The sequence below is a fragment of the Hemiscyllium ocellatum genome, chromosome 11, assembly GCF_020745735.1.
Source record: "Hemiscyllium ocellatum isolate sHemOce1 chromosome 11, sHemOce1.pat.X.cur, whole genome shotgun sequence".
Classification (NCBI taxonomy): Eukaryota; Metazoa; Chordata; class Chondrichthyes; order Orectolobiformes; family Hemiscylliidae; genus Hemiscyllium; species Hemiscyllium ocellatum.
In genome coordinates, this window is record NC_083411.1 from 49,306,137 (window position 1) to 49,450,315 (window position 144,179).

General features: G+C 42.2%; 1 protein-coding gene across 1 annotated transcript; it reads right to left on the reverse strand.

Moving 5' to 3' along the window:
• Positions 1-1,525: 1,525 nt before the first annotated feature.
• On the reverse strand, positions 1,526-62,064 carry LOC132820337 (sodium- and chloride-dependent neutral and basic amino acid transporter B(0+)-like). The gene is made up of 15 exons (XM_060832358.1): positions 61,742-62,064; positions 58,228-58,336; positions 49,537-49,690; positions 40,445-40,576; positions 31,628-31,795; positions 28,007-28,145; positions 23,332-23,464; positions 22,306-22,446; positions 20,283-20,511; positions 13,619-13,744; positions 11,128-11,246; positions 6,365-6,464; positions 3,943-4,052; positions 3,683-3,836; positions 1,526-1,542 (listed from the first exon to the last, which is right to left on the reverse strand). Exons 1-15 carry the CDS (start codon positions 62,062-62,064, stop codon positions 1,526-1,528), a joined length of 2,154 nt encoding a protein of 717 aa, XP_060688341.1.
• Positions 62,065-144,179: the final 82,115 nt, after the last annotated feature.

Sequence of the window (144,179 nt, forward strand, 5' to 3'; positions counted from 1 at the left end):
GGGAGAGATAAGGAAAGGGCAGCAGAAATGAAACAGTTTGAATTACAATTAAAATCAGAAGAGAGAGAAAAAGCAAACACATTAAGGGCTTTAGCCACAGAGAAAGAAAGTTAATGAAGAACTCTAGCAGAAGAGAAAGAAAAAGCAAAGAGATTAAACTTTAGAAATTGACACTTAAAAAGGGAAGTCAGCACAAAAGGATGGAGATGCAGGCTGAAGGTAGGTTTAGTGAGGAAGAGAGTGAGGATGAGCAAGCCCCTGGCAGTCAGAAGCCTAGTGAGAAACTGTTTAAGTATGTTCAAACAAGGCCTAAATTTAATGAGAAGAATGTGGAAGCCCTTGTCATTTCATTTGAAAAAGAATCTAAACAAATGCAATGGCCAGTCAGTGTGTGGGTTTTGTTGATCCAAACCAAACTTGTGGGTTGAGCTAGTGAGGAATTCACATCGCTATCAGAGCAGGTATCTGAGGAGTATGAGTAGGGAAAAGAATCAATCTTAAGCGCATATGAATTGGTACCAGAAAGCCTATAGACGTTTAAAGAATCTAAGGAGGAACCCTGGTCAAACTTATATTGAGTTTGAAAGAATTAAACAAAGTAATTTTGGTAGGTGGATACGAGCTTTAAAAATAGAACAAACTTACAATACCCTTAGAGAGACAATTATTTTGGAGGAGTTTAAAAATTCACTGCCTGACATAGTGCAAATTCATTTGGCAGAGCAGAGAGTTAAAAATGGCAAGCTTAGCAATTGAAGTGGCTGATGATTATGAGTTGGTCCATAAATCACGGTCTGACTTCCTGCATCAATTTCAATCCATGAGGAATAGAAGTTGGGGAAAAGAGAAATCCTCCTGTGGAAAGGGTGAGATAGATCTCAGTGAGGATCATAAGGAGACCTTATCACAGCGTAAAAAGGAAACCCCAGAAGGGGACGAAGAAGGTAAAAGCTCCAGTGTTTTTATTGCAATAAAGTAGATCACATGAAATCACAGTGTTGGTGGGCTAGGAAAAGCACAGGAAAGCCAGGCATGGGAAAGCAGGATAACCCTGGAAGTGTTGTTGGAGTGGTAACAGTGGGAGCTAGAAAGCTGCATCAGAGTGCACAAGCTGATCAGAGGTTGGTTAAGGAAGAAATGCCAGATCTGCTTTAAAAATATACCTGAAAGGTAAAGTTTATTCATGTTAGAGTAGCAAGTAAAGAGGTTATAATATTAAGGGACACAGGATTCTCTCAGTCTGTGATGTTGAAGGATGTGGAGGAATATACTCCTGAAGGACTATTGCCAGAAAAGTTACTGGTAACAAGAGTTCATGGTGAGACAAAAAGTGCTCAATTATGCAAAATGATGCTAGAGTGACTAGAAAAGAGTGGAGCATGTGTATACGAGTAATGGACAAAGTCTCGGTTCCAGGAAAACAATTTGTCATTGTGAATGATACAGCTGATTCACTGGTAGGTGTGCTGCCTACTGTAGTTGAAAGACCTGTGGATACTCAAGCAACTAAAGCACTGCAAGAATCTTACTTGGGAATCTTCCCTGTTTGTGTAGTAATGAGGTCACAGAGTCACCAGTTGAAGGAGGAGAGATCAAAGGGTACAGATAAGGAATCTGAAGTGGCATTAGCAGAGACTGTATTCAATCAGTTAGTTAAGATAAAACAGGAATAAATAAATAATCATGCAAATATCTTTACCTGTGCAAAACTCATTGAGGTTCAGCAGAAAGATGAAAACTTAAAGCAATTGTATCAAAAGGCATATACAGAGAAGGAGTCTGAATTTATCCCTGTGTGCTATTACCTGAAAAATGATGTCTTAATTAGGAAAAAGAGACCATCACATATTCAAGCAGATGAGAAACGGGCAGAGATTCATCAAATTGTATTGCCAGTGGGGTATAGAAAGGAAATGTTGCAGGTGGCACATGAATCACCACTTGGAGGCCATTTAGAAGTGAGGAAAACACAAGCTAAAATACAAAGACATTTTTACTGGACTGCACAAGAATGTAGTTGAATTTTGCCAGCTATGTCATGCATGTCAAGTGATTGGAAAACCACCGATGGTAATAAAACCTGTAACTTTAATACCTATTCCAGATTTTGAGGAACTTTTTTACCAGAGTCTTAATTGATTGAGTAGGTCCCCTACCACAAACAAAAAGTGGGAACCAATATTTGTTAACAATAATGTATACATCGACAAGATTTCAAGAGGCTGTTCCATTACACAATATCACAGCTAAAAGGATTGTAGAGGAATTACTCAAAGTTTTCACTAGATACAGACTACCAACAGAGATACAGTCAAATCAAGGGTCAAACTTCACATCCAAACTATTTAAGGAAGTTATGGACAGCTTAGACATAAAACAATTCAAATCTACTGCGTACCATCCAGAATCGCAGGAAGCGTTAGAAAGATGGCATTGAACACTAAAGACCATGTTGAGGGCTGAAAGTCAGGATTATCCAGATGATTGGAATAAGGGAATTTGGTTGTTCTTTTTATGATCAGAGATGTACCAAATGAATCCACCTAATTCAGTCTATTTGAATTAGTTTTTGGACATGAAGTGAGAGGACCACTAAAATTGATTAAGGAGAAATTAATATGTCAGAATTCAGAGACCACCCATTTGGACTTTGTGTCAAATTTTAGAGAATGATTAAATTGAGCTAAGGAGTTGACTCAACAGCATTTAAAAGTACCACAGCTTACAATGACTCAGCAAGTGGAATAAGAAATCAAAATATCGCTATTTTGCTATCAGGGATAAGGTATTAGTGGTACTTCCAGTAATAGGTGAACCTTTTAAAACAGGATTTAGTGGATCTTATAAAATCGAAAGGACATTGAGTGAGGTAAACTACTTGATATGGACCCCAGACTGGAAGAAATCTCACAGAGTGTGTCTTGTGGGATACTCAAAAGATATTTTGACAGGGAAGGAAAGCAAGAGAAGGTGTTAATGATTACAGCACAGAAGGAAGAGCCAAGTTCAGAGGCTTCTGAATTGGACATTCCTCAAATTAAATGGGACAATGAGGAAGTTGTCAAAAATTGGGATAAATGATTGGGTTATCTTCCTGAGAAAAATTGAAATTACCTGAAAGAGCATTACTATCACATGGGGAGATATGAGGAAATAACCTGGGAAGTATTAGCCTAATGGTGCATGATGCAGAGATAGGAGAGGCTATTCCGATTAAGCAACAAGTCCCCAGATGTAAATAAGGAGGACATCACAGTGTCGGCAAGGCTGCGTTTGTCCTGTCTGGTGCTTAGATTGATGTCGGATGTTTTGTTTGCTCTCAAAATAGGTAAGAATCAACTATGTCCTTTCGTGAAGGACATTAGTAAACCAAATGCATTTTAATGACAATCACCAGTGGTTACATATTCACTATTAGACTTCTCTATTTCTCTTTTCTCCTTCTCAACATATCTTCACACCGACTGGTTCAGCCAAGCTTCTGTTCTTCTACTGTGTAATTTGTCGTGAGGTTTGGTGTAAGATTTTACTTTATGACACTTCTTGGGAGTACAGTGGGATATAATATAGCAGTAGAGGCACTGTATTACTAAAAGTTGCTGTAAAGTAGGAGTCTAAGAGGCTGTCACAGAAACTGTTTCCTGATCTTTCAAACATTTCCTCACCTGCCACAAGGTGGGGCCCTCAGCTTGGACAACTCTCACCACGGCTATTATGGGTACCCACATAATACAGAAGATGATCATACACCAGCCCAGCGCTATTGACCAGACAGAGTATTCAACTGGTCCATATGTTGGAGGGGCAAATGTTGTTAAGGACCAGACTAAGATTGCCTGAATGAAATAAACACAGAAAGTAAAATCAGTAACATGATGAAAGGGACTTACTGTACATTTTTACATTCAGCTTAAATCACTCAAAGATGTAACATCTCCTTACGGTTAAAATGCACGGAGAGATCAGAATCCAACAAGCTCTCCACCAGAGCCAGAAAAGCCAATTCCTTTTCCCAATCATCATCTCAATGTCCTTGATGAATCTGTTTATCCCTGTGAATAGCAAGGAAGCAGAGAGACACCATCACTCGCGCTGTCCTGTCTTCAGGGCAGCTTATTTACTGTTGAAGTTCATCTTGTACAGGTGGCATTGATGAACAGGTTAAACAGAGAAAGGATTGCTGAAGATTTCAAACAGGATGAACAGAGTGTTCCTTATCACCAAATCAATTATCTGTACTCCCAGATTTAAAGGTCTTGAAGGAACTCTCACACTGTTTCGAGAAGACAAGTGTTCAAGGTGAATGGGAGATGAAGTGAGGTGGCAGGTTGAGGCCAAAGGTGCCAATGAGTGGGGATTGATGATGTGGTGAAGTCATGTTGGTTGTGGAGCAGGGTTGTGGAAGATTTGGATCTGGTCAGGTATGGAGTTGGGAGTGTTTGATAGTGGAGATGAGAGGTGTGTGTTGCCTGGAATAGAGAGTGGTGGGTGGTCACATGCCCATGGGAAGTGATGTCACAGGTGAATGACTTGGTGGGAGACTGTTAATGTTATTCATTGTCAGGTCAACGTGAATGATTGAGGGAGTCATTTTTATAATGAGAGCAGATTTTAATCCTTCTAACATTTCCTGGGTAATTATAAGTCAGTCAGAACTTTCGGAAGTCTCTGTCTCTAACTCAGAGTTGGAACTTATTCAGAGGATTTTTGACACTGGGTATTTCCATGAGTATCATACATTCCCAGGCAATTCCCATATAGCCAGTGTGTTGGGACATCTGCCTGATCCTGGTGTACAGCTTCCAGCCAATGCCTGGTCTCCCAAAATCTGGAAATGTAAAATGTCGGCTAAGAAATTGCATTCATCACTTTAGAATTGATGAGCCTGATCTTTGTGTGAACAATAGTTAAGGGAGTGGAAACAATGGCTAATGTTAATTCCTGTAAACAGGTAATCAGTAAATAGTATTCCCTTGGCTGTATTCTTAGGGCACCATAAGGGCAAGAAAATGATCAAGAAACTTGTCCAATGGAATGAATGGATATGGATAGCACAGATAAAAGACATTGGTGTGTTGACTGACCATGATGGTATTAAATAGGGGAAGAGGTTTGATGGACTGAATGGCCTACTCTTATTCCTGTGTCCCAAGATAAAGGATCAGGAAGCATATTAATGTTCCTAATCTCTATGATGATCAAGACACTCACAGGAACAATCTCATTAAGGGAATCTCCTGATTCTGTAGGATCATCATTGTGGTCAGGGAAGTGAGAAGTCTTGAAACAATGTTAAGAATCTACCCATGTGATGCTTCTGTTATGAAGGAGGAAGGGAATATTTGGGGGTTTGAAACAGTCAGAATGGACAAAGAACACAACTGTATAGAAATAGGCCTATCGGCCCTCTAAGCCTGCGCTTACACATTTTGCTCTTCCATAATAAAACTGTCCTCACGAACAGGATCTGTATCCCTCTATTCCCTTCCTATTCATGTATTTGTCCAGGTGCTTCTTGAATGCTGCTATTGTGTCTACTTCCACCATCTCCTCTAGCAGGCGTGTTCCAGGCACTCACCACCCTTTGTGTAAAAAACATGCCTTGTAGATCACTTTGAAACATCCCCCCACACCTTGAAAGTGTGTCCCCATGTAATTGATCCCTCCACCCTGGGGAAAAAAACCTCTTACCTTCCACTCAATCCATGCCATCACAATCTTCTAAACTTCTATCAAGTCACCCCTCAACCTTTCATATTCCAATGAAAACAAACCCAGTCTGTCTAAATGTTCTTCATAGCTAAAATCCCCATACCCTGCAACATCCTGGTAAACATTTCCTAAGCATCCACATCCATCTGCTACTGTGGTGACCAGAACTGTATGTAATACACCAAGTGTGACTTAACTAAAGTTCCATAAAGCTGCAGCATAATTTGCCTACCCTTACAATCAATGCCACTTCCAATGAAGGCAAGTATGCCACAGGTTAATTGGATTGGAAGGATTCAGTTGCTGTGGGGTAGTTATCAAGTGAGGGCATGATTGAATAGCAAGTCAATTAGTTTCTAAATTTTGCTTTTCACTGTGGGACATGCATGATGTTGTTCACCTGTTATATCTGTATCATAGCCTTGTGATTTTGAAACATAGTTCAATAAAATTAGTTCATGAATTTTATAATCCTAAACTTTTGCCTCTGTCATTATTCATTTGACTCAAGTCTAAATCCTCACTAACTGTTCAAACCCTATAGTTATCTGCACAATATCCAGTGTAGATTTTGTAGTGTTCTCTGAAGAGGTGAAAGTATTCTCATAAATACATTTCAATTGTAATTATTTTTTTTTCCAGTCATACCCACCATTGATCCAGCTGAGACCAATGAGTTCCAACAGAGCAACTACAATGAGAATCCATCCAGTACAGAAATAATCCATTAAATGTAACCAATAAATCCCAACCTAAAATGAAATGGAAAATTAGAAAGCATTAAATGGAAAAAAAACATAACATTCAAATCTTTAAAATAGACATTAAAAGGATTTAAGAATTTATCTTTTCTCAACCGCAAAATACCCTGTTTGCTCGATTTATTCTCATTCCTTGAAGGGCTGGAATTAGTTGTGTTCCATTTTTCTTTTTTGAAATAAACAATCAATTTTGCATGTAGCAGCACGGTGGCTCAGTGGTTAGCAGTGCTGCCTCACAATGCCAGGAATGCAAGTCTGATTCCACCCTTGGGTGACTGTCTGTGTGGAGTTTATAAGTTCTCCCCATGTCTGTGTGGGTTTACTCCAGGTGCTCTGGTTTCCTTCCACAGTCCAAAGATATGTGGATTATTGTGGTTCTGTTCACCGAGCTGGAAGTTTTTGCTGCAAACGTTTCGTTCCCTGGCTAGGGAACATCATCAGTGCTATTGGAGCCTCCTGTGAAGCGCTGCTTTGATGTTTCTTCCGGTATTTATAATGGTTTGTTCTTGCCGCTTCCACTATAAATACCGGAAGAAACATCAAAGCAGCGCTTCACAGGAGGCTCCGATAGCACTGATGATGTTCCCTAGCCAGGAACGAAACGTTTGCAGCAAAAACTTCCAGCTCGGCGAACAGAACCACAACAACGGACACCCGAGCTACAAATCATCAACCAGACTTTAAATATGTGGATTAGGTGGATTGGCCATGCTAAATTGTTCATAGTGTCCAGGGATGCAAAGGCTAGGCGGATTAACCATGGGGAACGCAGGGTTGTAGGGTAGAGGATGGTTCTGGGTGCACAGCTCTTCAGAGGATCAATATAGACTTGATGGGCGAAATGGTATTTCCACACTGCAGAGAGTCTATGATTCTGTCCAGATGTGATCTCGGTCAGGTGCAACACCTCTCTGGATCTATATATTATGATCTTTCCATGCCTTTCAATATTTTATTCACTGTTTTAACTTCCTGGGAACATGGTACTAATGATATTTATGAAATGTTCACAAACATCCTCTGGATATCTCCCCTTCCCATGACCCCTAATACATTCTCAGATGACACATATTCCTCATCAACTTTCCCTCTGCTCAAAGCAAAGAATTTCAGGTGCTGGAAGGTTGAGATGGAAATCAGGAAATTCTAGAATTATTCAACAGGGCAGACAGATTCAACAGGGAGATAAATAAGATTAACATTTCAGCTCAATGATGATCCTTCAGGAAGGAATTGGAAATCTTCATCAAGGGACAAAGGTACTGAGGGTGGAGAGTTGGAAATGGATTTTGCAAAGCAAGTCGGTAGGAATCCACATTTTGTTTATAAAGACATGCATAAAATGGTGGGAAGGAAAGAAGGGAGGGTGTTGTTTTCAGGGGGCAACTTGGGGCACTCCAATTACACATAGCATCATGCTCAACTGCTCTGCAAAATCCATCCCAACCAAAGATTTACAAACCTTCCTCGACCCAATATCCAGGATTTATAGATTCCTTGGTCCCACATGTGGCCTTGCCTGCAGTACCAGCAGTGCCCACCACTGAGCTTGTGGCACTGCTGACACTGGTGGAATGGCTGGTCAATCGGATACTCTTGCTAAGGATGGCACCTCTTCCTTCTGGTGATTGGCATGAGCCCCATTATTAGGAAATTTATCCTGCCCACTGCACTGTAAGGCTGCAGGGAATGGATAAATCACATCCTGTTGACTGTCTTCTTAGCCAGCAATACTCACATTCCACAAACAAACAAGAGAAAGAGTCACAGAATCATAGATTGTTACAGTACAGAAGGTGGCCATTCAGCCCATTATGTCCACACTGCTTCCCAGCAAGCATTATGGCTCCTGCCACACACCCCTTCCTCACACCCTTTTTCCAATTAAATAATCACCAATACCTCAATTGACTCACCATCACATTTCAAAGCTGTGCACTCCAGACCTGAACGTGAAAAAGATCTTCTTCATTACATTTGCAAATCGCTTTAAATCTGAGCCATCTCATTCTCGATCCTTTCACAAAGGGGAACAGTTTCTCCCTATCTACTCTATTCAGACCTCATATGAGTTTGGCAATGTCTGTCACATCTTCTCTTGACCCCTCCTCTCCTCTCTAAGGAGAATGACCCAATCTGTCCAATGTATTCTCATACATTAAGTTTCTCATTTTGGAATCATTTTTGTCGATCTCTTCTGCATTCTTCCAAAGTGTTCACATCCTTCCAATATTGTAGCATTCACAACAGTGCTCAGCACTCCTGGTGAGGATTAACAAATTTCTTATACAAGTTCAACATAACCTTCTTGCTATTATACCCTAATAACTCTATTATTAAAGCCCAGGATACCATATGCTTTATTAACTGCTCTCTCTACATATCCTACTATCTTCAATGATCTGTGAAAAGCTGCCCAGACCACTCCTGCACTTCTTAAGTACTGCACCCCTGACGTTACAAATGTTTTCTCTCCCCAAAATGGATCGTCTCAAACTTCTTGCATTGAGCTTTACCTGGAAGCTACCTGCTCACTCCACCAACATGTCTGTGAACTTGTGGACTTTTCAACTCTCTTGCTTAGAGTTTACAATCCTTCCAAGGTTCATGTCATCTCCAAACTTTGAAACTGTCCCTTACAAGACAAGGTCTATACCCTGCAAATAAAGCAGGAAAAGCAGGGCTCCCACGACTGATGTAAAACAAGGAACTATGGATGTTGGACATCTGAATCAAAAACACAAACAGAAATTGCTGGTGAAACCTAGCAGCTACGGTACATCTCTGGTGAGAAAGTGGAGTTACCATTTCTCGATGATGAGTCACTGGACTTGAAACATTAACTCTGCTTTCTCCCTACAGATGCTGCCAGACTTTCTGGGTTTCACCAGCAATTTCTGTTTTTGTTCCAATCCCGATCTCTGGAGAACTCCATTACAAGGCTTCCTACAACCCAAAAAATATTTGGTGATCACTATTCTCCATTTTCTTTCACTCAGCCAATTTTGTATCCAGACTGCTATTATCTCCTTTATACCATGAGCTATAACTTTCTTCATAAGTCTGCTGTGTAACATTGCTTCAAGTGAGTTTTGAAAGTTCATGTACACCACATCAATGACATTACCCTCATCGATCCTTTCTATTACCTCTTCAAGAATTGTCAGCCATGATTTGCCTTTTAGAAATCCACGCTGACTGTTCCGAATTAACCCACATATTTATCTATGCCTCAACTGATTCTGTCATTAATATTTGTTTCCAGATTTTTATCCACCACTGAAGTTAAACTGAATTGTCTGTCATTGCTGGGCTTACCTTCACAGGTTTTTTTTACAAATAAAGGCGTAACATCTGCAATTGTCTAACCAGTCAGCACCTCCCCTGAGTTTAGGGAAGGCTGGAAAATTATGGTCAGTGGTGCTTTAATTTCTACACTTGCTTCCCTAAATGTTCTTGGATGCATGACACCTGCTTCTGGACCTTGTCAATTTAAGTATTGATTGCCTACTCAAAACTTCTTCCTGGTGAATATTGATCTTTATCGTGATAGAGCTTCCTCCTCCATTACTATAACTGGTGTCGCTTCCATCTCCTTGGTAAAGACAGATGCAAGGTATTCAGTTAACCCCTTAGTCATGTCTCTTGTCTCCATATGTCCTATATTTCAACTTGTGGGCCAAGTGCTGGAAAGTGAGATTAATGTAGAATTAATATAATTTTGGTTGTACAGACTTGAGGGCCAAAGGTCCTCTTCTGTACTATAGGATTCTATGATTCACTGTGTAAACCACCTTTTTTACCCTAATTGACTCAACTCCTCATTTTGCTATTAATGTGCCTATAGAAGACTTTGGAATTCCTTGATATGTTTGGCTGACAGTGCTTTCTCATCAGTGCTTTCTCATCAGTTAATACAGTTGGCTGGACAGCTGTCTTGAAATGCTGAGAGATGTCAGAGGTGCGTTTCAATTCCTGCACCAGCTGAAGATACCACGAAGTATCAACCTCTCCCCTTCCCTGAGGTGTGGTGATTCTCACATTAAACCATCACTCGTCGCCTCTCTGTGGCCCAGTAGGCCCATGGTGGCTTTACCTCTGACCTTAATCTTCTTATTAAACCCCCTTCACTTCTCCAATATGCTTTTCATTTCCCCTTTGAACCTTAGTGTTCTGCTTGAAGTTTTTGTCTTGACACTCATCATAACCTCACTTTTTCTTCTTCATTTTGTATTCTATCTCCTTTGTTCATCCTCAGAGCTCTGCATTTGTTTGTTCTCCTTTTGCTTTTTGAGGGAACATACCTTGATTGTACCTGAATCATGTCTATTTTAAACATAGCCCTTTGTTCAGTGACTGTTTTTCCCACCATAATTTTGTTCCTGTCTCTCTGGCTCAGCTCCATTCTTTGCCCATTGAAGTCAGCTCTCCTCCAGTTAATTCTTCTTATTCTGGACTGCCAATTATCCATTTTTATCACCACCCCTGGTCCAAAACCAAACCAGCAGTGGGGTTCTAAATGCTGGGAGCTTATTTAGACTGAACTTAATTCTTTGTGATTTATGAAACAGTGTCTCATTTTACTGAGTATCCTTGTCTAGAGAGGGTTGATTGCTCATGTGGAAACATAGCAAATGACTAAGCTACAACTTACCTGTGTTACAAACAGAAGGCCAAGGAAATAAAATAACAAACAAAGACCAGCTGTCAGATAAAGACGCTTTGGCCTAAGGAACTCAGGAAACTGGTCCAGCAGGCTTGTTATTACTGTTTCTATTGAAAACAAGAGTTATCAGTGATTAATTAATGATTTATACCAAGTCTTAGATAAATCCACCACCAGAGAAATGGCAGCCAAGAGGACTGAAGGAGCCAATGGGGAGAGATTTCTCTGTCTATGGGCAGAATTGTATAAGAGCAATGTTTGGAAAATGGAGGCTTGCTAATGTCTCCTGAAAGTAACTCACCATCTCAGGGTGGGTGATAGAAGATTCTGAGATGTGGGCTATAGGCTGTGATTCAGTGGGAACGACAATATTAGACATTTAGTTCAACAATGTGTGGGAGAACTCTCTCAGATTGTATTGCAGAAGAGTTTGCAACACTGATTGGGAAGATTGTACCTTTGCTGTTTCTGATGCCAGGCAGTTCATCTGGTTTATTTTTCCTATCGGAGCAATGAGCCACAACTGAGTGGCTTGCCACTTTATTTCAGAGAGGCTTGTTGTTTCATGCCTCACAATTAATATGTTACCACGTCACTGTGGGGCAGCAAGGTTGCTCAGTGGTTAGCATTGCTGCCTCACAGTGCCAAGGGACCCAGGTTCAATTCCAGCCTTGGGTGCCTGTCTGTGTGGAATGAGTGTGGGTTGTGATGTCTGCATGGGTTTCCTCCGGATGCTTGGTTTCCTCCCACAATCCAAGGATGTGCAAATTAGGTGAATTGGCCATGCTAAAATGCCTGTAGTATTAGGTGCATTAGTCAGGAGTAAACGTAGGAGAATGGGTCTGGGTGGGTTACTCTTCGGAGGGTCGGTGTGTACCTGTTGGGCCAAAGGGTCTGTTTCCACACAGTAGGGAATCTTATCTAATATAATAACCTGTAAGGCATTATATAAACCCTGCATAATTATGTGACTTAAGAGCAGAAAGGTCTCAGAAACTATCTTGACTTGGGCCACTTCAAGCATGACATACTGACAAACTGTGCTGCATGTTGTAATTGAGTACTTTCATACTCACCGAGAAGCGTACATGGATATAATGTTTGTATATAACAGTGAGCTGCAATAAATATTCTGTTGGATTCTTTAATAACATAAAGCATTGAAGCATAATGCACATCAAGGATTCCAGGGTCTAACATATGATTATGGTTCTGAGGTTTTCAAGAAGGTCTCTCACACACAATCTCCTCTATAAAAGGCATTAGGTGTCAGATGGGTTTTTCTGACACAATGATAGCTCTACAGTCAAAATTACTGACAGCAATGTTATTTCATCCAGGTTTATTTGATTGAATTCAAATTCCTCAGACACTGACGTGAAACACAACCAGAAACTATTGGAAACACTCAGCAGGTTTGGCAGCATCTGTGGAGAGAAAGCAGAATTAACATTTCAGATCCAGTGACCCGACTTCAGAATGCTGTTTTTTGAAGAAGGGTCACTGGACTCAAAACATTAACTGTGCTTCCTCTCTACAGATGCTGCCAAACCTGCTGAGTTCTTCCTGCAATTTCTGATTTCCAGCATCTGCAGTTCTTTTTTGACATAGAGGTGAGGGTTGATCTCATGTCTCCAGGTCATTTATCCAGGCCTCCAGATTAGTCTGTTAACTGAATCACAACATAATTGCTGCTCAATACATTTTAACAAATCCTGTTCCTGATGAGAAGGGTCTAGATGTACATCAAAAATGATAGTTATTATATTGAGACACCTAGAACTTGGCAGCAGAAACAGAAATATGAGTTGTATGATACAACAGAAAGAACAAGGAAAGGGGAAGCAATGGCCTAATGGTATTACCGTTGGACTGTTAATCCAGAGATTATATCCAAGGGACCCAGGCTCAAATCCTGCCACGGCAGTTGGTGGAATTAAGAATCTAATGATGACCATGAATTGATTGTTGGAAAAGCTGACCTGATTTCCTAATGTCTTTTAGAGAAGGAAGCTGCCATCCTTACTTGATCTGGCCTAGATGTGGCTCCAGACCCGTTGCAATGTGGTTGACTCTTAACTGCCATCTGGGCAATTAGAGATGGGCAATAAATGCTGCCTAGCCAGCAATGATCTCATCCCATGAATGAATGAAGAAAAACAAAATTGTGAACAGCGACTGAACATGAATGCAGATTTTTAAAAAACATGAATTCCACTGTAAATCTTCCAGATGTTAGGTAACAATGACCTGAATATTTCTTTCCTACAACTTGGAACACGCTTCATTCAACCAAGCTGAGGTTTCATTAAGACATTGTGGAGAATTTGACTATAGAGTAACATTGTTTTCTCATGCATTACAATCATCAGCAGTAGTTCCAAACATAATAGCTTAGATAAGTTCCTTTTATAGAAGTAGAAAGAGATTGGTTAAATTAAGTAACATTATTGTTGAACTTAAAAGATATCATTCTTACCAAAACTTGCAAACAGTGTGTCAAGTCCCAAAGTGAGCAGCATGAAGAAAAATAAAATGGACCATAAAGTTGCCCATGGCAACTGTGCAAGGGCCTCTGGGTAGGCAATAAAGGCCAAACCAAACCCTGAACAATGGATACAAAACAAATGATAATATTAGTCCTGCGTACAATCAACACACACTGCTACATTTAATTCCGTATAGAAATTGGGTAGTGAGATACATGCTGGAAATGTATTAACATCATATGTAACAAAACCCGTATTCGTGCGGGATTCCTCTCCCAAGGGGCCACGGACCAGCCAGGTTCGCCATTTCAATTAAATAAAAGCCCTTGTTAGGACGTCCGAAATATATGTATTTATATAATTCAAGAAGGGCTGCCATATTTTATGAAATAATTTGGTCTTTTGGTGCACCATATTTGTAAGGAAATCAAGGGGAATACATTCCATAACTAATCTGTGCCAAATTGAAAGTCCAGGGGGGCCCTCAGCCACCCAGTTTACCAAAATATTTTTCCTTGCATATATAGAGAGAATAGAAAATAATCTCTTCCCGTGCATATCCAGGGAGGGTAAGATCGAAAAGCCCAAAAGGAGAGATACAGGGTCCACTCTAATTTCCGTTCCTAAGATTTCTGTCAGAGCAGTTGCTACTTTAGTCCAATATCTACGCATCTTATGACAGGTCCATAGGCAATGTACAAAAGTGCCCACCTGTATTTTACATTTGGGACACATCGGAGATGTTCCTGCCTTAAATTTTGCCAATCGATCTGGTGCTATATGGGCCCTATGAAGTATCTTCAGCTGAATGGCCTGAGTTCTGTTGCAGATGGTGATTCTTCTGGCATTTTCCAAAATGTCATTCCACGTTTCTATAGAGATTTCTAGTCCCAAATCCTGATCCCATATTTTAAGCAGATTGTCTATATCTCCCGATACTTCACCATGTAGTAAATGATAAATAGTACTGATGGAAGATACCCCCATTGGCCATAGCATTCTACATTCTCTATCTGATTTATAAAGACTATCTAATAACGTAGTCTTCTTCTGTATGTAATCTCGAATTTGGAAGTATCGAAAGAGGTCTCCATTAGGTAATCCGAATTTCTGATGCAGCTGTTCAAAAGACATCAGGATCCCTTCTTTAAGTAGACCCCCTAAACAAGAGATACTCCTGGATCTCCAGAGTTTGAAAGTGGCATCTGTAAACCCCAGTTGAAATCCCCATGCTCCCACTATCGGAGCATAGGGGGATGTTTTATGTGAGTTGCCCTCATTTTGCCGCATTATATTCCAAGCTTTAATTGTGTTCAGTATTATGGGGTTTTTACAGTGATCCGTAATGATTTTCCTCTTGTCTGAAAATAAAAGGTTAATAAGTGGGCATTTTACTTGAGAAGCCTCAATGTCCAGCCAGATTGATTGCGGGTCAGACAAGACCCAATCAGCTATGTAACTTAATAGGGAACTTAACTGATATTTCCTAAAATCTGGGAAATCCAATCCTCCCCTTGCCTGTGGAAGCTGTAGCTTCTTCAGCTTAATGAGGGGCTGTCTATGATTCCAAATAAAGAAACCCAACCAGCCATATAATTTACGTAGTGCCAGCCTCAGCAGCATCACCAGAAGCATTCTCATAGGGTATAGGAGACGGGGCAGGACATTCATTTTAATTAGTGCTATTCTACCTAGCCAGGAAATTGGAAGGTCTCCATCGCTGGAGGTCCTGCCTTATCCTTTCCAGTAAATGCACAAAGTTAGCCTTGTATAACTGACCAAATGCTGGGGTAATAAAAATGCCTAATTATAAAAAAACCTCCAGGGACCACTGAAAGGGAAAGTGGGATCCGTCCAATAAGTGGGATATACTAGCAAGGCCACCCATTGGCAGAGCCTCCGATTTTGAGAAATTAATTTTATAGCCTGAAAATACACTAAATGTATTAATAACTTGGATTAAGCGAGGCACGGACATCAAAGGATTACTGAGGAATAGAAGAACATCATCTGCATAAAGGGTAATTTTATGTTTACCTGTACCAATCCTCGGGGTCGTTATATTAGGGTCAGCCTGTATAGTTTCTGCTAGTGGCTCAATTATTAGCGTAAATGGCAATGGCGAGAAAGAACATCCCTGACGGCAGCCCCTATCCATACTGAAGTTATCCGAGCCTAATCCATTGGTAATCACAACTGCTTTGGGATCACTATACAGTGTTGAGACCCATTTGGTAAACACCTTTCCAACGCCAAAGCTTTCCAATGTGTAAAACAAATATGACCATTCAACCCTGTCGAATGCCTTTTTCGCATCTAATGAGACTACTATTCCTGGTATCTTTCCCTGATGGCAGGCTTGAATCACATTCAAAACCCTTCTAACATTATTGGATGATCTACGGCCCTTAATGAACCCCGTCTGATCCTCCTTTATGATATGTGGCAATACCCTTTCTAGCCTCAATGCTAACGTTTTAGAGAGGATTTTAAAATCTACATTTACAAAGGATATTGATCTGTATGACACACAATCTTCTGGGTCCTTTCCTTTTTTAAGGATAAGAGAGATATTTGCTTCTTTCAGTGAAGGCGGGAGACAGCCCTGACTGTATGAGTAGTTATACATGTCCATAAGTGGACCAGCCAATATTCCTGTAAATTCTTTATAGAATTCAGCTTGAAAGCCATCTGGGCCAGGTGCCTTACCGCTCTGAAGTTGCCTGATTGTGTCAAGTATTTCTTGGATTGTTAGGGGAACATTCAAGACCGATATCTGTTCCCGAGTTAGGTCCAGAAAGGTCAAGTTTTTTAAAAATGATTGCATCCTCCAAGTCCTGTCTTCACAATCCTGCGATTTACATAATTCAGAATAAAATTTTCTTAAGATTGCATTAATCCTTTTACGATCATGAGTAAAAATACCAGTACTTTCCTTGATAGACGTGATATTTGAGGGGCCTTCTTTTTCTTTGCAAGAAATGCTAAGTATTTACAAAATTCATATGACCTTTGTTTTGCAAATAATATTTCCCTCTTAGCCGTTTGGGTAAGGGTGGTGTTTTGAGCTGTCCTAAGGGCCGTAATCCTTTGCAATTTGATAATAGAAGGTCTGTCAGCGTATGCTGTTTCAGCCGCTTTTAAGCGAGCTTCGAGCAGACGCTGTTGTTCTCCCTTTAATTTTTTCTGGGTCGCTGAGTATGAGATGATCAAACCTCGTGCGTAAGCTTTGATGGTCTCCCACATCATTGATTGGTTGCTAGCCGTACCTAAATTAATTTCTAAAAAAGTTTTAAATTCTTGAGAGAAGTACTTTACAAATTTACTGTCTTTCATCAGGAAGGGGTCCATACGCCAATGCCAGGGTGATGTCTCATTGTTCCTTGCCTTGATTTCCATATATACAGCAGCGTGATCAGAAATTGTAATACTGCCTATTTTACAGGATGATATGGAATTTTAAAAAATCGAGGGGCAAAAAACAGATCAATTCTGGTATGGCATTTGTGTGGATTGGAGTAAAAAGAAAAATCTCTGCCCTGTGGATGAAGGCATCTCCATATATTTACTAGTCCTAACTTTTTGTTCAAATCCACCAATTGTCTAGATCTGGGAGATACTCCTGCAGTACTCTTGGGAATCCCATCTATTTCCGGATCCATAATACAATTAAAGTCTCCCGCTATAATTGTATGACAGGCACCGAGAGCCATCAACTTTGAGAAGGCTTCCATTATAAATTTAAAAGGAAGTGCCGGGGGCAATACAAATTTAAAATCCCATATTCCTCTCCATTTATAAGGGCTTTAATCAGAATATATCGTCCAGATTCGTCTTTTATCTGATTTAGAATTTTGAAAGGGAAATTCTTCCGAATAAGAATAACAACTCCCCTGCGTTTTGAGCTAAAAGAAGAAAAAAAGGCCTGATCAAATCCACCCTGTCGTAATTTCAAGTGTTCTTTATCCAATAAGTGTGTCTCCTGTAGGAGAGCTATATCAACCCTTTCTTTCTTGAGGTTTGATAATATTTTCTTCCTTTTGACTGGTGAATTACTCCCCTTGACATTCCAGGTGCACCACTTAACCGACTGATCAACCATAATCGTCCAGGCAAATCCGAGATCCCTCGAGAGGGGAAACCCTATCCAGAACATCCCGAGCATAGAGCATATAAAATTCACAAAAATAAAGGCTCTCTAATACACTCACAACAGTAAAATAAAAAACTATTTCGAAATTAAAAAAATATAAAACGTATTTAAATGGAGATTTTCCCCCTTGTTCCCAGGGGGTATCACTTCCTTTCCAAAAGTCTATTGTATCCCCTCCAAACCAGTGCCCCACCCTTGACCCAGGCGCCCCTCTATAGGATGAAGAAAATTCAAATATACTACAGAACTAGTGTTAACAGTGAGCACCCTACGCACCACCCCCCCCCCCCCCCCCCCACCACACCAACACCTGGATATATTTGGTAATGTTAATACCATGTATACCCCGCTCCTAGAAACACAGGTAAAATAGTATAAGGTAACCACCTCCCCCCACCAACATTAACTAGACCCCCTAGCCTATATATATATAAAATAAAAAAAACAAGGAGGTGGAGAAAATAGTTTAGAAGAGAACAAATAAATAAATCCCTCTCCCCACCCCCCAAGATAATATTAAACAGTAAGGTAAAAAAATGATTAATATATTAAAAAAAAGGGAGGGTGGGATGTAAACCGGAGTGGGGGGAAAGCAAACCAACATCAATTATCTCTTACAATTTATCTAAGAGAGTCCCAAAATTCCTTGGTCTTTTCCAGCGATCCGAAGTTATACATGGACCCTTCATGGTTAAAGCGTAGCGTCGCTGGGTAGCGCAAGGAGTACTGAATACTTAAGTCCCTTAAACACTTCTTCGCCTCATCAAACGCCTTCATCTTTCAGACCAGAGCTGGGGAAAAGTCCTGGAATAACATGATCTTGGATCCTTTATAGATTGTGGCTTGGAGATCTTTTCCAAGATTTCTGGAGGCTTCTAAAAGTATCTGCCTCTCCTTATAACTCTGCAGCCGAAACAGGAACGGGCGGGGACGCTGGTTTGAGCCGGATCCGCGTATTGCAACCCAGTAGTCCCATTCCACCCTTACCTGGCCTGATCCAGCCTCCAGATTTAAAAGCTGTGGAAGCCACTGTTCAAGGAACACTGTAAGCTGGCCTTCCTCTTCCCGTTCGGGAAGGCCCAGCAAATGAATATTTTTTCGACAGCCTCAATTCTCAAGGTCGTCAATGTGATTCTCTAAGGTCCAGACTCGCTGTTCGAGAATCCGGACCTGATTCACAGCCGATTGTGCTGTAGTTTCGGAGGTCGCGGCCTTTAGCTCCGACCTTCCGATTCAGCACTCGATTTCCTTGATGTCTTGCTTTTGCAGCGCTGCCGAGAGTGAGTCCCATCGGCTTCAGGATTCTTCTATAAAAGCGTCAATCTTCGCATCAAGTTTGGATATTATTCCCACGAGGCTCGCCACCGAAAGTAAGTCCCCCGGGGCGGCTGCGGACGCCTCTTCTGCAGCTGGAGAGGGTGGGGGAGGGGTTCCTGCTTGCTGAGAGCTGCAGGCTCCCCTTTAGTCATTTTTACTGGAGATGAAATTTTTTAAATTCAATACTGAACAACTAATTACATTAAGTAAAAACTATTTTAAATGATTTGGTGAGTGTGGTGGGGGTGGGCGACCCACTTTGCCCAAGTCTTGGGAGGAGCACTGTAAACTCAGACTTGCTGGGTCGCCGCCATCTCGGATTCCCAAAGAAACCTGGTTGATAGATCTTCTAAGTTTAAACCCATTCTAGCTAAGTTATATCATTGCCCATGGTGGTTACTGGGTAAAACATTTACATGCATACTGTTATCAATGGAGTAGCAGATGAGTGGGAGATAATGCACTCCTCCAGCCTCAGTCAAACAAGGGTGCAGTGACAAGGAGTTCAGAACAACTGGAATATCCAAACCTGCCCTTGCTGGTAGTTCTTCCTTGCTACTCAAGCTGGTGTACAATGGAACACTTGCTACCAACAGGAACATGGTGGATCAAACCACTGGCTTCCTGAAGGTGTCAAATCAAGTTCAAATGGAGTACATCTCAAAATCACTAGAGGTTTGCTGAATCTCTCAAATCTTGCTTCCAGGACGGCAGAGTTATCCTGGGAGAATGAATAGGAGGAGGCAGGTGGTGGTGGTTGGCATGGTTGTCCCTGGACAGATACTCAGGTTATTCAGTAATCTAATCACTGCCACGCAATAATTGTTCTACCATTCCCTAGCTATCAACCCAACTTTTATTTAACATCAAAATAAATCCGGAAATAGAAGCCACTAATAAACACAATCATTCCATGAGAACTTCATTGTGCACCAATTCCAATAATGTAGGAAAAGTTGATCTTTCTGTTACTGAATTCTCTGAGCACCTGTCTTATGTTTGCCTGTTGCCCTGTTACTATCATTCTCAATTATTTTTCTGTTCCTTTCTCATTCCATTAATCCCATTGACTCAATGCTCTTTTGGGCAAATTACACTCAGGCCCAGGTGTCCTCTAGTACCCCATCGATGTCTAACATATGTGCTATCCTGCAGCAGAATAGTATGGTTAACTTTGTATTTACCTGACCGTGCAACCTCTGAAACGGGCTTGTTTTGCACATGAGCCATGTGTCCAAGAGTGGAGAAGATGATAAATCCCGCAAACACACTCGTAGCACAATTAACAACACAGACAATGATGGTATCTTGGTAACAGTTGTTGTGGAATTTGTTGTAGGATGACAATGTGATTAAACTGCCCCAACCCACTGATGTCGAGTAGAAAATTTGTGTTGCAGCATCTTTCCAGACCTGATAAATAGAAGGGAGAATTCATCAGCGCTGAACGATTTCACTTGAACTCATTCAACTGAAAAACTACATTGACCACAAGAAGCATAGTGTGAGTTAGTCCAGCAGCTCAATGTGATCTGACTGAATTAAACTAGCTCTGATCAACACCATCTCACTTAATAGGAGGGCCATCATTTGATTTTCCTTTGACTACTTGCTGCCAACTTTAAGATTTTCCCTCCAAAATTGACTCATAGCAGAAATAAAACCCCACTGGACCAAAAATCTGATCTTCTGCAAAGACATTGCTATTTTCTGCACTGCAGTCTGTTAAGCAAAATGTAAACTGCATACATTGGGGTTAATTTGGATCACAAAAATGATTTAAATTAGATTTAAAATAGGTATGAATGTCAAACTGAGTGCACATTTGTAACGAACCATCTTATACTTAAATGGTGAGGCTCCAGATGCTCCTTGTTATTTATGTGTAAATTCCACAGCAATTTCTGACTGCACTCAGAGGTTCAGAGAAATATCTCTGATATGCACCACTCTGCTGTTATAAAAATGGTATCTCCTGACATTTACAAACTTGGCTCAGTGTGAAATTACCTATTACATGCGTAGAGTCACATTATTATTGTTGATGTGGAAGAAGGGTTTGGGGGGAAGGGGGAGAAGATCAACTGAAAGGCAGGATCTTAGCTCTCAGCAGCTCCCCCCAGTCCTCCCATCTACATGAAGTAGAGTCCTTCAAATAAGTGTTGATGCCTTTAGATGAATTCCCCCTTCTTGGAAGCCCGATAGGAATTCAACAGGATTTTGATTTCGCTTTTCCTCATGATTGTCCCCTGGTCTCCACAAGTAGGTGCAGAACCAGGGAGGAGACATTTCAATGGCCATTCATTGGCCACTTAAACACCATAAGTAATGGCAGAGCATCAAAATCCATCCATGAATCTTCTGCCACCACGATAGATGAGTGACAAGAAGCTACAAACTAATGCTTTCCCACCCAATTTCATGTCCCATTGCTCCCAAATTGTCATTTGGAAGGGCATAAAATTCTGCATTTTATTTCTGAACTACTCTAAGTTCACTCATTGAGAGTTACATTTCCTTCACTATCACAGTTCATGTGCTGTTAATTTTGCAATCAAACAATTTACTTGGTTAAGCAGATGCTCAGTTGCTTTCTCTCTGTAGTCACATCTCAGGTACAGATGATATTGTGACAATGCCATCTCCCACTTCTCGATAAACTCCAAATATCATTGACATTAAACAGGTCAGGAAATGTCAAATGGTCTAACACAGCTTTGCTGTTCTCAAGGGCAAGTAGAGATGGGCAATGAATGCTGGCCAGCCAGCAATGCCCATATCCCAGCAATGTATATTGAACAAATACTGATGACATAGTCTCATAAGTGATTGTAACTGAAAATCTGATTACTGAATCAATCCATGATTTCAGAAAGAAAGAGGCACTGAGAATAAACAATCCTTTGCATCCCACTGCCGATCTCATCCAGTTGTATCTAATCTCATCATCCTAGCCCTTAGCATTGATTCCCTCCTGCTCATACCAAGATGATTACAACAATAAACTAACTCATTAGAATTCATCACAAAGTCTCAGCTAGCTTTTCGCAACATGTGCAAAATGATCTTTCCAAATACAAACAAAAGACTGAAAGGTACATTTCAATTCTAAATTTTAATACCTCAATCAGACAAAATAAAAGAAGGAACAGTTAAATAAAAAAAAAGTGATTTTTGAAATTCAATTGATTCTGTTGTTGAGCTTACCTGAGCATCAGCCAGTTTGGAGAAGTCTGACTGGCTTCCGATGTAGAATTCAATTCCTTTAGAGGCTCCCTCCAGGGTAACCCCTCGGATCAGGAGTATCGTCACAACCACATACGGGATAATTGCAGTGAAATAAACAACCTGAGAGTGGAAAATAAATTGGAAGATTTTCCTGTTTTCGTGGTACAACATTTACTTTATTGGATCCATCTGATTGTAAACTGATAGGAATATAAACAAAGAGTGAATCAGAAGACAGTTGGCTACATGATGGGGATATTTAACACTGAGCTACATGTTGGAAATAAGTTTAAATTCTACAATATTATTTTTAGTTTTATAATTAATCACATTCAGGGAAATGACAGATGTATTCAGGAGAATTGATGAGAACTTCACGAATATATTCAACACTTCATATTTCATGATTCTTTACTATTCTAATAATCCAGACAAATGGTAAATAAAACCCTGACCCTAATCTGCTCAGTCCCTTCCCCCAGTCCTGCCCAGCCTTCCGCAGCAATTGGAATTTCCCCCAGAGTCCCTGTGTCAGTGACTGAAACCCTTAGAATGAGGGACACATTCAGGAATTTGGGGGCATTGCTGGGGCTAGAAATTAGTTATGTTCAATTTCAGTTGTGGATATTACAATTTGTGACTGTTCTTCACACTTCTTTTTCACACTTATTTCAGCCTCGTCATTGCTCTGATTGTTGTGTTGTTCAGGGCAGGACCCACACAGTTTGTGGCTGAACACTTGGCAGGTGATTGAGCAGCATGAGGTGTCATATCTGCTCCTCTTCAAGGCTGTATCCCCTCAAAGGGTAAACCATGCTCTGTGGAAGCTACAAAGGATTACTGCACACTAGTTCATTTTCTGTTCTCTATACCTTACAGGAACTGTTGACATCACCAAGGATATAAACTATGCACTTCACAACAGTCAATAAATTCTAGTTTTATTCTTACAGGGAATCTGTATTTTGTCAGTAGTTGTAACTGTCTTCATCACCAGTCATTTACCTTTCCTGAAGATTTGATTCCTTTCAAAAATGCTGCCCCAACCATCAGCCAGGTTAGAAGCAGACAGAGGGCTAAATGCCAGACTATCTCCCCAGTCTCATCCAATGAACTTGTACGGTGTAAAACTGCTTGACTGAGTTAAAAAAAAGAGAAAATATTTTTCATAAGGGTACTGTTTATTCCACATAGATACTATGTGCTCAATGCATCTGAGTATTTAGTGCAATATACAGGGCTTTTAAAAATATTCAGTTGTTACAGAATAAGTCCTACTTTTAAATAAGACAATGGTTACTGAAGTTTGATGTCCTTTATGTTTTTCTCTTTCTACATCTTATTCAAACAGAATGTGGGTGCGTTTGCTATATTTGAATCTGCAACTGCATGAAAAAATTCGTGGCATGCCTTAATGGGCTCCATCTTATGCTCAAATTTACACTTGAAATGGAACAGTCAAATTAATCTCCTTAGCTAGAGTTCTAGTTGGGAAATCAGCCAGGGGTTCTCTACTCCTATATACCAAAGATCTACCTTCAGAAGTCAGTACACATGTTGAGATTCCTATGTTTTCATATACTGCAAAATGGGCATGATCAGCAACCTTGTAAATTTATTGGCCATGTAAATGTAATGTTGAAGTAGGGCACTTCTCAAGCACCCTGCAGGTAATGGCCACTGATCAGATAATCCCTCAATGTATGTTCCAAACAGACATCACAGGCCCTAAGGCAGGCCTGGAAGTGCCCAGAACTCCTCAGGTCTGAAAGGGCAAGGTATCTCCAATGTTTGATCAAGAGTTGAAGTCAACTGTTTCACATTGTTACTATTTTTGTTACGAACATGATGCTGATATTAAACCAACAAGATGTTTTGCTTAGAGCAAATAAATAATGTGGTATAATTTTAGTGCTGGTGTGATGCCATGTTTCAATGTTATATATCCCAAAGACTGATGGATCGTATCAATAATTCACTCAACTGTTCCCAAGAAAATCATTCTAACTGTACCAAGCCAGCCTGCAAATACAAATTCACGATACAGTGTTTAATATTAATTGAGATTCTAAAACTGAACTATGTTTACTGGATAATCCTGAGTGTTCAAATAATTACAAGGGAACAAAATAAACAGAGCCGTACATTGGTCTCTCAGATCGAAGATTCTGAAGTCTTTTGGGTTTGGGGAAAAATGCTGTTTATTTTCAAGTTGAGGCAGATTTGCAGAAATCTTGGCAAATGCTAGCTGTGTAAAACGGTTGCTCCTAAAACAGAGAGGTAGTTTTAGGATCTAGAGTTTAGAAGAATGAAAGATTATCTCATTCAGACACACAAAATTCCTCACTGGACAATCCTGAAAAATGTGTTGCTGGAAAAGCGCAGCAGGTCAGGCAGCATCCAAGGAGCAGGAGAATCGACGTTTCGGGCATAAGCCCTTCTTCAGGAATCTGATTCCTGAAGAAGGGCTTATGCCCGAAACGTCGATTTTCCTGCTCCTTTGATGCTGACTGACCTGCTGCGCTTTTCCAGCAACACATTTTTCAGCTCTGATCTCCAACATCTGCAGTGCTCACTTTCTCACAGGACAATCCCACCATTTGTGGAGGAGGAGTGTGTAAACACATTAAATACTATGCACTTGGCTCGTTAATAAGAACCTGTGGTGTTGGAGGAAGGATAATAGCACAGGCAGAGGAATGACTAACTAATAGAAGACAGATTTGCGATAATGGGGGCATTTTCAGGATGGCCTATAACTAATGGAGTGCTGTAGTGCTGGGGCCACAATTATTTACAATATATTAATGACTTTGATGAGGAAAGTGAATGGACTATCGCCAAGTTTGTGGATGATATGAAAATAGATGGGAAGGCAAATGGTGAGGATGACACAATGAGACTGGAGGGATACAGGCAGAGTAAAAGAGTGGGCGATAAAACATGGCAGATTGAATAGGGAAATCCCTGGCAATTACAGACCAGACAGTCTTACGTCTGTGGTCAGCAAGGTTTTGGAAAGAGTTCTGAGGGGTAGGATTTATGACTATTTGGAAAAGCATAGTGTGATTAAAGGCAGTCAACATGGCTTTGTGAAGGGCAGGTTATGCCTCACAAATCTTATTGAGTTCTTTGAGGAGGTGACGAAACAGGTCGATGAAGGTCGAGAAATGGGTGTGGTGTATATGGACTTCAGCAAGGCATTTGATAAGGTTCCCTATGGTAGATTCATTCATAAAGTTAGGAGGTATGGGTTACAGGGAGATTTGGTTGTCTGGATTCAGAATTGGCTGGCTGACAGAAGGCAGAGAATGGTTGTAGATGGAAAGTATTCTGCCTGGAGGTCAATGTTGAGTGGGGTCCCACAGAGCTCTGTTCTTGGACCTCTGTTCTTCGTAAATTTTATAAATGATTTGGATGAAGAGGTTGAGGGGTGGGTTAGTAAATTTGCAAATGACACAAAGGTTGGAAGTGCTGTTGATAGTATCGAGGGCTACTGTAGGTTGCAGCACCTCATAGACAGGATGCAGAGCTGGGCTGAGAAATGGTAGATGGAGTTCAATCTGGATAAATGCGAAGTAATGCATTTTAAAAGGGGAAGGTTGAACTTGAATGCTGAATATAGGATTAAAGACAGGATTCTTGGCAGTGTGGAGGAACATAGGGATCTTAGTGTTCAAGTGTATAGATCTCTCAAAGTTGCCACCCAAGTGGATAAGGTTGTTAAGAAAGCATGTGGTGTTTTAGCTTTCATTAACAGGGGAATCGAATTTAAGAGTCGCGAGGTTTTGTTGCAGTCCTACAAGTCCCTGGTGAGACCACACTTGGAATATTGTGTCCAGTTCTGGTCACCCTATTATAGGAAAGATACAGAGGCTTTGGAGAGGGTGCAAAGAAGGTTTACTCAGATGCTGCTTGTCTTATAAAGAGAGGTTGACTAAGCTCGGATTTTTCTCGCTGGAGATTAGGAGGAAGAGAGGTGACCTGATTGAGGTATACAAGGTAATGAGAGGCATGGAGAAAGTGAGGACTGCAGATGCTGGAGATCAGAGCTGAAAATGTGTTGCTGGAAAAGCGCAGCAAACAGGCAGCATCCAAGGAGCAGGAGATTCGACGTTTCGAGCATGAGCCCTTCTTCAAGAATGAGGACAGTGTGCCAAGCTGGCTAAGATAAAAGGTAGGAAGGAGGGACTTGGGGAAGGGGTGTTGGAAATGCGATAGGTGGAAGGAGGTTAAGGTGAAGGTGATAAGGTGAGGGTGATAGGCCGGAGGGGGGGTGGGGGCGGAGAGGTCAGGAAGAAGATTGCAGGTTAGGAAGGTGGTGCTGAGTTCGAGGGTTGGGACTGAGACAAGGTGGGGGGAGGGGAAATGAGGAAACTGGAGAAATCTGAGTTCATCCCTTGTGGTTGGAGGGTTCCTAGGCGGAAGATGAGGCGCTCTTCCTCCAGCCGCCGTGTTGCTATGGTCTGGCGATGCAGGAGTCCAAGGACCTGCATGTCCTTAGTGGAGTGGGAGGGGGAGTTGAAGTGTTGAGCCACGGGGTGGTTGGGTTGGTTGGTCCAGGTGTGCCAGAGGTGTTCTCTGAAACGTTCCGCAAGTAGGTGGCCTGTCACCCCAATATAGAGGAGGCCATATCCCTCATGAGAGGCATGGATAGAGTCAACAGCCAGAGAGATTTCCCCAGAGCAAGATTGACTGGCACAAGGGGTCATAGTTTTAAGATTTTAGGAGGAAGGTATAAAGGAGACGTCAGAGGTAGGTTCATTACGCAGAGAGTTGTGAATGCATGGAATGCATTGCCAGTTGTGGTAGTGGAAGCAGAGTCATTAGGGACATTTAAGTGACTGCTGGACATATACATGGATAACAGTGAGTTGAGGGGTGCGTAGGTTCGGTTATTTTATTTTACATTAGGATTAAACCTTGGCACAACATGGTAGGCCAAAGGGCCTGTTCTATGCTGTACTTTCCTATGTTCTATGTAATTACACTTGCATTAAATTTAGGATAAAGCTACAATTATGATTTTCCAGTGTAGCACACTTGCATGCACTGGAAACTTTGTATATTAATACACAGGGATCATCTTTGAAGACAGAAAAACTGTGTATGAGCTCTGCCCCGAGTCAAATGAACAGAATAGATGACAGCCATTAACTCGGGCAATGCTCTGGCCAATCTATCAACCTCCTGGTTTAAATTTAAACAAAATCTGCCAGGTAAATGTCAAATAGCTCTAATGGGCACATCCCTCAGTGTAACAACTCAACCAATCAGAGTTCACTTGTCAACCAATCGGAATGCACCTCTCATTCAGCATCTGTTATTTTCCACTAACATAAAACAAATTTTGGAAATCTGAAACAAAAGCAAAAATTTCTGGAGAAACACAGCAGGTCTGGCAGCATCTATGGGGAGAAAGCAAAGTCAATGATTCAGGTCCAGTTCTGAAGAAAGATTGCTGGACCCAAAACATTAACTCTGCTTTCTCTCTGCAGATGCTACCAAAGCTGCTGAGTTTCTCCAACAATTTCTGGGTTTTTTTTGTTCCTGTTATTTTCCCTTCACTTTAGTATTTCTTGCAAATTTTCAGAATGAATGGAAGACAGGAAGATTTGACTTAATGTTTCTTTTGTCAGCATTAATCAAATTATGTCATACTAAACAACAATGTACTTACTCCCAGTATTGCTCACTCGGACCCTGGTGAGGAATGGAGATTTCTGATCCAATTAGGCAAGTGTTATTATACGTCTGCAGCCATGTTGTATTAATGACTTCAAAATATCCATCGTCCAGAGTAAGATTGCAAAATGGATCTAGAAAATGTTGAATGTGGTTTAGAACTTGTTGAACAATGCTGCCATTTCTAGTGGTACAATCAGGGTCTCTGGGCAACCCAACCCAACCTCATCCATTACATAAGGTGGAATCAGAGGCATAGACTGAGGTAGGAATATATAAAATGAAGAGCCTCTCTTCTTCCCAGTGTCCACTCATTGAATCCAGGGTAGGATGGTTTGAGGACGGCCTTTCTTGCCAGACGTAAATTGACTCCCTAAGAGATGTCTTAAATGGGTATGCTGGCTGCCATTGGCATTCTTATGTATGTGTTGAAGGGTGGGGGTGGGGAAGCGGCACAATATGTGGGTTCACTCTATCTGGTCTGTTGTTTCCTAGGAGGGTAGATTTTCAGTGGGTGCCCAATAGAGGTATCCAATGACATAGAAGAAAATTGCATTGTTCAATTACTGGCTTCCATAAAGTGTTTGGTACTAGTGGTAGATGCAAGTGGCCCAAAAGCTCCCTTAACACGCAAATAGGTACATCAACAGTGAAGGTTCCCACTTCATGAAGATGCATCCTATGATACTCAATAGCATATCCTGCATGTGAAAGAAATCACACAGGGACTGAGACACAATGTTTTTTGTTGAGCATCAGTCTGCAACAGCACAGAGAATCACTAAAGTATTATAGCACAGAATGAGACGATGCAAACTGTTGTGAAAATCCAAATTAGAGTTTCACCTAGTTCCTCCACTCAGTAGCTCTGAACTCCTTCCTTTTCAAACAATGATCGATCTCCCATTTGAATGTCTTGAATAAAAGTAACCTCCACCACACTCTCAGGCAATACATATGCAATCCTAACTTCTTGCTGTGTGGATAAAAATTTCCATTGAGTCACCATTGGTTGTGAATGGTTTTAATTGGCCCTTCATTCTATCCAGACTGTACACGCTGGGTACATGTACTGAGCTCCCTCCTTGTATTCCACATCATTAGTTCACACTAATGACAGCATCATGTCGGGATTTTAAGAAAAGTGTCTCATACACCATGTTTGAAGCTGACAGAAATGTCAGCATTGTGGAGCACAAACAGAAGAGACAAATGAGTAAAGAACTTTCTACATGGGCGCCAAATGTGTCCCTTCAGATCCACTTGGTCTGTGCTAGCCATGTGATAGTTAATGTATTCAGACTCAGGAAGGAAGGACCAGCCAATCACTGAGCTTTCAGACATCCCATCCCTCAAAGACGATACCCCAGCCTCCTTACTCAGTCTGGTTTATAAGCTTAAGTCTCAAACTCCCTGGTCTCAATCCGTCACATATTAACTCAGATATTATATTGACACAATTTTTAGGTATTTTCATGACTGTATTTTCATATCCACATCTTATGAACAAGTTCTAACTCTCAATATTTACAATATACATATCTATGCTATACCTTTATTATAGATTGCAGTGGTTCACCACCACATTACTCAGGGCATTTGGGATAAACAATGAACATTGGCATAGACAGTGGTGCCCACATCCCTTGATCAGTTTGTTCAGATTTTTATGACACACCTCTGGGGGGGGGTTAGAAATGAACCTTGTGGGTCAGAGGTTGGGGCATTACCACTGTCAAAAGCCATGTGATAAACTTTCATTAATGGATCAGAAAATGAATATTAATCCTGATAATTAATTACTTCTGATTCCCTAACTCCAGTACAATCACTTTCCAGGCTTCAAAACTTGTGAATTGTGTTTTATAATAAAAAAAAGATTGAGAGTAACTTCCTGGACCCATGCACAGGATCACAGACAGGAATGTGAGTCCAAAATGCAGATATATGGAAATTAAAAGGTATTATTTAAACCATGAATTTCTTGTTTTCCAAGACTCACACCTTCCCTTAAGAGGCAAAATGCAGCAAGAATATGTACATAGTCGGCTGACTAGAAGAGCACCTCCCAATGTATTGAATAAGGGCAAACACTGTTGTAAGTCATTGGCTATTGGTACTTAAAATTGACACCAGTTGCAGGTCATACATTGGTTTCCTTGACTCAGAGGGAAACAACTTAAACATTTTTGAAATAAAATAAGATCATAAGGCTATAAGAGATAGGAAGATCATTATGCCTTTCAACCTATCAAGTCTATTCCACCATTCAATCATAGCTGATATGTTTCTCAACCCCATTCTCCTGCCATCTCCCCATAACCTATGATCCCCTGACTAATCAAGAACCTATCTTTCTGTCTTAAATATATTCAATGACTTGGCCTCCATTGTCTTCTGCAGAAATGAGTCCCACAGATTCACCCTTCATCTCAGCTCTGAGGCTTCGTACCATCACTCTAAGGCTGTGTCTCGGGTCCTATCAGACTCTATATAGGCCTTTCAGTATTTTGCAAGTTTCAATAAGATCCCTCTCATCCTTCTGAATCCCATCAAGTAGAAACCTGAAGTCCCTAACTGCTCCTCCTATGACAAGCCATTCATCCCCATGATCATTCTTGTAAGCCTCCTCCTCCAATGCCAGCACATCCTTCCTTAGAAGCAGAGCCCAAAACTGCTTGTAATTTGCCAAAAGTAATCTGAACAGATCCTTTACGATCACAACAGTATATTCCTGCTCTTGCATTTTAAGCCTTTTAGAATAAATTCTAAAATTGCATTTGCCTTCCCAGCACCCAACTGAACCTGCATTTTCACATCAAGAAAATCCTGAACTAGGAATCTGAAATTCCTTTGTGCTTCTGATATCCGAAGACTTGCTCCATTTAGAAAATATTCTGCACTCTACTTTTCCAACCAAAGTGCATAATTCCACACTTGCCACAGTGTTCCATCTGCCACTTCTTCATCTACTCTCCAAGTCTTTCTGCAGCCTCCCTACCTCCTCAACATTATCTGTCCCTCCACCTATCTCTGTTTAACACACATGTTGTTCTGAAACTTGTTGCTACTCTCACTCCCATTTGTAAAACCAATGACGTTTGAAATCTGCGTCCTGGTCCTGATCTTCAAATTTCCTTTCAGGCTCAAAATCCAGCATCCAATCTCATGACCCCTAATCCTAAAGGTCAAGGAGTGAATGTAAATCATTCATTGTGTTACTGATGACATTGAATGAAGATTTTGAGGGAGATGAGCCTGAGATGAAAACAAAGAGAAAAACTGTGCTCTGTACCAGACAGTAGTAATGTAGGTACTGATAATAAAAGGTTGAAACTACCTTAGCTTCCCTACATCTACAATCCAGGTAGAGTAAAGCAGCTGAGAATGACCAACAGTGACAATACTAAAGGAGAGATGATTTTCTTTGCCTGACAATCTTTCACTTCAGTGACTCAGTGACATGATCCTTGGAGCTGGATCCTGTCCAAGTCTCTCTGCTGTACAATCACAATGAAGTTGGTTATCGAAAGCATTGGCTACTTTTCTTATGACAGATCAACAGAATAAAATATGAACAGACACGGAATGTCCCCAGTCAAAGTGAACACTGTACCTTTGGGAGTCCTGCTGCATGTTTCATCTGCTCCCCACCAACTGAAGCAGTCTGCCCATGGTAGGGGTGATTGGAAGGAAGCAAACAGGTAGTACAGACTGTAACCAATAATGCAGGCATAGGAAATGTTGGCAATTATGATCAGAAGGACCATGGTGACTCCAACACCTTAAAATTGAACAAAGGGAAAAGAGCTTAGAAACAATACTGTTTATTTGAAATAAAATTGTTCTCTTGAATTCAATTGCAATGTATTTCCAACTAGAATATGTTTAATGTAATTTGAGAGAGAAAGAGGGAGACAGTGTTTTGAAATAAGGCAGCCATGGTTGACTGATGTTGCTTCTCTCCAGTCTGAACTTATAAAGTTGAAAATAAGCCATCAACTTTATTATCCCTGTTCTTGAATATAAGCACAGGTCATCCTCAGAGTTCAGAAATCATGATAAAGTTACAGACAATTAGGTTCAGAATCTAAACAAGAATTGGACAAGAGAATATTATTCTGTTGTTACAACTATCCCTCTAGTATTGCCATTGTCTTAGTGGGTGTTAGATTTGGTCAGCATTTCCAACAATGTTCAGCTAAAATTGTTGAGTGGATGATCCACCTTGGCCTCAACCGACGGTTGCCAGCATCACAGATGCCAGTCTTCAGCCAAATCAATGCACTCCACTTGGTGTCAAGAAACAGTTAGAGTCACTGCATAGTGCAAGGGATTTGGGCCCTGACAGCGGTACAGCAACAGTACTGAAGAGTTGTGCTCCAGAATTCATCGCCAAGCTCTTACAGTACAGTAAGAACACTGGCATATACCTGACAACATGAAACATTGACCAGATATGTTCTGGACACAAAAGCCAATTACTGCCCTAACAGTCCACTCTCTCAATCATCGGAAACAACCTGCTCAGTGACACCCAGCTTGTGTTCCTCCAGGGTCACTCAGTGCCTGGCCTTGGTTTAAACAAAACAGCTGGATTCCAGAGGTATGGTGGAAGTGACAGTCCTTGACATCAAGGCCGCATTTGCCCATGTGTGGCATCAAGAAGCCTGAGCAAACTGAAATCAATTAGTGTCAAGGGACAAACTCTTCACTTGTTCGAGTCATACCTGGAACACTGAAAGATGGATATGGATGCCGGAGGCCAGTCATCTCAGCTCTAGGACATCTCTGCAAGAGTTCATCAGGCAAAGTCTTAGAGAGAATTGTAAGGGATAGGATTTATGAACATCTGGATAGGAATAATGTGATCAAGGATAGTCAACATGGTTTTGTGAAGGGTAGGTCGTGCCTCACAAACCTTATTGAATTCTTTGAGAAGGTGACTAAGGAGGTGGATGAGGGTAAAGCGGTAGATGTGGTGTATATGGATTTTAGTAAGGCATTTGATAAGGTTCCCCATGGTAGGCTACTGCAAAAAATACGGAGGTATGGCATTGAGGGTGAGTTGGAGGTTTGGATTAGGAATTGGCTGGCTGGAAGAAGACAGAGGGTAGTAGTTGATGGTAAAGGTTCATCTTGGAGTGCAGTTACTAGCAGTGTTCCGCAAGGATCTGTTTTGGGACCATTGCTGTTTGTCATTTTTATAAATGACCTGGAGGAGGGGCTAGAAGGCTGGGTGAGCAAGTTTGCGGATGATACAAAAGTCGGTGGAGTTGTTGACAGTGAGGAAGGATGTGGCAGATTACAGCGGGATATAGATAAGCTGCAGAGCTGGACAGAAAGGTGGCAAATGGAGTTCAATGTAAGTAAGTGTGAAGTGATTCACTTTGTTAAGAGTAATAAGAAGATGGAGTACTGGGCTAATAGTCGGATATTTGGTAGTGTGGATGAGCAGAGGGATCTTGGTGTCCATGTACACAGATCTCTGAAAGTTGCCACCCAGGTAAATAGTGCTGTGAAAAAGGCATATGGCGTACTGGCTTTTATTGGTAGAGGAATTGAGTTCCGGATTCCTGAGCTCATGTTGCAGTTGTATAAGACTCTGGTGCGGCTGCATCTGGAGTATTGTGTGCAATTTTGGTCGCCATACTATAGGAAAGATGTGGAGGCACTGGAACGGGTGCAGAGGAGGTTTACCAGGATGTTGCCTGATATGGTAGGAAGATCGTATGAGGAAAGGCTGAGGCACTTGGGGCTGTTTTCATTGGAGAAGAGAAGGTTTGGGGGTGACTTGATAGAGGTGTACAAGATGATTTGGGGTTTAGATAGGGTTGACCATGAGAACCTTTTTCCAAGTATTGAGTCAGCTATTACGAGGTGGCATAGCTTTAAATTAAGGGGTGGTAGGTATAGGACAGATGTTAGGGGTAGATTCTTTACTCAGCGAGTCGTGAGTTCATGGAAGCCCTGCCAGTAGCAGTGGTGGACTCTCCCTCTTTATGGGCATTTAAACGGGCATTGGATAGACATATGGAGGATAGTGGGCTAGTGTAGGTTAGGTGGGCTTGGATCGGCGCAACATTGAGGGCCAAAGGGCCTGTACTGCGCTGTATTGTTCTATGTTCTAGGTTAGTGTCTGAGGTCCAACCATCTCTAACTGTTTCATCAATGATCTTCCCTCCACCATAAGGTCAGAAGTAGGGATGTTCACAATGATTGCACAATGTTCAGCAATATTCGCAACTCCTCAGATACTGAAGAAGTCCTGAACAATATCCAGGCTTGGGCTGACAAGTGGCAAGTAACACTCCTACCACCCAAATACCAGGCAATGACCATTTCCAACAAGAGACAATCTAACCACTGCTCCATGATATTCAATGGTGTTACCATCAATGAATACCCCCACAATCAATATCCTTGTTGTCACCATTAACCAGAAACTCAACTGGACTTACTATACAAACACAATGGTGACAAGAGCTGGTCAGAGGCTAGGAATACTGCAGGAGTAACTCACCTCCTGTCTCCCCAAGCTTGTTATCATCTACAAGGCATAAGTCAGGAGTTTAATTAAATATTCCTCACTTGCCTGCTCCAAGAGCACGCCAGAAGTTTGACACCCTCCAGGACAAAGCTGCTTACTTGATTGGCAAAACATTTACAAGCATCCATTCCCTTCACACCGATACACAATTGCAACAGTTTGTGCTACCTACAAGATGCACTGCAGAAATTTACCAAGGCTCCTTTGAAAGCACCTTCCAAACCCATGACCACTTCCATCTAGAAAGACAAGGGCAGAAAATACAGGGGAATACCACTACCTGCAAAAATCCCCTCTAAAACGATCACCATGCCGACTTGGAAATATACCATTGATCCTTCACAGTCACTTGGTCAAAATCCTGGAATTCCTTTCCAAAGGACATTGTAGGGAAACCTACAGCGCATAGACTGCAGAGGTTCTAGAAGGCAGCTCATCACTACTTCTCATGAGTAACTAGCGATAGGCAATAAATGCTGGCCCAGCCAGAGAAAACAAGTTCCTTGAACGAATAAGAAAAAAGCTCATTGAAGAACAATCTCAGCAGGACTTATACATTTAGTGGTAAGGTCTTGAGGTCTGTTGCTGAACAAAGAGACCTGAACAAAGAGTGCAGGTTCATAGCTCCTTGAAAGTGGAGTCGCAGGTAGATAGGATAGTGAAGAAGGCTTTTGGTATGCTTTCCTTTATCAGTCAGAGTATTGAGTACAGGAGCTGGGAGGTCGTGTTGTGGCTGTACAGGACATTTGTTAGGCCACTGTTGGAATATTGTGTGCAATTCTGGTCTCCTTCCTATTGGAAAGATATTGTGAAACTTGAAAGGGTTCAGAAGAGGTTTACAAGGATGTTGCCAGGGTTGGAGGATTTGAGCTATAGGGAGAGGCTGTACAGACTGGGGCTGTTTTCCCTGGAGCGTCGGAGGCTGAGGGGTGACCTTATAGAGGTTTACAAAATTATGTGAGGTATGGATAGGATAAATAGACAAAGTCTTTTCCCTGGGGTGTGGGAGTCCAGAACTAGAGGGCATAGGTTTAGAGTGAACGGGGAAAGATATAAAAGAGACCTAATAGGCAACTTTTTCTTACAGAGGGTGGTACATGTATGAAATGAGCTGCCAGAGGAAGTAGTGGAGGCTGGTACAATTGCAACATTTTAAAGGCATTTGGATGGGTATATGAAAGGAAGAGTTTGGAGGGATATGGGCCAGGTGGGGCTAGATTGGGTTGGGATATCTGGTCGGCATGGAAGGGTTGGACCAAAGGGTCTGTTTGAATGCTGTACATCTCTATGACTCTATGACTATATAACTTGGCACCATTGATAAGTACCAGAGTTGGTTTTAGCTCCTCCCTCGTTTCCTCAATGTCTATTTCATTTGAGGGTTTAATCCCGCACCTGATGTCCAAGTGAGCATTCTTCAACCTAAAAACTAACCACTGAAACATTGAACTCCATCAACTATTAACTCGCTGGGTCCAGACTTGACCCAATGTGTAGTATGCACTTTGGTATTTTTTTTTACCAAGGATTGGGAATCAGTGACAGGATCCTTGGTTTGTGTTTTCCAACTTAAACTGAGGGCACAGGTTCAGCTCCAGAGTTCTCACTGCAGCTCATAACTAGCTGCATTGCTAACCCATATCTTGTGATTTAGCTTTAATTTAATCCAAAGTAGAACAGCAACTGCTGGTGTGAGTTTATCTTCAGCAGGATGTTTTACCAGATGTGACAATGCTTATGTGATCCCCAATAACATAAGAAACTGAGTGTGAATATCATGGGGTTGAAGAGACTGTTAAACATTTGTTACAATTAACTATTGCAAACAAGTGGGACCCTCCTGAGGCAAAATAGCATCTGGGCTGATATTTTACAACAGAATAAGGATAACTTTTCCAAAACAGATAGACATGGTTGTGCAGAGGCACATGGAATTAATTTGACAATTATGCACACAGGTAAGACAGAGTTTAAAGATTAATGTTTCAAAATTCAATGTAATGTTTTGAAAGTTTGACAATTTTTCCTGACTTGGTGGATGTATGTCCACCTGGAAAGGTACTCATTGATCTCTGTTGCACTTGTTTGACAACTTGGTTATTTGCTGCTGATTGCTATTAATCAACCCTACCACACAACATCATCAGAGGGTTCAACTCTCAATCTCTTCATGCATGATTGGTCTGTCATAAATTGTTCAGAGCTGGCTTCTGTTCCTTTATCATGTAATATCATGAGCTGCAATACATTTCTGTGACCTGGGCTGGTTGCATATTTTAGAAACCTTTGCTGGTATCCAAAGATTTGTATTTCTAACTCTCACTCTCTGCCCAGTGAGCAATTTTGGAGATTCTTACTTGGGACACCAAATAACCTAAAAATACCACCATTGTGTCAGTGACACTTGTACTCATTTTGCTGCTAATTCACCAAAAAAATGGGTGATTCAGAGAAGTAATCTGTCACAAGGAAGTAATCTCCCCACACAATATGAACAGCTCTGTTGCTACTTTGCTGAAGAATTGGATGAAATATCATATGGATATAGAGTCTCCCACTGTTTATATATTGCATTCGTGAGTCATTGAATATCCCGATTCATCCCTGGATTGTTATGCCAATCATTTTGAACTTTCAATACTCATGCGTTCCTGTGGTAACATGGGCATGATTTGAAACTGCGCCCAATGAAAACAATTCACGTTGTCTAAAGTATAACATGTCAGCCTTGAGAGCACATTTAATTTCATAGTTTAGGTGATCATGGTGCAGATCAAGATGAATATCTTTGTATTTTGGATAAGCTGTTCTGTAAATCATATGCCATCATCTTGGCTACCTGGCTTAATTACTACTTCAAAGTTATAACTTTACCAATTCTTGACTAATTCAATTGCACCATATGTGACTTGTTCTACATTGGTGTGTGTGGTTTGAATGTCATGATTTGAGACTGCACTTAGATCTGTACATACTGGTAACCATGTATCTGTTAGACTAAATATTTCGGGAAGCCAGTGAGAGTTTGCGCATTGACACTCATTGACAATACATACAATTGTTGATCTGCTGTCTCCACTGAGAGACGGTTTCTCATAGCCTGTACCATGGAACATTACTTGCTCAGGTGCATGTCATTGAGGCCATATAGTGGTTACATGGTAACACTAACTCCGGTGTTGATTTTAGCTTTTATCTTGTATCACACTGCCTTCTCAGGACACATGATATTAAAGAGCTCCTGATTGCTTTCTACTCCCAACACAGAGTGTGAGATTAACATCATGTAAAGCCTGCTCATTTTCTAAAATTTGCCTTTCATTTGGTTGACTCTGAACCTCATCAATGTGGTTGCCTTGGTGCACCTTGGTAACAGTTTCCTTGTTGCTGATGATTTGTTATTACTCTATACTGTCATGTTGGTCGCTTGTTGGTTTAATGTAAGGGCCTGACTTGGCTTTTGGAAACAGATTTCCTGCACATAGCCATGTCCCTTGATGCTACAGATATCAAAAAATAGAGCATGGACTTTGGAGAAGTGCAACAAACTACTGCTATTGGAGCTTTTGTTGGGTTTCTGTGCTTTACTGACCATTGCAATAGTATTGGTAGCACCTAAAGCATGTAATTGTTGCTGGCCTGCCACGACATCTTCATAGATCTGTCTACCCTCAAGTAATAGGTCAAGACTGTGGCCCTTCTTATTGCACAAATGTTTCTTCCAACTGACTTTAATTCATGTGAATGTGATAATCAACTCATTAATATTCTCTGGCCATTCCTCTTCAGTAAAGTCACACTCATGCCCTTTGCTTTGGCATCCTCCAACAAACTGGTGAATAGACTCTTGAGGATTCTTGTCTATTTGAAATGATATCGAGTCTGTTCAATCTGAAGTGAATTCTTATCTTGATCTGCTCTTCAAGATCTTTCCAAATCATATCCAGACTTTTCTGATCCACCCAGAAAAACTGTGCATGTTAATAATGTGAAGCTCCTCCTTGTCAAGTTATAAAATCCCTACAGAGTGGAAACAGGCCATTCAGCTCATCGAGTCTGCATGACCCTCTGAACAGCATCCCATCCAAAACCAATCTCTTACCCTATCCCTGCAACTCTCCATTTCCCCTCGCTAATCCACCTAACCTACACATCCCTGGACGCTATCAGCAATTTAGCACAGCCAATCCACCAAACATGCATATCTTTGGACCGTGAGAGAAAACCAAAGCACCTGGTGGGACCCATCTGAAATGGGCAGAATGTGTAAACTCCACATAGACAGTTGCCTGAGGGTCAATTCAAACCCGGATCCCTGGCAATGTAAGGCCACTGTACCTCCCTGAGTTCTGACAAGATTTTTAAGAGTTCTTTTCATGGCCTCACCTAGACCTTGATCTGCAAAATAGAACTGCATGAAGTTTTGGAACAGTAAAATCAGTGAACGTGTTGCTGGATGCCAAATCCATACCAGTTTTGTTGCTATCCATGAGCTGGCCTTTACAAAAACACCAGCTTTTGCTGTGTGTCTCTGATGTTTTTGTCTCTTCAAATTATACTGCTCTTTCCTTAAGAACAAAGACGTTTGTAATTGTCATTATGTATTAACTTCCATCAACCGAGCTTTCTAGGATTCAAGTTTTCTGTAATGCACTGGCCTTTGTCATTGCTCAAGGGCATTCTTTAGCATTTTAATTTGTTTTTATTACCAAGGAAATCTTAGAAATGTATTTTTTCTTGAAAGAATTTGCATCCTAATGAAAATTAGAAATATGTTCCATTGTTCTCGTGCTTAATGCCCCATCTACATATATGTACAATTGTCTGTACTCTGAAAAACTGATGCTGTTTAAGGATAACAAACTTCTCCCTATTCCAAACTGTCTGCTTCCAAAGTCAAGCTGGACATGAATTTGTTTTCTAAATATGTACCTCTATGATGTCTTTAAGAGATAGCAACTGCTGTTGCTATGGTGTGAGTTTGCCTCCACCAGGGTGTTTTACCTGATGGGGCAATGCTTTTGTTATCTAACACAATGTCAGAAACTGGGTATGATATTGTGGTATTGGGCAACCCAACAGACATTCATTACATTGCTCAAGCATACACATTTCTGAGCTAGTAGTTTGCTATTAGTTTACAATAGTTGGGCATGTTACTAGTCAAGTTTCCTGGAGATGTTGGTATACTGGAGGAGTCACTGGTTTGGTAGTCAAGAAGCTCCGGTTAATGCTCAAGGGACATGGGTTCAAATCTCACCACAGCAACTTGATACAATTTACAAGGACAGCACAGTGGCTCAGTGGCTCGCTCTGCAGCCTCACAGCGCTAGGGACCTGAGTTTGATTCCGACCTCGGACGACTGTCTGTGTGGAGTTTGCATAGTCTCCCTGTGTCTGTGTGGGTTTCCTCTAGGTGCTCTGGTTTCCTCCCACAAAACAAAGATGGGTTGATCATGCTAAATTGTCTGTTGTGTTAGTCAGAGGGAAATGTATCTGGGTGGGTTACTCTTTAGAGGGTCAGTGTGGACTTGGTGGTCCCAAGGGCCTGTTTCTGCACTGTAGGGAATATAATCTAATCATTCTTTAAATGATCCAAGGAAAAGTTGACTCTGAAAAAACAATGAGATTTGGACTCAACCATCCAGGTGAACTGAACACAATCACAATCACGCACATTTAATGAATAAGAAACTAAACTAACATCAGTGTTAATCACTGACATATCTTGGTGTAACATAACAAAGTTTTCAAAGAGAATGACAGCAAGGCTCAGATACACTCTCATTTAATCACTCAATTGTAACTAGTTTATTAATATGAATTAAACATTAAAATGCATTGAAATTGTTGCTGAGTTTTAATTATTCAATAATCTCTAACCTTGTAACATTGGTACAGATTTCCACACTGCAACAGGCCCGAGGCTGGCAAACTGTCCAAAGGAAGATTCCAAGAAAAATATTGGTATCCCAACAAGACCCAGCATGATTGAGTAGGGAATAAGAAATACACCTGGAAAATAGAATAAAAAGGTGAAACAGGGTCCATGGATGTGAATTCCCAACATACTCTGCAGTTTCAAGTGGATGGTAACAACAACTTTATACTAACAGAGAAACAGGCCTAATCTTTAGAATCTCTCCTCATAACCAAACCCCTAAAATCCAGGTTATCATTCTTGTAAAACCATGTTGTACTCCCTCCAAGGCCAATATATCCTCCCTTAGATGTAGTGCCCAGATCTTCCCACAGTACCTCAATTGTGGTCGAACCAGGGTTTTGTATATCTGCAGCATACTGTCTACATCCTTGTATTCATGTCCTCGAGGTGTAAAAGCCAGATTCCATGAGCTTTCTTCATTATTTACTGTACCTGTTTGTGGTACTTTAAAGGTCCATGCACCTGAAGCCCCAAGTCTCTTTTGGCATCCATTGTGTTTAACTTTATGCCATCTAGGAAGTATCCAGGTCAATACTATATCGGTCAAAATGGATAACCACACACTTGCTTACATTGAACTTCATCTGCTACATTTTTGCCCAATTACTGAGTCTATCAAGAACCCTCTGCAATTTTATGCTGTTGACTACATTGTCTACAATGCCCCCTAACTTTGCGTCATCAGTATATTTGGATATATGAGTTTCTATGTTATTATCCTAGTTGTCAATAAAAAATATGTATAATTGAGACCCTAACACAGATCATTACGGGGACACCACTGGTCACATCCTGCAAATTTCAGGACCTACTCATTATCCTTATTTTCTGGCACCTGCCACTCAACCAATTTCTGATCTATTATAAGTAATTTGCCCTCAATTCCATCAGCCTCTACCTTAGTTAATAAGCTCTTATGTGCAATTTATCACATGCCATCTGAAGTCCATACAAACAACAACCATAGACATTCCCCTGTCCACTATCTTAGTCATGGCTTCAAAAAATTAAATGAGGTTTGTCAGGCATGACCTACTGTCTCTGATTAACTGAAGAAATTTGAAGTGATCAGTTATTTTATCCTTAATTAGAGACACCAACCAGTGCCCCAGCACAGATGTTAGGCTAACTGATCTATAAATCCCTGATTTTCCTCTTTCGCCCCTGTTCTAAAGTGGAATAATGTCAGCAATTCTTCAGTCCAGTGGGACAACTCCTGTATTGAGGGAACATTGAAAGGTTAGTAAGAGTAAGGTTAATTAGTAAGAGCAGAGTAGTAATCCCAGGATTGCTATTGGTGCCATTGTCTAGTGAAGCTAGGAACGGAGAGTGTGTGCAGCTAAACACGTGGCTGCAGAGCTGGTATAGGAGGGAGGGCTTCAGGTATGTGGATCTTCTGCGGAAGGTGGGACCTGTACGGGTTGCACCTGATCTTGAAGGGCATCCATATCCTGGGCAGGAGGTTTGCTAGAGATCTTCGGGAGGGTTTAAATAGTTTGGCAGAGGGATGGGAACTGGAACTATGGATCAAAGGATGTGGATGCTGGTGAACAGGCAGATACAGAATGCAGAGAGACTGTGAGGAAGGATAGGCAGTTGATAGGGCAAAGCTGCAGTCAGTGTGATGGGTCTATTTTAATGCAAGAAGTGTCAAGAATAAGGGTGATGAACTTAGAGCATGGAGCTACAATGGAGTATGGAGTTTCTTGAAGCTATAATGTTGTGGCTATTACGGAGGCTTTGATATCACAGGGGCAGGAATGGTTGCTGAATGTTCCGGGATTTAGATGTTCCAATAGGAAGAGAGATGGAGGTAAAATAGATGGGTGGGTGGCATTGCTAATAAGGGACAGTATAATAGTTGGAGAAAGGAAGATTGTCAGGGATGGTTTGTCCACTGAGTCATTATAAGTGGAAGTCAGAAACAGGAAAGGAGCAGTCACTTTATTGGGAGTTTTCTATAGATACCCAATAGCAACAAAGGCATGGAGGAGCCGATTGTGAGGCAGATTTTGACAAGGTGCATACGTAACAGGCTTGTGTCGGGTGACTTCAACTTCCCTAATATTGACTGGAATCTCCTTAGCGCAAATAGTTTGGATGCAGCAGATTTTGTCAGGTGTGTCCAAGAAGGATTCCAGATTAAATATTTAGCTAGGCCAACCAAAGGGGAGGCCATTTGGATTTGGTGCTTGGTAATAAACCAAGCCAGTTGACAGATCTCTTGGTGGGAGCACATTTCTGTTATAGTGATCACAAATCCCTGACCTTTACTATAGTCATGGAGAGGGATAGGAGCAGATGGTATGAGAAAGCATTTAGTTGGGGAAGGGGGAAATTACAATGCTATTAGGCAGGAACTGTGAATCATAAATTGGGAGTAGATATTCTCAGGGAAATGTACAACAGAAATGTTGAGGTTGTTTACGGAGAACTTACAGCAAGAGCGGGTAGGGCCAATCAGGGATAGTGATGGGAACTTGTGCCTGGAGTTGCATTTGGGGAGGTCATTAATGAATATGTTGTATGAGTATTCACTAGGGAGAGGGACCTTATTGTTTGTGAGGACTGCGTGAAACAGACTGATATGCTCAAACAGGTTGATGTTAAGAAGGAGGATATGCTGCAAATTTTGAAAAGCATGAGGATAGATAAGTCGCCTGAACCAGACGGGATATACCTAAGTTTGCTGCAGGAAGCGAGGGAAGAGATTGCTGTGCCTAAAGTGTTATGACACAGCGGTGAACCTCTCTCTTCATTAAACCAAACACCCAGAGAAGCTCACCTCACCTCATATTTCTAATATTTCAAGAAAATAACATCAATTCATTCTTTAACTCTAAAAGGGAACATCAAGCAACAAATATTCACAACACTAAGGCCCCTTTTCTCTTAACTGCTTAATACCTGCCTCCAATGCTATAATATACTGTTCCAAAATAACATTTATTAAAATTACATCAAATCAATTTCAAAACCTTTCAGTGGCTGTCATCTTTGGTGTCTTTCTTCTTCCGGCTGAAGACCTCACTGGATCATCTTCTTTCGTTTTACTGTTAAGATGTTTCGTATGAAAGGTACCTTTGATACAGAGTATTTCAATGTCTTGGGTCTCTCTCTCTCTCGATTGCAGTTGCTCTATCTGATTTTCAAAATGGCTGCCTTTTTCATTTTCCCCCAAAATTGGATCATCAGTTTGATGTTGGTAAAACAATAAATTCAAACTGGATTGGGTTTTAGTATCCTGAGGCATAATTTAAACTGTTTGTTTAAATTGGATTTGTTGCCAAAACAGCAAACAATTCAGGTTTCCATTTCACAGCCAAATGTTATTTATTTTCAATTTTCCAGTACACTCTGAGACTGCTAGTTAAATCATATGACAGGTGCTTGTAAGCTCTCAGTGCAGAACAGCATTCACTCTTTCTTAAAGGTACAGGACATTACAACAGAAGTAATGATCTTCACATGCTCACTGGCTACTGGAGTAGTACCAGATGATTGGAGGGTGGCAAATGTCATTCCCTTGTTCAAAAAAGGGGAAATGGATAACCCTGGGAATTACAGACCAGTCAGTTTTACATCACTTGGTATTTGGATGATAGTAAAATGTAGGGTATGTAGGTTAGTTTGATCTTAGAATAGGATAAAAGGTCCGCGCAACATAGAGAGCTGAAGAGCCCGTACTGTTCTATGTTCTATCTGTGTATGACTGTGAGCGTGAGGAGTTAGAAGGGGAATAAAGTTATATGTTGATATTTGCCAGTTGTTCATCTGGGGTTGGAATACATTATCTCCTCATCTATTAATTTATTTATCAATCATAGATAGCAGTAGACAATCTTAAAGAATCACTGATTGATGATAAATTCAACCTTTACATTATAATATCAGTGTTTGGCACTTGTGCCTGGGAGATGATGTACAGGCTTTGTGGAGTTAGGGGTGAGTTACTTGCTGCAATATTCCTAAACTCTGACTTGCTCTTGTAACCAGAGTATGAGTCTAGTTCAGTTTCTGGTAAATGGTAACCCCAGGCTGTTGACAATGGGAGATTCAGTAATGGTCATGATAATGAATTTCACAAAATAATGGCTGGATTCTCTCTTGTTGGAGGGGGTCATTTCTGCCAATTGTGTGACATGAATGTGCTTGCCACTTGTTATCCCAAATCTGCATTTGAACATGGGCTGCTTCAGTATCTAAGCAATTGTGAATGGTGTTGAGGATTTGCAACCATGCGCTTTCTTGGGGGCCAGAGAAGTGTTTGATCCTTGACACTCATTGATTCCAGTTTTGCTAGGGCTCCTGGATATCACACTCAGTCAACTGTGGCCTTGATGTCCACCGCTGTCACTATCTGGAGTAGAGTGGTGCTGGAAAAGCACAGCAGTTCAGGCAGCATCCGAGGAGCTGTAAAATCGACGTTTCGGGCAAACGCCCTTCATCAGGAATATAGCTGTCTGCCTGATGAAGGGCGTTTGCCCGAAACGTCGATTTTACTGCTTCGCGGATGCTGCCTGAACTGCTGTGCTTTTCCAGCACCACTCTACTCCAGAATCTGGTTTTCAGTATCTGCAGCCATTGTTTTTGCCCAGGGCTGTCACTATCACCTCCTCTCTGGAATTCAGCTCTTTTGTCCATGTTAGAACCAAGGCTGTAATGAGGTCAGGAGCTGAGTGGTCCTGGCGGAATCCAAACTGGGCATCACCGAGCAGGTTATTGCTGAGCAGGTGCTGCTGGATAGCATTGTTGACGACACCTTCCATCACTTCACTGATCATCGACTGATGGGGTGTAATGGGCCGGGTTGGATTTGTCCAGCTTTTTGATGTATGCAGAGCATATCTGAGCAATTTTCACAATGATGAGTGGATGCTGATGTTGTAACTAAACTTAAAGAGCTTGGCTAGGGGTGCAGCAAGTTCTGGAGCACAGACGTTCAGTACTATTGCCAGAATGATGTCAAGGCCCATAGGTTTTGCAGTATCCAGTGCATTGAACTGTATTTTGTTATCTCATGGAGTGGATCAAATTGGCTGAAGGCTGAATGTTGGGGACAAGTAGAGAACATTGAGATGGATCATCCACTCAGCACTTCAGCCTTACCTTTTGCACTGATGTGTTGGGCTCTTTCATCATTGAGGATGGGGACATTTGTGGAGCCTCCTCATCCAGTGAGTTGTTTAAATGTCTATCACCATTCATGATTGGATGTGGCAGGACAGCAGAGTCTGGTTCAGACTGATTGGTTGCTTAGCTCTATCACATGCTGCTTATTGTGTTTGGCATGTTTAGTAGCTTCACTAGCTTGACACCTCATGTTTAGGTATGTCTAGTGCTGTTCCTGACTCCCCAACTTCACTGTCCATTGAACCAGGCTGATCCCCGGCTTGATGGTAATGCTTGAGTGGGAGAGACGCTGGGCCATGAGTTTGCAGATTGTGCTGAAGTATGTTTCTGTTGCTGATGATGGCCCACAGTGCCTGAAGTCTTAGTTGCTAAATCTGCTTGAAGTCTGTCCCATTTAGCTCAGTGATAGTGCAATACAACAGGATGGATGGTATTCTGAATGTGAAGGTGTAACTTCATCTCCACAAGGACTGTGCAGTATCACTCATACCAATACAGCCAGCAGATTGGTGACGATGAAGTCAAGTAAGTTTTTCCCTCCTATTGGTTCCCTCATCACCTACCACAAACCCAGTGTAGCAGCATTGAATTTCATCAGCTATTCCCTGGACCACTCTCCCAAACTGTCTAGATCCTTCTGCAGCCTCCCCACCTCCTCAGTACTACCTGCCTGTCCACCTAACTTCGTATCATCGGCGAACTTTGCCAGAATTCTCCCTGTCCCTTCATCCAGATCATTAATATATAAAATGAACAGCTGTGCCCCAACACTGCAGGACCCCGCTTGTCACCAGCTGCCATTCCGAAAAATAACCTTTTATCCCAACTCTCTGCCTTCTGTCAGACAGCCAATCCCCAACTTATGCCAGTAGCTTACCTTGAACACCAGGGGCCCTCACCTTACTCTGCAGCCTCCTATGAGGCACCTTATCAAAGGCATTTTGGAAGTGTACATTGATGACATCCACTGGGTTTCCCTGGTCTACCTACTTGTTACCTCTTCAAAGAATTCTAACAGGTTTGTCAGGCATGACCTTCCCTCACTAAATCCATGCTGACTTGTTCTAATCTGACCCTGCACTTCCAAGAATTTAGAAATTCCGTCCTTAACGATGGATTCTAGAATTTTACCTACAACCAAGGGTAGGCTCATCGGCCTATAATTTTCCATCTTCTGTCTTGATCCTTTCTTGAACAAGGGAGTTACAATAGCAATTTTCCAATCATCTGGAACTTTCCTGACTCCAGTGATGTTTGAAAGATCACATTCAGCGCCTCCGCTATTTCTACAACTCAATCCTCAGTCGATTGGCGAGGATGAAGTCAAGTCCGTTTATCACTCCTGTTAGTTTCCTCACCACCTACCACAAACCCAGTGTAGAAGTGAAGTTCTTTAGGACATAACCACCTTGATCAGTCGTGCTACTGCTGAGCCAGTCTTGATGGTCAATGTTGAAATCCCCCACCTAAAGGACATGTTGTGCCCTTGCCACCCTCAATGCTTCCTCCAAGTTTGTTCAGCATTGAGGAGTACTGATTCATCAGCTGAGGGAGGATGGTATGTGATAATCAGCAGGACCTTTTTGCCCCCTTTTTAACCTGAAGCCATGAGACTTCAAGTGTCTGGCGTCAATTTTGCAGACTCCCAGGGCAACTCCCTCCTGACTGTTCACTAGCTAGATAGGATGTCAGCTGGGCAGGAGGTCAGATTGACAGTAGAGGCCAGCGGTCAGTTCTGTCGAGGATGTGGAGTCACAGACAGACAGGACAGGGAAGAAGGCTTTTGGCATACTGTCTTTCATCAGTCAGGGCACTGAGTATAAATGCTGGGAAGTTATGTTGCACTTGTACAGATTGTTGGTGAGGCCACATTTGGAGTGTTATGCTCAGTTTTGGTCTCCTTGCTAGAGGAAGGATGTTGTTAAACTGGGAAGAGTTCAGAAGAAATTTACAGGGATGGTGCCAGGATGCAATGGTCTGAGTTATAGGGAAAGGTTCAACAACCTAAGACTTTTTTCTTTAGAGCTGAAGAGATTGAGGAAGTTTGTTATAGAAATGTATAATATCATGATAGGCATGGATAGAGTGAATGCACTCTGTCTTTTTTCCAGAATTGGGGAATCGAGGACAGGAGGGCATCGGTTTAAGGTTAGAAGGGAAAGAATAAAAGCGACCCTGAGGGGGACGTTTTGACGCAGAGGGTGGAATGCAGCTGGAATGAGCTGCCAGCAGAAGGTTGATTACATTAACAACATCAAAAGGTATTTAGACAAGTACATAGATAGGAAAAGTTTAGAAGGAAATGGCTAAGTGCAGCGAAATGGGGTTAGCATGGATGGACAGTTTGGTAGGCATGGACCAATTTGGACCAAAGGGCTTGTCTCCATGCTGTAGGATTCTATGACTCTATGTTAATGTTGGGTTGGGTTGGGTCACATTTGACTGATGCAAGGAGTTGCTAGGTAGATGTCAACTCAGATCTGATGGATGTGGGGGTTTGGAGCGGGTCTGGACATGGCAGGGGTGTTAGATTTAATAATCTAACTTTCCTGATTAATTATTTTACTTAAATTCATCAGTACCTTCTGAAATTTCCGATGTAAATAGAGACTTTTGGAGTGTTCCAAGAATCGGAGAATTGTCTAGTGGGAAATCCAGTTTCCTGGGCAATTCCTTCAGAGTGTGCTAGAATGGGGATTCCACAGAATATTCATGGTGACTCATCGTTGACACCAAATAATGACTGGCCTGCGTAAAATCCTTGACTTTATATCATTATAATAAATATCTGCTGATTTCTCTGATAGCATGATATCCAGACTCAGTCTCTTATGTTATGATGGATAATATATCAGCATATATATACATTACTGGAGGCAAACTAAGATCAAAATAAAGATAAATAATAACTGTAATCCAGGAGATAATGAAGTTCATTGATAACTCACTGTGAGATTGTAAAGTAGGTACAGCAACTTTGTTTTAGCTAGCACCTTATCAATGGGTATTCCTGATAAACTGACCAAAATTACGTGTTCAATATTGTGATCCATCATGATGTCCGTGTATTTCTGCTGTAAGCAAAGTCTAACAGTGATTCCACTAGCATGCTACAAAGACTGATTGAAACTTTATTCTTTTGTGTTTTCTATCCTTGTTTTAATCTTAACATCTGACGATATTGCTGACAAGGACTTTATTATCTTAACTCCAAAGGAATCTTCCATAAAACTTGTAATGAATCAATCTATGCCTATTTAAACTGAAAATGTGGTCTACTCTGACTTGAACTAGACAAATGAAAAAGGCGCTACATGAGTTTTATTAATCTACTGTTTATTGAAAATGCTGGGAACAATCTGGGTCTTAATGACATTCTGTTGTGTTTTTAGAATTATTTCAGTTTTAGGAATTTAGCAATATAAAGTATTTAAAGGTATAAAAGTATAATGCTTTTTACTCCTGATGAGAAATGGGCCACAAATTCAAACTACAACCTGTAATGAGACAATGTGATTTGCTCAAAAGTCACTTGAATTAATTTCAACCACCACTTTGCACTTTAGTATTTAACTGTGCCATGTCCAGACTGTAACATTTCTAACCCCTACACTATTGTTAGGATGTCAGAAAACACACAAGACCAGGCTATAGTCCAGCAGGTTTATTTGAAATCAGAAGCTTCTGGGGTTCTGCTGCTTCATCAGGTGAAGGTTAAACCTGTTGGATCAAAACCTGGAGTTGCTACATTCTGACTTTGCCTACTCCAGTCAAACACCGGCACCTCCACATCAATTGTTACGATGGGAAGCACTGACTAGAGCAATATCCAAGCCAACAGATCATTGAAATGCTCCCTCTGCATTTCTATCCCCTTAAATCAAATTCCAGACAGTACCTCCTCCATTTTTGTAAGCCAGGAAAGGGAATCTCCAGACATTGCCTAGACCCACAGCACAGCCAATCATCGAGAGCAAGTAGTCAGTCTTCGAGGACCAGTTACCTCTCTTCACATTTTCATCATTTCTGTTCACTGCTGGATTGGCAGCATTCTTGGGGCAAAGAAAGGAATTGCCTAAATTAGAAAGTAGATTTTCTCAATCTAAACTTAAGCACTTAGTTCAACTCTTCCCCATTGTAAAAACATTTCTTCATTCCCCAGTTAACAGCAATCACTTCGTAGTTTGGAGACAAGACAGGTGACTGCAGTTCACAAAAGCTAAAATCCCCAAAGAATCAGCACTTCTCAGGATTTTACATGAGTGTAATTTCATGTTTTGCTAAAATACTCACTGTATCTATTGGAGAGTGTGTTTCCTGTTCATTCTGTGAGAATTCAGATAAAGCCAACTCCCTCTGGTCCATCTTCAGACAGCCATAAATACTTTCTTCGCTTGCTCAGGAGCTGGATGTAAACCTTAAGGAGCAAATCTTGCCCGAAGATGTTCTATCTTTCCAAAATTCCAGGACTGTCATTAAGAACTGTTCAGCCTTTCACCAAGTAAATGACTGGTGAGAATGACAAGATGTGTCCAAAAGGGCAAGATCTAGTTGCTCAGGTCTGGGTGATGTCCACATTTCCTGACTATTTCTGATGCAATCTCCACACTAAAAATAATAGAATTTCAGGTTTGTTTCAGAATACTCAATGTCAGAATATATCAATTTTGCATCACATATTTCTCACCAATGCTTTGAAATGAGGAGGTCACACAATGTAGAGAGAGGCCATGGCATGAATCAGCGTCTGCAGCTTTCACCGTGGGGTGGCTGTTACTCTGCACTACCTCAATGTTTCCAATTGACCAGGAATCTCTCCTACTATCCCTGCCTGCCATACAATTATCAGAAAGATTCAAAGATTGACTATTGAGTGACCATTCAGATTGAGGCTGAATGCAGCGCCAATATTTTGAAGTCTTGAGATTTCAAAGGACTTTGTCAGAGTGAACCAGACACAGGGGATTTGCTGTTGGGAAAATTAAAAATCCCATTCAGTTCCCTCACCGTCAGCTGGGGCATCATGACCAGGGCCTCCAAGCCCTCCGTTTCTTCCTCTACCGATGTTCCCAACAGTACCCTTCCATCGACACTCTCATTCGTTTGGCCAAACTGGTCCTGACACTTAACAATTTCTCCTTCGAATCCTCCCACTTCCTCCAGACCAAAGGGGTAGCCATGGGCACCCGAATGGGCCCCAGCTATGCCTGTCTCTTTGTTGGCTACGTAGAACAGTCCATCTTCCGTAATTACACCAGCACCACTCCCCACCTCCTCCTCCGCTACATTGATGGCTGCATTGGCACCACCTCGTGCTCCCGCAAGGAGGTTGAGCAATTCAACAACTTCACCAAAATATTCCACCCTGATTTTAAATTTACCTGGACCATCTCTGACACCTCCCTCTCCTTCCTGGACCTCTCCATCTCCATTAATGACGACCGACTTGACACTGACATTTTTTACAAACCTACCGACTTCCACAGCTACCTGGATTACACCTCTTCCCACCCTACCTCCTGCAAAAATGCCAGCCTGTATTTCCAATTCCTCCGCCTCCGCCATATCTGCTCCCATGAGGACCAGTTCCACCACAGAACACAACAGATGGCCTCCTTCCAATTTCCCTTCCCACGTGGTTAATGATGCCCTCCAACGCATCTCGTCTACACCCCTCACCTCTGCCCTCAGACCCCACCCCTCCAACTGTAACACGGACAGAACCCCTCTGGTGTTCACCTTCCACCCTACCAACCGTTGCATAAACCAAATCATCCAATGACATGTCCGCCACCTCCAAACGGACCCCGCCACCAGGGATATATTTCTCTCCCCACCCCTTTCCGCCTTCCACAAAGACCATTTCCTCCGTGACTACCTGGTCAGGTCCACGCCCCCCTACAACCCACCCTCCCATGCTGGCACCTTCCCCTGCCACTGCAGGACTTGCAAAACCTGCGCCCACACCTCCTCCCTCACCTCCATCCAAGGCCCTAAAGGAGCCTTCCACATCCATCAAAGTTTTACCTGCACATCCACCAATATCATTTATTGTATCCATTGGTCCTCTCTATATTGGGAAGACTGGACATCTGACCAATCAACCCCACTGCCCTGTGACCCAACATTTCATCTCCCCCTCCCACTCTGCCAAGGACATGGACGTCCTGGGCCTCCTTCACCGCTGCTCCCTCACCACCCGATGCTTGGAGGAAGAATGCCTCATCTTCCGCCTCGGAACACTTCAACCCCAGGGCATTAATGTGGACTTCAACAGTTTCCTCATTTCTCCTTCCCCCACCTCACCCCAGTTCCAAATTTCCAGCTCAGCACTGTCCCCATGACTTGTCCTACCAGCCTATCTTCTTTTCAATCTATCCACTCGACCCTCCTCCCTGACCTATCACCTTCAACAACCTCCCACTCACCTATTGTACTCTATGCTACTTTCTCCCCACCCCCACCCTTCTCTCATTTATCTCTCCACCCTTCAGGCACTCTGCCTGTATTACTGATGAAGGGTTTTTGCCTGAAACGTCGATTTTACTGCTCCTCAGATGCTGCCTGAACTGCTGTGCTTTTACAACACCACTAATCCAGCATCAGAAATTTCACATGGTCTGACAAATCTCTATCAACGGAATATATATGTTATATGTTTTTGGAGATATTTCCCTGGTGCCAGGATCAAGGATGTCTCAGAGAGGGTGCAAAATGTTCTCAAGGAGGAGGGGTACCAGCAAGAGGTCATTGTCCATATTGGAACCAATGACATAGGAAGGGGAAAGGTTGAGATTCTGAAGGGAGATTACAGAGAATTAGGCAGGAATTTAAAAAGGAGGTCCTCAAGAGTAGTAATATCTGCATTACTCCCAGTGCTATGAGCTAGTGAGAGCAGGAATAGGAGGATAGAGTAGATGAATGCATGGCTGAGGAGCCAGTGTATGGGAGAAGGATTCACATTTTTTTGGATCATTAGAATCTCCTTTGGGGTAGAAGTGACCTGTACAAGAAGGACGGATTGCACCTAATTTGGAAGGGGACTGATATACTGGCAGGGAAATTTGTTTGAGCTGCTCGGGAGGATTAAAACTAGTAAGGTGGGGGTTAGCGGGGTGGGACCCAGGGAGATAGTAAGGAAAGAGATCGATCTGAGATGGTACAGTTGAGAATAGAAGCAAGTCAAACAGGGCAGGTAGGGACAAGATAGGACTAATAAATTAAACAGCATTTATTTCAATGCAAGGGTCCTGACAGGGAAGACAGCTGAACTCAGGGCATGATTAGAAATGTGCGTCTGGAACATCCTAGCAATTACAGAAACATGGCTCAGGGATGAGCAGGACTGGCAGCTTAATGTTCCAGGATACAAATGCTACAGGAAGGATAGAAAGGGAGGCGAGAGAGGAGGGGGAGTGGCATTTGTGATAAGGGAGGATATTCCTGGAAATATATCCAAAAAAGTTATTGAGGTGTATCTGAGAAATAAGAACGGGATGATTACCTTATTGGGATTGTATTATAGACCTCCTAATAGTCAAAGAGAAATTGAGAAACAAACTTGCAAGGAGATCTCAGTTTTCTGCAAAAATAATAGGGTGGCTATGGTCGGGGATCTTAACTTTCCAAACGTGGACTGGGACTGCCATAGTGTTAAGGGTTTAGATAGAGAGGAATTTGTTAAGCGCATTACAAGAAAATTTTCTGATTCAGTATGTGGATGTACCTACTAGGGAAGGTGCAAAACTTGATCTACTCTTGGGAAATAAGGCAGGGCAGGTGACTGAGGAGTCAGTGGGGGAGCACTTTGGGGCCAGCGACCATAATTCTATTAGATTTAAAACTGTGATGGAAAAGGATAGATCAGATCTAAAAGTTGAATTTTTAAATTGGAAAAAGGCCAATTTTGACAGTATTAGGCAAAAACTTTCAAAAGCTGATAGGGGGTAGATGTTCGCAGGTAAAGGGACGGCTGGAAAATGGGAAGCCTTCAGAAATGAGATAATGAGAATCCAGAGAAAGTATATTCCTGTTAGGGTGAAAGGAAAGGCTGGTAGTATAGGGAATGCTGGATTACTAACGAAATTGCGGGTTTGGTTAAGAAAAAGAAGGAAGCATATGTAAGGTATAGACAGGATAGATCGAGTGAATCCTAAGAAGAGTATAAAGGCAGTAGGAGTATACTTAAAAGGGAAAGCAGGAGGGTAAAAAGGGGACAGGAAATAGCTTTAGCAAATAGAATTCAGGAGAATCCAAAGGGTTTTTACAAATACATTAAGGACAAAAGGGTAACAAGGGAGAGAGTAGGGCCCTTCAAAGATCAGCAAGGCGGCCAGTGAGCCTGAAGTCGGTGGTGGGCAAGTTGTTGGAGAGAATCCTGAGGCACAGGATATACATGTATTTGGAAAGGCAAGGACTAATTAGGGATAGTCAGCATGGTTTTATGCGTGGGAAATCATGTCTCACAAACTTGATTGAGTTGTTTGAAGAAGTAATAAAGAGGATTGATGAGGGCAGAATGGTAGATGTGATCTATATGAACTTCAGTAAGGCGTTCGACAAAGTTCCCCATGGGAGACTGGTTAGCAAGGTTAGATCTCATGGAATACAGGGAGAACTAGCCATTTGGATATGGAACTGTTTCAAAGGTAGAAGACAGAGGGTGGTGGTGGAGGGTTGTTTTTCAGTCTGGAGGCCTGTGACCAGTGGAGTGCCTCAATGATCGGTGCTGGGTCCTCTACTTATTGTCATTTACAGAAATGATTTGGATGCGAGCATAAGAGGTCTAGTTAGTAAGTTTGCAGATGACACCAAAATTGGAGATGTAGTGGACAAAGAAGAAGGTTACCTCAGATTACAACAGGATCTTGACCAGATGGGCCAATGGGCTGAGAAGTGGCAGATGGAATTTAATTCAGATAAAGGCGAGGTGCTGCATTTTGGGAGACCAAATCTTAGCAGGACTTATACACTTCATGGTAAGGTCCTAGGGAGTGTTGCTGAACGAAGAGATCTTGGAGTGCAGGATCATAGCTCCTTGAAAGTGGAGTCGCAGGTCGATAGGGTAGTGAAGAAGACATTTGGTATGCCTTCCTTTATTGATCCGAGTATTGAGTACAGGAGTTGGGAGCTCATGTTGCTGCTGCACTGGACATTGATTAGGCCACTGTTGGAATATTGCATGCAATTCTGGTCTCCTTCATATTGGAAAGATGTTGTGAAACTTGAAAGAGTTCACAAAAGATTTACAAGGATGTTGCCAGGTTTGGAGGATTTGTGCTGTAGGGAGAGGCTGAACAGGCTGGGGCTGTTTTCCCTGAAGCATCAGAGGCTGAGGGGTGACCTTTTAGAGATTTCCAAAATTATGAGGGGCATGGATAAGATAAATAGACAAAATCTTTTCCCTGGGGTGTGGGAGTCCAGAACTAGAGGGCATAGGTTTAGGGTGAGAGGGGAAAGATATAAAAAACACCTAAGGGGCAACTTTTTCACACAGAGGGTGGAATGTGCTACCAGAGGAAGTGATGGAGGCTGGTACAACATTTAAAAGGCATATGGATGGGTGTATGAATAGGAAGTGTTTGGAGGTTCGGGCGCTTGCAGATGGGACTAGATTGAATTAGGATATCTGGTTGGCATGGACGAGTTGGACCGCAGGTTCTGTTTCTATGCTGGACATCTCTATGACTCAATGACTCTCGGTGTTCCTGCTATAATGTGCCTTTTGTCATATCGGTTTGGCTACAATGTGATTATTTAATTATGGGTGATGTTTGGATAATGCGAAGTTTCTCTTGAGCAGATTTTCTGTAGCAATCTACAACACAATTCTCTGTCACAATTTCAATAGCACGATTTTCTGTAGTGCGGAGTTCCAGAAGAACGCAACGGCTGCATTACAGCAAAACAACCTGTATCTAGATGCATCTGCTCCAAGCTCAGCGAGGTTACTCTCGTTTTTAAAATCATTTCACAAGATGTTAGCATCTTCACATTTGTTGCCCATTCTGGATTACCCTGATAATGAGTGACCTGTTGACCCAGGAGGACCTGTTAACTAACAAAAGATAGTTAACTGTTACTCGCAATGCTGTGCAGTCACACGTAGGCCAGAACTGGTAATCATGAGAAATATTGTTTGACAATGAACAGGTGAAGCAGGTAGGTGTCTGCAATAAGTGATGGTTGTTTTATGGCATCATTCAATTCCAGAGTCTATTAATCACATGGAAACCTCACAAACCATTGTGATGAAATATGGAGATGTGGGCAACATGGTGGTTCAGTGGTTAGCACTGTTGCCTCACTCACCAGGAACTCAGGTTTGATTCCAGCCTCGGCTGACTGTCTCTGAGGAGTTTGCACATTTTCCCCGTGTCTGTGCGAGTTTCCTCTGGGTGCTCTGGTTTCCTGCAACAATCCAAGCAAGCTAGATGAATTGGCCATGGTAAATCGCCCGTAGTGTTCAGGGATGTATAGGCTAGGTGCATGAGTCAGGGGTAAATATAGGATAAAAGGGGAGGGGAATGGGTCTGGTTGGGTTACTCTTTGGAGATTCGATGTGGACTTGTTGGGCCAAAGGGCCTGTTTCCATACTGTATGGATGCTACGATTCTATGGCTCACAGCTTTTGGCAGTGTTGGGTACTTGTTTCCCTGATAATAGGAATAACCAGACAGGGAACTGCACAATGCCTTCGTGAAGTCTTTATTGCAGAAGTATGGCATTAATGGTACATAGCAAGGTGATGCAAAGCACATCTGTCTGTGTTTTGCTCACATTCTTATACATTATTTCTTCATTCTATGCTCTCCCTTTACCCAATCCTCAGCCTCCACTTACTCTGAGTACTTTTAACCAATCACATCTTACATGTCCAATCACAAAATGTTTCTCTATGTCCTGCGATTATCTGCTAAGTTTAGCATGACCAAAATTTACTCATCAACACAACTTGTTCTGATTGTGATTGCCAGATGTTTCCTTTACAGGGTATTCGATATTTTGTTTGTCAACTGTACTGCTATAGTTAGCAACTGAGCAAATTTAAAATTCTCATAAAGTTATAGAGCACGGAAACAGAGACTTTGATCCAACTCATCTATGCTAACTATGTTTCCCAAACTAAACTAGTTCCACTTGCCTGCGTTTGGCCCTTTTGATTCCAATCACATTGTACATTATGAATCATTACCCATATGCAGCAGTCAGTATTCGCTTCTTCTGATCAGAAGCTTCAAGATGTTGTAACTTAGGAGGGTTAAGGGCACGAGTAAAACAACATTTGATACATACATATAAAGCAAGAATAACAACAAGAAAGATGTTAATCTCCTGGAGGATAGATGTTTCAAGTGATCCTGACCAGTTGTAGCCCAATTCTATATGGTACTTGAAAGGAGTTGTCTAAGTTTGTCGACCTCCTTGTGAATATGAGCAGCTGAATTTATGATCTCTTCAGAATTGGCCAGAATGTAGGTACAACACTCTTTTCCTACGTGGGCACAGGTCCGTCCTTTCTCAGATAGTAACCAATCCAGGGCCATTTTGTACTTTTGTAATGTTCTTGTTCGAATAGCAACCATTTCTACATTACTCTTATCAAGGGCTTGGGAGGTGTCATGAACTACTTGTTCCAATATGGAATAGAGTAATTGAATCTCAGAAAAGGATTTATATGCAGCATATGGCCAATATCAAAGGTCAAAGAACTTGTCTATCTTAGAGTTGCAACGTTTATGGAGAATAAGGAATGAAAGGTAGAGTATGACACATAAAAGGGACTAAAAAAGCTAAATAAACAGAAACCAGATCATGACAGAGGTAACCACGTGTAAGCCTTATGTCCGCAAACAAAAAAAAGTACCATTGCACAGGATAAACTGAGTTATATAGTTCGGGAGCCAGGTGTGGTCAAAACTTTCTGCTGATGTGAGATAATAAAATTAAGTTTAGATGGAAGACAAGCATCAGATGTGCCATTAAAATATTAGGTACAATTACTCTGACCTGCAAACCAACCCTTCGGCTTACATCAAGTGCGACAAATAGAACATAACGGTTTTCCCACCATTGATGTATTAGTGATGGTGATACGGACGGTATTAAATTGAGGTTGATACCAGCATTCAAATGCCGAAAAACTGTAGCCTGTCGATTCCCACATACCTCTGGTGCCATTAATTTCCACCCAATATATCCCTTTCTCTGTGGAAGATGTGGCAGCCATGTGGGATTCGTTCTGGAGAGTGACCCATTCAGCCACTGCAGATACATTAAAAGGCATGGGTCTAAGGGGATACCGTCCTTTGAATATATGGGAATATGAGAGCAAACCCAGCAGCTGGAGACGTTCGTATGTCCAGGATAAACATAAGACATGCACAAAAAAGTATTCGCATACAACTTGTGCCTGACAGTGCATGTTCATGTGACCCAAGAGATCAAAACAATTACGAGTTCCAAAAATAAAAACTTTGTCATAATGGGGCAGGGGTGTTAGCCCTTTTGACATGTGATGCATGAATCCAAGTCTTCCTGCCCTGCATATTCATGGCTGAAGGTGATAGGAGAAGAACTTGATACCGACCTTCCCACTTGGCACCCAACGGTTCTTTGTGTATTTTCTTAACGTAGACCCACTTGCCGGGAATGATGTCGTGAACACCTTTAGGGGAATCTCCTCAAGCTGCTGACACCTGTTGGGAAGCAAAATGAACAGAATCAGTTAGATCCTGAAATACTTTAACAATGAATCACTCAATAGTTGACAATCTGCTGTTCTAAGATCAATTGTACCAGGTAAAGACATGAGTCTCCCAGTTATCACCTCAGAAGGGCTCATACCTGTGGTTTAATTAGGGATAGCTCAAATGCTACATCATAGCAGAGGCAGAGCTTGAGGCCAAGGCAATCCTTCCTGATGATAGTTAGCCGAGTGTTGGTTCAGAATCTGATTTGTGTGTTCCACCTGTCGCAGTGACTGAGGGTGATTAGGCCAATGCAATTCCAGCTTAATACTCAGCAGTCTCTACACTTCCTGGCACAATGCATCTACAAATTGAGTCTCTTGGTCCAAATCTATACAACTTGGGAGTCCCCATCGGGGAATGTATTCCTTACAGAGGGCTGTAGTGGTATGATTGGACGTGGCTTGCCGAGTGGGAGATGCTTCCACCCAGCTTGACAATTTGTTAAGAGTGACTCAAACCTCGAAATATCCTTGACATTTTGGTCGGGATATCTAAGAAGATGTTGGAAGAGCCCAGCAGGTGCCAGAGGTTTCAATTGTGCAATCCCTGTGGTTGGTCCAGGATTATTTTTGCATGTTGCGCAACGATTTGCCACAAATAGCGTATGTTACTTGAATCCTGTTCCTCACTAACTCTTTTGGAGCCTTGCCATCATCTGTAATGGAAACAAATGTCCCCACCAATAAATTTTCTGTGCCAGAAATGTCATTAGTATTCGTGGTGTTCTTTTTATTTTTTCCCTTTCTTTTGATTTTTTTAACCCCCACACTACCGCCTAACTGCGGTAGTGCTTATTTTTTCCCCTGCACCCATGGTGTGTGTATGCAATTGTGAGACACAGTAAGAGACACAAGTTGCACAAATCTTTATTTAATTTCCACCACCAGGAAGAAAGGAAACACCCAAATGGCCTGTGACAAGGAGTGCCCTTCACATCAAAGGGCAATGCTGTGTGATCAAACAGTGAAGGGGAGGGAAGGGACTAAATCAAAATAGAGTTGGAGGGGGAAATGATGCACCACACTCCCTGCGGCGCCCACCTCTCCCTGAACAACTCCAGGGTGTTGGTGGACACCGCGTGCTCCTTCTTCAAGGACACCCGGGCCCTAACGTAACCGCGGAAGATGGGCAGGCAGTCGGCCCTAACGACCCCCTCCACGGCCCGTTGCCTGGACCTGTTTATGGCCAGTTTGGCCATGCCCAGGAGCAGACCCACGAGGAGGTCTTCAGACCTGCCCTCCCTCCTCCGCACCGGGTGTCCGAAGATCAGGAGCGTGGGACTGAAGTGCAACCAAAAGCAGAGGAGGAGGTTTTTCAGAAAATCAAAAAGGGAGTTCAAACGCCCACACCCAATATACACATGGTCCACGGACTCCACAGCACCACAGAACAAACAGTTGGGCTGGGAGTCCATGAACCACCGCAAACTGCGGTTGCAGGGGACTGCAGCATGCAGCACCCTCCACCCCTGATCCCCGAGAGAAAGGGGGAGGACTCCCGCGTAGAGGGCCCTCCACTGGGGATCCCCACCATCCGGTGGCAAATGGGCACGCCAGGGCATGTCCGGACGGTGGATGAGGGAGAAGAGGTGGACGGTGTGCAGCAGCAGTCGATACAAGGCCCGCCTTTTCACCCCCTGAAAAGAAACAAAATTAAAATTCCGGAGGTGGCTCAGGTTGTGGGGCACAGGCTCCCGCGGGAAGTACGGGACCTTGGGGCCAATGCGAAATTCCGTCCGGGCTGGGGTGAGCGCGGACGGGATCCCACCGCACACCTGAGCATCCTCCAACTGGTGCACTACGTCGGGCCCGAGCACCGTCGTTTTAAGGCGTCGGATGGCAGTGGCCACTGTTGAGACAGATCTTCTGTCCCCGTGTTCGTTTGGAGGAGAGAGACACCGGGTCTGATTAAAAGTATAAATAGGTTTAATGAGAGAGAATCGTACACAGTACAGTGAGGTGTCTAGCTCACTGGAGAAGGCGCGTTCTGACTATATTTTTAATTTGTCTATCCTTTTGTTCTCTCACATTCCAGAGTTACATCCTTATTTGGTAAAATGCAGAATTTTAGTATGCCATTCGTTCTCACCTGATAACATTCTATTACCTCAGTTTGAGCTACGTGCATTTAGACACGGCTCCAATGTCCTGTTATCTCTCACCCTCCCTGGGGCCTCTTCAGGCTATGCCATCAGCTTTTCAGTCTGTTCTTAGTGTAACATAATGGCTTACTGTTGTCTAGTGAAGCTAACAAGTTCCAGACTTGCTAATACTACCTTACGTGAGCACTACCTAACAATAAAGTTTCTTACACTACCTAACCTTAATAATGGATCCCAACACTCCCTCCCTTGGCCTCGAAAGAGGCCACACAAAATACAGCAGTTCGCGCGCAGCAGTCAGGACCCGGATGGTCGGTGAGCGCCCCTCCGTCGCTCCTTTGCAAGACCGACCAATTAGCTTAACCCGGCTTGTCTGACTCTAGGGAGACATAGTTATAGGGGATAGGAGTCCCTAAGCAGCATACAACTTCACAAAGCAATCCGCGTCGCAAAAAATCCCTACTCTAGGCGCCTCTCCAGTTCGCATACAATCGTTAAGGCACGAGAAGCAGTGAAATAATACATAATAGACATAAGCACTCAAAAGTCGTAACATGGGGGTGGGAGGTCCCCCTCCATCTCAAATTCAGCCATGCCAACTGTCGCACAGGGAGCACCTGCGCATTCCTGCTGTACAGCTTGATAAGGTGGGGGCGAAGAAAGGTGGTCATCCTTGTCTGTAAGGGCTCGGTCGATAGTTCGAGTTACAAGGGTCCTGAGACAGGGGATGCAACGACAGCCACAAATAATAAAAATAGCAACAGAAATGCTCAGGCCCAGGGCCAACTGCCCCAACATATTTCCCCACTTCCCGAATGTTTTACTCAACCAATCTATAACAGGATTACTGACCCCAGACTGCAGCTTCAGTTCAGTGGCCAGAGCACGTAGTTTCCTTAAAGTTCTAGTGAGTTTCCCATCTGGGCCTGTATTGTTTGCTATTGAAGTACAACACATTGCACCAAACATCGCGCAGACCCCTCCTTTCTCTGCTAAGAGCATATCCTTTGTTACCTGCACGGAGAGTCGTACCGCAAAGCACAGACCCAGCCCTATGAGAAGATGACCAGTCCGCCTTGGTTCAGACATCATCACCACCACTCTCCGTCTCCTCTCCGGGAGCGCCCTCCGCCAGTGATTGTCCTTTTGGAGATCTGGAACAGTGTGAAAAGTGGTGCCAGTTATTGTCCCCCTCCCTGTCCACCCTCAGGGTGTTGTTAGCCACTTCGGTGACTCGGAATGGCCCTTGCCACCTCTGCTCACTCCAGGATGTCCTGCCTGGGTGCCGGAGGTAAACTTCCTCCCCCATCGAGAGCGGTGCCATTGAACCAGTCTCCTTTTCCCGAGCATCGATCACCTGTTGCCTGACTAGCTTAACCATCTCGTGCAAGACCTGCATGTACTGGGTCATGCCCTGGTTCATGAAGTCCCAGGTGTCCTCCCACCGGGGTGATAAGCGAGGTCCGGGCATGGGTCTACCGGTTAGAATCTCATGAGGGGAAAGGAAGGTGTCTCCGCACTTCTCCTGGCGCATGGACATAAGAGCCAGGGGCAGTGCTTGTACCCAAGTCATGGGGGTCCCCGCCAGGACCTTCGCTATCTTGTCCTTCAGGGTCCTTTCGCCCGCTCAACTAAGCCCTGGCTTTCTGGATGGTATACACTGCCAAACCTATGGCTTATTCCCAGCGCCGCCTCCACACGGGCTAGGTGTTCGTTCTTAAAGTGGGTGCCGTTATCGGTACAAACGAGTCTGGGCACCCCATGTCTGGGGACCAACTCATTTCGCAGCCAGTTGGCCACTACCTCCCCATCCTCCTTCTTTGTTGGCGTCGCCTCCACCCACCGGGAAAAACGGTCCACAATCACCAGGAGGAACCTGTAGTAGTCTGGCGTGCGCCACTTGGCCCCCATGTCAGTGAAGTCCATGCAGATTTCCTGCCACGGGCCGAGGGGCGTTGGGAAAGTAAGTAGTGGGTTAGGAAGAACTTTGCGAGCGTTATGCTCATTGCAAATCTTACACTTTGCTCCCAGATTTTCCAATTGTTCCCGTAGCTTGGGAGCCCACCAATGAGCCCACACTGCCAGGAGGACCTTAGTCAGTGCCACATGCGTCGGCCCATGGAGTTCAGCAAATAGTGTAGGGAGCAGGGACCAGGGCGCCATTACCTCTCCGCCTGCAGATCTCCAAAGTCGATGCTACGACGTCCCCACACAAATCGTCTGAGCCACCGCCCCCTTGCTCTCCCACTCACCTTTCTCGGCCGCACTTGCGCGGTCTTGTAACTCAATAAGGTGCATAATGGCATCCTCCCGGCTGACCGGGTTGCCCACATCACGTTCATTCCCATGTGGTGTCCCCTGTCCATCCGTTATCCCTTCTTCCGTGGCCCCTCTAACACTGTCTCCCTGTGTGCGCCTCCCTTCAAAATCCTGAGCCACCAATCTTGTTTCAGTATCAAATGTCCTTCCACAATAATGGCATCCTGCCTGCGGAGACCTTCGTCTCTGCCCCTGTCGCTCAAACTCTCTATCAAATGCTCCTCCTTGTCTCTCCCTATCCCCTTTCTTCTCTGCCCTACATGCTATCACTCGCTGTTCCGGTTGCTCACTTTTGGTTGCATTCTTCTCCTAATTACCTCATCAACCGCAGCTACCATCATTTACGCGTTCTGCTCCTGTCACTCGTCCTTTCTCTCTTTACAAACACTTTCTGTGCCCTTCCTAACAATTCATTTAATGGTTTTATCCCACTTCACCCTTCTATCTTCCGTATCTATCCCTATCCAGCATCCCCATATAAGTCTCCTTTCTCCCACAGTAAATAGTATATTCTAAATAGACATTAACTCAGCCCACAAATACAGACTGGGCCTCAAAAATAAATTAACTTGTTCTGACAATCCTATCGGATTCTCAACCAGGACCGTCATTTCCTTTTAAATGTTCCGACCTCCCCACTGGTGAGGGGGTCACACACAAACCCAATCTCCTTGTCCCCTATCAACACTTCCCGAAGGGGACAAGTCGTTATGTTCTTCCCTGTTTCTTTCTTTTAAGAAATTTTCCAATGTTCCTATCTTCCCATATGCTCAAACACCAATTTATCAATTCATGCTTGACTAACTTTAAGGCCTGTTCCTAACTTGTGAACATATTTATATATTTACGTCCATTTATTCAGTGTTTAATATTTAAAATGTAAAATGCATACAGTTCCCAATTTTGAAATCCACTGTAATCGTCCAGATTTAGTACCCTAATTTAGATCCAAAATTAGTTTTCTTATGTACTCCTGACCAATCATTTCTCAATTACAATACTTTAGGTCGTAAAAATAATCAGAGCTGTCTTACAACAATTTGTCAATTCAAGTTAAAAACTTCTAACGCATGCACAATGGTCGAATCCAAGGTCACAGATAATAACCATGGAAATTTTCGTTTTTACAACTACCCACTGTCGAACGAAACTTCGACTGTCCTTCATATATTGCTTTTATGTAAAAATAAAAGAGGTTAGTAAGAAAAGTAGTTAGGGAGTCATGACTCATAAAAGAACAGGAGTTATTAGCCTTAAAAAATCATGTTAAGTTCTCATAAAAAGAAATCACTTTAAACAGCAGTCCCGGAACTCAAGCTCTAGAAACAAGAATTCAATCACCAAACAAACAGATGCATCTAAATCATGTTAAACAACCATAACAATCACATCCAAAACAGTCCAAGGACTTACGCCCTAGGTGACAAAACTTAAACATTCAATCACTATCAAACAGATGAATTCAAGCCAGAGCACAAAGTATTAAACTGCCTGTTAGTTGAGCAGCCTTTTGCAAGTCTCTCTCTCTCTCTCTGGGCAACAATACAGACTTTTTCACAGACTTCCACACATAGAAACTCTTTTTCTCACACAGACTTTTACAAACACAGAAATACTTATACACACACAGATTTTTACACACCCAGAGACTCTATCTTTCTCATAAACAGACTCCCTCTCTCACACACACACACACACACACACACACAGTCGCTCTGTCCGTAACTCTGTGTCTGGCTCTGTCCCCTGTCCTCTGTCTTTGTCTCTCTCTCCTTGCCCAATGCCCCCCTACTCTAGGAATTCAACTTATGTGCGTCGGGGTTCGTGAGCCCCTATTAAATACTTCCATTACATTGCGGGACGGGACGGCTACTGAAATACGGTCCAGAAATCGGGTTCTCAAATCCTTGTAATTCGACTCCTGACAAAGCCTGTTCCAGTCAACACTGTCCTCTGGTCAGGGGAAGTATACACTTTACCCCAAATTCGTCAGCGCGGGGGAAAGGATATGCTTTACCCAAATTCGTCAGCGCGGGGCTAAGTATACGCTTTACCCAAATTCGTCAGCGTGGGGCGAAGCATACGCTTTACCCAAATTTGTCAACGCGGGGGGAAGCATACGCTTTACCCAAATTCGTCAGCGCAAGGGGAAGCATACGCTTTACCCAAACTCGTCAGCACAGGGGAAGTATCCACTTTACCCCAACCCAGTCCAAAGCGCAGGGGAAGTATCCGCTTTACCCCAAAACTATCTCTTCACCAAAACTTCGCAGCGCTGCATCCAAAAATGACTCACCACTCTTGATCACCGGTTCACTCTACATACTCATCTCTAGGACTTTCAATCCTTGACCCAGAGACTTTCGTTATTATAAAACAAAACGGTTCAATTCTCTTTCGGGCTGACAAGCCCAGAATTTTGGTTGGCAAAGAGTTGTGAGACGCCAAACAAAATAAGAATTTTGTGTATTCAAACCCCTACTGGACATCTTTTGTATAAAGGGCGTCTCCGAGCCCGATTAGGAGTGGCCGGCCGTGCGGCGAGCTCTCAATCCCTGCCAACAGGCGTGTCTCTACTCCTATCTCGCATCGGGGTCACCATCTGTTGAGACAGATCTTCTGTCCCCGTGTTCGTTTGGAGGAGAGAGACACCGGGTCTGATTAAAAGTATAAACAGGTTTAATGAGAGAGAATCGTACACAGTACAGTGAGGTGTCTAGCTCACTGGAGAAGGTGCGTTCTGACTATATTTTTAATTTGTCTATCCTTTTGTTCTCTCACATTCCAGAGTTACATCCTTATTTGGTAAAATGCAGAATTTTAGTATGTCATTGGTTCTCACCTGATAACATTCTATTACCTCAGTTTGAGCTACGTGCATTTAGACACGGCTCCAATGTCCTGTTATCTCTCACCCTCCCTGGGGCCTCTTCAGGCTATGCCATCAGCTTTTCAGTCTGTTCTTAGTGTAACATAATGGCTTACTGTTGTCTAGTGAAGCTAACAAGTTCCAGACTTGCTAATACTACCTTACGTGAGCACTACCTAACAATAAAGTTTCTTACACTACCTAACCTTAATAATGGATCCCAACACCACGTACCGGACATCTACCGCTGCCCTGCTCGCTATGTTTGCGGCAACGTCCAGCCCAGGCCCCCGGCACCCAGCACGTCCCCAACCCTGGTCACCCTCGTGGCCACGGCCCTCCACTCCGACATCCACTCGAACCCGCGAGCACGGAGGTGCGGATTCCTGAGCAACTGCTCCCTAACGACAGCCGCTACTCCTGCCGGAGGGTAGGCGCGGCGTGATTCGACCATGTTCCAGACAGTGATCAGGTCCTGGTAAAAGACAGGCAGCACCTTGAGGGCGACCTCCAAACTGTCACGGTCGACGAACAGGAGCTGCGTGTCGTAGTTGAGGTTACGCACCTGGCGGAAAAAATACGTCACCAGGGCGCACCACCTAGGAGGAGGCTCGACGTAAAGGTATCGCTGCAAGGTCTGAAGGAGGAAGGTCGCGACCTGGGTGCGGACGCACACCAGCGACTGACTGCCCTCCTCAATAGGGAGACTCAGAACCTGCGCAGCAACCCAGTGCATCTTTTTGTCCCAGAAGAAGTTGACCAACGTTCTCTGGATGTCAGCGACAAAGCCAGGAGGAGGGACCAAAGTGACCAACCGGTAACACAGCATGGCGGCCACCAGCTGGTTTATGACCAGCACTCGGCTCCTGTAAGATAGCACTCAGAGCAGTCCTGTCCAGCGGCCTAGGTGAGCCGAGACTTTGTCCTCCAGCTCCTAGTATTCGTGGTGTTACCGGTTTATTGGTCTCTCTGCCTTCAAACACCATTAACCACACAAGTTCAGTCCTACTTCAATCCATGCCCACTTTTCTTCCCATGAACACTGTCCCTTCATTGTCTTGAAATCTTGTCACTTGCGACTAAAGTCTGCAATTTAGTTATTACCGTCTCTTGTCAGCCATTACCTTCAGAGGCTGCCTTTCTAGCAGCTTCAAAAATAGCGAGAATTCCATGGGATTTTCTTTATTATGGACTTTACAGTTTAAAATGCAGACTTCTTGTGGTAATTGTACGGCATTTCGGAGATTATGAGCTTCACCCCCAATTCTAATTGGGGTTCCTGCAGCTAAGAGCACTTTGCTGTGCTGAAGTGCTCGCTGACAGACCTCCTTGAGCTATGACTTCATGCAGGCTAGTAACAGCCCAGCTGGCGTTCTGTGTACCATTCTCAACAAACAAAGATATGTCTATGAAGATAACTCAATCTGGTTCCTTAGCCACCCGAGCTGCTGCAGAATTTCCGCACAATCATGTTCGCCTTTGACCTAATCAGTCTCTTCCCCTCCTCCTCCTCCCCACCCTCCCAACTCTCCCCCCAACCCACCGCCCCCCACCAATTGGTTCTGCGGGGTCAGGAGCAAAATTGAACTGAACTGGCGGCAACAAGGTGGAGGTTGGGAGCTTCCAAGAGGGTGGGAGGCCTGATTCATAGACAACATGGCAAGGACTGTGTGAGGGCACTTCACAATCAGTTTCTGATTCAATACAGGATGCTGTGGCTATTAGCACCTTGGAGGTACTTTTCGTAGCTCTCAAACGGCTACCCCATCCCAGCGCCACTGGGTCCAACCGAGCATAACAGAATAATAGCTAATGGGCCAATGTCTGTCACTGTTTTCCTGGGGCAGTACAGCTTTCATATAACTGTCCTTTTCATGGACATGAAGAGTGAAAAGGTCTCCTGTTATTTGGGATACCCAAAGCTGAGGCTGAGCACACAGCAGATTTTAATCTTTGGAAGGCAGAATGCTACTTTGGGGTCAGTCTGCTTGGATTCACTCTTTTCTTTCAGGAGATCATTCAGTGGCGGAGCTAGATGTGTGCAACTACCAATCCAGTTTCACTTGAAATTACAATGACCGAGAAAAGATCTGAATTCCCGAATAGTAGTGGGTTATTTGGCTGTTCAAGTAACGGCTGTCCAGTCCTGCCTTATTTCATGTTTTCCTGCTAAAATGTTTTGTCCCAGGTATTCTACCTCTTCTTGGGCGAGTTGCACCTTCTTCAGGTTTGCCTTAAAGAGTACAAACGATCAAGGAGAATGCTTCAAACTGCCCTATGCTGTTCCTTAGTCTGGAATGCTATTTGAATATCACCCATATACTGAATCATTGTGGATGTTATCAGAGGCAATTCCCACAAATGATCTTGCAAGGCCATGTGGAATATAGTAGGGTGACTGTGAAAGCTCTGCAGTAGATGCATCCAGATATACTGTCGTTGTTGGCTGGGAAAAGCAAACCATGGTTGTCCCTCACAGGCCAAAGGAACGGACACAAATCCGTTGGCCATGTCTATCACTGAAAAATATTTGTATTTGGGTGAAAGAGAATTAAAAATGGCACAGGGATCTGCAACCAAGGGTGCTTTTTGGTCAATGCATTGGGTCACTTTCTGGTAATCTACTGTCAGATGTGAAGTTCAGTCTGTCTTTTTAAGCAGATGAACTATGGACTTCTACTGGTATACCTTGTTGCTCTAATCATTTGATTACAGGTAAAACATCAGCAATGGAGACAAAACTAATGGAGTATTGTTTAGTACATGCTGGGAGAACTCCAGTAAAAGTGGGTCATCTTTAACAGGCCGCAGTCATTTTTGTCCTTTGCTCAAATGGGATGATTCTGCCATTCTTCCTGTTTGAGATGTCGTATTGACCAAACAACATTAGATTAGATTACTTACAGAGTGGAAATAGGCCCTTCGGCCCAACAAATCCACTCCGACCCGCCGAAGCGCAACCCACCCATACAATTACGTCTTACATAACACTACGGGCAATTTAGCATAGCCAATTCACCTGACCTGCACATCTTTGGACTGTGGGAGGAAACCGGAGCATCCGGAGAAAACCCACGCAGACACGGGGAGAACGTGCAAACTCCACACAGTCGCCTTAGGCGGGAATTGAACCTGGGTCTCTGGCGCTGTGAGGCAGCAGTGCTAACCACTGTGCCACCGTGCCGCCCACTAACATGGCCATTCTCAAAGTGTAACAGCAAGTGTATTGAGTTAATACATCTATCGCTAATAGGGCCTGTGGTATGGGTCTAACCCATACAGATGTAAAAATCTCGTTGGCTTCAATCTGATTGGCAGAGGCTTAGTTTTCTCAAGTCTTAGTTCTTTCCCCCCTACTCCTACAGCAGTTCTCCGCTATCCCTCCAAAGGTAAATTATGTCCATCAATTAAGGGTAAACATGTTAGTTCTGCACTAATGTCAAAAAGGCAGTCAACTTTCCTATCACCCACCCCATCAAAATATAGCAGCTATCCAAATGGTTCTCGATAGCCGTGAAAATAATGGGCTCAAAGATGGTGATGGGTTGCTCTAGTTTTTTATTAATGAGTTCTTTTACCTGAAGTTCAGTACAGCGCTGGAGCTGTTCCAATAACATAAGATGCTCGTTCAAGGACAACCTCTCCCATCCAGACTCTTTCTTATCCAGTTTGGGGGCCTGTTTTGTCAGTATTTCCCTTTTCTAAGTTGCACCTTTTAGCCAAATCACCCTCTTTTCCACAACTGTCACACTTCCCTGGGTTTTTCTCAGTATTAGGAGCCTCTATGGTCTGCATGGCTCTGAGCTTCAATTCTATATTTGCCCCCAGACGATTAGCTTCCTCTATTACTTCACCACAAGTGGGTGAGCTTTTATTCAAATAATGACATTGTACTTTTGACATCTTAGCTAGTTCAAACTGTAAGGCTGCTCCGAAAGCAGCCTTTACTAGGACCAAATTTCGTCCTCTTTCTCTGGATTGTTATTAGGAGCTAGACCAGGAAGCTTGATCCAGACATCAACAAATCTTTCTGCAAAGTTTTTAACATCTTCACTTCCATTCTGTTGGCATGCAGGTTTTTTACTCCAATCAGTTTTAGATGGTCCAAATTTTTGCAGCCAATTGTGGATTGCCTGCCAACTGTGATTTAAAGTCTGTCCTTCCTGTCCCATGTGGTTGTTAACCCTACAGTACAATGTTTGTCCTGCATTGTTCCCCATTGTGGCAAACAAGATTAGAACTCCATCCATAGACTGTCAGGTAGATATTTTCTTGAGTTTTTCTAACCCATTCCATGTTTTCATACCTCCCCTCTTCAGGTGTGGTAATTCTTTGGGCCTACTTTCAACTAGTTTGTCTCATGGATTAAAATTGGATAAATTTATATCTTATCCCAAACCTCTCCCTCAATCTTTACTTTTCTTCCCTTCTGTCGTTTCCTCCATACAGGCCTCATAACAACAGGGGGTGCCTCTTATCTTCTGAACTGATGGATGTGTCAGAACTTCCCTCAGGGCAGTGGGCACCACTGATAGTACGAATCTTATCTGGGCCATCACCTGGAGGGGCTGGTTGAGGCAAGGGTTTTGGATACAATGAGGCAATCACGTAGGGAGGAGGTGATGTGTGTGACGTAGTTTTAATTGTTCTAATTCCTTTTGAGTTTGTGACAATTCTTTCTCTGTGGTTTTTAATTCCTCTCAAACAGGTTTTATTTCCTCTCTTAGACTATGAATTTCTCTATCATAATTCAATTTTTCAATTATTTCTTGTCTCTATCTGAGTTGTTGTATTACACAGAGTGACCAGCAATTTTTTTTCTTATTTTTATATGGGTAGTCTTTCCCCAGACCCATTTAATATCATCCAGGGACCACTGCCCATGGAGGTTCCATACTTGAGACAAATTTTAGTCAGAGTGGTAGGATGGTCAAGTTGTTGTTCAATATGTTCCCTTAATTTCTACAAGACGTCATCCACAACAATGTCAGGTGGTGCCTGACCACCTTTAACTTTGGTAGGTAGTTCAAATTTAGACATTATCCCTGGATTTCAGGTTAGATTTGAACCAAAATAGACTCTCTAAGAGTCATAGACAATGGCTCTCCTTTTTCTGTCCTATGTCTCAGATCGAAACTGTCTAGTAGTTTCAGATCGCGTCAGACAGGGAAAATCTCAGACCACCACTTCCCCGCTTTGGATGTTTATTACATGAAGAGTCCTTACCTCTCAGTGACGATTAGATTGAAATGATTTTCAAAACCTCTTCCCCTTTATCCTTTTGCGATCCTGCTGACTACGCCTAGTTGTTGAGTACTCATGTCCCCGATAGTAGGAATAACCAGGCAGGGATCTACACGATGTTTTCTTGAAATCTTTATTGCAGAAGCATGGTGTTAATGGTACATAGCAAGGTGATGCAAAGCAGATCTATCTGTATTTGCCTCATATTCTTATACTTTATTTCTCCATTCTATGCTCTCTTGTTTACCCAATCCTTAATGTCCACTTATCATCCCATTTACTTCTAACCAATCACATTTTACATGTCCAACCACAAGACGTTTCTCGTTATTCTGTAGTTATCTGTTAAGCTAGGCATGACCAAAACTTGCTCATCAACATCACTTGTTCCTACCGTAATTGCCAGATGTTTCCTTTAAGGATAATTCACTTGCGACCAGTTTCATGCCTGCGGCTAATGTTTGAATTCCGATTGTCTCAACACAATAATGTCTTTCCTTTACCCTTCTCAGACTTACCCACATGAACTCGGTTGTATCCCACACAGGGGCTCCCCAATTTCAGAATGTTGGACTGACAAATGCGAGTAATTATGAACATGATCCTGTACTGATTTTCAAGTTTGAAGACCTGACATTTCTTACACTTATGAATGGCTGCTTCCCATTGTCCTGAATTAAGCTCATGACATGTAAACAAATTGACCTGCGAGTTGCCTGTATATTCCTCTCTTACCATGTCTGTGCTTTTTGATATACCATTAATTATCATAATTGATCCCTTGACACCATTAGATAGTTTGACACCCTTTGCATAAATATTGGCCCCAGTGCAGTTCAGACTATCCCAATGGTACAGCTGCACCTTTCCCTAGTGCAAATGGCGCACAGATCAGAGTGCATTTCTCCCACACCAGGCTTTCAGCAGTATACTTGTCTTCCTCATTGGATTTGGCCTATGCTAATTTACAGGCGAATTAGGTAATCATCCAAAGGTTATAATCTTCAAATTCTGTAATTTGCTGTTACCTACACAGACCATTACCACTGGACCCTCCCCCTATCTTTGAAAATAGTTTTTGAACTCTGAGTAGATATCTGAAACCCTGGTACAATGGCAGGCAAAATAGCCACCTAATACTGAAGATTTGTGCTCCAGAATTTGCCGCTCCCCTAGCCAAGCTGTTCCAGTACAGTTACACTGGCATCTACCCAACAATGTGGAAAATTGTCTGGAAATAAAATGCAGGACAAACCCAGACCGTCCAGTTATTGCCCCATCAGTCTCCTCTTGTTCATCAGTATAGTGATGGAAGGTGTCATCAACAGTATTATTAAACAGCACCTGCTCAGCAATAGCCTGCTCAGTGACGCCCAGTTTGGATTCCACCAGGGCCACTCAGCTCCTGACCTCATTACAGCCTTGGTTTAAACATTGAAAAAAAACTGAATTCCAGAGGTGAGGGGAGAGTGACAGGCCTTGACATCAAAATTGTAGCTAACTGAGTGTGGCATCAAGGATCAGAAACAAAACTGGAATCAATGGGAATCCAGGGGCAAATTCTTAGGTGGTTAGAGTCAAACCTGACACATAGGAAGGTGGTCATGGTTGTTGGAGGTCAGTCATCTCAGCTCCAGGACACTTATGCACGAGTTCCTCAGGGTAGTGCCCTAGGCCCAACCATCTTCAGCTGCTTCATCAATGACCTTCCCTCCATCATAAGGTCAGAGGTGGGGATGTTCGATGATAATTGCACAATGTTGAGCACCATTTGCGACTCCTCAGATACTGAAGCAGTCCATGTTTAAATTTAAGAAGATCTTGACAATATCTAGGTTTGGGCTGACAAGTGACAAGTAACATTGACCACCTCCACTAAAAGTCAATCTAAATACCACCCCTTGACAGTCAATGGTGTTACCATTACCAAATCCCCCACTGTCAACATCCTGGGGGTTATCATTGACCAGAAACTTAACTGAACTTACCATATAAAAAACATTGGCTACAAGAGCAGGTCAGAGACAAAGGATACTGCAGCGAGTAACCCTGACTTCCCAAAGACTGTCCAATATCTACAAGGCACAAGTCAGGAATGTGATGGAATACTCCCCACTTGCCTGGATGAGTGCAGCTCCAACAACACTCAAGAAGCTTGACACCTTCCAGGATAAAGCAGCCCACTGATTGGTATTACATTCACAACCATCCACTCTCTGCACCAACGATGCTCAGGAGCAGCAGTTTTTACGATCTACAAGAACTATTGCAGAAATTCATTGAAGATCCTTAGACAGCACCTTTCAAACCCACTATCAGTTTCATCTCAAAGAACAAGGGCAACACCACCACCTTCAAGATCTCCTCCAAGCCATTTACTCTCCAGTTTTGGAAATATATTGCCATTCCTTCACTGTCACTGGATCAAAATCCTGGAATTCCCTCCCTAAAGGCATTGTGGGTCAACCCACAGCAGGTGGACTGCAGCAGTTCAAGAAGGCAGCTCAGCACCACCTTCTCAAGAACAACTTGGGATGTAATGTTGGCCCAGCTAGCGACACCCACATATCCCACAAATGAATAAAAAGAAGTGAGATAACGAGAGTTCAGAGTTCGTGTTAGAGTAAAAAGTAAGGCTGGTAGGATTAGAGAACAATAGATGAATAAAGATATTGAGGTTCTCGTCAAGAAAAAAAGAATCATATGTCTGATAGAGACAACTTGGTTTAAATAAACTTCTTGAGCAATATAAAGAGGGGAGGGGCATTCTTAAGATGGAGATCAGGAAAGCAAAGAGCAGAAATGAGATAGCTTTGGCAAATAAGGTTAAGGATAATCCAAAGAGATTCCACAGGTTTATTGGGAGAACTAGGAAGGGTCATGAAAAAGCTTTAGTGGGTAAGGTTAAGGATAATCCTAAAGCGTTCTACACTTATGTGAGGAACAAGAGGATGGCCAAATTGAGGGTCAGGCCGATCAGGGATAGTGAAGGGAACTTGAAGGGTCCTTAATGAATACTTTGCTTCAGTAGTCACTACTGGGAGGGAACTTGATGTTTCAGAGGACAGCATGAAACAGATTGATATGCTAGAATAGGTTGATGTTAGGAAGGAAGATGTGCAGAAAATTTTGAAAAACATAAGGAGAGATAAATCCCCTGGTCCAGACAGGATAATTCTTAGGTTACTACAGTAAGTGAGGGAAGAGATTGCTGCACCTTTGCTGATGATTTGCCACTGGAATTGTAGCAGGTGATTAGAGGGTGGAAAATACTTGTTTGAGAAAGGGAAAAAGTATAATCCTTGGAATTATGTCAGTGGTGGGCAAATGCTGGAGAGTGCTCTGAGAGAGAGGATTTATGATTATTTGATTGATTGATTGTAGTTTGATTAGAGACAGTCAGCATGGCTTTGTGAGGGGCAGGTCATGCCTCACAAACTTATTGAATTCTTTGAGGATGTGATAAAACACATTGATGAAGGTAGAGCAGTGGATGTGGTATACATGAATTTTAGCAAGGTGTTTGATAATGTTCCACACAGTAGGCTCATTCAGAAAGTAAGGTGGCATGAGATACAGGGAAATCTGGCTGTCTGGATATAAATTGGCTGGCCCATAGAAGACAGAGGGTGGTGATAGATGGTAAGTATTTAGCCTGGAGCTTGGTGACCAATGGTGTTCTGCAGGGATCTGTTCTAGGACTCCTGCTCTTTGTGGTTTTTATAAATGACTTGGATGATATGAAAGTTGGTAGAGTTGTGGATTGTGTGGAGGGTTGTTGTAGGTTGCATTGGAACATTGATAGAATGCAGAACTGGGCTGATGGAGTTCAACCTGGAAAAGTGTGAAGTGACTCACTTTGGTGTACCATGCTTCTTTTTCCTAGGGATGAATTTCTGTTGTGTTTCCAGAAACTCCTGCCATCGCTGTTCCACTGTCTTTCCTGCTAGGCTCCTCTCCCAGTCGATTCTACCCAGCTCCTCCCTCAAACCTCTGTAGCTGCCTTTATTGGGCTATAACTTCAACAGATGAACCAACATGTAGCAATAACTTCAACAGATGAACCAACATCTAGCTGAAGAAATTCCTCCTCATCTTAATTTTCAAAGGTCATCCCTTCACTACGAGGAAGCATCTTCTCTACATCCACTCTATCCAGGTTTTCAGTATACCGTAAGTTTCAATGAAGTACCCCTCATCTTTCTAAGCTTCATCGATACTGACCCAGAGTCCTCTACCACTCCTCATATGTCAAGCCCTTTGTCCCCAGGATCATTCTTGTGAACCACTCATGTGAAATAACCCATTAATGTGATGGATCTTTAGTTTGACCATATCAATAACCAATCAAAATTTAAGTGGCATTAGTAGCTGATGCACAGATTTGCCAGTCAATAAAATGAGACCACTGTGGAGATTTCTCACTAAAAGAGGCTGTCAAGTTTGAAATCTTTTGAAGACAGAAACTGCTGAACAGTAATGCAAGGGGATAATAGCTTGTAAGCAAACACGAGAAGCTGAACACATACCTTCACAGGTGTGCTGTTCTATATTGCTATCCAGTAAGTTTGCATCACAGCATGTTTGGTTTCATATTCGAAGTGGGTAGTAGTACAAAAAATTTGTACTTTTGGGCTAAAGATCAGGGTTCAACACATGCATGAGGGAAACAAAATTCCCCAGAGTCCCTGTAGCAGTAACTGAAATCCTTAAAATGAGGGAGACATTGCAGGAATACTGCTGTTCTTTTCCTCAGGAGAAAGATCCACAGATCTCCCTCAGGCCTGAAGTGCCAATTAAGTTTTATGAATCTCCCACTCTTCAATGAGACACTGTTAACATTACCTGGGAGATAAACCAGCCACTTCACAAATAATTTATAAGCTCTAGTTTTATTGTTATAGAAATCTGTATTTTTATAATTGTTTTAATTCTACTCAGCACTAATCATTTACCTTTCCTGAAGATTTGATTCCTTTTGATAACACCGCCCCAATTATTAGCCAGGCCAGAAACAGACAGAGGGCTAAATACCAGACGATCTCCCCAGTCTCATCGAGTGAACTTGTAAGGCGTAAAACCACTTTACTGAACAAAATAACAATAGAAAACAGTTTGTCTAAGGTCAAATGTCTTTGCACAGAGACACCTTATAAGGTTAACAGGTTTTGTCTAGGTATTTTTCAATTATCCTGTTGAAAAGTGTTATTACATATCTTTGGAGCAGATGGAAAATGAACTCAGACCTGCTGGCTCAGTTGAAGGGACATTACCACCACATCACAAGGGATCTTCAAGATTTTGTTCACACTGTGAACGCTGATGAAATTCCTCAGATTCTAATTTAATTCAAAAACAAACATTCATAAGAAATGATTCATTGACTGCTTTACCATGCACAGGAACCCCTTCATTGACTTCCTGACTATAGATATGAATACAGGAATAGAGGAAGGCTATTTAACCCCTTGAGCCTGTCCTACCATTAAATGAGCTTGTGACTGATCTGGGACCTGACCTCCACCACCTCAGCTTCGCCCTCACTCCTTAATGAAACAGATCAAAGTCTGAGATGAATAAGGAAATCTAGCAACTCAGAGACACATGCTAAAGGCAAAACTGACCGACCCCAGCAACCTCTACATCTGGACAATGTTCCTTTTAATCAATGGAGAAAAATAGCAACTAACATGCTTACAGTGCATGGGCAGGATACATACTCATGACTGATAACTTCACTAAACTAATAACTGTTTGATGAATTGGTAATATGATGAGTGTAAGCATTACTTAAATAATTCCTACTATTGTCAGTTTATTTGGCATATCAAAGTAGATAGTATCTGACAATGGATCGCAGATCTTTGTCAAACCAACCTATGGCATGTGTGTCAAAGGAGGAGTGACTCATATCCCCCTATCAGCTTACTATCCGAGGTTCAGAAAAGATTTACAAGGATGTTGCCATGGTTGGAGAATTTGAGCTGTGGAGAGAGGTTGAATAGGCTGCGGTTGTTTTTCCTTGAGCATCAGAGGCTGAGATTTATAAAATCATGAGGGGCATGGATAGGATAAATAGACAAGGTATTTTCACTGGGGAGGGAGGCGTCCAGAACTGGAAGGCATAGGTTTAGAGTGAGGGGGAAAGATATAAAAGAGTCCAAAGAGGCAACTTTTTCATGCAAGAGTCATACATGTATGGAATGAGCTGCCAAAGGAAGTGGTGGAGGCTAGTACAATTGCAACATTTAAAAGGCATCTGGATGGGTATATGAATAGGAAAGTTATGGAAGGATATGGGTCCAGTGCTGGCAAGTGGGACGAGATTGGGTTGGGATATCTGGTCAGCATGGACAAGTTGAACTGAAAAGTCTGTTTCAGTGCTGTACATCTCGATGACTCTATTAATGTTGTTAATACTGTTTCAATATATTTTTATAATTATTAAAAGGACAACAGGTACCTGTATAAAACAGTTTCATTTGTCTGTTTGCGACCTCTTATCTTTGGAAAAAAGGGTTATGTCAGGTTATATCTCAACATCAATGTGTGATATACCATTTCGAAAAATGGTCATGATGCCAGCAATATATCATGGCATGTGACATAGTGGTACAAAGTTCTCAGTCTCCACCTTACTGACCTCTAGCCTCTTGCAGCATGACATGCTGAGAAACATACTACAGTACATTTGATTATTGAGCTTGAGTCCAAACGCACAATTGTCAGTGACTGTAGTGTACACTAGTAAATATGAGGAGCTATAACAAGTCTATTGAATTCTTTAGTACTGCATAACCCACATTTCATCTTTATGTTATAGGCGTGAATAAAAGTGTCACAGTGTGATAGTTGCAAATCACCAGCATTTCATGCCATATCAAGTCAAGGCCAGAAAGAGAGAATACCCAAGGAACTAATAATAAAAGGGAACTTAAGCTAATTAATATCAGCAGTGAAAAAGTATTGGAAAAAACTAAGTGATGAAAAGCCAATAGATCCCCAGGACCGAAAGAGGTACATCCTCATCTGAAAAGAGGTATCTACAGAGATAATGGACCAATGAGTGAATATGTTTCAGAATCCCTATGGTTTAGAATGGTCTCAGTGAAATTAGCAAATGTACCATTACTTTCCAAGAAAAAACAGGAAAGTGAAAATAGGAACTGACTGACCAGGCAGCTGACATCAATTGATGGAAAAATGTTTTAATGTTATCATCAAGAGAAACTTAACAACCCATTACAAACATGTTATACGATACATATTTACTAAATGAAAATCATATTCAATTAATTTGTTAGATGCTTTCTTGGTTACAAATAATGAAGAATTTGGATTTTCAAAGGTATTCAGTTATGTCGGAGATAAGATTAGTGTACAAATAAAATGGTCATGGAGTTAAGGGGGCACATCAGCATGGATGGAGAACAGACAGCATGATTTCAAAAGGCAGATCATACTTGACTAACTTAATTGATAATTTTTAATGAAATAATGGATAATGCTGATGATGGAAATCCAATGTATGTTGTATATATCGATTTTAAAAATACATTTGACACATGAAAAAAACTGGTTAATAAAACTGATGCTTCTGGTATAGGAGGACCTGTGTCCAACTGTGTTTTAAAATGGCTTAAATGTAGAATACAATGAATTATTGGAATTGGTTATTGTCATAGTGAAGGATAATATACAGTGGTGTATCCCAAGGATCAATACTGGATCCATGATTTGATTTGCGTTTACTCTAAATAGCCTGACTCCAGAATGCAGAATAGTACTTCAAGATCTTGCGGAAGAAACCAGACTTCAAGAATTGGTGAGCAGTGACAATGATAGAAATTGCCTCCAACTTTAGACCATCAGACCAGAAGACATAGAAGTGGAAGCAAGGCCATTTTGCCCATCGAGTCCACTCCGCCATTTAATCATACCTGATGAGCATTTCAACACCACTTACCCGCACACTCCTCGGAGGCCTTAATTCCTTGCGAAATCAAAAATTTATCAATCTCTGCCTTGAAGACATTTAACGTCCCAGCCTCCACTGTGCTCTGTGGCAATGAATTCCACAGGCCCACCACTCTCTGGCTGAAGACATGTCTCCTCATTTCCGTTCTGAATTGAACCCCTCTAATTCTAAAGTTGTGCCCACGGGTCCACGTCTCCTCACCTAATGGAAACAACTTCCCAGAGTCCACCCTTTTAAGCCATGCATTATCTTGCAAGTTTCTATTAAATCTCCCCTCAACCTTCTAAACTCTAAACAATCCCAGGATCCTCAGTGTTCATCGTATGTTAGGCCACCATTCCAGGGATCATCCAGGTGAATCTCCGCTGGACACGCTCCAGTGCAGTGAGTCCTTCCTGAGATGTGGGGCCCAAAATTGGACACACTACTCTAAATGGGGCCTAGCTAAAGTTTTATAAAGTCTCAGAAGCACATCGCTGCTTTGACATTCCAGCCCTCTTGAGATAAATGACAACATTACATTTGCTTTCTTAATCACAGATTCAACCTGCAAATTAACCTTTAGAGAATCCTGGACTAGCACTTCCAGATCCCTTTACACTTTGGCTTTAGGAATTTTCTTACCATTTAGAAAATAGTCCATGCCTGTATTCTTTTTTCCAAAGTGCAAGACCTCACATTTGCTCACTTTGAATTTCATCAGCCAGTTCCTGGACCACTCTCCTAAACTGTCTAAATCTTTCTGCAGCCTCCCCACCTCCTCAGTACTACCTGCCTGTCCACATAACTTCCTAAGATCATCAAGCTTCACCAGATTGCTACCAGTCCCTTCATTCAGATCATTAACATAAAGTGAACAGCTGTGGCCCCTACACCAAACCCTGCGGGACACTACTGGTCACTGGCTGCCATTCCGAAAAAGAACCTTTTATCCCAATTCTCTGCCTTCTGTCAGACAGCCAATCCTCAATCCATGCCAGTAGCTCACCGCAAACACCATGGGCGCTCATCTTACTCAGCAGCCTCTCATGAGGCACCTTATCAAAGGCCTTTTGGAAGTCTAGATAGATTATTTTTACTGGGTTTCCCTGGTCTAACTTAATTGTTACCTCTTCAAAGTATTTAAAGGTTTGTCAGGCACAACCTCCCCTTACAAAATCCATGCTGACTTGTTCTAATCTGACCCTGCACTTCCAAGAATTTAGATGTCTCATCTTTAACAATGGATTCTACAATTTTACCAACAACTTAGGTTAGGCTAATCGGCTTATAATTTTCCATCTTATGTCTTGATTCTTTCTTGAAGAAGGGGATAACAACAGCGATTTTCCAATCGTCTGGGACTTTCACTGACACTAATCTTTGAAAGATCACAACCAGCACCTCCGCTATTTCCTCTGAACTCTAGGATGTAGCCTATCGAGGCCAGGAGATTTAAGAATTTTTACATCTTTTAGCTTCTCTAGCATTTTCTCTTTTGTAATGGCTACCATACTCAACTCTGTCCCCTGACTCTCCTTAATTGTTGGGATATTACTCGTGTCTTCCACTGTGAAGATTGACGCAAAGTACTTATTAAGTTCTTCAGCTATTTCCTTATCTCCCAGCACTAACCTTCCTACATCAATTTGGAGCAGCCTAATGTCTACTTTTGCCTCTCGTTTGTTTCTTATGTATTGAAAGAAACTTTTACTACCATTTCTAATATTACTGGCTAGTCTACCTTCATTTGATCTTCTCCTTTCTTATTTCTCTTTTTGTTATTCTTTGTTTGTTTTTGTACTCTTCCCAATCTTCTGATTTCCGAGCGCTCCTGGCCACTTTATAGACTCTCTCTTTTTCTTTGACACATTTCCTGACTTCCTTTGTCAGCTATGGCTGTCTAATCACCCCCACCCCCTCACCCGATAATCTTTATTTTCCTTGGGATGAACCTCTGTACTGTGTCCTAAATTACATCCAGAAACTCCTGCCATTGTTGCTCTGTCTTCCCCACTAGGCTCTGCTTCCAGTCAATTTTCTTCAGTTCTTCTCTCATGCGCCTGTGATTATCTTTATTTAACTGTAACAACATTACATCCGATTTTGCCTTCTCTCTTTCAAACTGCAGACTGAAATCTATCATATTCTGTTCGCTGCCTCCTACGTGTTCCCTTACTATGCCTCATTACATAGCACGAAGTCCAGAATAGCCTGCTCCCTTGTGGGCTCCATCATAAGCTGTTCCAAAAAGCCATTCTCTAAGTATTCCATGAATTCCCTTTCTATGGATCCACCGGCAACATTATTCACCCAGTCCACCTACATATTGAAGTCCCCCTTGCCTTTCTGACATGTCCTGTCTATTTCCCAGTCCATCTTACGCTACTGGTCTTGACCACTTAAGAGGTCTGCACATAACTCCCATCATGTTTTTTTGACCTTTGTGGTTCCTCAACTCCACCCACACAGACTCCAAATCATCTGACCCGAATGTCATTCAGTGCCATAGATTTAATTTCATTCTTAACTAACAAGGCAACCTGCCCCCTCCGCCCACCTCCCTGTCTTTTCGATAAGCTGTAAATCCTTGGATGTTTAACTGCCAGTCCTGAAACCCCTGTAATCACGTCTCTGTGATGCCTACATCATAATTATTCACAATGATTTGTGCCATTAATTCATCTACTTTGTTACGAATACTACGAGCATTCAGATGAAGCACCTTAATGATAATTTTCTTATCCTCATGATTTCTAGTAATAAATCCTAAGTTATCCTTCGTTTTTGCTTCATTCCTCGTCTGCCTTGAACTCAAACCCTGCACACATGCTAACTTGCTGCTTTACATGGATGGGTTCCAAATGCACAGATTTCATGTGTGATTTCATACTGAATGGCCCAAAAAGACCTGGACATTTCAGTTGTGGAAGTGACCAAGAAAAGAAACCCTGTTCAGCATCTGGAAGGGGCTGCTCTCCAATCATGTGTTGTTTCTCCCACATTTGCTACTGATAGGGTGACTAGTGCAGAAATGTGGGGGAGAAACAGCCTGTGATTGCAGGAGCAGTAAGCAGATGTGAGTGGGGGGCACATAATCCTGAGCAGCACAATAGTAATGATGTGAGAGGCTGTTGGGGAGATGTTCCTCTGGGGGAAGAGACTGCCAATGAGAGAGGCAATGAGGAGACACTGATGGGAACAAGGCTGCCATGAGGAGATGTTGCTGTGGGGCAAGAGCTGCCAAGAAGACAGTGGTTTCTGTTGGTAGAGACTACAAGGGGGAAATGGCATTGCTAGGAGAGAAAGGCTACAATGTAGAGGCCAGGAAGAAAAGAAGATGTAAAGGGAAAAGGCTGTGAAGGGAACAGAACAGCTTTAAACTTGTCAATTAAAAATTTACTGTTGGTCAGAAAAATGTCAAGCCTCTGAGACAATCCTTGCAAATAAATGTGACCTCTTTAGCTTAAGACTGTGTAAATTCAAGACTGTACAGGAAAAAAAGCAGTGGATATTATTCTAATGCACACTATTATTTGGATAATTGAATACTGAATAGATTTATTTCAATAAAAACAGGTTTGTTTTTGGTGTTAACATCTCTCAAATTATTTTGCATACCATGAACACCTGAGATGCAAGGACTGTGTTAAAGTTAAACTTGCAATTTTTTTGTATGAACTGAGATCCCAAACAATGATAAACAGCTGCATTTTAATAGTGTTTTTCATGACTTTAAGATTTTTCAAAGTGTTAGTCAGTGAAGGAAACACTAGGGAAGTCTAATTAGATATTATAGTGGGAAGAAAAATAATCAAATAAGCAAACAATTAATTTAGGGGAGTCTATGGCAAAGGTGCATAACCTGAAAATTAGAGACAGAACCTTCAGGAGTGAAATTAGGAAACATTTACATAAGGCAGCTGGAAGAAGTTTAGAACTCAAATATGCAAGTAAGAATTGATGCTTGATTAAAAGCAATGTTGGATAAATTGTTAAATTTAAATCTATCGAGTCTAAGATATAGTAAAAAGGATAATAACTGCCCGGTTAAAATCCTCCAACTTCAAGCATATCCAATGAAAATGTGTTGGTTGTGACTTCACCAGTGTGGACAGGGTAGGGTAATGATTTTCTGTGCTGCAGTGTTCGTCAATTATTTTTGAAAGAAGCTTTAGTTTCTAACTTCTGCCTATTGCCTTATACTGATTAAAATACTGCTGTGCTGACAATATTAATGCTTATCGTGGGTGCGCTGATTATATGTTTAATGGAGGATGATAATTGAGGACTCTTCAAATTCTGCTTTTGAGTTAGGTCTCAGTTCCATACTTGTCAACACGTGTACAGAAGATAATGTTACTGCCTGACTGCATCACCTAATGAAAGTGTGAGTGAGAATGGAAAAGGAACCCCTGAAAATCAAAAAAAAACATCAAAATGGAGCATTCAAAATCTAAAAGAAGCTTTTGAAAGAAAGATATTTGACGTCTGTGAAATGTTTATTCAGGCCAAATGGACAGGTAGATGGCAAATGGGATTTCATCCAAAGACACATGAAGTGATGCTTTTTTGGCAGAAGTGATGAGTAGAGGTAATACAAATTTAATGGCATTGTTCGAAAGAGCTTACGTGATTAAAAGTTGTTGGCAGTTGTTTCGCATTGATCATTGAAGGCAGCAAGATATTGGAATGTAAATGTGAAGAATTGATTAATACAGACAGGAAGCAGACAGCAATGTTTTTAAATTGGCAGGCTGGCCAATAAAAAACAGAAGTCAAAGAAATGTGTCAGTGTAGTTCAATTCAATGAAGGGTGTGCAGCATTGAGGTATTCATGCCACTCCCTAGTTCATCAGATCATGGTAATGTATTCCTTATATCCACCTGAGCCATCCTGGGCCATCACAGCATCCTCAATTCCAGCTACCTCCTCAAATAATAACTCATTCTTTCATCTCTTCACCTCTGAGACATTACCCTTTGGTAAAGTCAGGTTGTGGAAGACATGCAAACAACTATGATGCCGGACACATTGTTTATAGTCTACAGCACGGTACTTCATCGGTCGAAGTATCTTCCTCAGTAGCCCTATTGTGATGGTTTTGTGCCTTTAAGAAAGATGTATTAGCTGCTGTTTCTCTTGCAGAGAGGTGTTGCCACAGAGACCAGACTGTCTGCTGCAGGCAGACAGTTGGTAAATAGTTTGGCAATATCCCTCAGTGTTTTTTTTCATGAGACAAAAGAGGCATAAATGGGTGAAGGGTTCATACAGACCCAGGAAAGGTTTAGCTTTTCTTTTAGTTCATGAGATGGTTTCTTCTGCTGCTGAGCTAACAGCTTGACTTCTCTGCTGTTAGAGACTTAGGTGAAAGGCTTCCTCTTTGAAATAATATCAGGTAGACTATTTCCTTCAGTATTTTGTTCTGTTGGACAGGAGAGAGGCAGCACATGACAACTTTAACTGTTTTACTAAATTGCCTTGTCAAGTGTGTGTTTATGGGATGCTCCTTATATTGGAACAGTTGATAATGTTTTACTTAAGTACGAATCATCCTGTTAAGTATTTCAAAACAGTTAAAATTATGCCATTTATTTTTGTATTTTAATTGCATCATAAGGATAATGTTTGTTTTGATTAATGCCGAGTAGTCGACTAATCAAATCAAATCTGGAAGACAGCACCTTACACTAGCCTGGAAATAAATATTAAAGGTAGGGTCGAGGCTATCTCTTTACTATATCTTAGAAGGGTCTGGTCTCGTCCATAATACTGTGGTCTGCTTTAGAATGACCCCTGTGGAAGCACGCACAGTGCAGTACAACAACCCCACATCAGTCTGTGGATCCTCATGGGTGTCTACTGTATAAACTAACACTCTGAAAGAGTTAATGTTTGAGCTACATTGATCTCCACCCAATCTGCTGATGTCCCACAATTCTGGGTTAGGAATCAATTGGAGTCTGAACTGGTCTCCTGATGGAGATACACATGTCTTTGCTGCATATGGCTGATAATAAATCAAAATGCATTAAGGATTAGTGTAACCTGTACGTAGTTACTGTCATGTAATAAAATACACTGTGTAATCTAAGGCAAGTGCTGAGACTTACTCATGATCCATCGTACTCATAACTTGCTGGTGAGATAACTAACCCAGCACCTGAAAGTGGAGAAATTATTTGTTGAAGGTTAATTAAACAGTGAGAATGTGACTTTTTTGCCTCTCACCCGATCAAGTTCACCCATCTACCAATCTTTTCACCAGCTCTGAGAACAGAATATCCCACCCTTTATTTTGTTTGACTGGAGAATCTAGAACATGGAAGTCTAGCCTCAGGATAAAAGGTCACTTTCTGAGCACTAGGCTAAGCAGAAATTCATCAGATTGTGTTGAACGCCAGGCTGGAGGAGCCTCTACGTATTCTTTCTGCCCTTGTAACATATTTCAGTTTTGTCACTGATATTAAGGGCAAAACTCTATATAAATCTAAGTAGTTGTTGTTAACATCCTTTTAAAACTATATTCCAGGGTCCGAATGGTATTAAGGGAGACTAAATTTGGTATTGTTTTCAATATTGTCTCTCATTCTACTCATTTTTTATAGGAATAAAGCTTTGTTAAATAGTCAATGCTGATGTGATTCCCTTGTGGGCTGATTTGGTTTGAAGGAGTTCCTGACGGTGCTTCATTGACAGCCTGACATTGCTCTGTTAAAACTACCTGGGTTAGTCTCTCCCAGTGAATTCAGCTCCTTCATATCTGTGCACTCCCAATTTCCCTAATAAATTTCCCTGGATTATGGGTTAAACACAACACTATATTCAATTGATAATTCAAAGAAAGGGAGATCGGTCTTCAAACCCAAATATATAAGAAAATAAATATTTGTTTGATAAAATCTACACTGCTTAAATTCCTGTTAAAAGGAAAGCTGCGGTGTTACAAACCAGGGAAATACAAACTAAAGCAGGAGCCCCTGTTAGTATACAAGAGGAGAATAATGTAAATCTTGACTGCAATCAAACAGCTTCTCTCTCATTTACCAACGAACTATCCCAGGAGGAGTTGTTGGCCCAGCTATGCAGATTAGAGGTGTAGCTCTCTGAAATGTACTTACTCCTCGTATTGCTCACTCGGACCATGGTGAGGAATGGAGATTTCTGATCCATTTCATCAAGTTTCATTGTTTGTCTGCAGCCATGTTATATTAACAATTTCAAAATATCCATTGTCCAGAGAGAAATTGCAGATTGGATCTGGAAATTATGGAACAAGTTTTTAAAGGATAATTTACTTACTTAGGACGTACAGATTATTAGGAGGGCAGCCATTAACTGCTAATCTTAGTTGTGCAGGTCATTAGGCCTCTTTAGATGGCAGTTAACGGACAACCGTATTTGCTAAGATAAAACAGTTTATTATAGACCAGTCTGCCAATGAGGTACAGTCAACAATTCAAGAGTTTCCTGGTCACGTTCAACGAAGTCAACATTTTATTTCTAGTTTTTTGCTCAATCTTATATTTCAAATTCTAGTGATATAATTAAGGTCATTGTTCCACTCTGTCTGAATCAGTTTAATCCCTTTGCATGACAACATTACAGATGGATCAGAACACAGAGTTATAGTCTGTACGCTGCACTCACACAGAGCCCAGCTCGGGCAAATCACTCTATTTGCAATGGTCAATTTCACGGATTTTGAACTGCTTGTCACTGATAATATTGCATTCAATTATTAAGTGTGACTTCAATAACTGTTGATTTATCACACAAGATTTCAGAACTGGCAAGAACATGGACAAGAGTATACTACAGGACTTCAACATATTTCCAATGAAGGCTCAGTGAAGAACTTAAACAGAAAGAGTGATTATTGAATGAACCTCTGAGTGCACACGATCAGGGTGCACAAACCTCTCGGCATCATATCATCCCATAAATAGCAACTGCAGTTTTGCCAATTTCATTCTGTTTCTTCCTCCTATTTAGTAAACCTTGTTTCTACTACTTTCTGGTTTGGAGACAGAATTTCAAACAGACACACAATGATTGGGCAATGAGAGCGGACGGACAGACTTGAAAGTAGAAGTTTTCAGAAAAATCAAAAGCAGCAACAGAAATGCACGGCATTGACAGAGAGCAGTGTTTTGGATGAAAATGAAATGTTTGCATTTAGGAAAAACAGGAAATGAAAGGGCATTAGTGAATAATGTGGCGCAAGGAAGAGGTGCTTGCTAGAAGCACAAATTCAATTGCAAAAAGTGCTTAGCATAAATTAGCTCAATGAGTATAAATCAAATTTATATATGACCTAATAACAAATATTGTTACCAATATCATTTATCAGGATGGGTCTTTTTCCTAGGGTGGGTGAGTTCAAAACTAGGGGGCATCGTTTGAATGTGAGGAGTAAGATTTAAAAATGAAATAAGGGACAACCACAGAGATGTGGAATGAAATGCCACAGGAAGTGGTGGATGCAGGTACATTTACAACATTTAAAAGACATTTGGATAAGTACATGAATAGGAAAGGTTTGGAGGGATTTAGACCAAAGGTAGGCAAGCAGAAGCATGTTAGTTTGGGAACACAGTTGGCATGGACTGTTGGATCAAAGGATCTGCTTTCATAGTGTATGACTCTATTACTCATAATTGCATCAATACCATAGTAAGAACAAAACTCTGGGATAATGATACTAGAGAAAAATAATCAGTCCTCTGAGCACACACAATGTGTGCATAAACCTCATCAGTATCACATGATCCCATAAACTGCAACTACAGTTTTCCCAATTTTCATCTGTTTATTCTCCCTATTTGGTAAACTTCTTTTCTTTTCTACGTTCTAATTTGTGGGATAGAACATGAACCAAACACAAATTGTGTTGGACGGTGGCAGCAGCAGGACAGATTAGGAGTTTCAGAACATACAAAGGCAAGAAAGGAAATGCCAAGACAATGAGATGCAGCAGTGTTTTGGATGAAACTGAAATGTTTGCATTTGGAAAAGATTGGAAAAGAAAGGGCATTAGTGATGAAAGTGGTGTCAGAAAGAAGTAGGAAGAAGTGTTTGATAAAAGCACCAATTCAAATGCACTTGAGACAAACCAGATGATTTATGAGTTCCAATTAAAATTATATATGATCTAACAATAAATAGTATTGCTGATATCATTAGTTCAGAAAAGATAGAACAGGATGTTGCCAGGAATGGAGGGATTCAGTTATAAAGAAACACTGGGTGGACTGGGACTTTTTTGTGCAAAGTAGGAGGATGAGAGATTACCTTATTGAGGTTTATAAAGTCATGAGCGACATGGATAAGGTGAATAGCAATAGTCTCTTCCCTCGTGTGGGCGTGTTCAAAACTTAAGGGTATATTTTTAAAAGATGAGAGGAGAAAGATTCAAAAATGACATGAGGGGCAACTTTTTCATACAGAGAGTGGTTCGTATGTGGAATGAACTGCCAGAGGAAGGATGGATGCAGATACAGTTACAACATTTGCAAGACATTTGGATAAATACTTGAATAGGAAAGAATTGGAGGGATGTGGGCCAGACACAGGCAAGTGGGACTAGTGTAGTTAGGGAATATGGTCGGCATGGACTAGTTGGACCAAAGGGTCCATTTCCAAACTGTTATGACTTTGCAACTCTAACTTGAAATGGTATCAATACCAAAGGAACAACAAAATTTTGGGATAATGACAGTAGAGTGAAAGAACCTAACCTCAGGAAATCAAGAATTAGAATCAGTTTGGGTGGATCTCAGTAAAATCAAGGGGGAGAAAGCACTTGCGTACGTTATTACACAGCCCCCAACAGTAGCTGCAGAGTAGGGTAGAGTGAATGTCAGGAGACTTGTAATTTGGGTAATCATTGATCATTGACAAATTTACTCTTCATATAGACTGGGCAAACATTAATAGCAGTGACAGCTTGCAGGACAAGTACAGAGAAAGTTCGCAATTGATCTCCTAGATCAGTGTGTTCACGAATCAACGAGGAGGCAATTTTGGATCAAGCATTCTGTATGAGAAAGGACTAATTAACACCCCTGTAGAGAAGGAGTCTCTAGGGAAGACTGACTGACAGTAATATGAAATAGTTTAACATTGAAATGCTTTCACAATCAGTCAAATCTCGGGCCTTCTATCTAAATAGCAGGCAGGTCAACTATGATAGACAGGGAAACTCAATTAAAAGTTGAGGTAGTAGGTAAGCAGAAGTAGAATTTGAAGACAATCTACGATAAATATAATTTAATGTAAAATCCACACTTTATGTACATTCCTTTAAGGCAAAAACACTGCACAGAAAATGTAGTCCAACTGTGGTGACAAAGAGACGTAAAGACAACATTCAATGCAAGTTAAAATCTAAGAATATTGCCCTAAACGGTAGTGAGCTGAGGTTTGGGGTATTGAAGACTTCAGTAAAGGACAAGAAAAGAAAAATGAAAATCAGAATTGGCTAACAAGAGAGACATGAAAGCAGATTTTAAATGTTTCTGTGGGTATATGAATCTGAAACAATTAGACGAAAGAAAAATATGCCCATTTGATGCAGAGAGAGGTGAAATTGCGATTTGACAAAGATTTTGAAATTAATGAACATAGTCCAGCCATTTCAGAAAAAAAGAAGGAAGCATAGACCGGTTAGCCTAGTGGGCAAAATGCTGGATTCTATCATAACAGTAACACACTTACAGATGATGGAGTAGATCCAATTTACAGGAGTCATAGTTATGTTTTACAAACCTTCCCTCATTTAAAATGAAACTAAAATGTTCCTGAGAGGAGAATGGTGGGAAGACTATGGCTCTGCTCAGAAATTAGGACATCATGAACAACAAACCAAACCCAAAACTGACTGAAAATCAAATTGGTCAGACTATTGAGTACAGGAGTTGAGAAGTCACGTTGCAGCTTACAGGACATTTTTAAGCAAATTTTAGAATATTGCGTGCAATTCTGGTCTCCATCCTATTGGAAGGATGTTGTGAAACTTGAAAATGTGCACAAAAGATTTACAAGGATGATGCCAAGGTTGGAGATTTGAGCAATAGGGAGAGGTTGAATAGGCTGGGGCTGTTTTCCAAGGAGCGTCAGAGGCTGAGGGGTAGGATAAACAGACAAAGTCTTTTTTCTGGGGTTGGAGAGTCCAGAACTAGAGGACACAGGTTTAGGGTGAGAGGGGAAAAATATAAAAGAGACTTAAGGGGCAACTTTTCTATGCAGATGGTGGTAAATGTGTGGAATGAGCTGCCAGAGGAAGTGGTGGAAGCTAGTAGAATTGCAATATTTAAAAGGCATCTGGATGGGCATATGATTAGGAAGGGTTTGGAGAGATATTGGCTGGGTGTTGGCAGGTGGGAGTAGATTGGGTTGGGATATCTGGTCGGCATGGACAAGTTGGACCGAAGGGCCTGTTTCTTTGCTGTACGTCTCTATGACTATGGAGAGAAAGTGAGAGAGCGAGACAGCAAGAATGAGAGTGAGAGACAGAGAGGGACAGAGAGGGATAGAATGCAGTTGCTCTGAAAGCAAGAAATAACTTTTTGTGTTAGCAGCCAATTCTGGTAAGAGTTGACTCTGCTGGTATCTTGGGGTTTTGTTGGCTAGATTAGAAAACGTTTTAGGAATTAATTGTTAAATGGTGTATGCAGAACCTTTGTTCTTCCACTGACCCTTCTTCAACTAGCCCAACAAGACATAGAAGAAAGTGAGGAATGCAGAAGCCAGAGAGTCAGAGACCAAAAGCATACAGCTGGAAAAGTACAACAGGTCAGGCAGCATCTGATGAATACGAGAGTTGATATTTCGGGCATAAACCCCATTCTGAAAGAAGGGCTTCTGCACAAAACATCGGCTCGCCTGTCCCACTGATGCTGCCTGACCCGCTGTGCTTTTCCAACCCCATACTTTCTGATTTCAACTGGGTGTGGCCAGCCAATCATGTATTGCCCATGACCATCATAGTTGTACAGTGCCATCACAGAGCAGTGTCTGTCAGAAGGCCAGCAGAATGCCTTGTATTCAAGAGCAAAAAATACCAGCTTTATATGAGGGGAACAAATATGAGACCACCTGACATTTACACATTGCTTCTGCAACTCTCACTCTCCCCTGCTGAATTGCAGAACTTCAATTGGCACATGGTCTGTTCCTGCGTCATAAACCCGATGTGATCCTGGCAACCATATTGATGAGCAGGCAGCAAGATGTTTGCATCTCACCTTAACTGGGCACAGACAAATTGTGCAGTACAATTCCCTGCTGTCAGAACATTATTAGTCAGCAATTTTACCACACTGAAGTTAATGAAAATGTTGAAATTTAAGTCAGAATTCAGACAATTTACAATTGTCTGTTCTGATATAATGTATATTTATAGCCCAAAGTGTACTAAATTCCCGGCAACAGAAATTATTATTTTCATGAATGCTTACGCTATATTAAAAAAAAGGTATCGTTGATTATCCTTGGAAATCCAATGACTCAATAATATTCTTGCTACTGACATCTATGCAAGATGTTCTATGCAAAACGATTGTCCATTTCTCTCACTCATTCAGATTGACAGAATGAGCAATCAGTCCCAACAGAATTGAGCACTGTCCCTTTGAGAGTCCTGCTGCATGTTTCATCCACTCCCCACCAACTGAAGCACTCTACTCACAGCAATGATGATTGGAAGGATGCAAACAGGTAGTACAGACTGTAGGCGAGGACACAGGTATATGAAATGTTGTCACATGCTGTAAATACAATGGTATTTATGCCCAAACCTGAAAATTAAATAAGAAGCATGAGATTAGTTTTGAAACTGTTTTGAAATAAATTAAGAGACATTGAACCATAGAGTCCTACAGCACAGCAGCAGGCCCTTTGGCCCAAACTGCCCCATGCTGACCAAAATGTCACTCTACAAAATACCCTGGAAGAACTGCAACAAACATTACATTGGATAGATGGGCAGGAAAATTGCCAACAGGATACACGAGCACCAAGTAGCCACCAAAAGACATAACCAACTATCACTGGTATCCTTACACACAGATGAAATGGGACACTAGTTCGACTGGGACAATACATCCATCCTGGGACAGGCTAAACAAAGACACCCATGGGAATTCCTAGAAGCCTGGCATTCAAACCGAAACTCCATCAGCAAATACATCGATCTGGACCCCATTTGGACTTAGAAAAAGAACCAGAAGATATCACCCATCATGACAGACTGAGACTCGTAAAGAGGAAGTAGGACAGAACACCAGCGCTTCAACAGAGGCTCACTGATTATGTTACCTAGCAAAATGTCTGAGAACAAATGTACCAACGCAGCGAGCAAACTTACAACCTGAACCACAACCTGAGCTACTAACCTTCTCAAAAATTGCAAATGTCCATCTGTCCTAATCCCATTTCCCTGCACTTGGCCCATATCCTTCTAATTCTTTCCTATCCATCTATTTGTCCAAATGGCTTTTAAATGTTGTTAATATACCCACTTCCACTGGCAGCTCATTCCATATGCATACCACTCTCCTTATGAAAAAGGTTGCCCTTCAGTTTTATTCCCTTTTATTCTTTTCCTCTAACCTTAAACTGATGCCCTTTGGTCCTCAATTCCCCAATTCTGTGAAAAGACAGAGCATTCACCCTACCTATGCCTCTTATCATCTTATACACCTCTATAAGATCCTCCCTCAGTCTCCTACACTCTAAAGAAAAAAGGTCCTAGCTTGTCCAAGCTCTCCCTATAACTCAGACCATTGAGTCCAAGCAACATCCATGTAAATTTCTACTGCACTCTTTCCAGTTTAATAACATATTTCCAATAACAAAGTGACCAAAACTGAACACAATACTTCAAGCGCGGCATCACGAATGTCCTGTTTAACTGCAACATAACTCCCCAATTTCTATACTCATTGGCCAGACTGATGAAGGCCAGTGTGCCAAAAGCCTTCTTCACTGCCCTATCTACCTGTGACTCCACTTTCAGTAAACTGGGAATCCCTGAACTCTAAGATCCTTCTGTTCCACTCACTCCTTACAGCCTTACCATTCACCATGAAACTCCTACCTTGATTTGATTTTCCAAAATGCAAGACCTCACGCTTATCTATATTAAGTTCCACTTGCCATTTCTCAGACCACTCCCAGCTGATCAAGGTCCTGTTGCAATTTATGATCGCCTTCCTCACTCTCCATTATACCACCTATTTTAGCGTCGTCAGCAAAGTTACTAATCACGCTTTGAACATTCTCATCCAAATCATTCATATAGATAACAAACAGTAATGGGCCAAGCACCAACCTCTGAAGCATTCCACTTGTTGCAGTCCAACAAGCAGCTTTCCGTTATTACCCACTGCTTTCTACCATCAAGCCAATTGTGGATCCAATGTGCCAGCTCCAACTGGATTACATGCAATCTAGCCTTTCAGAGCAGCCTACCATGTGGAATCTTATCAAAGGCCATACTGAAATCCATTTTGACTATGTCTACCGCCCCACCCTCAACCACCTTCCTGGTCACTTCACCAAAGGTTGCTAACAAATTTGTGAGGCATAGTCTCTCATTCACAAAACCATGCTGACTACTCCTAAACAAACCGTTTTTCCAAACTCATGTACACCTTACCCTGTAGAATCTTCTCAAGCAACTTACCTACCATACATGTTAGGCTTACTGATCTATCGTACCCAAGCTTTTCTTTACAGCCCTTCTTGAATAAGGGCACACCATTCCTCCTCACAGAATTAGCTGGTAGACAAAATCAATCTTATCTAGTTGCCAGTTGGCATTGCAATTTCTGTTGTTGTTTGTATTTCCAGAGGATTATGTGCGCACGTGATGGATGAGTATAAGCTGTACTTTAATTCCAAGAACCTTAATTTGGATAGATATGTTTCCAAATTATTGAAATGTAAAATTCTTGAGTCATTCAACTTCAAATGTCGCATTTTCATTGCATTTGCAACAAAAATCCTGAACAATATAGGCTGAGATTTTCAGGATTCCAGATATGCTGTCATCAGTTATGTATTTTAGAATGGATTGAAATGGATGTTGATCTAAGAAATAATTTACTAATAAAGCCAATAGTCTGAGATTTTACTGGCCTGTCCCAGTGTCATACCAAAGGCAAAGGAGCTGCTCCGAATCCTATGTAAACAGCAAACTACTCAATGAGGCAGCATGTCTTAACAGCAAGGCGAGAACATCGAGGACATTACCTTTCACTGTGAATGAAAATAAGAAAGGTATCCACTTATAGTCTTTTGCATAAACGTAAGACATCTCTAAGCACCTTACAGATAATTTATAAGGGGAGGAAACGGCCTGGTGGTATTATTGCTGAACTGTTAATCCAGAGACCAAGATAATGTTCTGGGAACCAGGGTTCGATTCCTGTCATAACAGATGGCAAAATTTGAATTCAATACAAATCTGGAATGAAGAATTTAATGATAACTCATAAAAAGTTGACTCTTTATTTTTTACAGTTGGAAAAGACCATTTCAATTAGTTCTTGTATAACGGACTATAATTGCTGTTTCTTGTCCTTTTTTGTATGCAATAAACTGGCTTATTTATAAGATCGAGTAAATGATAGCATCTTACATTGAGTTTGAAAGTGATGTAGTTCAATCAAAAATGATTATATTAAATATAAACAAAGGGATTTAATGAACGGTGAAGATAAAGATTAGCTATGGGTGGATTACGACCCAAAATGAAAGGTACAACAGTAGACATTTAATGGTTAACACTGAAAGACAAACAAAGATGATGGAATACCACAGGTCACAACAGCATATGTTTTTGGTGGGGATAGATATTATATGGAACTGTAGGCTAATCCACAACATTCCTGTACACTCCCTGACCTCATTCCCAAAGCATGGAGCATTGGTGGGTGTTAAAGTCAGTAACTCTCTCATCATACACAAATAATTAATGGTCAAATGATTTGTTAAAGACTCAGTTGACCACAGTATTACACTGCGCACACCATCAAACAGTTGGTGTAGGCAGGAGCGTGATTCCTTTCTTATAACAATCAAGTTGTCTGGTATCATCACTGGGTGGGATGTTCTTCATGGTGTTTCATAAGTGCCCACCTGTAGTGCTTTAAGGCTCGCTTTGGATTCTGAGCTCACTGCTGATTCTGCCTGGATGAGGTGGGAGGCATACCAGCTAATTTCACTCTCTGTAATTTGCAATGAAAATACATTCTTTTAAAGCACAGAAACCTCCCAAGTATAGTGTTCCAACTGTGGGTAACAAAACAAATCTAAGATCATAATGGATCAAAGGAAGACACCTGTAAAGTGTCAAAAAGAAAGTAAATAAAAGATTCAGAGCATTTTAGTAAAGGAGAACCAAGGAAAACATTGATAAAATGGACTATGAAACTAAACGAGTGAGAAACAAAAGCAGAGTGTAAATGTTTTTATATACATGTAAAAAGGAATAGAACAGCAAAAGCAAACGTAAATCCATTAGAAGCAGACACAATTCCAGCCCACTTAGAAAATATGATTGGATTTGGAAGAGTCTACATGGATTTAGGAAAGGAAAATCATCTTTGACAAACCTGGGAGAGTTTAAGGATCTAAATAATATATTAAATAAGAACCGATAGATGTTGTCGGTTTAGGTTTTCAGAATGTTTTCAAAAAGGTTCCACACTGGAGTGAAAAAAATTAGAGCACATGGGAGTTGGGGAAGGAATATATTAGCATGGATTGAGAACTGATTAATGGACATGAAAGAGTATAAGAACAACTGATTCAATTTTAGTTTAGTAAGCTTCAATTAGTGTGGTTCCAAAGGGGTCAGTGTTTAGGCTCCAGCTATTTATAATCTGTAGGAATGATTTGAAGAAAAACAAAATACTGCAGAGGCTGGGAATCTTAAAGAAACAAACAGAACACTCGAGAAACTCAGCAGGCCTGGTAGCATCCGTGCAGAAAGAAAGAGTTAACATTTTGAGTTCATTATGACTCTTCAGTCAGGGTTCAACATCATATTTCCAAATTTGCAGATGGAGTTTAGAAGAATGATAGGTGATCTAATGCCATCATACAAAAGTCTTGCAGGGATTGACATGGTCAACGCAGGAGGAAGGTTTCCTATATTACAATAAAGTCATTTTGGACTGTAATTTTTTGGAATTTCATCAATCAATCAAAAATAGGGGCAGTGAATATTCAGAAACGACAATGAAAACTCAATAGTTGAGCTTGCCCAAGGCTGAAACTGATTTATGCCTATAAATCAAGGGACACGAGATTATTACAGGAAACTGTTGTTTTACTTAAATCTCATTGCAAAGCTATCTGTTTGAAAATAGTACACAAACATACTTACATTATGAACGTGGAGTAACAAAGGTCTTTCACCAGTTTGGATAACAAGGAGACTCCCCTGTTCCATTAACATCTCCTTAAGATAATTATACTGGAAAAGGTCTTCACTAATTCACTCACTCAAGTTTCAGAGGTTCTTGCAGATCCCAGCAGAATCACCTACAACATCATGTTTACAAATAGGTTCTGTCAAATTCAGAAGTCAACAAACGGATCTCTCCAGCATCTCCACTCTGTCTACCTCAATTAATGACATCAAGTCATACAGTGTTACAGCATAGGAAGATGCTCTTCAACCTATTGTTTCTGTACCAGTTATCAAGAACTGATCTACTCTAATCCCATTTCGCAGCACTTAGTCTTGTATCCTTTGGTGTTTCAAGTGATCATCTAGACTGTTTTTAAATGCTGTAGTGGTTTCTGCCTCTACCACCATTTCAGAAAGTGAATTTGAAACAGTGAAAGGGGATATTCCACTGTTGTAATTGTGAACAACATCTCTGCAAGGCGATCTAACACCAACATCTGGTGAAGTAAATATAGTGACTATATTCATGGGTATAAAACACAATTGCTCATTTAAACTGTTGCCAAATCAAGACTGCTCAGAACACTAATCTGTAACATGGGCACAGCTTTCCACACTGCATCCGGTCCAAGGCTGGCAAACTGCCCAAAGGAAGTTTCCAGGAAAAACATTGGCATCCCAGTGACTGCCAGCATCAGAATGTAGGGAATAGAGAAAGCACCTGCAAAATATAGAAAAGGGAAAGTCAAATAAATTGCTTGAATATTAATGTCACCAGGTTTCATAACTAATAGTTCATTTCGTATTAATACTGGAATGAAATGTTGTTGACAGAAGAGTGTGGCTGCAGATTGTAGATTGCGTCTTTTTTGTATTTAGATCCTATACAACAGTGTTGCTCCTAAAACCTTAGGTCAGCCACACCTGCTGATTTCTCCAGCATTCTCTATTTGTTTTAAGCACCGAGCATGTGCGTTATTTTGCTTTTATTTAGCTTTGATAATTGTACTTGGCAGCCTCAGGATGACTGTCAGGAGGAAAATGCATGATTCCAATGGCCAGGAGGTTGGAAAGGGCCTCTTTATAGGATTGAAGCTTGGAATGAAAATACAATCAGTGCAGTCGAATGATGCTACTGACATTGATTCCATTTTCCTCAGGAGAGCTGTTTCTGTCATGCTTGTGGACCAGGGAAAAGAATCATGAACGTAGCAAAACAGTGTGACACCATAAGGCTTCCTGTAAGGAGGGCAATCTTTCCAGGAGTGTCAGAGAGATTCTCCAAGTTTGGGGTGATGCACCGCATTCTCCATTTCGTCCTGGCCATTGGAGAGCTGCAAAGTTACCTCTGAGCACCATTTCCTGTCTTGGAAAGAGGAAGGGTCAGAAACTGGAAAGAGGAGATAGGGACAAGGTGACATTGACCCCATCGAGATGGGTACGATGAGATTGTGAGGCTATCCTTCAATGAACACAGACTTCCCCACCCTAACACACACCAATCATTCACCAGCATCACACTCATTTCAAACTCTTCTACCAGGAAATCCCTGCACCAAAATTAATCAATAAATAAAAACCACCAAAAATCTTCACAAGCCAGCTTTACACCACTGAACTCTTCACCCTTGTGTGCAAGCCTTTACTGTCTTTCAGATATTGCCACCCAGCCCAATGTTACATCCTTGCCCTCATGACTGAAGCTTGACTGGTGCAATGTGCTGACTCTCACAGCAGGAAACTACAGATGGCCATGCATGGTATCTTCAAACGCCTACATGATTTGGGGACCTGATTTCAGACTGGAGCGGTACAACGACCTGGTGGTTAGAATAGAATCATTGAGTCATACAGCACAGATATAGACACTGCAGTCCAACTCGTCTATGCCAACCAGACATCCCAATCTGACCTAGTCCCATTAACGTCTGGCCCATATCCCTCCAAACCTTCCTCCTCATGTATCTGATATAAAAGTTGCCTTTTCAGTTTTGTAATTGTATCAGCCTTCACAACTTCCTCTGGCAGCTTGTTCCATAAAAGCACCTTCCTCTGCATGAAAACATTGCCCCTGGATTCCCTGTTAATTCTTTCCCCACTCCCTTTAAACCTTTGCCCTCTAGTTTTCGACATCTGCACCTTGGCTATTCACCCTATCCATGCCCCTCATGATTTTATAAACCACCCTAAGGTCACCCCGCAACTCCAATAATCTAGGGAAAAATGCCCAGCCTATTCATGATTTGGAGGAGCCAGTATTGGACTGGGGCAGACAAAGTTAAAAGTCATACAACACCAGGTTATAGTCCAACAGGTATTTGGAAGCACTAGCTTTCAAAGCGCTGCTTCTTCATCAGGTGGTTATGAATCAGGACCTATGACACAGAATGTATAGCAAAAAATTATAGTGACACAATATGTTGAACACACCTAGATTGTTAAGTTTTTCATCTTTTTGAATGGGTTTGCTGGTTTCGGTTCTTTAATATGTAAATCCCAGAACTTCTTTTCAGTCACATTCTCCAGATAACTTAAGGTTTTATCACAACAGGTGACATCTCAGCTCAGAGAATGCCTTGATTTCGCTGCACTTTGGATGCTGCCTGAACTGCTGTGCTCTTCCAGCACCACTGATCCAAAATCTAGTTTCCAATATCTGCAGTCATTGTTTTTACCACCTTATAGGTGTGAGGGTTTGAGTCTGTCTGTATCCCAATCTTGAGTAAAACTGGTTCTATTTCCAAAGAAGAACGTTTTTAAAAATTGTCCTCCTTCACACTCACCTGATGAAGAAGCAGCGCTTTGAAAGCTAGTACTTCCAAATAAACCTGTTGGACTATAACCTAGTTTTGTGATTTTTAACTTTGTCCAGTCTATTCAGCTTCTCCCAATGGGTCAAGCCCTCCAATCCCAGCAACATTTCTGTGTCCTCTCAAGTTTAACAATGCCTTTTCTATAGAAGAGTGACCAGAATTGGTTTCAGTACAGTATTACATAAGTGGTCTCACCACCGTCCAGACGAGTTTATCCTGAAGATCAACAATGTTAACTAGACGACCCTAAGTGGCCTGGCCAATGTTTTGGAGAGTCACAAAAGTACATCCTAACTCCTATACTCAATGTACTGACCAATGAGGGTAAGTGTACCAAACGCCTCCTTCACAATCCTGTCTACCTGCGACTCTGAAGGAACTGTGAAGCTGCATCCCTCGGTCTCTGCTCAGCAGCACTCTGCAGGGCCCTACCATTAACTATATAAGCGCTGCCCTGTTTGCCCTCTCCAGTTTCCTTCCATTTGCCCACAAGCCTGTATCTTGACTTTGCTCTGAGCAATGTGTACAATCGCTACTTCACAACGGTTAACAACCTCCGCCTCTAGGCACATTCACTATCTTTTCCCTTCAATCTTATTCCCTTTTGATCATAACATCAAAAACACCATTTTCCTGCGCCTTTCAATGCTGCAGTTAGCTTTTTGACTCTCCTCGCAAGACTTCCGCCAACACATCCTGTTTGGACTACATTACCCATGGTGCCGTTAGCCATCCCTGCACTTGCGCAGTGCAGTCCAACGTTTGGTATTAGATGGACTGCCCGCGATGCCTCATGGGAGTTGTAGTTCTGACGTGCGTTCGCTCTCTGCAGCAGCTGGTGGCCAACGGCCAGGAGTTCGAATTGGAGCGCGCGAGACCCAAGGAACGACGGTCACGTGGTGCGGCTTGTGTTGTTGGTGTGCATCTGTAAATACCGGTGGGAATACACTCCCTCAATCAACATCCTCCTCATTATATAAACTACCCCGATCCTGTCCATCAATTACTTCCAGTGACGGCTCTCCCACAGTTAAATCTGGCTTTTACTGCCCTACCCCCATTGGAAAGTTACAGAGATAGCGGCTGGAATCCTTCTGCCTATCAACTATTCACACCGGGATTCCCAGTTTAGAGAGCGGCAACATCCGGGCTGTTCACACTGTGGGGAGGTTACAGCTTCTCCCCACGTCTGCAGGAGTTCCCGCTGGGTGCTCTGGTTTCCTCGAGTAAAAAATGAGGTCTGCAGATGCTGGAGATCACAGCTGCAAATGTGTTGCTGGTCAAAGCACAGCAGGCCAGGCAGCATCTCAGGAATAGAGAATTCGACGTTTCGAGCATAAGCCCTTCAACAGGAATAAGAGAGAGAGCCAAGCAGGCTAAGATAAAGGGTAGGGAGGAGGCACTAGGGGGAGGGGCGATGGAGGTGGGATAGGTGGAAGGAGGTCAAGGTCAGGGTGATAGGCCGGAGTGGGGTGGGGGCGGAGAGGTCAGGAAGAGGATTGCAGGTTAGGAGGGCGGTGCTGAGTTGAGGGAACCGACTGACAAGGTGGGGGGAGGGGAAATGAGGAAACTGGAGAAATCTGAATTCATACCTTGTGGTTGGAGGGTTTTCAGGCGGAAGATGAGGCGCTCCTCCTCCAGCCGTCGTGTTGTTGTGGTGTTGCGGCTGGAGGAGGAGCGCCTCATCTTCCGCCTGAAAACCCTCCAACCACAAGGTATGAATTCAGATTTCTCCAGTTTCCTCATTTCCCCTCCCCCCACCTTGTCTCAGTCGGTCCCTCAACTCAGCACCGCCCTCCTAACCTGCAATCCTCTTCCTGATCTCTCCGTCCCCACCCCACTCCGGCCTATCACCCTCACCTTGACCTCCTTCCTATCCCACCTCCATCGCCGCTCCCCCTAGTCCCTCCTCCCTACCCTTTATCTTAGCCTGCTTGGCTCTCTCATTCCTGATGAAGGGCTTATGCTCGAAACGTCGAATTCTCTATTCCTGAGATGCTGCCTGGCCTGCTGTGCTTTGACCAGCAACACATTTGCAGCTCTGGTTTCCTCCCACAGTCTGAAGGTCTGCAGTTTAGATGCTGTCTGACCTGCTGCGCTTTTCCAGCAACACATTTTCAGCTCTGGTCTCCAGCATCTGCAGTCCTCACTTTCTCCAGGTCTGCAGTTTAGGTCGACTGGCCATGCTGAATTGTCCCTAGTCTTCAGGGATGTCCAGACCAAGTGGATAGGCCACGGGAAACGCAGGGATACAGGGATAAACAATGCAGAGATGATGGGCCGAATGGCCTCTATTTGCATTGGAGGGATTCTCTGATTCTTTGTGAGATGCATAATTTGACATGAGCAGTAGTAGTGTGGACGATCATCAGTTGAATAGCGATGTTAAGTGCATACACTCTCTGGGTGGCACAGTGGCACAGTGGTTAGCACTGCGCCAGGGACCTGGTTTCAATTCCCACTTCGGACAACTGTCTGTGTGGAGTTTGCACATTCTCCCAGTGTCTGCATGGGTGCCCTCCGGGCGCTCCGGTTTCCTCCCATAGTCTAAAGACGTGCAGGTTAGGTGAATTGGCCTTGCTAAATTGCCCATAATGTTAGGTGCATTAGTCAGGGGTGAACGTAAGGAAATGGGTCTGGGTGAGTTGCTCTTTAGCAGGTCTGTTTCCACACTGTAGTGAATCTAATCTAATCATATCATTTCGATTGGCAACAATACTTTCAATGCAGGATCTCAGCTACCCTCTCAAATTTACTGAAATGCTGTTGAGCACAAATAAGTTAGAGTTACTACAAAAGGTTCAGTGGAGCAAAAATGTTTGAAATTGAAGCCCTTTCTGAGATGCTGTCCTCAGTTCTCCTGTGTGCTCTCCAAAGGAAATCACAAGTGACACCACCTGAGACAGTAATCTACCAGTCACTATTTGCATGTCTTGAAGTCAGCAGCAACTTCCATCTTGTCAAAAAGGTCAGTTATTTTTGTAGTGCCTGTTTGTGATTGTATGTTTTTGTTAAATTGCACACATACTGTTTTTATATTTGAAACTTGATCACAGTGCTAGTGTGGAGTAAGGGCGGATGGCATAACCGTTGGTGACCGCAGGTTAAAAATGCTCTCTGGTTCTTTGAATGTGATTTTTTTTTACACCATTTACTTGTTGTCTTTGTGCTTTTTTCTCCCCTGTATTTTGGATTTCATGACAATACCTCCTCCATTTCTGTAGGCCAGGTACGGGAATCTCCATACATTGCCCAAACCCACAGCAGAACCGATCACTGAGAGCAAGTAGTCAATCTTCGAGGACCAGTTACCTCACTCCACATTCTCGTCACCTTCACGCACACGTTCTCTGGTGGCAGCCTGGGGAAAAGAGAAGAAATGGCTGATTTAAAAACAGAAATTGTTGGAGAAACTCAGCAGGTCTTGGCAGCATACATGGAGAGAAAGCAGAGTTAATGTTTTGAGTCCACTGACCTCTCTTCAGAACTGATAGTACCTAGGAAGAAACTGTACGAAAGCTGATGACGGAAATGAGCTAACCAAGCCCAAAGGGAGAGAAAGAAAGTTAGACAAAGGAATGGTTGATAGTATGGCAGGAAAGGGGGAAAAACTGATAGGGACAATGAGTAAATGAAATTTGATTGAAGCAGCGAGGTCATAATCGGACCTACAGTAGGTAAAGGACGTTGTTAGTAGAAAGTGAGGACTGCAGATGCTGGAGATTAGAGTCAAGAGTGTGGTGCTGGGAAAGCACAGCAAGTCAGGGAGCATCTGAGGACCAGGAGAATCAACATTTTGGACAAAAGCCCAAACCTGAATTGAAGCTTTGGGCAGATTCCTGATGAAGGGCTTTTGCCCAAAACGTCGATTCTCCAGCTCCTCTGATGCTGCCCGAGCTGCTGTGCTGTTCCAGCCCCACACTGAAGGATCTTGTTAGCTCAGCTGGCTGGCTGGATGGTTTGCAATGCAAATAGATGGCCACAGCATGAATTCAATTTGTGCACTGTCTGAATGTGGGAGAATTGTTAGATTCATTGCAGCTATTTTGTCACATATTAAAAGCCTGGAAACCATTTTAAATTTCATCTTAGTGCTTGCTTGCTCAAAGTCTGTGTTTTCCCATGCCCGGCTAAGGCAGTTGGCCTTGCAACTGTACTGATACCTGATAAATTCTTCTCTTTGGATGGAGCTATTCTTCTCTTTGCAATGACCTATTTGTCTACTAACGCCTGCTTATCATTTACTAACTGACACTGTCCAGACATTACGTGACTGAAGCAAGGTGCCCAGCTTGCTAATTATCCTGCAATTAACAGTTTGCTAATTGTTAATCAATTCTGGCCTATATAATCACTTTTATGTGGCTGTTCTTCCCCTGAGGGAGAAAGTGAGGACTGTAGATCAGAGCTGACAATGTGTCGCTGGAAAAGCGCAGCAGCCAAGGAGCAGGAGAATCGATGTTTCGGGCATGAGCCCTTCTTCAGGAATGGCTCATGCCCGAAACGTCGATTCTCCTGCTCCTTGGATGCTGCCTGACCTACCGTTCTTTGTTGCAGACATTTTGTCCCCTGTCTGGGTGACATCCTCAGTGCTTGGGAGCCTCCTGTAAAGTGCTTCTTTCCTCCGGCATTTGTAGTGGTTTGAGTCTGGCGCTTCCAGTTGTTAGTTCCAGCTGTCCGTTGCAGTGGTTGGTATATTGGGTCCAGGTCGATGTGCTTATTGATTGAATCTGTGGATGATTGCAAAGCCTGTAGGAATTCTCTGGCTGTTCTCTGTTTGGCTTGTCCTATAATAGTAGTACACATAGACAAGGAAGAAACCATGGTCTCATCCGATGTAACGGCACTGTTCACCTCTATCGACAAAACCCTAGCCAGAGAAACAATAGCCAACCTGCTGAACATACAGAACAGACAACAGGACATTGAACCTATCGACAAAGATGGCATACTCAAACTACTGGACCTGTGCCTCACAACACGAAAGCAACCACACAAAGATTTTGCATCAAGACACTATTCAAAAGGGCCACAACACACTGCAGTACACCAGAACTGCAAAAAGAGGAAGAAGAACACCTATACAATGTATTCGGCAAAAACAGATACCCGCGCAACTTCATCAACAGATGCCTGAGGGAAAGACAACAGAATGAGGACATGCAGCAACCTAAAGGACTAGCCACACCACCATCAAAACATTTCCGAACTGACAGCCAGACTACTGCGACCACTAAGACTCATAACAGCACACAAACCAACAGCCACTCTACAATAGTGTAAAAACTCCTATACAAGGACTGCACAAAACACTACATAGGACAAACAGGAAGACAGCTAACGATCCGCATCCATGAACACCAACTAGCCACGAAACAACATGACCAGCTATTCTTAGTAGCCACGCGTGCAGATGACAAGCAACGTGAATTTGACTGGGACAACACTGCTATTATAGTTCAAGCCAAACAGAGAACAGCCAGGGAATTCCTAAAGGCATGGCACTCATCCACAGATTCAATCAACAAGCACATCAACCTGGACCCAATATACCGACCACTGCAGCTGGAACTGATAACCGGAAACGGCAGATTGAAACCACTACAAATGCTGGAGGAAAGATCACAGAAGCACTTCACAGGAGGCTCCTAAGCACTGAGGATGTCAGCTAGACAGGGAACGAAACGTCTGCAACACAAATTCCCAGCTCGGCAAATAGAACCACAACATAAACATGATTGGCCAAGAGTGTGTTTATACAGGATCCAGACAACAATCACCGAAGCAGTATGGTTTTCCAAAACAGGCAGAAGAAGAGGTCAGGAAGTTAATAGTTTTCTGCAACAAGGGATACGGAGACCAGTAGCTTCCACTATCAACTCACCTATTCGACCAGTTACGAAACCAGACAGTAGCTGGCAAATAGCGGTAGATAACTGGACATTGAACAAGGCCACCCTGTCTACAGCCCCCACCATAGCAACTAACCCAGAGATCGTAGTCAAGCAAAGTGAGGATGCGCAATGGGTCACAGTTTTGGACATAAGTAATGTGTTTTGGTCAACTCACTGGAGAATGAATGCCGATATAAACCCACATTTACTTTCCAAGGCCAGCAATATACTTGGACTGCCCTCCTTCAGTGATTTCCTAACTCCCCGTCCATAATGTCTAAGTGAAGGGTTAAAAGAATTCTCGAAACCTTAATGTCTGGTGCAGTATGTAGACGACTTGCTTTTTCAAACTGAAACTAAAAAGGAACGTTATCAGCTGTTAAGTGAATTACCGCAATTGTGGCATGAGTTGGGTCTGAAAGTGAACCCTAAGAGAGCGCAGATATGAAGCAGGACATTACTTATCTGGGAATGATTCTGTCACTGAGAAAACAAGAAATGGACAAATGAAAGGTAGAGGCACTTGGCAGATTCCCTATTCTGTGGGATGTCAAAGGTTGAGATCCTTCCCAAGCTTAGCGGGGCATTAAAGGGACCACATTGACCAATAAGGTAGCCCCACTGATGGAGTTATTAAAAAAGAATGTGGTGTGCAAATGGAACAAGACATTGCAGCTCTAAAGCAAGTACTAGCTGCCGCACCCGTTCTGACAACCCCAAATCCAACTGTTAAAAATCACACAATGCAAGGTTATAGTTCAACAGGTTTAATTGGTAGCACTAGCTTTAGGAGCGCTGCTCCTTCATCAGGTGGTCATGGTGTATAAGATTGTATGATACAGAATTTATGGCAAAAAGTTTACAATGTTATGTAACTGAAATTATATATCGAAAAAGACCTGGATTGTTGGTTAAGTCTCTCATCTGTTAGAGTGACCCCTTTGGTTTCAGTTCTTTCATATGTAAATCGCAAAACTTTTTTAAAAAATCTACATTCTCAAGTGAACTTTAACAATTGGTGCCTGTCAGCCAAGATAATATATCGAAGGTGTGAGTTCCCCTGTGTGATACTATCTGTGCCACAATGTTTCGACTGATTTTAATCTAAACAAATGAATTTATCGGATCTAATATGGATTAATGCAGTTTTTGAGTGAAGGAAAATGTATGTCTGCAGGTACAAATTCACCCCACAAACTTTTATATGTGTGGAGGGAGGGTGGGGTTGGGGGCGGGGGGTAGTGATGGTGATGGTGGTTGTGGTTGTGAGTGTCTGTGTGAGAGTGTATACATGGGTGTAACTGTGAAGGGGTGTGTGTGTGTGTGTGTATAGAAAGTGCAATGAGGCTGATATTCAAGTTCAGTACCCATTGGGATGGCCACAACTGGGACCTTGGGTTCATGGCACACTGCAGGTAACCCCATTGCACTACACACACACCTATAAGTTTGTGGGGTGAATTTGTACTTGCAGATATACATTTTCCTTCACTTAAAAACTGCTTGTTTCCATAAATTCATTTTTTTAGATGAGTATCAGTCTAAACATTGTGGCACTGACAGTATCACACAGGGGAACACGCACCTTCAATATATTATCTGGGCTGACAGGCACCAATTGTTAAAGTTCACTTGAGAATGTAAATTTTTAAAAAATGTTTTGCAATTTACGTATAAAAGAACTGAAACCAATGTGGTCATTCTCACAGATAAGAGACTTAATATACCATCCAGGTCTTTTTTAATATATAACTTCAATTACATCACACTGTAAACGTTTGCTATAAATTCTGTGTCTTACAATCTTATACTCCATAACCAGCTGCTGAAGGAGCAGTGCTCCGAAAGCTAGCGCTTCCAATTAAACCTATTGGACTATAACCTGGTGTTGTGAGTTTTAACCAAAGTAGCCACCACAGCCACCACCCTCGCGACAGTTCTGTTACAGAAGACGCACAGGAAATTAAGATCAGTAGCATAAACATCACACACGGTGTCACCAGTAGAGCAGGGTACACAGCATGTAAAAAACACGTATTAGCTGTTTCTGGGCAGTGCAACATTTTACCTGCATAGTACAGCTGAACCCACTTACAATTATTGATGGAGCATACCTCGGTACAGCTACTATTAGACAGAAGGATTAAAGATGGTTCGGTTAGCTGAAACTGAATCGCCAGATGGACACTTTTGCTACAGGGAAGAATATTGCCTGTGAAAGGGGTAAAAACTATCACCATGTTAGGAGACAACTTCATATAGCAGGGAGGAAAACACAAGTGTCAATTGACAGCAATAAATGATCCCAAGGGCCCATTTGTATCAAAACAATTGGAGGGGGTTAGACGGGGCCTGAAAGCAGACATGCATAAGAGATAATCCATCACTGGACCCCACACACTAAAATAATTAGAACTCTTCCTGATACAGCAAAGGAGTTGTTGTGGGAAGCCAGATTACAAGACCGGTTCTGGAACAGGAGATCTCATGTTCAAATACATCTGTGGATCAGAATTCTGTCACATGTTGCTGTAGTTGTGATTCTATGTGCATTACTAATTATCATACCCAATGTATGTCAGCTTAGAAGGTAGACAAATGAAATTGTGCAGAGATTTGAGGGTGAGCCTGTCATGAAACAGAAGGAATATTATGAAAACACTGAGTTAAGTCATATATGCATTATTTCTTCATATTCGTTATTGCATGTTTGCTTTATATTATTATACTTTTCTTTAGTGTTCTTTACATGTTCTTTTCTCTATTTTACTATAACGATATAACATGCAACTTATTCAATGGGAAGATACTGACCATCCCAGGAGAGGTTCGCAGAAAGAGACAGACAATGATCCTAAAATAAGTATCTTTGGATAAAAAGGGGAGAGATGTTAGCCAGTGGCTGCAGGAAAAGAGAGAGAGGGATACAAGCTGCCAACACATTGCAGAAAAATACTGAATGCAAAATTATTGGCATGCAGGAAGAAGCGGCTTGTGAACTAAAATGGCCTGAGTCCAGGCACTGGTGTGAAGTTGAAACTGGTTTATGCTAAGTTCTCTGGAAAGATGAAGTAATGCCAAAGGAAGATGAGGTAATGCAAAACCCTTATTTGGACAAGCTGCCCAAGTCGGTGGGTCAGAGCCAATAAGGTAAAGGCATATGATAAGCAAATGAGCCTGAGCCAATGGTGCACAGACAGACATTTAGAAAGGAAAGGAATAAGAAGATGACTGTTGGATATGGAGCCAGTCAAAACTCCAGAGACTGACCATCACAGAAGTAAACCCTACGTCAAGACCACCGGTGCCAACATTGAGAGTGTGAGGCGTCAGACCTTGTCGTCATCAGGAGCTATACTGCTTGGGTATTAGCTTTTATATTTTGTGACTACTCCGAGAGTGTCAGAAGACTCTAGTGAGTGTACAAGTATGTTCTATGCCAACAAATGTTTTAGCTACACACATGTATTGACGAACAACATTAATAAAGTGACTTGTGAGTTATGAGAGAATTGATTCTTGTCCTCTCTGTACAAGCCAATAACCAGAGCTGGCGAACACTGGGCTCCATCAACCAGCACAGGGCTCATACACACCATCCACCACTTCAGATACACACTGCTCAGTGAGACTAATAAGGGAAGGTGTTAGCTTATGGCCTAATGAATCACACATCACAAATGAAATGGGGGATTATTGGTCAGAGGGACAGTAGTGAAAGGGCCCCATGAGAGGGTCCAGGCCTTTCCAGGCTCTGCTCAGTCAGTGTAGATGCAGAGACTCATTTCAAGTTCTGACAACTTTTCTGGCTGCACTGTACAGCACCAGAGAGAGAGAGTGAAAAAGTTCATCCTTGAAATAATTGACATGATGTCTCAGGCCTTACTGATGGGTGGAGAGTTAATCTGCATGGAACATCTTAGACAATAGATAACTGAGGGTACAAATACAGAAATTGCTGGAAAAGCTCAGTGGGTCTCTGAAGAGAAATCGGAGTTGGCCAGGGAATAAGGTGGTGGGTTAAAGTGGCATGTAACTGGAAGCTCAAGGTCACTTTTGCAGGGAGAATGTAGATGTTCTGCAAAGCTTTCGCCCAGTCTACACTTGGTCTCCTCCATATTGAGGGAACAGTTTTGTGAGCAGCGAATGCAATAGTAAAAAATGAGGTCTGCAGATGCTGGAGATCACAGCTGAAAATGTGTTGCTGGTCAAAGCACAGCAGGCCAGGCAGCATCTCAGGAATAGGGAATTCGACGTTTCGAGCATGCTCGAAACGTCGAATTCCCTATTCCTGAGATGCTGCCTGGCCTGCTGTGCTTTGACCAGCAACACATTTTCAGCGAATGCAATAGCCTAGATTGTGAGATGTGCAAGTGCTGTTTTACCTGGAAGGTTTGTTTGGGCCTGGAAGATTCTTTCTCATTTCGACATAACTGGTTTGCCAATTTTTCTGAAACTGTATCCCTTGGTTTGAGACTCCTCTATCCACATGGGAAACATCCTTCCTACATTTAATGAATCGGATTCTTAAAAGGTCTGTGTTTGATTGAGGTCACTACTCATTCTCCTCAAAGAAGAAAAACAGAGAGGAATTCCAGAGAATAAAGACCCTTTAATCTTTGATTGTAGGACACTCATGGAAATTAGTTTGGTGAACCTGTTTTGCACTCCCTCTACAGCAAGTATATCTTTAGGTAGGTAAGGAGGTGAAAACTATGCGCAATCCTCAAGGTATAGTTTCACCAAGATTCTATACCATTACAGTAAGACCCCTTTCCTCCTTTACTAAAATCCTCTTGTAATAAAAGTCTCTTAATTGCTTGCAGTCTCTACATGTTACATTTCAGTGTCTGATGAACAAAGGAAACCAATTCTTTGAAGTTCAACACTTCCCAATTTTTTACCATTAAAGGAATACTCTATTTCTATTTTTCCAATGAAAGTACATAACATCACACTTCTCCACACCTTATTCTATCTGACAATTCTTTGCCCACTCAAAAAGCCTCTCCAAAACCAAAAAGCATCTTTGCACTTTCCTCATAACTCACACTTACATTCAAATAAAAGCATTAACTGTGGACCAGTATTGACATGTTTGCCAGTATTGACATTTTTGAAACAGAGTTTCTAATTTGTATTAGTCCATAGATTCTTAACTTTTTCTGGGATATTTTTAATTTCTTCTATGGTGATAGATAGAAAGTATTGGTTTAGCTTTGCTGCTGTATCCTTGCCCTCTTTTTAAATTTCTCCTGGCTTTTCTTGTAATGGGCACCCTTTTGATATTGCTTTTAAAAAAAATTTACATACCTAGAGAAGCTTTAGAGTCCAACTTTATGTATCTCACTAATGCCCTGTCATGTTCTATTCTCCCATTCTTAATATTTTCCTCGTTCATCATTTGCTGAATTCCAAAATGTCTCCAATTCTTAGGCTTCCAACTCTTTTGGATACTTTATAGAGTTCTTCCTTTGATTAAATACAATTAATCATGGTTAACCATTTTCCTTACTGGATATAGGTCAAAAGTATACATATTTGGTCTAAACTGTATTGTAGCTTGCTAAATGTCAGCCATTGTTTAATATGATGCAATTACACTTTTAATGCACTGTTCTGACTGCGGCTGGAAGAGTGAACTTTTGCTATAGATCCCCACTATTTGGGTCATAATGCAAAATGAAAATACTTACTCAGTAACTAAGATGGCAATTAAATATCTTCTTAATACCGATTAGATCAATCAACCAGGTTTCTTGTGGTTTTCCATGAGAAACTTCTGAAGCTTCCAATACAGTTTTGTGTTTTCAAAAGTTACTCATCGATAAACCCCAATCTGGCTGTAATCTTCCCCGGTGGCAGGCAGGCAGCTCCTACCATCTCAAGGCACTCACTGTCTCTAAATAGGTGCCAAGTCTACCTTATGATTAATCAGACCATTTAATTTTAAAACTTACATTGCAATGTTGACATAACACAAGCAGAGGGAGAGGAGCAGAATTTATCCAGGTATTGGGTTCCCGAACCTAATTGAAAATCTGGCCCAGGAAAGAGATTATTCAACCAACATTGATTCCAGAATTAAACAGAAAACCTCAGTGAATTTTATCAGACAGATTTTTAAAATATTTTTCAATGGGATGTGGACATTGCCAGCTAAACCAGTGTTTATTGTCCATTCCCCAATTGCCGGAAGGCCTGTTAAAAGTCAACCACATTGCTGTAGTTCTGGAATTACAGGTAGGCCACCAGGTAAAGATGGCAGATTTCCATCCCTAAAGGGCGTTTGTGAACCAGGGTTATTTTGTAAATGACAGTCAATGATGGTTAGTTACAGTTAGGCTAGAGTTTTATTCCAGATTTTAATTGAAGTCACACCCTCAAAATATCACCCTGGAGGTCTCAATGACTAGCCCTCTGACATTACTACAGCTAGGCCACCTTCTCCCCAATGTTTATATTGCCAAAGGGACTCATTCTCACCAAAGGTCCTTCTGAGCAGAAGTGTTTCAGTTAAGAGTGTATTAGATCAAAATGCATGTCAAAATAATACTGCATGAGCTTGGAAGGTGCAGAATCAATAATCATAGAAAAGCCAAAAGAACTGCAGATAATGTAAATTAGAAACAAAAATTGAAATTGCTGGAAAAGCTCAGCAAGTCTGGTAGCATATGTGAAGAGAAATCAAAGTTAACATTTTGGATCGAGTGACCCTTCCTCTGAACTGATGGTAGCTCAGAAAATGTCAGTTTATTTGCAGAAGGTATGGTGGAGGGAGCGAGTAAGGAGAAAATGATAGTTGGGAATAGACCCTAAAGCTAGAAGAATAGTTGAACAGACAAGGAAATGGATAATGATCTGGCTGGAAGGGAGAATAGCTGTTAATGGAGACTGTTAATGGCTACCAATGGGTTGTGTGTAACAACAGACTTCATGACAGTCAGGCAGCATCCGAAGAGCAAGATAATCGACGTTTCAGGCATAAACTCTTCAGCAGGAGTGAGGCTTGTGGGTAGGGGCTGAGAGAAAAATGGGAGAGTGGTGGGGTTAGTGGGAGGTAGCTGGGAGAGCGATTAGGTGGATGAAGGTGAGGGAGAAGGTGATAGGTCAGAGGGGGCAGTGATGGATGGGTCCAGAGGGTGGTGCCCGAGTTGGTTGGCTTGGGACTGGGATAATGTGGAGGGAGGGGAATTGAGGAAGCTGTTGAAATCCACATTTATCCCGTGTGGTTACCGGATCCCAAGGCAGAATATGAGATGTTCCTCCTCCAGTTGTCAGTGATAAGCATTTGGCGGTGGAGGAGGCCCAGGGCCTGCATGTCCTTGACGGAGTGGGAAGGGGAATTGAAGTGTTCAGCCACAGTGCAGTGGGGTTGGTGGGTATCCCAGAAATGTTCTCTGAAACAATCCGCAAGAAGGCACCCTGTCTCCCTGATGTAGACTAGACCACATTAGGTACAACAGATGACATTGGGAGAGGTGCAGGTGAATTTCTGATGGATGTGGAAGGATCCCTTGAGGCCTCGGAGGTGAGGAGAGTGGTGTGGGCGCAAGTTTTGCACTTCCTGCGGTGGCATGGAAAGTTGCCAGGAGTGCAGTGTGAGCTGGTGGGGATATGAACCTGAAGAGGCAGTCACAGAGGGAATTATATTTTCAGAATGCTGATAGGGGTGGGGAGGGAAATATATCTCTGGTGGGGTCCGTTTGGAGGTGGGGGATGTGGTAGAGGATGATGCATTGTATGTGGAGGTAGGTGAGGACCGGGGGGTTCTGTCCTTGTTGTGTTGTGAAGGGTGGGGTTCATGGGTGGTGGTGCATGAAGTGGAGGAGATGCGCTGGAGGGCATCATCAACCACGTGGGAAGGGAAGTTGCAATCGTGGAAGAAGGAGGCTATCTGGGAATTTGAGGTGGAATTAGTCATCCTGGGAACAGATGCAGCGGAGGTGGAGGAATTGGGAATAAGGAATGATGTTTTTACAGGAGGTAGGGTGAAAGGAGGTGTAATTTAGGTAGCCGTGTAAGTCGGTGGGCTTGTAGTATATGTGGTTAGTTGGTCACCAGAAACGGTGATGGAGAAGTCCAGGAAGGGGAGGGAGATTGCCAAGATGGTCCAGGTGAATTTTAGGTCGGGTGAAAGGTGTTGGTAAAGTTGATGAACTGTTCAACCTCCTCAAGGGAGTATGAAGCAGTGCAGATAGTCATTGATGTACCGGAGGAACAGGTGGGATTGATGCAGTGTAACTGCGGAGAATGGACTGTTCTACATATCTGACAAACAGGGAGGCATAGCTGGGTCCCATGAGGGTGCCCATGGATACCCATTTGGTTTGGAGAAATTGTTGAGGGTGAGGACCAGTTCAGCCAGGCAGATGAGGGTGTCAGTGGAAGGGTACGGGTTGGGACAGCATGAGAGTAAGAAACAGTGGTTTTGGAGACCTTTGTCGTGGTGGATCGATGTGTACACGGACTGGATGTCTATGGTGAAGATGAGGCGTTGGGGGCCAGGGGAACGAAAATCTTGAAGGAGGTGTGTCACGAATGTAGGTGGGGAGTTCCTGAACTAAGGGGTCAGGACAGTGTCAAGGCAGGAAGAAATGAGTTCAGTGGGACAGGTGCAGGCTGAGACAATGGTCGACAGGGGCAGTCAGGTTTGTGAATCTTTGGAAGGAGGTGGCTGAGTGGTTAGCACTGCTGCCTCACCATGCCAGGGAGTTGGGTTTGATTCCAGCCTGGTGTGACTGTGTGGAGTTTGCACATTCTCTCCCTGTGTCTGCGCTGGATTCCTCTGGATGCTGCAGTTTCCTCCCACAGTCCAAAGATGTGTAGGTTAGGTGGATTGGCCATGCTAAATTACACATAGGATCCAGGGATGTGCAGGCAAGGTGGGTTAGCCATGAAGAATGCAGGATTACAGGCATAGGGTGGGGGCGTGGGTCTGGGCGAATCGCTCTTCAGAGGGTTGGTGCAGACTTGATGGGCAGGATTTCTTAAGATGGTCGAGGGCCCATTTGCTTTTCTTCATATTAGGACAGTGGACTCAGTTTGTCGTCCATCATGGCCCCGTTCTGATAACAGAGGCCTGTCCATCTCAACAAAGATCAGAAACCAGAGCCGCTCCTTGAGTAAGTACCAATTTTGTGGGACTTGTGGACAAATTTTATACGTAATCAGATTGGTGACAGGGTCGAGAGTGTGGTGATAGAAAAGCACAGCAAGTGAGGCAGCATCCAAGGAGCAGGAGAATCGACATTTCAGGCAGAAGCCCTTCATCAGGAAGCCCTTCATGGATGCTGCCTGATCTGCTGTGCATTTCCAAAACCACACTCTCGACTCTGATCTGCAGTCCTCACTTTCTCCAGATTGGTGACAGGGAAATCTCTGCTCATCTTATTTGAAATCCAGAGTGATCCCTTCTCTGGTTTAACCTGTTCATTAGTGCCACCCTATACAAGATGGACTTTGGCAATTAACAAACTGCCCTGAAGACAGGACAAAGTGGCTGATGGTGTCTCTCTGCTTCCTTGTTCACAGGGCTGAACAGATTCATCAAGGATATTGAGATGATGATTGTGGAAAAGAATTGGCTCTTCTGGCTGTGGTGGAGAGCATGCTGGTTTCTTATCTCATCGAGTTTGCTGTAATAAGGAGATGTTACATCTTTTAGTGTTTCAAACAGAAAATGAAGTGCAGATAATCATTCTGTTTTTGATATGATTTTAGACCTTCATTTTAAACAGATGATTTGTCCCACCAACATATGGACCTGTTGAATACCCTGTCTGGACAGTAGCACTGGGTTGGTGTATGACCATCTTCTGTATTATGTGGGTCCCCATTGTGGCTGTAGTGAGTGTTGTCCAAGCTGAAGGCTGCACCTTGTGCCAGGTAAGGAAATACCAAAAGTAAAACAAAAAACTGCTGATACTGGAAATTTGAAACAAAAGCAGAAATGGCTGAAGAGACTCAGCAGGTCTGACAGCTTTTGTAGATAGAAAGTGCAGTTACCATTTCAAGTCCAGTTCTGAAGATGAGTCACTGGAGTTGGGCATAAATAGCATCGTGTGGATGGAGATAGGTTGAAGTAACATCAGTGGCATTAAGTACATTTTTGGAAAGACTTCACCCCTACTCTCTCACACATACATGTCACGTGCCAACACACAGACACATGTGCATTTAACATGTATGTATGTACATGCAAATGTACATGTACATTGAGATATACAAAATTACAGTAGTAAATGAGACATATATACGTAATTCCTGCAATTAATCATAATATGATTGTCAACCAACATGAAAATTACTCTCTTGAATTGGAATTAGCTTTTTTTTTCAGGAAATTTCTCAGCAGTCCTTCAAATCGATTCTATCCACACGACCTGTTATGAATGTCTCTGGCATTCTTCAAAAATAATTATATCAGTTTTCTCACAAAATAATTACAGATTCTATATTTAGTTTCAAGCTCTCATCCCTCTTATTGCTACCAGTATGTTCCTCTCAATTTTTCATCAAACTAACAGTCAGAAATTTCCTGAGTGAGATCATTCCTTCTTATGAAATTTTGGGACTGCCCAATCCTCCGTCCACAACTTATCTTTTTTATATCAGTTCCAACTGCAGGATGACCAGATTTGGATCTGGATTTTCTGTCGTTGGAAGTTCAATGATGAATAGAAATCAGGCAGAAATGATTAAACCTTTCCATTTTTTGCTGCTTGCACATCAGCTCCTGATTGGGGTCCGTACCTGGAAGAGCACAGTGGGGAACAACATAGAAGCAAGCTTGATTCTACGGAAGCCCCAAATTGTCTCCAACGTCAGGCAACTCCTGAGATCTTCGAGGAGAAAGTGAGGACTGCAGATGCTGCACACCTAAAGAAGGGCTCATGCCCGAAACGCGATTCTCCTGCTCTTTGGATGCTGCCTGACATGCTGCACTTTTCCAGCAACACATTTTCAACTCCTGAGATCTGACAACTTCTAATATAATTGTGGTTCCAGTAAGTCAGCTGTGATAATCCAGATATGCTGTATGTCAGTTACTTCCTTGTAACCTGGCATTTCTTTGCCATATGTTTTATTTAAATTTCTTTTCAAACTACTTGGATGCTGTTAAACTATTCTTCTTTTCTTCAGGGTTATGCTTGGATTCTCTTGTTAACTTGTCCCAATGTCGTCTTCATAATTACTGTGCTCCTTTCAGTTCTTGTTGGCATTGGTCGATTGCTTTCGAGTTTATTTCACAGCTTTAACTAAATTCTTGGCGGAAACTTTGTAGACGTGGGAATTTATTTAAATTAATTGGAATAGCATGACAACTCTTTGCAAGGCTGTCTTCGTTTAATAAACCACACTGGATTGAAGTATAAATTTAAAAAGTAACAAGATGATACAGTCATCTTATTGGAACCTCCCATTCCCAGGTATTTACCTGCAGTGACAGACTTCACACATACTGGTGAATCTTCTGAGACCATAAAACCGTAGTCCAGGAGTGCATCTTTGATAATCTTCACTGTGACCTTCAAAGGGCTGCTCGGCTGGTTTGTGTTAGCAGCTGTTCCATCGGCTGGACCTTGATTACTTCAATCACAAACAAAGCAAGGGTCACATTTGTCAATCATTTTCAGAATCTTATTATTTTCCATATTATTTAATCAACCTCTCACCCATCCTCACCACACCCCTTCAATCCCCCATCCCCAGCCTGGAGTCGGTCAGGTTCCTGCAAAATTCTCACTCGTAGTCTCTCCCCATCGCATTGGCTTTCTGAGAGAGAGGTCATTGTAAAAGGGATTTCCTCTGCTTCTCTGTATCCACCTCAAAACTGACACACCCATTCTCTAGGAACCTGCCAAAACCAGGGTGAAAAATTCCAGCAAGCTGTTTCGAGAATGTCAAAGGATCAGAAGATTCTTGGTGAGTTAATAGAATCAAAGACAGAGGCTATGAGTCACAGAACCTCTATTCTGTCCAAACTGCAGCAAATTGGCTAGGATGAGATCAAAATGTAGTTAGTGAATAAAACCAGGAAATTTTCAGCAAGTTCGGCAGCATCTGTGGAGAAACTTTCAGGTTCGTGAGTCACTGACACGCCCATTGAGGTGATTGATCAGTCCATGGTCTAGAATGGCGGAACAGGCTCAAGGGGCTGAATGGTCTGCTCAGGCTCCAATATGCTTTCATCAGAAGTGGGTAAAGTCAGGGTGCAATTTCCCCTCCCTGGAGATGGTGAGGAAAGGGCAAATATTTGGTTGAGTTCACCCAGAGGTGTACTCAGTCCCTTTCTCACCACCTCCACTCCGGGCAGGAAAATCCATGGTGGGCATCCTCAGCCCGCCAACAAGTGAAGCTTTTGAATCACCAGCTAATAGACAATAGACAATAGGTGCAGGAGTAGGCCATTCAGCCCTTCGAGCCTGCACTGCCATTCAATATGATCATGGCTGATCATTCCTAATCAGTATCCACTTCCTGCCTTATCTCCATAACCCTTGATTCCAAGGGCCTAAGCCACTCATTGGGCTGAATACCCTCTCTCCCAGCTGGTGGGAACAGGGCGTGTTTTCTTCACAGGGAAGCTCCACTTGCCTGAATCTGGGGCGAATTGGGACAGGGAGGGTTACTCACCCCATCCCCAATAGTGTCCCCAAAATACCCACTTTCTTACCCACTGGTGAAGCTGGTCATGGTGTGCCACTTGTGCTTCCAACCCTGAGCCTACAAATTTCTGATTGAGCAGTTACCTCTGGGTGGGTGGTGGACAGGGCAAGGATTCAGTGAGCAGGCTCCTGATTGGACAAAGGAGAAGCCCTTAAGTACCAAATTGATGCTCAATCCAATGAACTTTCATGCTGGGGTGAAAAAGAGAGCCGAAGTAGGTTAATGCCCCTTGAAGTCACCTATGCCTACACTTAGTACTCACCACATTAAATCCTAGCCTTAGGGATGTACCAGGTTTTAAGCAAATGCAAGGGTAGAGAGTGGAAAGAAAAACATGGGATGGTCTGTGATGAGATTGAAGACTGGACAATAACAAAGGGGGTAATGGTGTTAGGCAAATTAAGTCAGAATGGAACAAATCAAGGAGCAAAACACAAATGTGGAGGAGGGATACACAATGACAACAGAGTCACTGCCACAAGATTGGCTGTTTTCCCTGGAGGCTGAGGGGTGACCTTACAGAGATTTATAAAATCGTGAGGGTAAATAGATAAGGACTTTTCCATGGGGTGGGGGAGTCCAAAACTAGAGGGCAGAGGTTTAAGATGAAAAGGGAAAGATTTAAAAGAGTCCTAAGTGGCAACTTTTTCACACAAAGGGTGGTGTGTGCATGGAATGAGCTATCAGAGGAAGTGGTGGACATTGGCATAATTACAACAGTGAAAAAGCATCTGGATGGATATATGAACAGGAAGGGTTTAGAGGGATATGGGCTAAGTGCTGGCAAATGGGACTAAATTAAGTTATCTGGTCCTCATGGATGATATGGATTTAAAACTCTTTTCGTATTGCCCTGACTCTATAAATGATTCAGAGATCTGAATTATTGGGTTAGACATCAAATGGCCATGGGATTTTGATCCAGTGCTGGGAAACTTTGAAAATTCCAGTCCCAGGCAGTACCTTGGAATGCCATCTTCTGGGACAGTTGTGAATTTGAAAGGCTTAGGTTTAATTTTAAAATTTTGAGTAAATTCTCCCACCCTGATGTCATGAGAGTAATGACAAGTGTGGTGACAAAATAAGGTGAGAAAGAAAAAAGTATAGATTTCCATCATTGCAAAAGAAGGTCTTGACTTGCCCTGAGCTTGGAAAGGTGAGTTCAAAGAGGTGACGACCTTATTTCAGTGCATTTGCAGTTCATTAAAAACCCAATTCGGCAGACTTACATCGCTTTTCCAAAACACCTCTCCTCTACCATGAAACGTAGACAGTGAAAATTCCCAACAGAAAGGTCAGAGCCAGTTCCTGACAACTATAGCTTGGTGAAGACCCATCCTGCCATCACCCAATGCACTTCACACATCGATGCTGACATGGCGGATTGACGCTCATTAACTTTAGCACCAGGTTACAGACTGTCAGAGACTTATCATCACTCAGACTGCCAGCTGCTTACACACCAAATACAATTTGTGTGCTTTGAGTAAGTGGTGATGTGTGAACGTTAGAGGATCCACCACAGTCATTCAATCACACTATATGGGGATGGTCACAGTCAGTTCAAGTGATGTAGTCTAGTGATTACAGGTAGGTCAGTTGAGGGATCAATCTGTGAGGGTGTGGCCAGCTTTTCTTTGCAATGAGACAAAGGGAGAGACTCAGTATGACAGAGAGGGACACATGAGCGGAAGGAGGTGATGATGAGCAGGAGAGTGTTATGGACCAGATCAGACCAGACCCTCTCAAAATATTTTAAGAAGGTAGCCTAGGCCCTAATTGTTTCTTACTTTAAAGACAGATGTAAAGTGCCATGTCCCTATTTACTGGTCAAACTACTTGATATTAAACAAAACATAATGTATTCAAATGCTATAGTTAAAATACAACAAAAGAAAGAAGAACTTAGAATAAATTAACTTGACTGGAAAACTTAACAGAACAATAGATACAACAACTATTATTAATTAACTGTTTCAATATAGTAATATTCCATAAACACACCTTTTGGCAAAAAGGCAAATTCAGGAAACAGATTTTGACTCACATGTGATCCAGCAAACTACGAAGAGAACCGCTAGCTTTTGGCTATAATCAAGAGATGGGGAAAATAGGTTCCACTTTTTCAACATCACAATAGCAACCGATGCTGAATCACAAAACTAAAAAACTAAAAACTAGAAATCCTGATTTGTGAGAGCTGGCCACACCCATCCAGGCTGCACCTATTATACCAACTTTAAAAAAAAAGGCCTCCCAAGTTGTTTACTTTCTAGGCTCTCACTAGCCAATTCGGCACCTCTGCCTTAAAACTTTGCTTAATCATAACCAGGACAAAACACACTTCCTAAAGCCACAGCATTGTCACAAGAAGTCATCAGGTGTCCCCAGTGAGTTAGCTGGAAATGCAGAAAGGGTTAGCAGTTTGGGAGGATGTGATGCTGTGAGCCCTTGGGTGGAACACGATGCATGCAAGTAGTTCATGAGCCTTGGCAAAGGCATGTGCCGTATCCTGAGTAAGAAGTAACAGAGAGAAGATGGTGGCACTTGATCTTGCAGAGTGCAGAAAATCTTTTCACTCTGTACACAGCACTGACCCACACTGCTCTTTATGCCAAGGTTGGTTGGCTTTGTTATGGTGTTCCCCTTTGGAGGATAGGGGAGGTGAGCAAGGATAAGGATTCCCATCCTCTCCACCAGACAGCCCAGCAGCACCTTCAGATCTCTGTCCTGGAAGGAGCTTGTCTTTCCCCTTGAGACCGTTTCCAGATCGAGCCCCTGCAGTCTGAGAGATCAATGCTGATTGGGAGAGTCTGAAGTAGTGGCAGCTGGGCTTTTGGGGCAGGGGTGGGTGGTACAAGGAAACCAGGAAAAGATCTTACCTGGAGCACAGGAAACACGATTTCATGAGAAATGCAGCCAACATCTCAGGATTATAATTAGTGAGGAGAAACGTAGAAGACGGTGTGAGAAAATTGATTGTGGGCCACTGTGAAACTCACTGGCCATCACACTTTAAGGAGAAATCGGAGAATTTAGCCCGACTTCACTGTATTGGAAAGTACAGGATGTTCAAAGGATGTACTTGACAAAAAGTTTGCAAAAAAGCAACAGATCAGTTCAAATCAGTGAGATTTTTTAAACAAATGCAGAGCAAGTTTCCTTGCTGGGTGTGAATCTGATTAGAATGTTTTTGCCTGGACAAAAAGTGCCCAGTGTTCCAGGTATTTCTGTAGGAGAATCGTAGTTACGTATGGCAGACTGTCAAACAACAGCCACATGTACCACTTTGAGGCCTTCCAGTGCCACCTTTCAGATTATGGTTTTGCTCTGTCACCATTAAATCTGGTGGCTTAATGGAATGAAATTCAGCACAGCTATTTCTCAGGGAGAAAATTCCTCAGTGTAAAATTCCTCAGTGGCTGTCAAGGTGAGTCACAGAGCATTTAAGTGCCTGACCAACACGAAGGAAAATTGAGTTCACAAAGTCTGCTGGGAATCCCCAAGCTAGAGGAAAGTATGGAAACTTAATAAATGTGCTGGGTCCTTAACAGCACTAACTGGCCTGCCCTCATGCAGTGCCCTTGTCATGTTGTGAAGTAATTTGATGTCCTTCCTGTCCGTATTCCTTATGGTACTTATTTTGGATCCTTCACAACCTGGTCTACTCTCTTTTAAGAATGGGACATCCATAGTATCTATAGGATTTGTCTGTATCCTGCTTTGCAGAGCTTGCTGGAGCATCCATATAGCAGCAAAGTGGAAACAGTCTGTTGGTAAACATCTCTCCTTTTTGAATTGTTGCACACCCTTATCACACAGTTTCTTGGCTTCTATCAGAATTTTATCCAAGAACATTTGCATTTTGGGCCTGTGCTTCCCAAACTATAGCCCACTTACGATGGTGTTTGTGGTAATCATTCTTGTGGCTATCTCATTGATCATTTGTCCGCAATGAAGAATTAAATACTGGGAGGTCAAGGGTCATAAAGTCAGAGAGTCAAAGAGAGGTACAGCACGGAAACAGACCCTTTGGTCCAGCTCATCCATGCTGACCAAATATCCCAACCTAATCTAGTCCCATTTGCCAGCGCTTGGCCCACATCCCTCTAAACCCTTCCCATTCACATACCCATCTGGATGCCTTTTAAATGTTGCAATTGTACCAGCCTCCACCACTCCCTCCAGCAGCTCATTCCATACATCCACTACCCTCTGCATCAAAAAGTTGCCCCTTCGGTCCCTTTCATATCTTTCTCCTCTCACCGTAAGCCTATGCCCTCTAGGTCTGGACTCATCTACCCCAGCAAAAAGACTTTGTTCATTTATCCTATCCACGCCTCTCATGAGTCTCTAAACCTCTATGAAGTCACCCCTCAGCCTTCAATGCTCCAGGGAAAACAGCCCCAGCCTATTCAGACTCTTCCCATAGCTCAAAACCTCCAACCCAGCAACGTCCCTGTAAATCTCTTCTCAACCCTTTCAATCCTCACAACATCCTTCCAATAAGAAGGAGATCAGAATTGCATGCAATATTTCAAAAGTGGTCCAACCAATGTCCAGCACAGCTGCAACATGACCCCCAACTCCTACACTCAACACTCTGATCAGTAAAGTAAAGCATACCAAACACCCTCCCCATCATCCCATCTCCCCGTGACTCCATCTTCAAGGAGCTATGAACCTGCACTCCAAGATCTCTTTGCTCAGCAACACTCCCCAGAACCCTACCATTAAGTATATAAGTCCTGCTAAGGTTTGCTTTCCCAAAATGCAGCACCCTGTACCTATCCAAATTAAACTCCATCTGCCATTCCCCCAGCCCATTGGCCCATCTGACCAAGATCCCATTGTAATCTGAGGTAACCTTCTTTGCTGTCCAATACATCTCCAATTCCAGTGTCATCTGCAAACTTACCAACCATACTCCCATGTTCATATCCAAATCATTTATATAAATGACTAAAAGTAGCAGACCCAGAACCGACCCCTGTGTCACTCCATCAATCACAGGCCTCCAGTCTGAAAAACAACCCTCCACCACCACTGTCTGTCTTCTATCTTTGAGCCAGCTTTGTATCCAAATGGCTAACTCTCCCTGTATTTCGAACCTTGCTAACCAGACTTCCATGGGGAACCCCAACAAACATCCCACTGAAAACAACACAGACCACGTTCACCGCTTCACCCCCATCTATCACCCCGTCATTTTCTCAAAAAACTCAATCAAGTTTGTGAGACATGACTTCCCACACACAAGCCATGTTGAATATCCTCAATCAGTCCTTGCCTTTCCAAATACATGTAAATCCCATCCCTCCGGATACCCTACAACAACTTGCCCACCACCAACATCAGGAACACTGGTCTACAGTCTCCTGGCCCATCCTCACCACCCCTCCAAAACAACGGTACCATGTCAGCCAATCTCCAGTCCTGTGGCTCCCCACCTATGACCATCAATGACACAAATATCTCACCTGTGACCATCAATGACACAAATATCTCAGCAAGGGGTCCATCAATCATCACCCTAGCCTCCCACAGAGTTCTAGGATACATCTGATCAGGTCCTGGGGATTTATCCACCCCCATGCATCTCAATACTTCCTCCTCTGTAATATGGACATTTTTCAAGATTTCACCATCTATTTCCCCACATTCTATATCTTCCATGTCCTTCTCCACTAGAAAAAGGGTTGGCCCACTCAAGAACATAGGAGGGAAGTTATGTGTGGAGTCAGAAAAAATGGGTGAGATTCTTAATGAGTACTTTGCTTTGGGATTCATCGAGGAGAGGAAACACGATGGATGTTGAGGTTAGGGATAGATCTTTGATTACTTAGGTCAAGTTGGCATAAGGAGGCAAGAAGTGTTGGGTGTCTAAAAGGTATCAAGGTAGACAAGTCCCTAGGTCCGAATAGAATCCATCCCAGCTTACTGAGGGAAGCGAGAGAGGAAACAGCTGGGGCCCTAACAGCATCCTTGAACATGAGTGAGGTCGTAGAGGACTGGAGAATTGCCAATGCTGTCACGCCACCCTGGTTCAAGAAGGGTAGCAAGGACAATCCAGGCAACCACAAACTGGTGAATCTGACGTCAGTGCGAGAAAATACTGAGGGACAGGATCTATTTACACCTGGAAGAAAATGGGCTTATTAATGATAGGCAGCATGGTTCCATGCAGGGAAGGTCATATCTCACCAACTTAATAGAATTCCCTGAGGAAGCAACAGTCAGTATTTACTGTGGGAAAGGATATGGAAGATATAGATTGTAGGGAAATAGATGGTGACATCTTGCAAAATGTCCACATTACAGAGGAGGAAGTGCTGGATGTCTTGAAATGGGTAAAGGTGAATAAATCCCCAGGGCCTGATCAGGTGTACCTGAGAACTCTGTGGGAAACTAGAGAAGTGATTGCTGGGCCTTTTGCTGAGATATTTGTATCATCAATAGTTACAGGTGAGGTGCCGAAAGACTGGAGGTTGGCAAACATGGTGCCACTGTTTAAGAAGGGCATTAAAGACAAGCCAGGAAACTATAGACCGGTGAGCCTGAACTCGGTGCTGGGCAAGTTGTTGGAGGGAATCCTGAGGGACAGGATGTACATGTATTTGGAAAGGCAAAGACTGACTAGGGACAGTCAACATTGCTTTGTGCGTGGGGAATCATGTCTCACAAACTTGATTGAGTTTTTTGAGGAAGTAACAAAGATGATTGATGAGGGCAGAGCAGTAGATGTGATCTATATGGATTTCCGTAAGGCGTTCGACAAAGTTCCCCATGGGAGACTGATTAGCAAGGTTAGATCTCATGGAATACAGGGTAACTAGCCATTTGGATGCAGAACTGGCTCAAAGGTAGAAGACAGAGGGTGGTCGTGGAGGGTGTTTTTCAGACTGGAGGCCTATGACCAATGGAGTGCCACAAGGATTGCTGCTGGGTCCTCTACTTTCTGTCATTTACATAAATGATTTGTTTGTGAGCATATGAGGTACAGTTAGTAAGTTTGCAGATGACACCAAAATTGGAGCTGTAGTGGACAGTAAAGAGGTTTCCTCAGATTATAACAGGACCTTGATCAGATGGGCCAATGAGCTGAGAAGTGACAGATGGAGTTTAATTCAGATAAATGTGAGGTGCTGCATTTTGGGAAAGCAAATCTTAGCAGGACTTATACACTTAATGGTAAGGCCCTAGGGAGTGTTGCTGAACAAAGAGATCTTGGAATGCAGGTTCATAGCTCCTTGAAAGTGGAGTCGCAGGTAGATAGGATAGTGAAGAAGGCGTTTGGTATGCTTTCCTTTATTGGTCAGAGTATTGAGTACAGAAGTTGGGAGGTCATGTTGCGGCTGTATAGGACATTGGTTAGGCCACTGTTAGAATATTGTGTGCAATTCTGGTCTCCTTCCTATCGGAATGATGTTGTGAAACTTGAAAGGGTTCAGAAAAGATTTATAAGGAATTTGCCAAGGTTGGAGGATTTGAGCTATAGGGAGAGGCTGAACAGGCTGAGGCTGTTTTCCCTGGAGCATCGGAGGCTGAGGGGTGACCTTATAGAGGTTTACAAAATTATGAGGGGCATGGATAGAGTAAATAGGCAAAGTCTTTTCCCTTGGGTGGGGGAGTCCAGAACTAGAGGGCATAGGTTTAGGGTGAGAGGGGAAAGATATAAGAGACCTATAGGGCAACTGTTCCACACAGAGGGTGTTAAGTGTATGGATTGAGCTGCCAGAAGAAGTGGTGGAGGCTGGTACAATTGCAACATTTAAGAGGCATTTGCATGGGTATATGAATAGGAAGGGTTTGAAGGGATATGGGACGGGTGCTGGCAGGTGGGACCTGATTGGGTTCGGATATCTGGTTGGCATGGACGGGTTGGACTGTTTCCATGCTGTACATCTTTATCACTCTTACAGTCACTAGTTCCACCAAATTGTACCAGATCTTATTACAGCCTTAATCCAATCCAGGACAAAACTGCTGAACTCCACATGAGAGGTTAAAGAGACTGGCTTTACCTTCAAGATTGTATGTAATGTCTAGTGAGGTGTGGCGTTTAGATCCCTTAGGATACTGAGGGAAAACCCCGCACTAGTTGGTGCAATACCTAGTACAAAGGAAGATGCTTGTGGTTGTTCAGAGGTTGATCATTTTTGCCTCAGGACATTTTTAAGAGAGTTCCTCAGCGTAATACCCTGAGCTCAGTATCAATTACTTCAGTAGCCAGCAACCTATGTTCTTTATCTGCTATGGCATGCAGGTGAGTTAAGCTGAGATACCGCACAATATGCTGGCCTTTCTAAGTCGGGCCCACCTGGATCTTAACATAGGAGAGAATTGATAAGATAACAAAAGATCTGTCGTTCATTAAGTGTCTGGCCTTCCTTGGCCATATCCCAGTAATATCAACCATCATAAATGTCCTCAATGTTTACCTCAGCTAATTTTGCATGCCTTTCCCTGTAGTCTAGACTATCCATTATCTCCTCTCTCTTGAACATATTCTGCAGCTGCACGTTCACATCTGAGGTGACAAAAAAGTTGCTACCGTTTCAATTCTTGACAGCTCAAGATTATTCACTATAGGGACATGGCACTTCCTCTTCTTCAACAGATGCTAAATGAGTGATAACTTATAGCAATGCAGGCAATAGAAATGGAATTGTAGGCTAACTGAATTGCTGCAAAATGTACCTTTCAGGAGAGCCTTTGTGGACTTAGAAATCAATTTGTCACATAATATATTAATATTGTCCAAGAAATGCATCAATACAGCAGAAAATAGATAGTGTCTCATGGCAAAGGTCAAAACCAACAGCATGATTTCTGCAGTAGTCTTTGGGGAGACCTGGGAAATATAATTTATTGAAGACTCCAGTAAAAACATTTCCTGCTGTTCCTTCTCTAGATGCAGCACTCCCTTCAGTGTCCAAATTGCTTTCTTGTGCAACATCTGCAATAGAGATCAGTGAGACACCAGGGTTATGCCCTGGCTAACAGAGGATAGTAATGCGGAACGTAGGCAGCAATCACAGAGGGTTTCTGCTAGCATTTTCCATCGGTTCTCGTCAACGCCGATCACCATGTGTAACCACTGTGCAGATCTGTGAGAGGTCAAATTGTATGCTGGCATACACTATTGATGCCTGGGCATATGTGAATGCTTCCAGTTGCTGCAATGTGATGAATTATGGAATGTCATACCTGCATAATCATCTTCACACCCAGGGGCAACTGCAGCCACCCCAGGATCCTATACACTCACTTTGGCTGCTTCCTGTTGAAGGAGAGAATCAAAGCATAATAAGAGATGACTACTTAGCAGATGATGACATGAAGTGCACTCTTGCATTTGAAGGTCTCAGCCTTATTGAAGGAAAAGGGAATATAAGTTAATGTGGCCTCCTTTACCTTTTGCAAAGGCTCAGCATCCAGTTGCTCCCCCATTCTTCCTGCTGTCAGACACTTGTTGAGGTGGGACAGCATGGCTCTGAAAATGAATCGCTCTATTCTGGTTTGTCACTACTGGGAGCCTGACTGCACTGACCCTGTACTGCTTTTGAGGTTGCCACTGGGTGTCCATTGGTCCCTTATCTGTAATGTCCCCACACCACTGTATCTTTTTGTTCTCTGTAGGTTTCATCCAGTTTGGAACCATTCTCACTGCTGACATTTGCCTGAGTCTGCTTTGCAGCCAAAGGGTTAGCATGCTTTGTCGCCTGTAAAAGGTTGCTCGGGGAACTGGCTTTTTGAAGCCTGGCTCAGTGCAGACCTTGTAACTGCACACAGGATGCTTTGGAACTAGTTGTATAAGTGATGGTGACCATGTTTGCAGAGGACAAAACAGTGCAGAGTTGTGCCAAGATGCCTGTTCAAGATGTGGCAGAAACAAAAACAACGCTCTATTCAGAGTGGTCCAGCACTCTGCTCAATTGCAGTCTGTATGCTCAAGGAATTATGACATGACTCACTTTCACTGCTGCTATAGCTCAAACTGTGACCTCCTACAGTGACTCCCCACCCTCACAGACCCTCCATGTACTCTGTGGAATGGTAATTGCATTAATCGGTGTGTCAAGCTGAACTTGGCTGTGATCCGAGTATCTGCTTAAAGGCAAAGGAGTTGCAGCCTACTCCATGGGGAGATTGCTTCAAGTTATCTATTGCCCATGCTGGGCACCCAGGTGGCATTGAATTTTCACTACCCACTTCTAATTATCAACTCACTGAAAGTACTTTTTGAGTATCTTCTTGAGATGGGCATATCTGGATTTTAAACCACCGTGATCCACTTTGAAATTAAGTGACATTGTGATCTGAGCAGGTTTTTGTTTTAACAGTAAAATGGCTTCTCAATTATTTTTGAAGAAACTGTGTAATCTGAAAATATAATATGTGAAGATCACTGTGATTGTAGAAAGTACCACGGTACTACATCCTGGATGATGAAATACAAACCTCAACAAGCAGCCCTTCCAACTAACTTTATCAATCAACCCAACCAATATTTCCTGCAGAAGTCAACTTATCATGCCTGTGTAGTCTCCTCGTGTCTGACTTCCATGTTTTGCCTGACCTAATATAACATGGGTTCACTGCCACTGTGACGCTTCTAAATCTTGATAATTTGTTGAAACCCAAATTGTTGGACTGCCATGAGTCACTATAAACCCCTTTTAGCACCAGTACCTGCAGCCATGATAGCTGCAATCTGCGCTTGAATTCATGTGAGCTTTTGATATTGTATTCAATGTTATGCTCACCCCCTGAAAAGGATCCGCAGACTGGCTACCCCAGATCATTAGGATCATTAGTGAGGAGGGTGCCTCTTTTTCTTTATTTGCCTTACTCCCACGCCACCCCCCACCTCCCGCCCATCAAATGTTTGCAACGAAATTAATTTAAAACTGATGCTTTGTGAATACATTTCTTCCATACTTAAATAAACTTATGTTTTAAAAAGTGCCAATTTTTTAACCAAGCTTTCTTGAGCTATCAAGAATGAGTTCATCAATTACCATATATGAGGAGAATTAGTATCAAAGCACAGACCATATGGATTAGAAATAAGAGGTTAGTCCAAGAAGCTAAAAGTTCAAAAAACAGATTTGCAAATCAGTCACTGGATTGTTCACAAATTGTACATTGTGGTCATTGTAGTGGGGTTTACTAGCAACATTGACATTGAGAGTTGAACAGTCAATTTCAGCATGCTTAATTCACAAGTTGGATGAGGTTTTGTTGTTCTGATTCCTTTTAATTGTGACTGAACTCCAGGGTTTAAGATGAGAGAGTTCTTCTGTCGTCCTATTCCTTTTACCTTGTTAGCTTCTACCCCTCAGACTGAGAAAATCCCTTTTCTGGATTAATGGTGCTGGAAGAGCACAGCAGTTCACGCAGCATCCAAAGTGCAGCGAAATCGATGTTTCGGGCAAAAGCCCTTCATCAGGAATAAAGGCAGTGAGCGTGGAGAGATTTTCTTTCCACGCGTTAGGCTCACTCTGTGTTTCTATGAGATCCTAAGGTGATTTGTTAGATAGATTGGGTAATCAAAGGATATTTCCTCTTTGGGAGAGAGTAGAACTAGGGGGCAGACTAAAAATAAGAGGCTCCTTTTTAAAGAAAAACAAGGAACTGTGATTGCTGGCAATTTGAAACAGAAACACAAAGAGCTGGAGAAAATCAATGAGTCTCACAGCATCTTTGAAGTGAAAGAACTGAAGAAGGGTCACTGGACTCAAAACTTTAATGCTGGCTTTCTCTCCACAGATGCTGCCAGACCTGCTGAACTTCGCCAGAATTTTCTGTTTTTGTTTTAGATTTCTTTTTAAGATGGAAATGAGGACACTCTTCTTTCTCTCAGAGGGTCATTAGTATGTTGAATTCTTTTGCTTACAAAGTGGTGGAGGCTGAGTCAATGAATTTGTTTTAGCCGAGTTAAGTAGATTTTTGATATACAAGGATAAGGTTTAAGAGGGCAAACGGTAAAGTGGCCGCAACTAAATCAGCTACAAATGATGAAGCAGGCTCCAAAGGCAAGATTCCTGTGTTCTTACGAGCATTGATGTGGACTACTGTCAGAAAGCCTACTGTTTGATTACTTAGAGAAGACCCAGTAGGAGTCATTAAATCCTGCTGAGAGCTTCATTTAAAAATCCTTTATGCTGATGCTGATTTTAAATGGACTTCATCCTCTTGCTTCTCTACAGTAGGTTCTTCATTACAGATCATCCTATTTTCCTGTACAACAATGACGTTCTCACCTAGAGTATGGCTGCGTAAGCTGCAATATGTGAAAGTTAGTCATTATCACGAAAGGGTCGGTAACAGGTAGAAGTTCCACCTTAACCCTCCTTCTGCTGCAATGTCATCTTAAAGGGAAAGAAGAGATTGCGGATCCAGTATTACTGGAAGGACAGTCTGATGTACTTCTTTCATATCGTTCAATATCTGCAAGAAAAATAATTGATGCTTGGAAGCAAAAACTGTAAATTGCCTTTTTGCGATAATCAATTCTAAGCTGCTAATAGCTGTGCTGCAAGATATGTGTATGAGATTGTAACACCAAGTGTGCAATGGTGAGGGCAATGCTATGAATGTGCAGTGTAAGTCACTATTGATTGAGATTATTGGTACTTAAATTAAGACAGTGGTGCATTGAATATATGTGAGCTAAAGGTTCTATTGTGAGGACACAACAGTTGAAGACACATTCACTGATTTTGGCTAGTACTGAGATCATTGAACATCTGGTGGTATTGCATGTGATCTTCAGGGTTACACTGCTGATCCTGACAATGTTATATATTTGTCACCTCCCTGTGTATTTTTGATGTCTTATTTGTCGCAGAACAATGCAGAGATGGTAATTGTTCTAAATCCACAATCCACAATACTTTAAAATATCTCAGAACTAACAGTATTTATATATAACGAGATGACCAAGCTTTTCTATGGAACATTTTCAGTTTTCTTTTGAGTTCCATGCACATACTTACGCACTCAAGGACAACTACACAAATCAATGGATAAAATAATATAGTCAAACACAGGTGCATCAAAGTATTAAACACTGTAGACAGTGACAGCTAACTGTTCCCATTATGTTAGAAGTGTCTGTCTTAAGGAGCTTCTGTTTCCTAATGGATAAATGATCTCTCTTTCCCTGTCCATTAACTTTCACTGCTATGTCACAGAATCTTGGAGGATGCTTTCTGTCATCCAGTGCCATTGTTTGTTTCCTTCTCAGAGTAAACTGTCTTCCAATTCTAATCAAAATGTGCTTTCCTTTTAAGAGGCACAGATTGACTTCAGGTACCACAAGTAATCTTGAAATTATATCATCCTCTCAAGATTTCGTACTCCAGACTGAGACATGCAGCCACTCAACAGTGTACTCAATTTTGACTCAATCCTTTAAATTAACAAAAAATACAACATTGGCATGCTGCCTGCACCAGAAGAAATGCATGTGAGACAATTATAAATTTCAGTTCCTGTATATTTTCAAGTCTTATCAAATTATATGTTTTAGTGATTAATCTATCCTGCACTTGATTCATCCTATAAAATATTCATACTGTATACTCTATCCTCTCTTTAAGGAACATTGAGACACTATTCAGCCACGAAAAACATGTAGTATCTGAAATAAGTTCTAAACCGCAATATTTAAGTAGCTATTTATGATGTCCTATTCAAACATTTTTTATGAGGATGAATCATCTGATGAATATGGATTCAGATGATTGAAGATTTGTAGCGAAGAGTCCAGCTGAAAGATTGATTTAAAATGAAGAAGCACGTTAATATTTCTATGCCATTTTTTTCTCATGCTGTCATGACAATGTCGATCTAAACTGCACCCTGACAAAATGCGGCTTCATCATGTGTGACTCCAGGCAGTGAATGTTAGTGGACCATTTATCTTTTAGGGTATAACAGGTGAGCCTGGTCACACTCAATGTCAAGCCTCCCAGCAGGGACCTCCGGATAGATGGAACTTGGATTGATTTTCTACCTACCAGCACAGCTGAGCAGTTACACTTCCCATCTTTTCACTGGAAACCATTTCTAAATACAAATACGATGAATTTCTAAACCAACAGGAGTTCTGCCTATTTTCTGACACCAACTATTCAATGTATGTCACAACAGCAAACAGATGGTATAAGCAAACTCCATGGTTCACTGCCTCGGCTCACATGTGAAGAATAATCAGTTGGACAGTGTATGTCTTTCAGCAAGTGTCAGCCTTGGTTCAGTAATAGCACCTGAGTTAAAAGATCGAAAGTTTAAGTCATCTCCCAAACATGTGAATAGCCAATCTTAGGCAGTCAGCTGTGTCTCGGTTGTACTTCTTGGGCCTTTCAATTAGAAGACTGAAGGTTCATATTCCAATCTCGAGACTAACATCACTTTTTTACTGAAGGTATCCAGCTTGTTGGCAGTCTGCGTTTTCAAAAGTGGCTGTAAAAGATCCCATTGTGTTGCAGTATTTGAAGGAGATCTAGCCAATATTTTATCCTCCCGCCAACAGATTATATGATATTGTTAGTTGTGGAGCATAGCTGTTTATCATTTGGCCTCTATGTTATCCATATTGCAACAGTGACTACATTTCAAAAGTACTTAATTCCTTGTCAAGTATGATAATTGCAACTCATGTCCTTTTGACTAAACTTTCAGTGTGGTGCGGAGGGATTAATACAGTGCCTAATTGTTCATCACTGTCTTTAGGATTTGATAGTAAAGCAAGATACCTATCTTTACAGGTGAATGTAAAATAATCCGATTTTACGGGAGTTATCACAGTGTCTTGTTTGACATTTATTCTTCATTATTTAATTTTCTAAGTTATTTGATGGCCTTTACTGTTTTCATTGTGCCATGTTTGATGACAAAATAGCTATAATTATACTTACACCTTGACATTAACATTGCTACAAAAGTATCAACTATTTTCTTTAGAGATGCAGCCCAGATGAAGAATTAAAAGAGATAGCAAGGGAAAATGTAGAATAGTTACAGTTGTAAAATATGTTAGCCTTTCTGAGCTGTACAAAGTTAAAAAGCACACAACACCAGGTTATAGTCCAACAGGTTTAATTGGAAGCACAATAGCTTTTGGAGCAATGCTCCTTCATCACCTGATGAATGAGCAGTGCTCCAAAAGCTATTGTGCTTCCAATTAAACCTGTTGGACTATAACCTGGTGTTGTGTGATTTTGAACTTTGTACACCCCAGTCCAACACCAGCATCTCCAAATCATTTCTGAGCTGTGACATCCTAGACACATTTTACTTAGATGGCTTTATTTCCTGGTATAAAATATGTTCTCTAAATGTGATGTGTAGCTCCGGTTTTCTGCTGAATTGAAATCTTGAGTGAAAAGTTGGTGAAAGGACATGTCTACTGCAATTGAAATGAGCTGGCCCCTTGTTTTGTTGATTGTCAGCTTAATCTTCATGCTGGAGGTGGTCTCTGGGCAATTTTTTCCCCGTTCTAATTAAGAGCTTACAATCTGGAATTTGGGTAGGTTTCATGCTTTTTCAAGAGTTAAATACCTCGAGGCTTTCTCAGTTGAAGAATGCCAGTGAACATGGATATTCATGAAATGAAGGCATTTCCGCAGCTTCCAGAAAAGCAAGTACTCACATCAACAATGTAATGTCAATGGATCTGAGCAAGATTGACATTCAGTAGATGAAATTCTTACCTGTTACAAATATGTCCTTTGATTAAAGAACCTTGGTGCATTATATCTATAACTCACTGGTCATGGGGGAGTTTTGTCATTTTGTCAAATTGTAGAGCCCTGCTATGTCTTTGTCATTTTCCAGTGGAGAGTTGGCTTGTTGGAGTAAATGATGCATCCATGACTTGTTTAATGCACACAGCTATTTGTTATTATCACAGGGGTAGCCTGGAATAGCCGCTATGTATCAGAAATTCAGGGTAGTTGTTTCCGTATGCAGTAGTTGGAAATGAGGCGTCCATTGAAATCTTCTTTAACATCCATGGTTTATTCTTTCCTTGCTATTTATATTCCGCACTTCAAGTTTTTAATTAATCATTTGGTAGTCATTTAGAATTTGAAATTGCAGAGAAAAAGACACACTTTTTTAAAGTTGTTCAGCTAGAGTCAAGGTATGTGCAAAGGGAGATTCAGCTGGCATCTGTAGCTAAATGGCCTGTGCAATAGTGGCCAGTTGTCATTAACAAAGGTCTTCTGCTTGGCAATAACTATGTGATTGACTAGGGTGGCATGGTGGCTCAATGGTTAGCATTGCTGCCTCAGAATGCCAGAGACCTGAGTTCAATTCCAACCTCAAGCAATTTGCACATTCTCCCCGTGTCTGCATGGGTTTCCTTCCACAATCCATAGATGTGCAGGTCAGGTGAATTGGCCATGTTAAATTGTTAGGTACATTTGTCAGGGGTAAATGTAGGAGAATGGGTCTGGACTCTTTGGGCTTGTTGGGCCAAAGGGCCTGCTTCTGTACTGTAGGGAATCTAATCTAGTGACTGCTAGGGAGCTTGACAGTGAATGCTATCTCAGTAAGTCGTAATATGTTAAGTAAGCTGAATATGAAAAGAATTATACTGACAAACAATTTAAGATTGGTAGTCAGGCACATAATGTGGTTCACTTGCATGCACTGGACGCTACATATCTTAATACACAATGTCCTTTTTTTGCAGAACGAAGCAATGTATACACACACTGCACCTGTTTCAATTCAATAAAATAGATGACATCTTTTCTCTGGTTAATTTCTCAAGGCAATTCCTTGATCAGTCGACCTGCCTGGTTTAAATTTTAACCGATGCTTGGTAGTTAACTATCCGACCTCATTAATTGGTTCATTCTCCATGGTAACACCTCCCCCAAACAAAGTCTTGCCAATCAACCAGCATGTCAACAACTCAGAAGCTTTTTTTCCCATTTAAGTGATAGATCCCATATAGAATGGGCCACATGTGCTATATGCCAAGACTGACACTGGTATAAGTGCATAAGTCTTTACACATCTTTCATGAGATCTACTCAGGAAAGTAGCACAACATGATGCCGTCTATGCATGATACACTTTCTGAGCAATTATACAAGACATTCTGGCAACAGACTAATTCACTAAGCTTCCTTTTCTCAGTGAGTTTTGAGAAGATTTGTAGCTCAGGTTGGGGTTCTGGATCGAGGTTTGCCCACTGAGCTGGAAGGTTCATTTTCAGACATTTTGTCACCATACTAGGTAATATCTTCAGTGATCCTCTGGACGAAGCATTGCTGATGCTTCCTGCTTTCTATTTATATGTTTGGTTTCTTTGGATTGTTGATATAATTTCCATTTCTTTTTCTCAGGGGTGGTAAATGGTGTCCAAGTCAATGTGTTTGTTGATAGAATTCCGGTTAGAATGCCATGCTTCCAGGAATTCTCATGTGAGTCTCTGTTTGGCTTGTCCTAGGATGAATGCGTTGTCCCTGTCAAAGTGGTGTCCTTCCTCATCTGTATTTAAGGATATTAGTGAGAGAAGGTAATGTTGTTTTGTGGCTAGTTGATGTTCGTGTATCCTGGTGACTAGTTTTCTGCCTGTTTGTCCAATGTAGTTTTTGTTACAGTGCTTGCATGGTATTTTGTAAATGACATTAGTTTTGTTGTTGTCTGTATAGGGTCTTTCAAGTTCATTAGCTGTTGTTTTAGTGTGTTGGTGGGTGTGTGGGTTACTATGATGTCTATAAAGACAACAAGCATAACTAATGTCATTTACAAAATACCATGCAAGAACCGTAACAAACAGGCAGAAAACTAGCCACCAGGATACATGAAAACCAACTAGCCACAAAATGGCATGACACTTTCTCACTATTATCCTTATATGAGGAAGGACACCACTTCGACAGGGACAACACATCCCACCAAGGGAGGGAGTTCCTAGATATTCTTACAGAGCATGGGTTTGTGGAAAAACACTATGTTGTTGTATTTGGCCTCGGTCATACGTTTTTAAGAATAATAGTCAAGTCCTCCAAAGAAACAGATCCATGCTATCACTGCTCATGTCAGTATCTTTCATGCCCCCAAGAATCTATCCTAGGTGTCCTCCTGTTTCACATTGATATGCTGCTTCTTAACCACATTATTATAAAAAAGATATATTGTCAACACTTAACTCTACCTAACCACAATCTCTCTTGACTGCTGCACTGTTGCTAATTAATGATCTGTCTGACTTTCAAGATTGGGAGAAAGTGAGGACTGCAGATGCTGGTGATCAGAGTCAAAAAGTCTGGAGCTGAAAAAGCACAGTCTGTCAGGCAGCATCCTAATGAAGGGCTTTTGCCTAAAATGGCATTTCCCCTGCTTCTCAGATACTGCCTGACTGTGTTTTTCCAGCCCCACACTTTTTGACTCTGACTTTCAAGAGCAGAAATTTTCGCCAGTTAAATATTGAGAAAACTGATGTGCCATTCCAAACTCTGTTCACTAGCTATGGTTCATCTCTCTCCCTCTTTCTCTCTAGCAACTATTTGAGACCAAAACAGATTGTTTGCAACTTTGACCTCATATTTGACCCCAAGAAGAGCTTTCAACCACATACTCATGCATTGCTCAGACCATCTTTTTCCAAAGATCCAATTTTATCCGCTACAGTTAATCTGCTGCTGAAAAAGGCAGAGTTTTGAGAGTACTCAGTGGCCCCAGAGTTCTTTGCAAGTGGTAAGGCAAAATGAACAAAAGAAGCAATCAAAACTAAAACTGGATATATAGATTGTACAAACACTGCATTAATGACAATGCTTGTAAGAAAGCTATAGTGCACATTAAATGCCAACACGGTGACAAAGTTACAAATAGCTACCTCCTCACCATGTGCAATTCACAAAAAGAGAAGCTAAGAATAATTGACGGTGCTAATGTATAGTCCTGCATGATATGAATTGGGGGTCAGTTTAGCTCAGTTGGCTGGATGGTTGGCTTACGATGCAAGGTGGTGCCAACAGCAGGAGTTTGTTTCCTGCAATATACAAGTAATCTGTGATCATTGGTAACACATTTTAAAGCTGAAAATGTGTTGCTGGAAAAGCGCAGCAGGTCAGGCAGCATCCAAGGAACAGGAGATTCGACGTTTCGGGCATAAGCCCTTCTTCAGGATATGTGTAAGTTTATTTCAAAGGTGTGGCCATTGTCATTTCCAGCTGTAATTTCACTAACTTTATGTAGAAGTCTGTGAATAAGACTTAGTATGAATTCATACTAATCAATATCGTAAGCTAAAAGGATTATTCCTTGTCCCTTATATCTCTCTCTGAGGGTTGATTTGCTTACTGGGCTGGATGACTAGTATCTGGGGTAGAATAAAATGAACAATGGACATTCAAATCCTGCACATAAAGGATTGAATTTTTGCTTTGCTATGCTTAATGCAGACAAGTATCCTTCAAATTGTATAACCACACGGAACTCTGCAACAGACAGACATGTCTGTGGTCCCCATAGATTATGCCTAAAATCACAGTTCTTTTTAATAATAATAAATACATGTTAATTTAGAGTCATAAAATCATTTAGCATGGAAACAGACCTTTTGGTACAAATCATTCATGCCGACCAAGTTTCACAAACTAAACTAGTGCCACTTGCCTGTGTTTGGCCCCTATCCCTCAATCATGTGTATGTCCAATGTTGTTTAAATTTTGTAACTGTGCCTGTATCTACCACTTCCTCTGGCAGTACATTCTACATATGACCCTCAAGTCCCTTTTAAATCTTTCTCCTCTCACCTTTTGAATTCCCCCACTCTTGTTAGATTATAAAGACCAAGTTGCGTTTTAAATCACCCGTGGTGAAATTTCTTGCTACTGTAATAGCATGAGCTAATCACGTCACTTATGCAGGCGATCATCATACGTGTTTCCTGTAAATATCAATGTCAATGTGGTCTGTAAATATCCCTACAGAAATCCTCAAATAGCAGAAACAATGTTGTCAGTCATTTTCTGGAATGAATATGGCTTTTTAACCACATGTTGAGACTCTCCTCTTCCCAAACCCATGGAAATTGACCATCAATGATTAGTGAGGAAATGACTGTGAGTAGGACACTGGAGGGTTCCCAGGCGGAAGATGAGGCGCTCTTCCTCCAACCGTCGTGTTGTTATGTTCTGGCGATGGAGGAGTCCAAGGATCTGCATGTCTTCGGTGGAGTGGGTGGGAGAGTTAAAGTGTTGAGCCACGGGGTGGTTGGGTTGGTTGGTCCGGGTGTCCCAGAGGTGTTCCTTGAAGCGTTCTGCAAGCAGGCGGCCTGTCTCCCCAATATAGAGGAGGCCACATCGGGTGCAGCGGATGCAATAGATGATGTGTGTGGAGGTGCAGGTGAATTTGTGGCGGATATGGAAGGATCCCTTGGGGCCTTGGAGAGAAGTAAGGGAGGAGGTGTGGGCGCAAGTTTTACATTTCCTGCAGTTGCAGGGGAAGGTGCCGGGAGTGGAGGTTGGGTTGGTGGGGGGTGTGGACCTGACGAGGGAGTCACGAAGGGAGTGGTCTTTGCGGAACGCTGATAGGGGAGGGGAGGGAAATATATCCCTGGTGGTGGGGTCCGTTTGGAGTTGGCGGAAATGACGGCGGATGATACGCTGTATACGGAGGTTGGTGGGGTGGTAGGTGAGAACCAGTGGGGTTTTGTCTTGGTGGCGGTTGGAGGGGCGGGGCTCAAGGGCAGAGGAGCGGGAAGTGGAGGAGATGTGGTGGAGTGCATCGTCGATCACGTCTGGGGGGAATCTGCGGTCCTTGAAGAAGGAGGCCATCTGGGCTGGTATTGGAACTGGTCCTCCTGGGAGCAGATGCGGCGGAGACGAAGAAATTGGGAATATGGGATGGAGTTTTTACAGGGGGCAGGGTGGGAGGAGGTGTAGTCCAGGTAGCTGTGGGAGTCAGTCGGTTTATAGTAGATGTCTGTGTTGAGTTGGTCGCCCGAGATAGAAATGGAAAGGTCTAGGAAGGGGAGGGAGGAGTCTGAGACAGTCCAGGTGAATTTGAGGTCGGGATGGAAGGTGTTAACCTACTGTTAGTTCTTGGATTATGCCACTCTCCAGTGATAGGTCACTGAAAAAACGCAACTTCCAGCTTAGGAGCAAAGATCAGTTTATGTGAATTAAAGCTGAAAGAGAAAATAAAATGTTTGAAAGTACGACTTTCTCTGTACATACAACAATGTGCTTCTGTGAAAGTATAGTCTTTGTTGCTTTTTTATTCAAGGTTGTTTGAGTTTTGAACCATTAAAAGAAAAAACAAGGAAAATTTTCTGATTTAAAGCTGTCTTGGGCATCCATTATCACAAAGGTGATTCCTTAAACCAACACTCCCCATCCAGGGACTGATAATTGTAGGGAAACTGTAGACCCAGAATTGCAAGTGACAATTTTCAATACCATAGTTTTAATGATGGGCAAATTGTTAGCCTCAGTATAACATAATTGTGTTCAAGAGCTCTTTCGGTGCTGTGCATCAAGAAATTAGTCCCAGACCATGTGTATAATTACAAAGAAACTTAGAATTTTTATAGCCTTGTATGTGACAAATGATGGCTTCTATCTTGATATAATCAGCATTGGCATGTCAAAAGAATTGGTGAGGTGATAATTTAAGTTTTTCTGTTGTTATAAACCACTGAGAGAATTAATGATCTTTCGCAGCATTGCCCATTTAAGCTCTGTATCCTAAAATCCGAGCCTCTTTCGATTCAGATAGAAATTACACAAATATATCAACTAACTAAGAATGCCTTTCTTGTAAACCCAGCAAGTGATAGATACTGCAACCTGCCTCCCGCCATCCTGAGGAAATCCAATGATCACTGTTTAACACTGTAATGTGGAAATAGAATTCTTTAATACCATATATTTTCTATTGCAACAAACAATGTCAAATTCAAAGACTGAAACATTCTACAGCTTAAAGTATCTAATGCTAATATCAAACAACAGAACGTGAGATAGATGCTAAAGGAAAATTCTTATATTTTTATTACTTTTCACTGCCTACTTTATCTACAGTCTCAAGGCAGCACCTTCTTACCTCAGCACGCACACGCACGCATACACACACACACACACACACACACACACACACACCCTGCACACATACACAAATGCACTCATGCACAGACACACGTGGGCAGACATAATATTTAAAATCTGATTGAAGATTTGTAGCTCGGGTATCCGTTGTTGTGGTTCTGCTCGCCGAGCTGGAAGTTTTTGCTGCAAACGTTTCGTTCCCTGGCTAGGGAACATCATCAGTGCTGTTGGAGCCTCGTGTGAAGCGCTGCTTTGATGTTTCTTCCGGTATTTATATTGGTTTGTTCTTGCCGCTTCCGGGTGTCAGTTTCAGCTGCAGTGATTTGTATGTGGGGTCCAGGTCGATGTGTCTGTTGATGGATGTTCTTGCCGTTTCCGGGTGTCAGTTTCAGCTGTAGTGGTTTGTATATGGTGTCCAGGTCAATGTGTCTGTTGATGGAGTTTGGGGATGAATGCCATGCTTCTAGGAATTCTCTGGCTGTTCTCTGTCTGGCTTGTCCTATGATAGTGGTGTTTTCCCAGTCAAAGTCCCATTCCTAGACTTGTTAGTAGAGAGAACACCCAACGGAGAATTCACCACAAGGGTACACAGGAAACCAACACACACAGACCAAGTCTTAAACTATGAAAGTAACCACCCCAACACACACAAACGAAGCTGCATCAGGACACTATTCAAAAGGGCCACAACACACTGCCGTACACCAGAACTGCGAAAAGAGGAAGAGGAACATCTATACAAGGTATTCGCCAAAAACGGATACCCACGCAACTTTATCACCAGATGCCTAAGGGATAGACCGAGGAACGAGGACATGCCACAACCAAAAGGACTAGCCACTCTACCATACGTCAGGAGCGTCTCAGAACTGACAGCCAGACTACTGCGACCCTTAGGACTCATAACATCCACGCTCAGACAACAACTCACTAGAACAAAGGACCCAATACCCAGCATGAGCCAAACTAACGTAGTTTACAAAATACCATGCTAGGACTGCACAAAACACTATATAGGACAAACAGGAGACAGCTAACAATCCGCATCCATGAACATCAGCTAGCCACAAAACGACACGACCAGCTATCTCTAGTAGCCATACACTCAGACAACCAGCAACATGAATTTGACTGGGAAAACACCACTATCATAGGACAAGCCAGACAGAGAACAGCCAGAGAATTCCTAGAAGCATGGCATTCATCCCCAAACTCCATCAACAGACACATTGACCTGGACACCATATACAAACCACTACAGCTGAAACTGACACCCGGAAATGGCAAGAACATCCATCAACAGACACATCGACCTGGACCCCACATACAAATCACTGCAGCTGAAACTGACACCCGGAAGCGGCAAGAACAAACCAATATAAATACCGGAAGAAACATCAAAGCAGCGCTTCACACGAGGCTCCAACAGCACTGATGATGTTCCCTAGCCAGGGAACGAAACGTTTGCAGCAAAAACTTCCAGCTCGGCGAGCAGAACCACAACAGACATAATATTTTCATTTCGAGAGCTCTCTGGAGGAGATTGCTTATTTGGTATCAACTCATATCAAATTATATGGAATTTTGTAGCATGGCCTGGTCCTCTGTATCTGGCTCCATTTCCATTAAATCTGATTGGACCTTTTTATTGGGACAGGTGGAAATGGATGTTAATGGACCAATAGGCTTAGTTTCCAACAAGGCAGGTTCATTTTCGATACTTGTCAAAGAAGAAAGAGTATTCCATCGATGCATTTTTGTCTTAACATGTTTCTTTTCATTACAACGCATACGATCTCCATGTTTGTTTGAATGACGCTGCAATTGAACAGCTTTTACATCATATACGTCATCAGATGCAAAATGTCTTTTTCCTGTGGTTGTGTATTTTATTTCTTCTGGTTTACCTTTGATGCATTCAACAGATTTGATGTCCAGTCCTGTGCCAAAAAGACTTGGACTTATCTGCACATTTTGTTTTGCTTCAATCCCCTTAATTTTAGCAGACTCCAACCCTACCAAGAAAACAAAAGAAAATATTTAATTTGTTGACATATTGTTTATCCTTTCTCCAAACATCAAACAACAGTGACTAGTTAACAGAGCAGTTTAATTTTCATCTACATGACTCTTAGCATATACATGTAATCACTGGCCTCTATTGTTAATTGATTTTCAACCTGTATTGAAATAAGTTCTTGAATATACCAATAGAGCTATACAAAGAAGAACTGCCCTATCTTAAATAAAATGAATTGAATAATGGATAAGGAGCAAAACCTCAAGTTTCTATCTTCCTTTCTATTTTATGATCAGCGTATCAAATGTATTTTTTGTACTAGAGTTGCCCCTTGAAATGATTTATTCCAGTGATTCTAGGGGCACATTAGGGTGAATTTTTATAAGTGGATTTTTCAATGGAACAAGGATTCATTGGTTAAATGCTTGTGCCCTTGCCAGTATTGTGCCTCAATGGGAAGATATACCAAAATCACAAATGTACTCTTGTTCTGCAACCATACCTAGAATATCATGCTGCGAAATGTCCACTATCCTGACAATAGTTACAACACTATCTTCCTACATAGTCTACAGGTTCAGCTCTCTTTGAGACAGTAGACTGAACTAGGGTTTGGCTGCTTGGCAACAAGGAATGTTACACTGTTAATGACAATTTCAGCTGCTCAACAACATGTCATTTCTTTTTTTTCAATGAAAGCTATGTTGCAGTTAGGAGCCAACCACTAATGTCACAAGGAAATGGCACTTCTGCTTGCTCTGCTTAGGTTCAACAGGTCAAGCTTTGCTAGAATGTTGCTGTGATTCATGATGGCCGACTCCCTCCTTCACAATTTGGACAGTTGTAGATCTAGGAGTTGTAGATGCTGGAGATCAGAGTCGAGGATGTAGTGCTGGAAAAGTACAGCACATCAGGCAGCATCCGAGGAGCAGGAGAATCGATGTTTTGGGCATAAGCCCTCCATCATGTGCCCAGGTCCTGATGGACTTTATTCAAGAATATTAAAAGAAATGACTAGTCAGAGTGCGATGCAGGAAAATGTAAAATAACCATTTGTAAGTAACTTCCATCTATCAGATCTTTAAAATTAAAATTAATACATCCCGGCATCATGTTTGAATACATTAGTGTCTCTAATTTGGATGTTGGTAATTCGGGGACCTCCCTTCCACCCCACCCCCCAACACACAGTGAGATAGTTGTTGCCTTAGTTTTAATTATCTATATTTCCTGAGATTCAGGAAAAATTCTATTAAACTGGAAGACAGTTAATTGTAATTTCTTTACTCAAAATGGGAGGAGAGCAGGAAGCAGGGAATAACAGGCTTAACATCAGGGAAAATGTCAGAAGTTATAAAGAAGTTATAACAGGCCACTTGGATAAACTCTCAATAATCAGGTAGCATCAACGTGGTTTTGTGAATGGGAAATCACATTTAACCAATCTATTAGAGTTCTTTGAGGAAGGAACATGTCCCATGGATAAAAGGGAACTGATGAATGTATTGTATTTCGACTTCCAGAAGGATAAGTATCTGTCAAGACCACAGCTCAGAATATCAACAATACTGGGGACATTTTTAGTCCTTATTTCCAAAATCTGTGTTTTTTAAAAAGACTACAATTACTGAGATCAAATGACAGCAGATATAAATGTAAAGATTAACTGACTAAGTGTGGGATTGATGGGATAGGACAGCGAAAGGAGTAAAAGAACAGACTGAACTGTGATCTTTTGTGAGTACGACGATAATGGGAGGAGCCGATGAGCTCCTGCTCAAAACCAAGTCACTCATGCAAATTACAGACACGTTTTGTATTTCTCCTTGAAAATAATGTACAAGGACAGGAATGAAGTAGCCAGTTTGAACTCTACAATAGTGGACTAGTGGTACTGAAGGCCTTTCTGTGGACCAGCATTCAGGCATTACTGGGCTGTGAGGGTCACAATTGAAGAACTATGCCATTGTCACCCTTGTTGCTTGTAAAGGAATTTTCTTACTCGAAATGCTCCAAGTCAGCTAACCGAACATTGAAACAGAGATCCCTCTCTGCTGCAAACTGCTTAAAAAAGAAATCAGGACAAAGGAGCTTCAATCAGCCTGCAAACGCACAATTCTCGAAAAAATATATTCAATTACCAATATCAACATTACCAGTCACAACATTCAACTGCCTGCTCTTCATGAACAATGCTAGAACAACGTTTTCTTAATTATCATTCTTTTATTACACTGTGTGTGGGGGGAGGGAGTGGGGAGGTGGAAGGGAGGTCCCCGAATTACGAACATCAAAATTAGAGACACTAATGTATTCAAACATGATGCCGGGATGTATTAATTTTAATTTTAAAGATCTGATAGATGGAAGTTACTTACAAATGGTA

Bases quoted from the DNA above. Each gene is read 5' to 3' on its own strand.
- LOC132820337 (XM_060832358.1), bottom strand. From the start codon at position 62,064: ATGACTTGGGTACAAGCACTGCCCCTGGCTCTTATGTCCATGCGCCAG. The intron at 49,691-58,227 runs GTCGGTATCAAG...CTTTGCCCCAAG, and splicing joins GTTGGGTGCCAAGTGGGAAG to AATGCTGCCAATCCAGCAGT. The intron at 4,053-6,364 runs GTGGGTATGACT...TGCTATTCACAG, and splicing joins TGGTCTCAGCTGGATCAATG to GGATAAACAGATTCATCAAG.